Source organism: Cyprinus carpio, chromosome A17 (assembly GCF_018340385.1).
Source record: "Cyprinus carpio isolate SPL01 chromosome A17, ASM1834038v1, whole genome shotgun sequence".
In the NCBI taxonomy this organism is placed as follows: Eukaryota; Metazoa; Chordata; class Actinopteri; order Cypriniformes; family Cyprinidae; genus Cyprinus; species Cyprinus carpio.
This window is the reverse complement of record NC_056588.1, coordinates 4,354,876-4,499,054: the sequence shown is the minus strand read 5'-3', so window position 1 is coordinate 4,499,054 and position 144,179 is coordinate 4,354,876. Positions and strand designations below refer to the sequence as shown.

At 36.9% G+C, this 144,179-nt stretch overlaps 5 protein-coding genes, 1 non-coding gene and 2 pseudogenes across 12 annotated transcripts; 2 read left to right on the top strand and 6 right to left on the bottom strand.

The window, feature by feature from the left end:
- Positions 1-1,378: 1,378 nt before the first annotated feature.
- Positions 1,379-1,461, bottom strand: trnal-uaa. The gene has a single exon. It is a non-coding gene; the product is annotated as a tRNA-Leu (tRNA).
- Positions 1,462-27,436: 25,975 nt separating this feature from the next.
- On the top strand, positions 27,437-36,624 carry LOC109099633 (galectin-3-like). Of its 3 annotated transcripts, none has more exons than XM_042773610.1 (7): positions 27,437-27,586; positions 33,455-33,465; positions 33,555-33,645; positions 33,715-33,998; positions 34,158-34,246; positions 35,332-35,500; positions 35,804-36,624. In XM_042773610.1, the coding sequence occupies exons 2-7, from the start codon at positions 33,460-33,462 to the stop codon at positions 35,960-35,962; spliced, it is 798 nt and encodes a 265-aa protein (XP_042629544.1). In that variant the 5' UTR covers positions 27,437-27,586; positions 33,455-33,459; the 3' UTR covers positions 35,963-36,624. The 3 variants fall into 3 exon arrangements, with proteins under 3 accessions (XP_042629544.1, XP_042629543.1, XP_018968699.2); XM_042773609.1 differs by having other exon boundaries at positions 33,555-33,672; XM_019113154.2 differs by having other exon boundaries at positions 33,555-33,998.
- Positions 36,625-37,337: 713 nt separating this feature from the next.
- On the top strand, positions 37,338-57,860 carry LOC109099640 (F-box only protein 34-like). Of its 4 annotated transcripts, XM_042773607.1 has the most exons (4): positions 37,338-37,541; positions 46,429-46,582; positions 54,645-55,431; positions 55,504-57,860. In XM_042773607.1, exons 2-4 carry the CDS (start codon positions 46,491-46,493, stop codon positions 56,710-56,712), a joined length of 2,088 nt encoding a protein of 695 aa, XP_042629541.1. In that variant the 5' UTR covers positions 37,338-37,541; positions 46,429-46,490; the 3' UTR covers positions 56,713-57,860. The 4 variants fall into 4 exon arrangements, with proteins under 4 accessions (XP_042629541.1, XP_018968706.2, XP_042629540.1 ...); XM_019113161.2 differs by having other exon boundaries at positions 54,645-57,860; XM_042773606.1 differs by having other exon boundaries at positions 37,338-37,603; positions 54,645-57,860.
- Positions 57,861-58,606: 746 nt separating this feature from the next.
- On the bottom strand, positions 58,607-65,659 carry LOC109099641 (beclin 1-associated autophagy-related key regulator-like). 2 transcript variants are annotated; one of them, XM_019113164.2, is made up of 11 exons: positions 65,544-65,659; positions 65,160-65,433; positions 64,542-64,604; positions 64,421-64,463; positions 64,213-64,294; positions 63,807-64,044; positions 62,637-62,860; positions 60,603-60,720; positions 60,233-60,323; positions 60,065-60,150; positions 58,607-59,377 (listed from the first exon to the last, which is right to left on the bottom strand). In XM_019113164.2, exons 2-11 carry the CDS (start codon positions 65,303-65,305, stop codon positions 59,080-59,082), a joined length of 1,389 nt encoding a protein of 462 aa, XP_018968709.1. In that variant the 5' UTR covers positions 65,306-65,433; positions 65,544-65,659; the 3' UTR covers positions 58,607-59,079. The 2 variants fall into 2 exon arrangements, with proteins under 2 accessions (XP_018968709.1, XP_018968708.1); XM_019113163.2 differs by having other exon boundaries at positions 65,160-65,635.
- A 1,523-nt stretch (positions 65,660-67,182) lies between these two features.
- Positions 67,183-71,604, bottom strand: LOC122148104 (annotated as a pseudogene).
- A 275-nt stretch (positions 71,605-71,879) lies between these two features.
- Positions 71,880-117,700, bottom strand: LOC109079080 (mitogen-activated protein kinase-binding protein 1-like). The gene is given in 31 exon segments (XM_042773604.1): positions 71,880-74,672; positions 74,802-74,887; positions 75,806-76,684; positions 76,819-77,107; positions 77,210-77,295; positions 77,381-77,566; positions 77,681-77,820; positions 78,284-78,411; positions 78,791-79,021; positions 79,097-79,143; positions 79,318-79,430; positions 79,516-79,638; positions 79,722-79,785; positions 79,910-80,021; positions 80,123-80,198; positions 82,968-83,089; positions 84,095-84,165; positions 84,250-84,375; positions 87,683-87,774; positions 88,022-88,206; positions 88,983-89,117; positions 90,408-90,597; positions 91,154-91,314; positions 94,247-94,264; positions 95,129-95,311; positions 95,524-95,661; positions 96,629-96,799; positions 99,438-99,495; positions 100,869-100,931; positions 113,637-113,728; positions 117,247-117,700. Coding segments are annotated over 31 exon segments (4,734 nt in total). The 5' UTR covers positions 117,361-117,700; the 3' UTR covers positions 71,880-74,417.
- Positions 117,701-118,289: 589 nt separating this feature from the next.
- LOC109079074 lies at positions 118,290-119,847 on the bottom strand (annotated as a pseudogene).
- A 397-nt stretch (positions 119,848-120,244) lies between these two features.
- On the bottom strand, positions 120,245-143,181 carry LOC109079079 (MAX gene-associated protein-like). The gene is made up of 25 exons (XM_042773379.1): positions 143,029-143,181; positions 136,705-137,841; positions 133,473-135,364; positions 132,831-132,914; positions 132,631-132,741; positions 132,412-132,531; positions 132,223-132,315; positions 131,459-132,099; positions 131,053-131,347; positions 129,624-129,814; positions 129,302-129,406; positions 129,178-129,214; positions 128,612-129,030; positions 128,227-128,476; positions 127,725-128,033; positions 126,785-127,087; positions 125,408-126,156; positions 125,139-125,302; positions 124,922-124,967; positions 124,678-124,797; positions 124,487-124,598; positions 123,797-124,333; positions 123,563-123,688; positions 123,336-123,458; positions 120,245-122,510 (listed from the first exon to the last, which is right to left on the bottom strand). The coding sequence occupies exons 2-25, from the start codon at positions 137,781-137,783 to the stop codon at positions 121,621-121,623; spliced, it is 8,796 nt and encodes a 2,931-aa protein (XP_042629313.1). The 5' UTR covers positions 137,784-137,841; positions 143,029-143,181; the 3' UTR covers positions 120,245-121,620.
- Between the last annotated feature and the right edge of the window lie 998 nt (positions 143,182-144,179).

Genomic DNA, 144,179 nt, shown 5'->3' with positions numbered 1-144,179 from the left:
ACGCCTTTCATTAAAATAAATTAATGAACATCAAACAGTTTTTAACAAGTTTTTAAATAAATGTATTCTATGACAAAAAAGAAATGATACGAAAGGCTATAGAACTGTTATATACCGATTGTTTGAGTGAATGGTCAGTTATACTCTTTAGAAGTCACTAGGCCTATCCAATTAGTTCACCATAGACTGGAATGATTGACCAATCAGAATCAATTATACCACAGAATCCCAACTGATTGGTCAGTCACTCCATTCAACTGTAAAATCTTTGTAGAGTTAGGCTGGGCATATGCTGTGCGATTTTCGTCCGATTTTGAGCCGAATTCTGACTCGTGCAACTTTTTTGAGTCTGGGTGGATATCAGCTTTGTCATTAGTCGTAAGTCATGCAGTGTTTGTGTAGTAGGTGGAAACGAGAAGTGATTAACCTCTCCCGACTGCCAATCGGACAGTCGGATGAGTTTCTGACATCTTGGTTGGTTCTCGTGAGGGTATCGCAGTTGAGGCAGAGCTTTTTCTCTCACTGAGCCTGAATAAAAACAGAACTAATACCATTTAATCTTTAATGCAGTAAGAAAGAATACAAAAAGAGGGAGATCTTTAAGTTCTAGCTGTAATTTAGCAAACTGCTGCTTCCCTCCAGTGCGCATTGCAGAATGTTCATGTAGGCTATTCATCATTACTTTATTTGTTTATTCCCAGTGTTATTTAATATTTACACAGTGTTATTATTACCGGAAATGTGAACCATTGTCCATCATTTTGCAATTGGTGATAAAGACAAACACGTCGCAAAAGTAGAAATATTCTAGTTTGAAACCATGATGGCCAGTGCACTGACATCACACAAACTGCATGAGCATTATGTCCATGAAGACGTTTTAAAGTCCAGTCAATTCATTAAGCCACAGAAAGTGAAAGTATGCTAAAAACTGACAAGCTTTCGGCATCTGACGCTACATTAACAGCACATATTCTCTCAGAGAAGACAAGAGACCAATCTCTTTCAACATGACGGTATTGAGTAACTGTCTTAATACATTTTCTAAAAAAAAATCTCTTTTTTACTGAGCAGGCAGTAATGGACAGAAATTCAGCAGGAGCGGGATTAAGAAAACAGTCCCTCACAGGTCTCTTATACAAAAACGCACACAATGAATGGCGACTGTAGAAAGTAAAAGCCGAATCCCAGACAATTTGGGTGATTTAGACATTTTTAAGGTTCAAAAAGAGGACATGTCTGGGAAAAAGAGGACGTATGGTCACCCTAGCTTACTGCTATAGATCTTGTAGGTTTTCCTATATTCTTTAAAAATCCCAGGCCTCTGTCATGATTGGGTTTATCTGAAGCAACTTATAAACAAGTTGTTTTTTTTTTTTACCAGGAGTGGGGTTTGAACCCACGTGGACAATTGTCCATTGGATCTTAAGTCCAACGCCTTAACCACTCGGCCATCCTGGTCACAGCAATGCAGTTCAGATAAGTTTATCTTACTGATTCTTTCTTACTGATGACTTCCACTATATCCACTATAATATATACTTATAATATACACTATAATATCAATAATTATATTATATGATATAGTATAATATATCCACTTATTGAAAGCATGTATGATGTTTTTTAAAACCGCCAAATGCCTTTAGATTGTAACAAACTTTATAGCTTTGTATTAAAGAAAGATGTTTAAATTAGCTTCAAGTTTATTTTAGACTTAAAGATGTAAACAAGCTTATTTAAGCTTATATGGACTAAATGCCACAAGACTACAATTTGTTTCAGTCTGTCCTGTCAGAGGCTTCTGGTTTAAATTGTTCCGTGTCAGACAGGGCATCCGGCCTAGTAAAAGCAGCTGCATCTTTTCCTTGTCGGAGAAGAAGGAAAACACACGCAGCCCCCGTCAGGCCTGTGGGTCTGGCAGGGTCATAACCCAGCACCTGAGCTAATCATGGACATTATCAAAACAGCAGGCTCTCTGGGGTCTGTTTGTTTATGCTATCCAGGGTGGCCCCTCGCTCTACCGGGGCCTCGAAACAGCACCTGGAGCAGGCAGTAAACACCTCTGCATCAGTGCTGGATGAATGGGGTGCTAAAACTGAACAGGAAAGTGGAAGAAACCTTAAGCTGTAAGTCAGCCTGTTTCAGTGAACATTAGAATTAAAACAGCATAGCAGAGGATTTTAGTGGAAACTGATGGTTTTACCATTGTTTATCTTTTTAATGTGATTACATAGGGTCCCAACAGAAGGTGCTTCACTATTAGAATGTATAATACATACATATACAGTGTTTAAAATTATAATTCAGTGAAGTGCTCACCAACAGTGTAATATTAGTTTATTTCCCCAGTTCATGGATTGACAGTCTATCATTCATATTTTTCTATAACATTGTTAAACATTTTTTTTTAAAATAATTTCCCAAATTCATTTTTTTTTTTTTTTTTTTTGCAGTGATGTCATAGAAGAACCATTTCTGGTTCCTCATAGGAACCTTTCAATGAACACTTCTTAAAAGAACCATGTTTTTTCATGCACCTTTTGTGCAATGGAAAGTTTCCATGCATGTTAAAAGGGTTCTTCATGGAAGTTGCCAATAAAGAACCTTTATTTTTAAGAGTGTATATAAAGAAAAGATATTCCAATTTATTTTTCTCAAACCAAATGTTGCACACAATATGCCTGGAAATATTGTTGTAACTGTTGATCAGTTTATGTTTTTCCTTCTTCACTATTTCAACTATATTTCAATCCAGGAAGTGACATCATTTTGGAGGGAAAACAACAACCAAGCATCAGTAAGTATTAGCAGTGGATTTGCTCAATTATGTTATGTTTTGTTGAGTTAGTTGGTTTTGCTCACTTAAAAACATTCAATTCTGTTTGATAAATCTATGGAAATCAGTATGACAGTATCAAAGTTTCACAAACTAATATCTTATTTTAGCTGTTTAAGTTACTAATGTTACTGTCACTGCCATAACATTTAAATTACAAGTCTACTGATAGTTTAAGTGTTACAACATTACATACAACAAGTACTGCTGCAGGAATTTCTATACCATAGCAAGTTAGCAATTATACAGATGTTTGTGTATCAGTCTTGTCATTACCACACAATACAGTTTAACTTTATGGTTGCCAGATTTGTTCTTTGCTGATGACATCTTACCACCATCCTGCATTACTGTATTCCATTTAAAACTGTGGGGTTTAAACCCAATAGGACATCCTTCCATTGGATCTTAAGTCCAATACATTAACCACTCAGCCATCCTGGTAAACGCTTCTCTGTTATTTATGAGATTTGGAAAAGGTCATTTAACATTGTTACTTATATTTCTTGATATCTTTTTCAGATGCCATATGTCACGTTCTAGTCTATCCAATGTGCTAGGGTGGATGAGTTTGACTCCAGGATGCAGTGCGGACATCTCTGTGAGTTTATCTGAGGCAGGTCTTTAAATTCCTCTTGAGGAAGATAAGAACTGCAATCTTAACTTGCTCTCTTTTCAATCCGTCTTTGTCTGTCTTTTTCCTTTTCACTCTCAATTCAGCTAGAAGTGCACTGCATTGCAGTTTCACTGGCATTCCTGTTTTCCATTGGCTATATAGATTAAAACAACAAATAGCCCAAAAATCAAACCAAAAGCTTTTTTGTCAAGTACAAAATCTTCATTTATAGAATATAATGCACTTAAGTGTCCTTCACATTTCACTTGTCATGCAGCAGTGATTGTGTGATCAGTGCTAAAGGACTTCTGCTCTAGAGGAACAACAGCATGACATGTGTCCTTGCTTTTGTATCTTGACTGGAATTACTGTAAAGGCCGACAGTTCTTCTGAGTATAGTTTACAAGCTCCTCTGTGTTCATAAATCAAGCCAAAGGCTTTTTCATTTACTCATCTTTAAAGCTCTCCTCCAAACAGTTATAAACAACAGTGTTTTCTGGAACGTATCAGTTTATTGATTAAATCTTCTTAAAAGAAAGCTCCTTTCATTATTGCCATACCAGTATATCTGTCAACAGCTCTGGGTAGAAACATAAACCATATATATGTGCCCACAAAAAGATCTTTGTGCTTGATTATAAGGGGTTTCATGGAGCAGCTGTTGTTCTGTTGCACATTGTTTGATGATTAATTATTCTCATTTCACTGCATTTGTTATACTTGATACGTGTGAACCATTTATATTAGCCTACTACATCAGTGTTAACCAGAGCCATAGTTAAACTGCTGATGTTAGCAGTTTATCAGGAGGTGTTAGAGCTCAGCTAACCAATTCATGTTTTAAAAACATTATCCAAACATTCCATTTTGGTTTTGAGAATGTTAAAATTTCTATGTGCACAGAGCAGTAAGCTATTTTAAATTTACTGCAATGTTTCCAGGAAAATGTATTTGTAATATTCAAAAAGGGAGTTGTGTTGCTGAATATGTTTAGAAATACTGTTTTAAAAAAGCTATACCGTCCACATTATTTAAACATGATTAACAATTTAAAGGGGTCATATGATGCTTTTTTAAAGATGTTCAAAAAACATATTATTTTTCAAATACTGTACATTATTGTAGGTCCTCTATGCCCTGCCTCTCTCAAACGTGTCATTTTCTACAAAGTCCCTCCTTCTGACAAGCGCAGTCTGCTCTGATTGGCCAATTGACCCAGTGCATTGTGATTGGCCAAACATCGCAAGCACAAACAATAAACATAAATCCAACTCCCATAACCATAATCTTCAACCTTCATCTTTCAAAATAAATGTAAAGACCTTAGTCCTTAGTTTTACCATAAGTTCAAGCCCGAAAGGGGAACAGAGTCGTTGCCTGACAGACACAGTGATGAAGCTCGTATGTGTTTGCATTACACAAGCCATGGACGGTTAAGACATCTGACTCCACTGTGTGACCCTGTCTCTCTCTCACACACACACACACACACATACACACACGCATGTTCTCTGACATGCTTCAACACTAGTTACTGAAACTACGCCTTCTTTCTTTGCGTGAACATTTGGGTGTCATTATGCAAATATTTCCACATAGTGACATAGAGGCAGTCTTAAATTTTAGAATGAGCCGTTTTGGGGGGGGGGGGGCGTGGCAGTCTTAAATTTGATTAAGAATATCTCTTTCAATATGATAATATGTTGCATCTTGCATGTTTTGCAATGCTTTTAAAGTTAAATTTCCAGTGCATGGTGCTAAAAGCACATTCAGTTTTATCTGAAACAGATGTACGTGAATCTGGCAACCTTTGAATACACTGGTCATAGTATGCATTGTGGTAGTTTGGAAATAAATTGTCCAGTGAGTAGCGCTAAAAGTTTAATTCATGTTTTATTAACAAGCTTCGGGGGGGAGCATGTTCAGAACTAGCACTATATGTATAGATATGTATATACATATACAGCCAGCTCACCTCTGTCCCATGACAGTTTTCCCGCATCCCTCCTCCACCCCAACTCCTCACTCTTAACTATTCTCATCCCAGACTAGGGATGGGGGATTCTCTGGGTTCGGGCTATATTCCGGGTTCTGAGCCCTCCCTCAGGACAGCACGCCAAATATGCTTACTATTTGCTCAATCTGATTATATGTAAGTGTGAACTCGTGAGTGCTCTATCATGTTTAAAAATAACATACAACCTAAACTATACACTATGCTAAATATACACCTCTACAGAGGTGTTGCTAGGTGGTTGCTTGCTTGGCTGTTGCTATGGTGTTCTGGGTGATTGCCAGGTGTTTTACTGGTCAACTTGATTATAGATATGAAGTATGATATTCTGGTCGCAAGATGAAGTTCTCCTTCAGTCAAAGTCTGTGGGATTTTTTTCTTCCGTTTTGATGTCCACAAGGCGAAAATCATAAATCTGATTACTTAGAAATGTAAGAGCACACCTCTCAGAGGTATAATTTGTGTCAAATTATACCTCTGCAGTGCAGTATAACTAGTTAAACACTTTAAGTTAAGGGTTTGTTTATATCCTAATACCCAAGTATTGGCAATAGTAATAGTGATGGATGCTTGACTTAGCAAGCACTACTAACTAATGGTGTGATGGTGAGGCACAGAGCTGAAGGGAAGCGGGAGGTATGTGTGCAGAGGGTCATATGTTCATTACTCATGGTCGGTCAGTGGCTGCCGGCCAGCACATAAATATGATCAGGACATCAGGACAGCGTGCCAGGGTGACAAATGACTGCAGCAGTGGGGGAAGAGACGATGTTTCAAGGAGGAATAGCAAAGACATTACACTCTCTCAGAGACTCTCACACACTCAGTACGATGACCTTTCCCACGCGAGGATCTGTGTGTGTAATCTCAGGTTGCACAAGCATAACAATCTCTACTACAAACTCAGCATTCTGGTCGGCCGTCTCACCTCACAATAAACAAGTGTGCAATATATGCTTGCTATTTAAAATGCCTGAGATGAGAAGCATGGCCTTTGATTCTTATGATGAAGGACAATATGAATTATTGATTTATTCAGTACAGCTGACCTCCTTTCTTTGTCCAAAACTGTTGCACTGAAAGAAATGTCAAAGGTTAGTGAATATTTCTTATATGTTAAGAGACATTTCATGATAGAGATAAATTATTAATTTATTTTTATTTAACTATTTTGCTGATCTTTGAAATTGTTCTTTCTTGAATTTTTCCTGTTTGAGGGATGTTGAAGATAATTATTCATTTTAACTATTACTTATTTATTCATTGTTAAAATAAAATAAAATAAAATAAAATAAAATAGCACTCTTCTAGTAAAATAACTCTTTCTTGTATTATTTCTGTTCAAGGTATGTTGGAGGTAATTAGTCATTTTAATTATTATTTAATTAAATTATTTTATTATATATATATATATATATATATATATATATATATATATATATATATATATATATACATAATTTTTATGTAGGAAAAAAATAAACTTTGATAGTAAAATATAATAAATGGATGATCTTTAAAATGGTTATTTCCCTGTATGAGGGATGTTAGAGATAATTAATAATTTTACTAATTATTTATTTACTATTTATTACATCTATTACTTTTTATTCTGTTTACGCTTTACTCTTGATATTTACTTTTAAAGTAGAGACAATGAACTTTGCTTAAATTAAATTAAATTAAATTCCCTTTTTAGGGATGTTGAAGATAATTTATAATTGTAATCATTATTTATTCATTATTTAATTAAGTCTGTTTTAGGTTTTATTATATTTTTCTTGTTTCTCTTTATCTCTTTATTATTTTTAGGTAGGGTGATAGAACTTTAAAAATAAAATAAAATGTAAAATGAAATAATTCTTTCTTAAATTTTACTGAATGACGAATGTTGGAGATCGATTTTTTCTTCTAATTAATCCTTTGTCATTTTGGGGTATTTATTAAAGGTATTTTCTCTGTATCCATTGCATGTGTGATTAATGGCTTCCACAGTGATTTCTCTTTCCTGAATCCCAACATACACATTGAGTTTTGAACTTTGGCCCTGACCCCTGGAGGACATTGGACCGCCTGCAGTTGTTTTTTATCTCTAGGAGATTCCTTGTTTCATCTTGCCTCTCTGTGTTGTCTTTGGCCTCCTCCTCAGTTTGTTTGTGATTTCAAACAGCGCTCATGATAACAGGGTTGAGCTCTCTCATGATACAGAGCTCTGATAAGGGTTTTGATATCAGGTCACAAAGAATCAGGTCTGGTTATCCCACAACTTGACCCAGACAAGGAAAGCCTCTATTTTATTATCTAAATACTTAAGAAGTGTCATTCACACAAGTATAGATTAAACATGAGCAAGGTCACTGCGATCTGCTGATATTTTTGCGGGTCACGTCACCAGGAAGGGATCCTTCCACGCACATTCCTGCTCTTTTTCATTTTAAAGTCCCTTATTGCTTGGAGACTTATCTCAGTCCACATCTGATTGCCATCATAAAGTTCATGTGCGGGCTTGACATGCTCTCTAATGCTTTCATCACATGTATTCAGGTTAAGGAAGATAGAGATTGTGGTTATATCACATTTTATGTAATGCATGAAATAGTTAATCATTTCAGTTTTTATATATATATATATATATATATATATATTATTTATTGTTCAATTATTTTCTATTTTACTTATTTTATTAATTTGCTTATTTGTATTATTTATATTTTTAAGTAGGGAGATTACATTTTGATAAAATAAATAGTGCACTCTGAGGACTCTTTAAGAGTGCACTATTTAATTTATTTTATTTCTATTTAGTTCAGTCTCCTAGCTTAAAAATAAAAATAAATAGTAAAAATTTAAAATAGAATAAAAAGTAAGTAAAGAGTAGGAAAATAATAATTAAAATAGATATAATTAAACAATAAATTCATCATAATTAAATAATTAAAATGATCCCAACAGGACCTCACCCCAATTTTGATAACTCCGCCCAACACAAACGTACACGAACCTGGCAGCAACGATGGCAGAATCTGCTATGCCTGCAGGCCACAGCATATTCAAGCAAAAGCCAACACAGATAGTTGTGTGAAACAAAGCATAATCAATGGAACTCCCCTATCAAGAAGAAACAAAGAAACCTCGGTGTCCACTCCTTGAGTTCTCTCCACCACTTGAAAGCCAATATTTACCCGGGTCCTACCTCTTGCCTGATCGTAACTCTTTTTTTTTTTAATGTTTTGTTCCTTTGAAATGTTCCTCTTTTTTATCTATCATCTCTCACTGTCTATAGTTGATCTGCTAATTTCCGTCCTTTGCACTCACTGAGTGCTCTCTTCTCCCTATCATTACTAGACACGCCCCTTACTGCTGATTGGCAGCAAGTGTGTTTTGGGACTCTGTGGTCAAAAGCGGTTTTTCAAATGTGACCCTGGACCTCAAAACCAGTCATAAGTGTCAATTTCTTGAAATTGAGATTTCTACATCATCTGAATAAATAAGCTTTCCTTTGATGTATGGTTTGTTTGGATAGAACGATATTTGGTCGAGATACAACTATTTGAAAATCTGGAACCTGAGGATGCAAAAAAAATTAGGTTTTGTTATATTTACAGTAGGAAATTTATAAAATATCTTCATGGAACATGATCTTTACTTAATATCCTAATGAGTTTTGGCATAAAAGAAAAATCGATAATTTTGACCCATACAATGTATTTTTGGCTCTTGCTAAAAATATAACCCAGCGACTTAAGACTGGTTTTGAGGTCCAGGGTCACAAATATTGCTTACTGCACCTTTAACAACTAGTGTTTTAAGGACAAGAGTCTTTACGATTATGACTGCGTACACAAAGCATGGCAACACTTCATCTGCAATGAAGTATAGTGGATGAAAACCGTCTAACACTAAGAAGGATTGTGTCCAAACATAGATGTACTGCAGCAAAGTGACAGCTTGAAGGTGTTTTCTTTGTAATCTGGAAATTATGTGGTAACAGGCTCTTACATGAAAAATACAAAACAGATATTACAGTATTTCTCACATTCTTAAAGCATAGTATTATTTAAAACAAAACATATAATAAATTACTGATGACGTCAAGTAGAGTGCTTTAATGCTTTGAACTGTCTGGTGGTCAGGACCTCTTGTTCTTGTTATGGCAATGATATTAATCAGTGATGAATGTGTTGACATAACTGCATGCATCTGTTCTTCAGCCGTTTAATGCCCCTATCAATGCTGTCTCACCTCTCCCCTTGTCCTACCACATTTTCATGTCCTAAGGGCCTCTTTCTCTTTTCTTCTATCTCACTTTCTCTTTTTGTTTTGGCATTTACGTAATAACCAAATTCTTCCATTCCTTTCACATAAAACAATCCTCTGACTTTGATCAAGCAAACCACAAACTTTGAGTCAAACATAACTGGAATATCACATCAGCGTCTCCGGCACAACATTTGAGCATTGGTTTCTTTCAGTTGTTCCATTGTCATGACAAACGTGCCATCTGTCACAACAAGAAGTGGACTGGACAGAGCTATTAAACGTCCGTCAACCATATCATCATCCGTTCATTAATATCATATCTAGAAAACGTTCTTAAGGCTCTTTTGATTTCATAGAGACAAAAGGCTGCCAAATGTATAGTTAAGAAAGAGTACTTTAAAATAACATTGGCATTTTCCACAAAAAAGGTAAAAAAAAATTAAATGTTCAGTTGAAAAAAAGGCTTAACTTTCAGAAAATATGTACATATGACATTGTTTGATCATATATAGGTTATATTAATCTTATTCATATTTTGAATCATGTTACTTATTATGGCATTGGTAAGAAAAAGTTTGCAAAATCCACCACCTGTAATTAAATTATATTGTAACTCAAGAGCCAAATACATTTTTAAGTCTATTCCTCATGAAAGGTTGCTTTTGGTCAAACGACTGAAACTATTATCGAGTTTCTATCTCCCAGAGAGCCGCTTTGTACAAAGCTTTAGGTACGGACAGCAGACAGAATGGCTCCAGACAGCTTGTTAACCTTGAAGCAATATAGAAGCAAAGAGATGCAGGACTGCTATATGTGGCCAATTGAGCTGGAACCAGCGGACTTCTTGACCCCTGTTCAGTCTGTTTTCATTCCTCTGTATGTCCCAGTGTCTCTGCCGAGCTCGATGGGAAAACGATACCGGTCATACATTCTCCTCAGACCATAGCCTCTGTGTTCAGATGGCGATTTGATCATATCAAACCTGACATCATGGAGGAAAACCAGACAGAAGGAAAAAATTGTACTTCTAACAACTTTCTCAGCTGTTTCTCATAGAGTTAGGCTGGAGAAATACAAATAGACAGAAATGACACAGCTGCTGAGATATTTTAATTGTAAAGAGCAATGAAATCAGTGTGGATAGTGGGAGAGAATTTGATGAGAAAGTATCTCAAAATCGTTTGATTGCAGACTTTGATATATTGGCGGTTTGAGACATTGTTAAGATCTCTTATGACACTCTGAAACTTGAGATTGCTGGGGTTTCTTTCTCACAAAGAAAAATTGAGAATTGAGAAGCTTTAAAGGAGCAGTTAATCCAAAAACAGGATAAGTGAATAATGACAAAATGTAATTTTTAGGTCAACCATTACTGTAAGCAAAATTCTTGATTTACACTTCAATTTTTTTGTCAATTTTGTCTAGGAGAACAATTAGGATTATAAAGATTGCATTTGTGAATTTCTTTCTTATGAGATGAATACATAATAGAGGACATTAAAGAACAGTCAGACATCAAGGCATGTTTTGCTGTAGAAAAACAGCTTAATTACTTCTAAATAACTTATAATTTACTTCTAAATTACTAAATTACTTCTAAGTAACAGTTATAATGATCGTGACACAGCCTTTTGATTGAAATCCTTTGTAATTTCAGACAATAATATGGTTCTCATTATGATTTTCATTTGCCAAAACGATTCCTCCACACTTTAGTTTTCTAATATCTCTCCCACTGTCTGTATTTTGCCTCACAAAGTGGCACAGCAGCAAAAGTCATGCTATAACATTCCTCTCTGCCCTTATTCTTTCCAGCTGCTCGAAATACCCTGCTTGCAAATTCATCTATGAAGATCTTATCAACTCGACTGTTTACTTTAACATGCAATGCAGCTGCAAAAATCCACCACAACTGAAGTATGCATCAAAGCAACCCAATCTGTCAAAACAAGCAGCTTTCCTCTGCGCACGATGACTGGAGACGGCGTGAAATTATAAATGGGCTGGCGGTCTGGGATTCGAACAGAGCAATTATTATTTATTCATACTGGAAGCTGATTTGAGGGTGCATGTTCTGATTTTAATGGCTCATTTATTTTAGGCTGTTACAAAATTGCATTAGATAAAAACATGCTTGTTTGCTCTCTTGCTAAAAAAAAAATTCACTTTTATTAATAGTCAAAATGTACCCCCTATGGCATAAGAATCTTTTATCTGTTCCACAAATTTATTTGAGCTTTTTTAGCTCTTGTTTCCCACTGTCAAAGCCATAATACACAGCGCTGTTGTTTTGTGAACAAACAGTGGATATGTTTGACAGAAGTGACATCTACTTTGTCACTGCAGACCCTGGCGAGTCTGCAGAAGAAAAGTAAAACAGCAAGAGCTTGCGCCCTCTTTCACTCTCAAACAAGACGTTGACTGCTGCTGGCATTGAACGTTGGACAAATGAGACTTTGTGTCTGGCTACAAGCTATTGTCAGCGTGAAAGAGAAATAAATTCAATGTGCATGTCAGTCACTTGACTTTTAAACAGTGGGTCTCGCTTAATGCGAATTTGAGGGGATGGCAACCAGATGGCCACTATTAAATCTAATTACTCCAAAGACTGTTCAGTGGACGGTGAATTCAGATTCAGGAGGGAGTTAGCATTGGAATTTAATTCAGTATTTACCAATTACCTACAATCTTCATAAAAGTGATTTTGTAAAGAATCAAGCTACTGCTAGACATTTATTTGCCTCATAGGTTTTGTGTATTGCACAAATCTACAATTGACTTTGAGTGCTGTTTTCAAGCCTGTCTGAGATTTTTAAAGCATTGTTAACATTGGGAATAAAACCTGTTGTTATTTCAGGGCTATGCAAATGGGTGGTTTGAAAAGGACAAAGATGAGAGGGGCCATTGCCTTTTTGTCTAGTAAACAAAAACAGATCTTGGTAAATCTTTGGGTAAACATCTGTAAAGTTAATACATCACATGTGTAACTTTATGTTTGGGTAAATGACAAGTACTATGAAAACAAAATCTTCTTCATTTCATAAATCACCACTAAATAAAGTTGTTACCCTAAATCCATTGTGTCGTGTAACCTATTTGCTCTAATTTGAGGTCATTTACATGTGGATGTTAATTGCACTGGATGGTTCAGTGATGACGCTGTCCTAAATAAACCGTAGGGTGGCTGTTCCTTTTTAGAAACACACTAATCAACACTTATCAACATCTTGTCAACATCTTTTATAAGAGGCCTTTTGCCTTTTAGGGGAATGAGACTCGCTGTTTGAGTAAGTCTGAGTAAGATTGTCTGAGAATGTGTTTTGGGCCTATGCTAGATCCCAGATGATTCATCACCAACTGCAGTGCAGTTTTTATACAAAAACAGCTAGATGGAAAGTTGAGGATTGCTTTACAGGATGTACTAGATATGCAAAGAGTCCCAGTTTGCACACTCAGAATACACATTAAAAGTATGTACTTGGCTGGTGATGGGAGTACGGTAACGGGAATACACATTATAAACTGCATCTTGATTGCACAGGTCGTTTTGTTGTACAATTACAATGAAAAATATATCATTTGGACACCTTTATTATGCTTTTTTCAGTGTGATTTGGAACGCAGTTGACTCATTCAAATTGTATATATTATTTATTATGGACAGAATGCAAACATGAATGTGTGGACTGGAAGCTTCATTACCAAAAATGTCAATAAAGATCTTTCTGATTCTGGATGCAGGAAGATATGACTTATTGTTTTTAAATCTTTAAATGATTGATGATGATTTCTTTTTTCCATATACACCATAAGAAGAAAATGCATGTTTGTTTCTTTTAGTACCTTACTTTTGCAAATGTTGTCTTTATAGTGCCAGTTGTATGTTGAGACTTTCACATACTTTAAGTGCCTTTTTCGATGTGCAAACCCTAAATCCTGGGTTTCTTTATGAAGAACCGCACATTTGTGACCCTGGACCACAGAACCAGTCTTAAGTCTCAATTTTCTGAAACTCAAATTTATAAAACATATATTCATACATCAAATTTTCAAAAATCTATAATCTGAAAATCCAAAAAAAAATCGAAAAAAAAAAAATCCAAATAAATACAATGCCTTTAAATGCCTTTAAAGTTGTCCAAATTAAGTCCTTAGCAATGCACATTACTAATCAAAAATGAAGTTTTGATATATTTACAGTAGTAAATTTACAAAATATCTTCATGGAACATGATCTTAACTTAATATCCTAATGATTTTTGGCATAAAAGAAAAATCTATAATTTTGACCCATACAATGTATTTTTGGCTATTCCTACAAATATACCCCATGACTTAAGACTGTTTTTGTCGCCCAGGGTCACATTTGTGAGCTTTTATAAAACTGTGTGCTAATGTCTTGTGAATTCTTGTGATGCTCCATGTATGAAGTGGGAATAAGGGAGCCTTGCTTCATTTTAATTGATTGTCTGAAAATATAACATGGCCCAAACTATATTTATTCATTCCATAAACCTCTTTATAGGCCGGAAGTCTGTGTTCCATCGTCCGTGTTTAGCGGTGATGTCAGCACTCACAAACTATGCCCATTTATATTAACCATACCGCATAATCGTATATGGAAAGTCATTTAACAGATAACCACCACTATGCTTCATGAAAGAGGTTTTCCTACACACTAATTGCACAAACTCATTCATACTGATAAAATATTATAGATTTCAGCTGAGCCTGCTGAAAAGAATCTCAGCACTGTTCTCCAAGACAGGAAATGAAAGCAGCGTGAAATGAAAGGAGTTAGAGGCAGACAACTTTCCCCCTGGCTTCTGACCCTGGCGGCTGTGTGTTTTCATAATGTTCTCTCATGATCGATTGCAAGAACATCGACTGGCCAGCCAGTCACTCTGTCCCCAGCTGGTATAGTTTTCTTGGTTAACCGCAGAATTCACAGTACTTTATGGTGCTGAAGTCAGGGGCAAAGTCTCTGTTAATCTCAATTATGAAGTCAGAGCTGTCATCATACGCTGACCCTAAGGAGAACAGAGCAAGACTTATAGCCTTATAGCAATAGTAAATTGTTTTAATGGTCCAATGAGTGGGCTTTTTAGTGATCTACTTCAATCTTGTGCTATAGGCAATGCAAATAAAGAATCAGACCGGCCCATAGAACTGTCATCAACACCAGTTTTTTTAATGCTGAGTTCAGGTTCAAACATAAACATTAAAACAATCTCCAGTTATCAAAAAAATCAACAGTGATGCTGTTGAATGTAACAATTTACAGCATAAAAGAGGCTTGTTTAATTTATTTATAGGCGCACAAAAACCATACAATGACATGTTATCATAAGGACAGTCAGTCAGTAAATGATACTCATTAGAAAGAATCATAAGATTCATTAGCTCTGGAATTAAACTACAACGGTAACATGTTGTATTTTTGATTCACATACAAGAACCAACTCATAAGATTCATTTGTTTAGGAATCAGACTATACTGGTCACGCAGCATGTTTTGATTCAATAAAGAGAACTGGCTCTTAAGAGTCAATTGTTTGTGAATCGGGCTACACTGGCTATGCTGTATGTTTTTGATTCGCTTAAAAGAACTGACTCATAAGAGTCATTTGTTTGTGAATCAGGCTTTACTGGGCACGCTGTACTGTATGTTTCTGATTCACTAAAAAGAGCCTGGTTTATGTTGTGTATGTGTGTAGCCTGCAAAGACTCAATTGAAACAAGTTTCTTGCTATTACTTTGCGGTACACTGACTTTTTTACCACATTTGATACAGACTGCAAATTTAGATTCAGAACTCAGGTAAAATATGATTTCATTTGCCCTTACGCAGAAAACATAGTTTAGCGGATCTTCCCACAATCTTTCCATATGGGAATTTACCACTAACAGCCAGGAAAATCTGTAGGTATAACTACTCTTGCATTCAAAACAAAGGGCTTTTTTATTTGGCTATTGGCTGTCTGATCCACCTTAGCAAAATACGCTGAAAATCTGAAAAGGTTAGGGGGTAATCTAACACCCAGCATGCCTCGTTCTGTCAGCCTACAGTTAGGCTATCTCAGATTGGACTAAAATAGAAGAATGCTGGTAGTCTGTCCACAAGATCTTACTACTTGCATCTAAACTGCCCGAAGCTCTGTTAGTTTACCCAACAGAGGAGGGCAACTTGATATAATCCCCAAATAGTATGTATATATATACATATATATATATATATATATATATATATATACATATATATATATATATATATATATATATATATATATATATATATACATATATATACATATATATATATATATATAATATATATATATACCATATATATATATATATATATATATATATATATATATATATATATATACATATATATATATATATATGTATATAGTGAAATGTATATTTATTATGTAAAATATATATTTTTGCTAAATATAATGGCAGATTATAGCCAGTTATCCCAGTCTGTTTTACCCATGACCATAATTTCATCATACTAACAAAAGATTCATGTTTTAAAACCGTTGTTAGTTTAAATGCACAATCCTCCAGAACCAATTACTGCCCACTCTCAAGTGTTCAATTAGCGGTTGTTGTACCATATAACTTAGTATTTACAGAGTTCCTTGCTCAAAATTCCATGATGCAAAGCCATGAAGCAAATCTTCAGTGTGTAATTAAATGTGTGAGTGCTCCCTGCGGACTCAAGGTGTTACTGAGTCATTGTGCTCTCAGAGCGGAATAAACCTACACGCTCTTGCTGACCTTGGGGAACTGCAAGGTCATCGCTGATGTGTTGTGCTGTTCGCAAGTGAGTGAGCATGCCTTGTGAAATCATAATCTGCACAGAGATGCCCTTCACATTTCCAATTTCTTCTCTCTCTCTGACTGTCGGCACTCTATTACAGAAAGGGTTGCTATGGTGATGCCGTAGTGCTTTCTGAGAGCATTCACAAAAAGGCTGTAAAGTGTGTATTTTAGGTTTTGTATTTCCACTGATAAATTACAGGCCTGCAGAAAGTGTCACTGGATGAATGTGCAGTAATCTGTCCCTTCTGAAAGCTGACAGGGTGTCTGGCACATTCATTCTTAAAGCAGCAATGTCCTTGCAAGAGAGTGTGCTTAAGAAATATACATTTCCTTACACAGTTTACAGTGGTATATAAATACACTCACATAGATAAACACTGACATATACAGTATATTAAAGCAATAAGAAGCTGTGACAGTTGGCATTATTGGATGTTTAAAAATTTAGTTGAGTTGGGTTGATTTTTTTAATATTTTAAATGTTTTTTATGTTTACAAATTAACATATAATCCATCATCCAGTTAGATTTTAGAGTTGGAACTATATTATCTGACATATAATATTTTTATGTACAAAACATTTTTAACTAATCCTTTGTGATATTTTTTATTTTATATTAACCTCCCATCATTCAGCCAGATTTTAGAGTTGGAACTATCCATTTTATATTTTTGATTTTTTTTGACATATTTATTTAAAAAATTTGTCACAATTTTTTTTTTTTTTTTTTTTATTCAAACCATCATCCAGTGAGATTTTAGAAATATGTAATGTACACATATGGTTTTTGATTGGTAAAAAAAACAAACAAACAAAAAAACAGTATGTGTGTTATTTTTTTATTTTTCATTTTTTTGCTGTTGCCACCTCTTGGCACTCCTCCCCAAGGGGGATAATTTCATTACTATATTAAGAATTACATATGAATCATTCGTTCCAGGCTAAATGTTCCATGTTTATGTCACCTTGGGGGAAAAAGGAGTTGACACTGATACGCGTGCTACACACACACCTACGCAAACGCATGCTCCCTAGAGCAGGAACCTGTCAGCGCAGTGCAGGGATGTCTCTTTGTCACCATGTGGTCAAGGCTCGCTGGATCTGTGCCACATATCTTAATCTAACAGATCAGAGCACTCATGCAAGCCCTGATGGCTAAACATTTGGGTGCCTTTTAATTTGAGGATTACGTTTTTTTTAAGGACACCCTTTATTCGATTGAAAATGCAATTGCCCAAGACAATGGGGGTTGAGTGGAAGCCATGTCAGCGCAGACGACCCTGCATGAAACGACTCATGTACCCTCACTAATTCCATTATTGACAAGCAGATTTGATGGAATATGTTGACTGAGGAGCAAAGAAATCTCAAAATCTGTGACTAATATTACTGACACTAATAAATGATACACTAATAATTAATTGCAGAATCAACTAGATTTGTATGTTTTCTAAAGAAGATGTGAGTGAATTTATGATATAAAGTGTGAACTTCCCCTTGCAAAATCCACCACCATGATGCTTTATTGCTATGGGTGGTTGCTAAGATTTTCTAGGGGTTGCTAAGGTTTTCTGAGTGGTTGCTAAGTTGTTCTGGGTCAGTATTAAGGCAGATCTGGGTAGTTACTAAGCTTGTTCTAGGTGGCTGTTAGGGTGTTTGCAGGCTTTCTAGGTGCTTCTGTGTGGCTCGGCTGTTGTGGTGTACGCTAGGGTTTTTCTGGGTGGTTGCTATGTGTGCTAAGGGTTTCTACATGGTTACTAGAGTGTAGCTAGGGTGTTCTGGGTCATTGCTAAGTTGGTGTATGTGGTTGCTATGGTGTTCTGTGTTGTTGCTAAGATGTTCTAAGTGGTTTCTAGGTGTGTCTGGGTGGTTCCTTAGGGTTTCTATGTGATTACTACAGTGTAACTAGGGCGTTCTGGGTGTTGCTAAGTTGGTTGTGTGTGGTTGCTAAGGTGTTCTGGGTGGTTTTTAGGGTTTTTCTGGGTGTTTCTGGGTAGTTGCTAAGGTGTTCTGGGCGGTTGCTAAGGTTTTATGTGATTGCAAAGGTGAACTTGGTAGTTGCTAAGGCGTTTTGGGTAGTTGCAAAGGTGTTTTTTCGTGGTTGCTAAGTTTTTTTGGGGGGGTTTCTGGGTAGTTGGTAGGGTGTTTAGGTGGTTGATAAGAGGTTTCTGATAGAGATGCATGTTCCAGGGACCGGAATTAGCTTGTTTTCTGCATGATCGACCCAGACAAGTGACCGGCCAGTCAATCTGCCGATTCTGAGCCGGTTCGTTTTAACACCACACCTAGGCTCACATCTGCATGTAAACATGCCATCGGCGCAGAAATTCTTTACTGTGAATGAAAAAGACAAACAGTTCGCAATTTGTAATATTTGTAGGGCTTGATTAACGCTTGTCTGGGTCAAGTAGTCTTTTTTTTAAAAGGGCAAGTGAGAGAGAATTTTACATGCCTGGTTAAAACGTCAATAACAAAAATAACTACTGAAACTTGGCCACCAAAAATTTTCATGTGAGAATTATTGTGATTTTATTGCATTCAGTGTAAACGGCGACTGATAATATATTTATGTCATTGCAAATGAGGCTCGCACAGCCTGAGTGAGAGAGAGATGCAGAAATCAAATGAGTGCAACAGCACACAAAAACTCACCGAAAATTAAAGATACATACTGTGGTAGAAAAAAAAAGATATTTATAATATATGATATAGGTAAGCAAAAATACACGTATGTCAACACGTTTGCAATGTGACACTGATTTTATACAACAGTAGTTCAATAAACAAAAAGTTAAAATTAAGTGATTTACATTTTACAAAAAAAATCGGAAATCGGAATCAGCCAAGTAAATTGCAATTGGTGTATCTGAGATTTCTGAGATGTTCTAGATGATTGATATGTTATTTTGGGTGGTTTCAAAAATATACTTCTTTATGCACATTACACATGTTCAGCAACAAGTTTAGCTACTGGGTTTTCTAAGTGGTTGTTTCTATGATAAATATAGGTCTGTAGGTATGTGGCACATGTTCAGCATTAAGTTGAGCAAACAAACTACAAAAAGTAGTTTGAAGCAATAATTGTTCATTCTCCTCTAACCCCATGTGTTTCCTTAGTGTAGCATTACACAGACATGGGCAGCCTATGTAGTCTAGTGTTTTTGTAGTTAACAGCAGATAATAGGCTATCTCAGAGTCTCAGTTGCCTCACTGATGTCCCATTCAGCATCAGTGACATGAGTCAGCCTCCTTGGTTTATCTATGAAAGACATCTGAGCACAGGACAGGTTGATTGACCGCTCTCTCTCTATCTCTCTGTGCGTATGTGCATGCATGTGTGAGAAAAAGAGGCGAGGGGTTTGGATGGAGACAGTGTGAGGTTGCATTACTTATGCGATCTCTTGTCCTCTGCCCAGCGGCAGGTCAGATTCAAACTACTCAGCTAATGTTTTGCTCCGGTGAACCCTGCTGATGCCTGCATGGAGTGGAAACATATCAGCATAAATGCAGCCTCATCTCACTTTAAACGGGCTCATCCAATTCTCTGAGCATCTAAAAAATTATTATAATTACAGCATAGGCATGCAGTGGGTTCTCCACAGAGCAGCTCTTTGTTGTCTGGTTTTGGGGCTACAAATGTTTGCATTAATTTAATCTCGCAGTTTTAATCCGCGCTGCAGCCCTTAAATCTAGACACAGTTGGATGGCTTGATTGTCTCTCCATTGCTTTTGTTTGACAGCTTGTTAGCTTTGTTTTTGTCTGTTGATGTATGAGTATTTGCTCTTCACATGCATAAAACTCAATATCAATACTTAGACCACCTCCACCCAAAAACAAGAAATATGTTGATTACAATATCTCATGTGCAATCAAGTCAGATATTTACTGTATGTGTATAATGAGTGAAAATTATTTTTATGCAATCTTAATGAATGCAGATTTAGATTATAATCAAACGCAGGCTTTTAAAGGAATTGTTCACCCAATAATGAAGATTATTTTCTCACTCTTATGACTTTCCAGAACCATTTTCTGATTTTTTTTTTTCTTTTGGCACCTGATTTCTTTCATAGTTAACATGTCTGTCTAGCTCCAAAATGTAGATAAAACACCTTGAAAGTAGCTTACAAGTATGTATGTGGCCTGTTCTTCACACAAAGCTATCATATGGCTTCAGAACACTGGATTAAGAACATTGGATTGCTTTAATTGCACCTACCCCCCACCCCCTTGTGGAGCATCATAGACGCTATTAATTGTCCTTGTATTCAAAAAATCCTCATAAATATTGTTAAAATTTTCTCTTTATACTGTATGTTCCACAGAACAAAAGATAGCATATGGCATTGAAACGACATGAGGGTGAGTAAAAAATGATAGAGCTGTCATATTTGCTGAAATATTTCTTTAAATAGTTATTTTAACAATGAATGCAATTCACATTTTCCCAAAAGCATGTTTTCTGTTCTAACTAATCAAAATACAAAAAGTCTCTGAGATACTTCCAGTTTAGTTCTATTGAAACTGTTTTGCAGGATTCAAGGGCATAAATGTCTCAAGCATTCCTAAATAAAGGCTGGGCACTAGACCTTGAGGGATGCAAATGAAAATGCCATCATCATATGATGCAGGAGTAAGTGCTAGCACATGATTTTGATGACATTTTCAACATTCCCAGAGCTTCTGCAGAAGCAAAAGTAGTTTGTCACTGCCGTGTGCTGTCAAGTATTTTGCCTAAACATGCTTTTGTGACCTCGTAGCATTCTAGAAATGTCTTTTTGTCAGTTTTTCAAATTCTCAGCCACGCACTGAGGGTGTTTTTGTCAGATCTTTCTGTTTAGTATCTCACCCAACTAACTTAAAAGGTGCGACTGTCATTAGCAAACCAGTTTTCATCGAAAAGTATGGAGCTTTGGTCAGCAATATGCTTCTACTCTTCTCTTCAAAGCCAAGACTGCTGCTTTGAGTCTGAGACACTGCTGATCATGCATAAAGGGTAAATAAATATGTGCGTCAGTGGTTTTTATGTAAACGGTCAGCAAACGAAAAATGCAGAATGGGTTCCAGCCCGTAGAAGGTCTGATTTCCATCACTGATGAGAGAACCGTCTGCCTTTAGAATGCATTCGCCTTTAGTTTGGTTTCTCAGTTGCAACGATCATTTGACTTTATCATGTGGGTTCCCCTCATGCCGCAGAGGCGTTCTGTCTGCTTCTGCCATTAAACGCTGGGCTTCCAACAGGAGCACAGCGTAGCCAAGCATTATTATATAAAAACCCTCACACACATCTCAAAAAGAAAAAAAAAAACCCGTTTTATCGCAACACTCTTTAACATCTTGGAAACAAGCTTCAAACTAATTTCTTTCAACTCTAATTCACTTGATCACAATCTTCCTACATCATCAAGAGCAAATTAACTTAATATAAACTCATAAACTACATCAGTGCAATCAAAGATTTGCGCAATATGTGTGTTCTGGTTTCATTTCTGCTTTTTATTTTTACTATTTTTTTATTTAAGTCAAAAAATAGGAAAAGTAGATTTTTTGTTTACTTGGTCAAACGTCTGGGGCTGGTATGATTTATTGATTTTTTGTTATTTTTTTATTTTTTTTTAGAGAAGCCTCTTAAGATCACGAAGGGTGCATTTATTTTAACAAAAATAAAATGTTTTCTATTTTAAAGTATTTTAAAGTGTAATTTATTCTTGTGTTGGCAATGTTCAGAACTCATTCTAATATTCTGCTCTGCTGCTCAAGTAACATTTCTTATAATTATTAAGGAAAAAAGTTGTACCGGTTAGTATTTTTGTGAAAACCATTTTTTTCCCAGATTCTTTGATGAATATAAAGAAACCTTTTTGTAAATAAATAAAAAATAAATCTCTTTACTGTCACTTTTGTTCAAATTAATGCATCCTTGCTGAATAAAAAAGTATTAATTTCTTAAAAATAAATAAAATAAATTAATTTCTAAATAAAAAAAAATCAAACAGAGAACTATAAATACATACTGCCATGATGCTAGAGCGTTATAGTCAGTCACCAGGGTGCTGACATGGGGTTGCTAGGGCATTCTAGCATATTGGAAGGTGGCTGATATGGTGTTTTGGGCAATATTTATTATCCTAAAAGAGTCACAACCTGGTCCCTAGATAGACCCATTTTATCATCCACTAGGTGAAACATAATATTCTGATTTCCTAAAAAAGTAACAAGCCATTTATTTTGAGGTATATAGTATTAATTATATCTAAAAGAAAAATGGTGTGAGAAAAGGATTGCATTTGGTTTTTAGGCCTCTGGTCTTAGCTGGAGCGATCGGAAAGCTCTTTCTGTAAAAGACCTTTCAGCAAAACTAAGAGCAATTCCAGGGAACGGTAAAGAGATAGTGAATATTGCATTTACGAGGCCAGCTACGTGAGGTTTTTGTGCAGTTGTGATGGGGGTAGAACAGACCTGATGAGGCTCATAATTCAGATATGAGATCCAGAATAAAAAAGAAAATGAGTGATTGTTTTTGTTTTGATTCTGCTTGGACAGATAAGAGAGCTCTCGCACAAAACAATTAGACGCTGCTTGTTAAGGTTTTTTATGTTTGGACATGGCGAAATAGTTCAGATAATCAAACAAGCCTAAACAAACATGCCCTCTTTACGCTAGTGCTCAGAAAGATGCTAATAGGAAATTCCAATAAAGCTGTTCAGTAAGGGGTATTTTTGAGGAATATTCTACAAAACAAGCAGATCCCTAAATATTAGTTCATAAATAATAGTACATAGAGAACTGCATCTTTTCCATGTTAAAAATATTCACATTCTCTCCTGTTTTCACAACAGCAGTGATACTGTCCAAAAAAAATACAGTAAAGCATTCCTATACTAAACTAATAGCTTTCACAAGCAATTCTTTGTAACAGTTCTGCCAGATCCTACCAGATCCAGTTACACAGACTTTAAAAAAAGAGTGAAATTCCTGAATGTTCTGATAAAGGCAGGTGCTGATGATCCCAATGATGATAAGCTAAGACTTCAATGTAATTATTTGCAATACTAAACAAAATATTGGACTTGAACACCTACATTTTCAACATATATGAACATAGTACAAAAGTTGGCAAATAAAGAAAGACACTAATGAAAGACATTGGTCAATATCTGAGAAATCCATCATTAGTTTAATACATATATATGTGTGTGTGTGTGTGTGTGTGTGTGTGTGTGTGTGTGTGTGTGTGTGTGTGTGTGTGTGTGTGTGTGTGTGTGTGTGTGTGTGTGTGTGTGTGTCTGCTTACACTCAGAACAACTGAATAAGGGTAAACATGCACACCGAGAATTATTCTTGTGTTTATTAGGTTCTTAGACTTATTATTTTACCAAGCTTAGTCAATCGTCAATATTGGTCATCAAACATTTGACCCCTCACCCCATCAACCAATCACCTTATGACCGCTGAACCCACTGCTTTAAAGTCCTTGATTGACCCCTAGTGTTAATAAAACAGATTTCAGCCTCCTAATAAATACACTTCCCTGCTGGCCAGGCATTAGTTATAGATATCAGTGAACCATTTTACACCATACACAATGTAAGTTGTACAAGCATTAGAAAAGACAAAGTGATTTACGTTTTGTTCATGAATATTTGCCTTTGTTTGATTTGTATTTATGCTAAATTAAAGCGTTTAAGTCTGTCTGGAGAATACTGTGGCATATTTAAACAAAGGCTTTAAATCTAAATTCGTATAATCACACATTACTCATACTTATGTACAGAGTAAACACGCCATCTAGTGGTTTTGCAGTGCATGACTTTCAAATAATGTACTAAATAGATTTGGAATGAAATCTATTACTTATAAGATGATTAGATCAGTTCCTTGCATTATCCTATGAAAACGTTTCCTCCATAGATATAGTCTTGGAAAAATCAGATACTATACTGAGGTTTTGTATTGTTTTTACAGTCTAAAATATTTTTAAGATCCTTAGCAATATGTCATCTTAAATGTACAATATAATATCATTTTAATTTTAATGTCTGTTTAGCTATGTTTACATTTATATCATATTGTTTATATTTATAGTTAAATATATTTTGGTTTTAAAGAAGATATTTTGAATTATATATGACTATAAATAAAATATAAATATAAAAAAAATCAGTTCTTATATCGGAAAGATTTTCATTAACTTTTTCTCTCTTGTTGCTTCATGCATAAAATGTTACATTTATAATTGATTTAAGGATTGCTCCAATTGCCATGCATTATTTAATCAGAACACATAATCTGCTGACAAATACAGCCTTCAATTAATATTTCATGATTAATAAGGTAAAATGTATAGTTGTAACTTCACTCACGAAGATCTGAAGATCTGCATTTGTAGAAACAAATTTTACCCAGCATGATTTTTCTAAACAAGTTTTACCTTTCAATAGTACGTTTAATCAACATTATGTAAACATAACCATGCTAATATTAATTCATGACACACTTACAGTACCAGTAAAACATCTGGATACACTTGACTGAATGTTTCTCTTCATCTTCAAATCCTTTCGATCTAAAGCCATCTTGAAATTTGTTTCTGTATAAATTGTGCCTATGTATGAATTTGTTTACATGTCTATACTATTATTAGGTTCCAGTATTCCCTTGAATACAGTGGATAATGAACGCATGATAAAGGTGTTTTTTTTTTTTCTGAGCTGGACCACTACACTCTCAGAAAAAAAAGGTACAAAAGCTGTCACTGTGGCAGTACCTTTTCAAAAGGTACATTTTTTAACCTTTTAGGCACTAATATTTACACTTTAGGTACTTATATGTATATTAAGGTAACCAATATGGACTGTTTAGGTACAAAGGTGTGCCTTTTGAAAAGGTACCGCCCCAGTGACAGCTTCTGTAACTTTTTTCTGAGAGTGTATATAGTGAAGCAAGAGCAGGGGCCTGTACCATGAGGTCAGTTTAGCTGGCTAGCCAGGTAAGTTTCAGTTTAGTTTGCTCCAACTCTGGGTTTTAGGTAGGCTACCATCAAAGTAGCTCGGCTTTAATCGGTGTTCATTGCCATAGTAACTTACGCTCCACAGATAACCTGCTCTGGGGCAGGTCATGTTCTGGTTTAGAGATCGCAAACTGAAATTTGACCAATCAGCTTCGAGCAAAGTGACACATCTCTGACACAATAAAGTCACTCCCCCAGCATCTCTTGGTTCAATTTAAAGAACACTAAATAGTAAAAATAGCATCGTCTGGCTTTTAGATGAGTATTTATTATGATTATTTTATATGATTTATATAATTATTATACCCTTAATCCATTACACGAGGCAGTTTAGTTTAATAATAATTATTAAGCTTTTATTTTAAATGAATATAAATATATAAAGATATGCAATATAAATAAGTTTTAAAATCAATAGCTTTAAACATGACATATGAGCTTAGATTTTAAAGTGTTTTTATACCTATAAATATTAGCAACTATATAAACTAACTTCACAACTTTTACTTGCACTGACATGGCAAGTTGTCCTCTTTCATGGATAGATCGTTTCATCTTAATTTGTAAATGTGTTAAAATTCTTCATATTTATCTATCTTGTAATCTTTGGTAGTGAATCGCACTGACTCTCTCGCAAGAACTGAATCATAGTTTCAAGGCATATGATTGGCTTTTGATGTCACACTGTCATGTGCACCCGGCTCTGATGTGCACATGCTTCATAAACTCATGATCAAAGCCTGATTTGACAGAAAAAGTTGATGTTGATGATGATGATAATCCTGTAACCCTGAGTTTGTTCGGCCACCATCATGGGACAAGCTCCAGTTTTCAAGGGTCCAACATTGATACTGTTTAAAAAGCATCCCATGATGCACTACATGAATTTGGTTAACATGAGTAAGCAGAGCCAGAGCCCTTTGTAAAGAGTGGGGAATATTTTTTGGTCACAACACTGTTCCACTACTGCAATTTGTGTTAATTAGCTTTTGATTATTTCACTACTATTCTGAAATAGCCTGAGGAACGAATATTCATTCATTAGGCGTGTCCACTACATAAACAGCCATGTAATGCCAGTTACCATGTGATGCAACATGTTTTTAACTATGAACAGCTCTTCCAATCCTTACCTAGTTGCCAAGGCAAATTGCTTTTTTTCCCCCATTCTTCTGTTCTTTTGTTCATCCAAAAAAAAAAAAAAAATCCATTAAAAACACATGTACTGTAATCCAGAGGTTAAGCACCTCAAACTAAGTGAAAATAGCAGTATTTTTTACTGATATGCTATAACTAAGTGCAAATAGCTAGATTAGCTATATTTATAATATGTTAAAATACCAAGATATTCTGCTAATTACTTATTGCAAATAGTGGCAATTATCTGCACCTCAGCACTGTAATAAATTATAAAATAACTTCTTGATTTATTTCAAATTATTAAATGGATGCCACCTTATTGGGACAAAAGCCCTAGACCAACCTTAACCCTACCCGATAGTTTATTTTCAACTTTTTTGATTATTTCCTTAATTTTTATTAAAAATAAATGCTTTTCTGATGTGATTCGAAATTTGAAAAGGGAGAAAAAAAGTTTTCGAACCCGGGTCGATCGCGTCAAAAGGAATATAACACACGTTTTATCATCTGCGCCACAGAATCTGACGAATAAAGAGCATCTTTGGTAATGTTGACTAGTAGCTCACACATTGGTGGGCGAAGCTGGTGTCTCTGCCAACAGGGCGACCTGTTTGCACTTAGTGTAAATAGACACTGATTTTCCCGACACTTAAACAGTTGCCTACAGAAAGAAACAGGGGGTGTTTCAGCACTTCTCGCGCCTATGGCCATGTATTTGTACCATGTGTGGGTGCGGTCTCTTCTCAGAAGAGCTGGGGTGGGTTTTCAGGCACGTGAGAGCGTTTATGAACTCTACCCGGAATTCCTGTCTGTGTACATACTGCTTCTACAGAACGGCACTTGTGTGACACCAACAGCACAAATACAGGTATGTGCCTTCTTTTAGCTTCTTTTCTCATTTTCAAAACTTTCTGAGCAGCTTGAAGGTTAATAGATTTGAGTTTGGTGTTTGGTGTTTGTATAGTGATGTGTGTAGCTGATGAGTTTTCCAAGTGCGAACAGAAGTGGTCCTGTCGTATTAACATGAAAGGCATCTTGAGAGTTTTACGGATAATAATAGTAGTAGTAATAATAATAATACTTCACAATTACAAATTTGAAAAGAGGAAGAGAGTCACTATTACGAATGTCACGTGGAAGTAAATTCCACAGATGAGGAGCAGCGTAACGTTAGCTAAAAGTTCGAGATTCCGTAGAAACCAAACGCGTACGAGGAATAGCTGAAGAAAATGTTGACGGTGATCTGAGAGCTCGAGAGGGAGTATGTGTTAAAAGTATGTCAGATGAGTAAGAAAGAGCCAGGTTATGTGAAGCAACATTTAGAATTCAATACGCTGTTTAACCGGAAGCCAGTGCAGTTGTTGGAGAATAGTAGGAGTTCTAGTAATTATCCGTGCAGCTGAGTTCTGCACTAACTGTAACTTGTGTAAATGTTTATCAGGATGACCATAAAAAAGACTATTACAGTAGTCGATACTTGAAGAGATGAGAGCATGAATCATTGAGAGTGCTGGGCGGAGGCGGTTAAAGATACGTAACGTTATGTGATAATAAGCCGTCCGAGTAACCTTGTTAAAGGGGTCATATGACGTTGCTAAAAAGAACATTATTTTGTGTATTTGGTGTAATGCAATGTGTTTACGGTTGCGGTTTAAGGTTCAAAAAACACATTAGTTTCCATATAATGTACATTATTGTTTCTCCTCTATGCCCCGCCTTTCTGAAAAACGTCGATTTTTACAAAGCTCATCGGTCTGAAAAGCGAGGTGTACGCTGATTGGCCAGCTATCCAGTGCGTTGTGATTGGCCGAATGCCTCAAGCGTGTGATGGAAATGTTAGGCCTCTTACCATACTGTGACGCCATCTCCCTGAAGGAGTCCAGCTGCTCTGCTGATTCACATCCCATCATCGGTTATCTTTTAGCGGTTTAGTCAATTTACTGTTAGGAGTAACTGAATAACTCGGGATATTGATTTATTTCACGTCAGAGGCAGGGTCGGGCACGTTTATAAACTGAATAACTTAAGTAATTTGTGGATTAGTGCGTACTGGAGACACGAACCGTTTCAAACGATTCAGTTCGGTTTGGTGAACTGGTTCGTCCGGTTCATTACTAGATGAGACAAAACCAATAAAACCCATTACAAACGAGGCATTTGTTCCATCCAGTGGGGACATAATTACTGATTATAATGACTTAGGGGCCATTCACATATCACGTCTTTTGTGATTGGAGAAACAACAAGCCTACTCTACACTGCTCAAAACTCATGTTTGAATCATCATTAGCAAATTATTTAAATCTAAAAAACGTACTTACAGGCTGTGAGTCAGAAGCGCCAGACTGTCCTTGCAAAGTTGGAATTGCTCCACTTTATAGAAACAGCCTTTGTGCCACAGACGCATTGTGGGCTACTGATTCAGGAAACAGTCCTCATCCTCCATAAAATGTGCAGCACACGTCTGAATATTTGGGCTGTTCTTGAACAGTGTTGTTAATACAACTTAACCACTGATTTCTAGTTGTGTCCTCTTTTGGAAGGCCAAACAAAGTAGTGTCATTTTCACAACAACACACACAGCGACTTCACGACATGGCAGCGGCGGCAACAGCGAGAATAAAAGTTACGCCTTCTTTCTTTGCGTTAACATTTAGGCGATGTTATGCAAATCTTCCCACATCGTGACGTAGACATGTGGGGGCCTGTTAGAATGAGCTGTTTTAAAGGGGCGTGGTTGGCTCTTAACTTTTATAAAGAATATCTCTTTTGATTTGAGACTTTAGTCTTTGCAACTTTACAGATCTTCTTTATGCACCAAGAGCTTGTAACACTCCAAAGAGAAAGGAAAAATTGAAATCGCATCATATGACCCCTTTAATATGGGCTTCAAAAGGTTGAGTATTGTCGAGGATAACACCCAAGCTCTTAACATGCAACTGTAGAACCATCGATACACATAGAGAAACCACTTGTCTTTAATAAAAAAAAAAAATCTTTTACCTCAGACAACAGTTAGAAAGAGAGGATGGAGGAAATTTAGAAGTTGGTTTCAGATGACCAAAGTGGTAGCAGATGAATGATAAATAATAAAGGGCCCAGAACTGAACCCTGTGGGACACCTGTAGTAATACTTGATGACTTAGATTTAAATTGAGTACGGCCTGAGAGAAGTTACCGACAATTCCAGTGGACCGCAGTCTAATTAGATTTCATGGGAAATATTGTCGAACGCTGAAGTTAAATCAAGAATAATTAATATAGATAGTGGTCCTGAGTCAGCCTCTACCAATAAATCATTAGAAGTTTTGATAAGGACAGTCTCCGTACTATGATAAGAAAGAAAACCTGATTTAAATTGTTCATATAGATTGCTCACTGAAAGATGATCATGTACCTGAGCCGCAACAACTTTTCCAGGATAAAATGGCAAATTTCGAAATTGGACAGATATTATTAAAGTTATTTGGATCTGCACCTGGCTTCTTGAATACAAGAAGTTTAAAAAAAATAAGGAACAGTGCCAGAAATAAGATAAAAGTGAATGATATCAGTGATAAAAGGTGAAAGAACTGACAGACAGACTTCATGTAATTGAATTGGAAGTGGATCTAATTGATGGGTGGTTGATTTAGATTAGTTATCTCATCTACTGTAGGAAGCTGAAAAGTATAGAGAATAGAGTTAAATGACTGTGTAACACTGAAACAAGATGAAGAACTAACTAAATCTGAAACCAACATAGACTGATTAATATTTATATATTTTTTGCATTAAAAAAGGTCAAGAAGGCATTGCATAATTCAACTGAGAACAAGTATGATGGCAGAGAATCTGGAGGCTTTAAAATATATTTTAATTTTTTTTTTTACATTACCTTCACTAGATGTGATCAGATTTGAGTAATAATCAGATTTAGCTGAAGAGAATGCAGTTTTGTAGCTTTTTTATATGCTCAGCTTACATCTGTTTGTGAACAACTGGTCTAGTTTTAAGGTACAAACGCTCCAGACGGTGACCTTGGGCTTTTAGCTTACGTAAATCTGGCCCCACATTCACAAAACATTTTATCTAACCTCTGAGTTCTCCTAAATAGCAGTAAAAGTTTTTAGCTAAGAGTTTTCTCTTTAAACCTATTCAAAAAAGGTGCTAAGACAAACTTTTACTAAGGAATAGAGAGAAGTCTTAAGCTAAGAGTAAAGGCTGATTTATACTTCTGCCTCAAAACTACGCCGTAGGTTGTGCGTAGTATGTGCAGGCTACTGCGTAGCCTGACGTGCACCTCTCCAAAAATGTCACAGGGCGTCAAATCTACGCGGACCACAAGGGCTGTGATTGGTCTCATCAACGCAGACAACGATGCAGAAGTGTAAATGAAAACCGACGCATATCCTACGACATAGAGGCTACTGTGTATGTCCGACGCATAAGTATAAATCAGCCTTAATGGCGGGGTTGACCTCGTTGCTATGGATGATGTCAGCGTGTTTACTAACTATGCACACAGTGATTGGCTGATAGGGGAGGGGTCTCTGTCAGAGATTTATTCATAGAAATATTGTAGAGCACGATGTTGCCATATATAAAGGTTTAAAAATAAAAATGTTGCCACATTAAAAAAAAAAAAGATTTTAAAATGCAGGCTAAGTGTCACTAATTAAACAAGTATATGTTCAGCTAATTGTCAGCCTCTTACATGTATGCTTCTCATAAACAATTAGTGTATATGCACTTAAACAACCTTTTAATTAACAGAGTAGAATAATCGTGGCTGATAGTAATACATGCAAACGTAAAAATAAAAAAACTGTACGCAAGAACAACTGTTACTTCTTGCCCAGTTAATGAAAACAAGGATATAATCAAAGGAAAATTTAGAGTTGGGATAACCTCCAAAACCAAAGGCGATACCTTTTTAAAAGGTCATTATCATCAAATGTTTCTAAAATGTTTAAATTCAGAGGCAGATTGCAGGCAACAGACATTTTAGGATAGTTTGTGGTTTGATCTTAGTGACTTAGGACTCCTAACCTTACACAGATTTAGGAGCTAGTTTCAGAGCTAAAACGCTTTGTGAAATACTCTTAGAGCAAAAATTTAGGAGTCCTAGGATTGACACGGCCATTGTTTTTAAGATTTTCTCCTAAATCGGGGAGTTATGAGCTACTTTTAGCCTTAAGATGCTTTGTGAATATGGGCCCAGGAGTTTACCAACTTAAAATACAAATATATATTTAATAAACCTAAACCAAAACAAAATCAATCATGTGATTAAAAACACCAATCAAACACAAACCCCAATCAAAATGATAGAAACACTTTTACTTTTGCTAGTCTTAAACACTCCCTCAATCTACAAACAAGACCTCAAAATCAATCTTAAAAAAAAATTTTAAAGAAAGATTGTTACTTTTGCTAGTTTTAAACACGTCTTCATGTGATTCACAGGCTTAGTGAAACTACTGACGAGTCTAAACTTGCAGTGTTCAAGTGGCAATTGAATGCAGATTGCACAATAATAAACTCTTGCTACAGGGGAATAGTTTAGATTGATCTGAGGTTGTAGAGATGTATGCTTATGTGCAACTATTCAGTGTGAATATTTGTACATATATTCCACATTCTTACTTTAAAAGCCAAAACATGTTAGTCATGTATGTTATAATGCACACAAAGCCAATTTAAAGGAACTTTATTTCATTTATCTCTGTTAAGAGCATGCATTTTTAATGATTCACACAGGGTTTATTGATAATACTGCATTATCTGCTATTGTAATCATCATGCATCCCCTCTGGCTCACCATAAATACAGTGCAATGGGTGTGGTGGGTGGTTTCATGGAAGAGTGAGTCATAGAAGCATGGAAGCATGTAATGTACCCCAGGGAACTAGTAATAAAATTTATATTATTTTAAAAACAAACATTGACTAAATGTATTGGTGTTTTCAAAAACTGCTTTACTTTTATCACTTAAATGCACCCTTATTAACCTTAAGTTATAGGTTAGAGACCATTTTTTAGTGGAAAGATTGCCCTTGTGCATTGTGGATTGTGAATTAATAGTGAAATAGTTCACCCCAAAAAGAAAATTTGTTGATAATTTTCTTACCCTCAGAGCATCCAAGAAGTAGATGAGTTTGGTTCTTCATCAGAACAGATTTGGAGAAATATAGCATTATATAACTTGCTCACCAAGAATCATCTGCAGTGAATGGGTGCCGTCAGAATGCGAGTCCAAACAGCTGATTAAAAACATCACAGTAATTCACATGACTCCAATCCATAAGTTAACATCTATTGCAGAGAAAAGCTGCATGTTTGTAATCAATTTTTCATTAGGATGTTTTTAAATTCAAACTGTAATTTCTGGCCAAAATACGAGTCGTTACAAGATGTTAATAGATGGACTGGAGTCGTCTGGATTACTTGTGGATTATTGTGATGCTTTTATCAACTGTTTGGACTCTCATTCTGTCGGCACCCATTCACTACAGAGGATCCATTGGTGAGCAACTGATATAATGCTACATTTCTTAAAATCTGTTCTGATGAAGAAACCAACTCATCTACATCTTGGATGGCCTGAGGGTGAGTAAATTTTTAATTTAATTTAATAAAATATTGTTTTAATAAAACAAATTGTGTCTGCTAACAGTATAGCAAGGCCAGCGCATAATGATTTTTTTTTGCTTGTTGCAAAATTAATAATGTCTTCTCTCTGTTTGAATTTCAGATATCATGGATGTAAGTGCATTTTATCACTTCAATAATTATATTTATCTAATTTAGCACAACAAATTCCATGTTATAATTTCCATTATGTTCCGTTTTAGCTTTCAGATGCCCTTGACTTCCCACAGCAAAATAATCAGCAGGCAGGAGGCGCAGTATGGCCCGGCCAACCAGCCAACCCCACCTGGCCTGGTCAGCCCGTTAACCCCACCTGGCCTGGTCAGCCCGCTAACCCCACTGCCGCCAACCCCACCTGGCCTGGTCAGCCCGTTAACCCCACCTGGCCTGGTCAGCCCGTTAACCCCACCTGGCCCGGTCAGCCCGCTAACCCCACCTGGCCCGGTCAGCCCGCTAACCCCACCTGTCCTGGTCAGCCCGCTAACCCCACCTGTCCTGGTCAGCCCGCTAACCCCACCTGGCCCGGTCAGCCCGCTAACCCCACCTGGCCTGCACAGCCAAACCAACCAGCTTGGCCTGGACAGCCCGGGCAGCCTACAGCTCCTGGGTGGCCTGGACCTGCACCACAAACCAGCCCCAGAGCACTAGTGAGATGTTTTCACTCTCTATGGATTTGTACAACCAGCACAGAGTTTGTTCTGTAGTCTACATTTTGGATCTTTTTAAAGTGAATGTTATGTTAAATACAATATACAGTTGTTCTTGATTTCTGCTCTTTTACTAAGTATTTACATTTTTTTTGCAAGACTGTGCCATTTGACCTCCCACTGCAAAGTGGAATCTATAACAAGATGCTCATCACCATCGCTGGAGAGATCAAACTCAATGCTAATAAGTAAGAACAACAACAACACATACATACAACAGTTTAGCAAAGATCTGTCATTGATGATATAGTAGATAAACTTTTTAATATTTAAGCCTAAATTAAAGATATATATGTTGAATTCCACATAGAATTTCCATCCATTACACAGCTTTAACATAAACTAATAAACTTAATGTGAAGCATATATGTCAGTCATACATAAATGAAACACGCACTGGTTTATTATTAACTATTTGCATCTATTTAATTTTATTTAAATGGTTTTTCAAAATGCATTTATTCAAATGGCTTTGAATCAGCATAAATCTTTTACTGTAAAAACAGTTACACTCATTGAGTTCAAAAGTATGAATACCGTAAAAATATGGCTAGCTGTGGAACAAGCAATATTCAATTATGATTATGAAAGATGCAGCTGTGGCCTAATGGTTAGAGATTTGGACTTGTAACCAGAAGGTTGCAGGTTCGAGTCTCGGTGCTGGCAGGAGTTGTAGGTGGGAGGGAGTGACTGTACAGCGCTCTCTTCCACGCTCATACCCATGGCTGAAGTGCCCTTGAGCAAGGCACTGAACCCCCCCAGTTGCTCCCCGGGCGCTGGATATAGAGCTGCCCACTGCTGCAGGTGTGTGTTCACGGTGTGTTCACTTCTCACTGCTGTGTGTGCACTTGGATGGGTTAAATGCAGAGCACCAATTTCGAGTATGGGTCACCATACTCTACAAATATCAGATCGAAACAAACTGATTTTGATGATGATAAATATATTAACCTGGTTATTGTGTTTTTAAAACACATTAGTACTATTATTAGTACTAATACTACTGTTAGTACTAATACGACTAATAATTATCATCAGTATTGATAATTATTAGTATTACTAGTAATATTAGTAGTAATAAAACTTAAAATTATTATTAGTACTATTACAGAAATCATACTTATCCATGACTGACAAATATGCATCACATTAAGTTGATTAATTTGTTAAAACTGCGTAATCCACATGGATGGAAATGTTATATGCGATTCAACATTTTGTGACATTCCTGTGTATTTCATGTGTGTATTCTTATGTTCTCTCCTCCAATTAGTTTCACAGTTAATTTTAAGAGAGGCAGCGACATTGCGTTTCATCTAAACCCCCGGTTCAATGAAGGCGGAAGGCAAGTGATTGTGCGAAACAGCATGATTGGGAACCAGTGGGGCAGAGAAGAGCGCGAGCTCCCCTCCTTCCCGTTTGTCCCAGGAAAGCCTTTTGAGGTGAGCATGGCATCAAACAATTTGGTTTCTTTTTCATCTCAGTGGTTTTATTTTGAACAAATGTCTTAAATATTTACTTTCGGGCCCTCATTTTATTTAAAGACATTAGAGAATGTCTAAGATATCAGATAGCTGGATGTCAGTGTGGAAAAGCAGAAAAAGGTCCTGAAATAGCATCACTAAAAATACTGCAACAAAAAAGAAAAAATTGTTTTGTTTTGTACTTGCCATGTTTGGTCAAAACTACATGTTCTGTTGCATGCTTGTTTAATTGCAACTGATTAAATTTGCTTTTAATTTCAGCTGAAGATCTTATGCACTGACACTGAATTCAAAGTGGCTGTGAACAAATCGCACCTTCTGGAATACAAACATCGGATCCGTGAGCTCAACCAGATCAGAGATCTTAGTGTCTACGGTGATGTCACCCTCAGCTCTGTAAACGTGGAGACGCTGCAGTGAAATCATACTACAGATTCTGGCATAGTCAGGTCTTTTAACAATGAAATGTGCGGTGATCTATTCAACCACATGTGCAAATTACTTCTCCTCCAGTAATCATCTTTTTTTAAACACTTTGTGTGTCAATAAGAGTTTATATTTTCTACAAATGCTAAAGTGATGTCAATTTGCAAGCAAATCCTGGTTTTCCTCAATGCTGTAGTTAGCTTTGCCACCACTAGGTGGGCCTGTTATTATCCGAGAAGGGCTGGTTTGTCAGAAGGTTCAATGATGGGGTTAAAGGAAACAAATTTTTGGCAGAAAATTAGCAAAATTATTTTTATATTGATACATGAGATATATGATATTGAAGAATAACGGTTGCTGAGAATAATGGTGGTGATCATAGTGGGGAATGTGATACTGGCCAGTCAAGAATAGTGCGTAATTAATGAGAAATTAGAACTGGAATAAAATAGGATTCTTTGAATGTACATCACCTTCAATTGTAATCAGTGCCAAAGAAGGTTCTTCTTGGTTTAACGATCCCATGATTAAAGAAACAACAACAGATGTAAACAGATGTTGTGTGCATGTAATTACATTCCTTTGTGAGATCTGTGTGTATTACACTTTTACTGCCAACTCCTAATATAAATAAAATATCAGCAGCATAAACTGAAGTCAAGGCAGTGTTACATTTTTAATCATGGAAACAGTCTGTTGGAGACGCCCTGAGAGAAATCTAATAGACCTGACCTCAATTATGCAGAGGTCTATTTATATAGTGCCTCAAGCACCTGATGAGTCTTCAAAGAGTTGAACCCTGCTGCAGCCCACGGATGAAACCTCCTGCATTGTACAACTAATGTGCACAAATTTCAAGAATGTTGTGATTGTGTTTCTATGGATTTTAGATCACAAAAGCTATCTTAATCCACTCATATTATAGTATATTCAAATGCCTCATGTTAATTATATATAGTGTATTTTTGTTTAGATTTTATGTTCTATCAGAAAATGTGAGATTCCTCAAATATTGTAACTTATCTGTCAAATAGGGGGATTTTAAAGATTTTTGCAGTTGAAGTGTTTGTGTTTAATTACTTATGTAACAGAAACAGAAGCACAAATCAGTGCAATAATAATAAGCATATAAAACAGAGTATAAAACCTTTTTTTATTTCACACTTTTGGGTTTCTATTTCTATATATAAAAATCATTAAATTCATCAAATCATCCTATTGGACACAATAGCAATAGCTTCAAAAAATGTATGCAATTTAAAAACCTACACTTGCCCATAACAAGCTCTATATTTCTGTACTGGGTGGATTCGTGCACGCTCGCTCGCGAGTCTTTATGCGCGTGCTCCCAATATATAAGACAGTGCCCGCTGCGCGCTCACCTGTTCTGATCACGCACACACGCACGCGCACAAGCAGGCAGACATGAGGCATTGAGTCCAGAAGGACTCACGACTTAAAAATTATGACAAGATGAGATGAACTGACCACAGTAAAGACAGAAGAACAAGGCGACGAAGAGTTTCTCCCATTAGCACTTCTCCATTTCGACTTTTATTCTATTTTTGCTCAGGTCAGTTTTTAAATCTTCTATTTCCTCATGTTTGGCGTATTACTCCTACGTGTCAGTCATAAGTAAGTTACATTTATATGTGGCTTTAACTGAGTTTTAATGGCTTTAACTTGCATCTAAAGTGAGGAGAATGTAGCATTTATTCTGTGTTGTTGTTGTTTTTTTTTCCTGTTAACTCGGTTTGGCATATGCTGAGCGGAACTAGCATTTAAACACCCCAAAAACAGGACATACGTCCTTTTATAGACTCTAAGTGACTTATTTTTTGATTATTTATTTATTAAGCATGTCTATTTAAACGCATATAATCGTTTAAGTACTATTTTTTTTCTTCTTTCTCTCTCTCTCTCTCTCTCTCTCTCTCTCTCTTTTAAAGAGCAGATGTATGTGATGGCGTTTCTGTCAGTTAGCTTTAGTGCTAATTAAGATAGACGTCTCAGTATTACATTTGAGTATTTTGAGTTATTTATTTATTTATTTATTTATTTTTACTTTTTATCGATATATTTTTTTTAAAGGATACAAGTAAGTGGAGATCATGTTTAACTTGTGGTCCATACTTATTTTTGGTGCAATGGCCTGTTCCTATTTTCTCTGTTACTTATTTTAATTTAAGTTTTAGGTCATTGTGTATTCATTTAATAAAGTGTATCTTACATTTTGGAGAGTTTTAAGCTAGTTCAGATGTGCGGAGTTACAATGGTTCTTGGTAAATTGTTGTTTTTCATTGTCACATTTGAAAAGTTGTGACTCTTGAAGACTTTCATATTAAAAACAAATGAGAATTTAGGCAAACATGCTGAAATAAACCCATCCTAAGTCCTGTTATGAAGAGATGACCACAAATACATGCTGATTATGAGGATATGATTTTAATAGAGATCTTTCTACCTCATCAAACTGCTGTCATTAAACCCAAACACAGACACATCTTGGTGTCCATGTGCATTAGCTGACCTGAGAAAACATGACAAGTTATTGGAGGTAAGTGAGACACTAAAGTAGCAAAGAACATGTAATGTTTAACTACTTGGTTAGACTTCTGAACTTTGTCCCTGCGCAAGGTGTTGACACCAGCACATCAGTCTCAAGGGATGCAGAAAAAATTTAACCGATTTTGACCGATAGATTAGGTAAATTCATTTGCTTATTAAATCGCATTATTCATACAAAATAAAAGTTATTTACAAATATGTTTTAAGCTATTGGCATTTGTTGTCATCACAGAAAAATCAGTTTTGCATATTGATTATCAGACACTTTAAAAGCATGATATTTACCAAAATCAGTCATACAAATTTTTTTTTATTTTTTTTATTTATTTTTTTTTAAGTCAAGCTTGCAGCCAAATTTGATCTGAAGCCTGACTTGTTTTTAACAGGTCAGTTGATACCAACAGTGGGCTGATCTGCAAGCCTTGTTTTTCCACAATGGGGGAGGAGGAACAAGCATTTTGAAGCTCTACAGTTTTGGTAATTGCAGATCAGGAGTGCAAAGAGTGGCTTTTATCTTTGCTGGTCAGCTGTTATGCGGCATGTCAAAACCAGGCCATACATCCCATTAAAGTTGTGATAAATGTCCTCATGCTTATTTGTCAGATGATGATGTGATGGTGGGGTAGCTTTGTTTGTGGTCTCAGCGATTTTCTGCTGTCCTTTTGTTATTAGCTAGGCAGTGTTATCTCATATTCATGTGCATTTACTTTTTCAGGTCATTTTATTTTAGGTGGGTCAATGCGTCAGTGTTTTTTCTTCTGGACGGTCTTTAAATCTAGATTTCAGTCATATCTTTGTGAACAACTGGAGAGTTGCAGAACATGTGTGAAGTTGTTTTGAAGCAAGCATACATTTTGCAATACACAACCCAGAATGTCCAACACCAACCTGACCAGTAAATGACTCTTAAACAAGTTAATGTGATACAGAGGGATACCGTAATTGTATAGGGATTATATACAAATTAAGTTTTTGGTGTTTTGACAAGTTATTTTAGTTATGCCACAGAAATCTAGCATATAGTCTTGGACCATTTCTAATGAGTAGTTTAAACGGTTATCAGGCCAATAAAGAGGTTGGTTTATTTGGCAAGGAAAAGTATTGATTTAAGCAACTGGTGTCAATGTGAAATGTGCAGAATTGCAGTAGCCCTCTTTTGATGTTGCTTTTCTGTCTACCTTATGAAATGTAGTGAGAATATACCTAGTTAAGTGAGCACTTCATAAAACACAATTGAGCCCCACCACCTGTTTGAACGCAATGAGCTTTTGCGAGGGAAGTCTGACAACTGGACTGCTTACCCGCTAAAGAAAACCAGTTTGGCCTCTCGGCCTGGAGTCATGTGGCAAACTAAAGGGAAGTGTGAAGCAGAAAGGTGTACCTTACCTCGCTCTGAAAACCACTGAAAGCTTTTATACAAACTTTTCGCAGGGAAGAAATACCCAGCAGGTTGGGACAAGCTTTTGTCTTGAATATAGGCAGGTCTTGCAGTAAAGTGTGTGGTTGGGATTGCATTGCCCCCATTGGAACTGGGGTTTAGTGTGTTTTTCATCAAGCATGAAATGTGGCAAAATTTATTTGTGTGGCAAAATTTTGCGACGTGTCTGACAAACTCTGCATTATTTGGGCGGCTTGTGAAATACTGAGCCTTTGTTTTTCACAATTATTAATGCACTCTTAATGCATGCAGGTTTCCTGTCAACCTCTGAACGACTCTTTGTTTTTGTTTGACATAATGTTTTTGGTCTAATACATTTGTGGGCAGAAGTGAACAATAGAGATACTAAACTACACACTTTTAAAATGTGTCTTGCCTGAATGACTAATGGTGGACTGAATAATTGGGCTGTTCTTTCCATATTTACAATGACAAGATCCAGCATACAAGATGACCTCATTTGGTTAGTTTGGTGGAAACGGACAATATTGTTTTTGTCAATGAAAATATTTAGTTTATTATTATTATTATTATTATTATTATTATTATTTTAATTGAATAGTGGACAGTTGCCAGCATGTGATTTTCATTAGATACCATTAAGCATATTTTAGTTGACATTTTAGTAGTATTTAGTGCTACTTGGCACTCTTTTTCCTTCCTAGAAAAGTACTTTAGTAGATGGTTTTCAAAGTTTTACCATTTTTTTTTTTTTTTAAATAAGAAACATACACTGATTTACGCTACCATTCAAAATAGGTCAACTGATTGATTTTTACAGACAGCTAGGTTGGACCGCACTGGCCAATACCAATTAATGAACCAACAGTTTTTAAAATGGATACTGAAAGAAAGCAAAAATAGTGCTTTGCTATTTAACAAAAAAGTACTGAGTCATACTTTGTAAATGAATAAAAATATTAATATTAATTATATATTGACCATTTATTTTTCATAGTTCATTAACTATTTTAACAGTTAATGTTGACAGAAGCAACTTTAACATTAAAAAAATTATTAGTAAATGTCGAAATTAACACACACTAACAAGGAAGTTACCTTGAAGTCTAAGTCAAACAATATCTCTGCAGCTTTTATTAACATTTATTACAAATGGACACTTATTGTATATTTTTAACGTTTCATATCATCAGTCAAGCTTAAATATGGTCATCCTCGTATCTACACAAAAGCCATAGAATTTAAATTTCATGTATATTGTATGTATACTCTCGCACTTTATTTGATTCTATTTTAGAACATTTGATGATTATCAGCAAACAGGCAGTTCACGTCTAGAATGAACAGAGAGCAAAACGGAAAGAGAACGCATGATCTAAATTATAGCTCTTTAAATGAAGCATAAAGACTTTATTAGAGCCACAGAAAAACAAACGATTCTCTGAAAAATTCACAATACACAATTTTAGAGCCCTTGGGTGAATTCATTATGTACGTTAAATTACATTATATTTGTCCCAAATCATTGTTAATGTTAAACTGTGTGAATGGCTCTCTGGGGCGTGGCAGGATTTCTGACAGCAAGAACATGGAACCCGGAAAAACTAACAGCATGGATTTTTGCAGATAGTTCCAGCAATCAACTATCGGTGCCTATTAATCGCCAAAACCGATCAATCGGTCGACCTCTGATTCCAAAGTAAAAAAAAAAAAAAAAAAAAAAAAAAACCTAAATAAAAAAAGAAACTAGTACTTTTGTGCAAGAACACATTAAACCATCAGAAGGGGACAGTAAAAACATTTTCAAACCAATTTCAACAATACGAAATGTATTTGAGCACCATATTAGAATGATTTCTGAGGGTCATGTAACGCTAAACACTGGTTTTATGATGCTGAAAATTCAGCTTCTTTTTTACTTATCCATCATACACAAGCTCACTTTAGAGTACTTTTTGTTCATGCTAAACTCTCATTCCACAGGGAAGGACTCATTGCAGACAGTCTGTCGATTCCTACTAAGAACATTAGCGTAGCTGGCACACCTTCTTAATGAGATCATACGGCTGTGTTCACATGTCTGCTCATTACAGAGGTTTATGACACTGGGTGATTTAATAGGAGAGCGAGAGAGAAGACAGATAGCAGTTACAATAGCAACAAATTTGTCTTGGAAACTGACTGCACAAGGTGTGTTCAACATATCAGGTTTCAGTAGGTGAAGAGCGTTTAAAGGCCTGGTTTTGTCTGAGGTCATGCAATGAATGTCTGTTGGTGCTGTATTTTTATGCTGCTTATCCTGGCTGGTTGTATTGGGTTGGGCTGTTGATATGCTTGTTGACCTGACCTAACTATTCCTAGTATGGTGTCAGAGTAGCAGCGTAGTATTTGGCAACAGGATGATTTCACATTCACACACCCATATCGTGAACAGTCCCTCAAAGTGCCACAGAAGCAATTACAGAGCATGTGTGAACTTCTATTGAGATATGGAATTCAGAGCAATGGCTGTTGGGTAATCAGAGACTCTACAGGTAATTGTTGAGATTTCCTCATTAGGGACTTTGAGGCAGATTGATTTGTCTTTGTTGGTAGCGTTTTGAACTACTGTTGACCTCTTTCAAAGGAGTTCAATCTGCTGAGTGGTTAACATTGGTTGGTTCTTGGACTATAAGATAAAGTCTTCTGATATCATATGCAAACATTGAATAGTTACACAAGTCTGTTTGGGAGTAAACACAAATTTTTCATGATAATCTTATGTTAAAATTGCTGCTTTGGAGAATTGGTGTTATATTATACTTTCACATTTTCAATCAATCTGGACGTACATGTCTTATTTACTTCTAAGCTAGCTGTTTATTAAATATTAAACATTAGCACGTATATCAACCATGTATTTGGGTCAGCAATCAAAACAACAGTGGACAGAGAGGGCAAAGATAATCACAAGCTTGTTTGTGATTCAAGAACGTGCAGGAAGGCAACTTGAGAAGAAGGCAAATCATTGCGCAATAGCTCCCCCACAACCCATCTACAGCTCAGTTATGGGAAAGAAAACTCCCAAGTGCTTTGAACTGAATGCGAACCAAATCAAATATAAAAGTGGATTCTGTCTATATGCCTAGTGCATTGAAAATATATTTACTCCTTTTGCTGGATTTGAAATAGAAAACCACAGAGTTACTTCAGTGTTTCTGAGAAGGGGAAGTTGTATTGAAGAACCAGTGGCAAGTGAACTTCTATCTGCTGTGGTGTATTAAGGTAGGCTAAATTTTAGGACGGAAACATAAATGCATACTAGTTTGAGCTTGATTGTTTTGGTTGTTGTTTTGTTGGTCAATGGTTTGATTGCCCATAGCATATTTTTTTCAAGCAGTTTATATTTATTTATATGAATAGCATTTTTTTACAACAATAGTATGTATATATGTTTTGTAATTTTGAAATTAAAAATGATTGTCTCCAATTTAAGCATGCGGTTTAGTAAGCTCATGTGACTCAGAGTAACTTGCTATGGTTTGAAATGCTTATCGATGCGCAATACATACTTTTTTTGCATACCATTTTTAACAAATATTTAGTAGTATACATTGCATACTTTGCAGTGTGTGGTATTTCAGAGTTGAATTCTGAACATGGCCTTGCAGACATGACATGCATCTTTATCACTTTTGGTTTGGACCAAATGTTCCAAGACACTTTCGACCAACTCAAAGCCTCCTCTGTTTGCGAGAGCAGCTGAAAATGATTGGGTTTGTACTGTGAGAGGTGCGTGGTTCTTTGATTTATGTTCTTGCGTTTTTATAGGGCCTGAGTTCTGGAAAAATCTATGAAAGCGATTGTAGCAGCTGGTCTGTTTTAGACAGTCTGGAAATGGCATTGTGTAAGCTTAGCAGCCGCCCCACCTCTCCTTTTTCATGAGTGCCATTGTTTTTGGAAAAGCGTGAGCAAGTTCAGGTAAAGGAAGTGCGATATGAGAAGTTATCGGGTCTTTAAAGGATGTCATACGTACATTGTGCAGTTATGTGTGCATATTTCGGTGTGGCAGTGTTTGTCTCACGTCTTGTTTTGCTTGCATCACTGCATGTAAAGTTTGTGAGGTGTGTGCATGCAGATTCTGCACTCTGTGTGCGTTCTTCAGAGAAGGTCCAAAAGTATTGATTATCTTTGCCATTTATAGGCATGCAGTGATCTTGAATAGCCCATTGGCTCCTTATTGGACCTGCGTTTATTTCCTCCGACAGGCGCACACGTGCTTGTAAGTGGAGCCCTCCTGTCCCGGCCAATCACAGCTGCTTGGGTGAAATTCTGGAGGGTGTCAGTCAGACCAATAAAACCACGTGCTGTGCCGAAGACTGTGTACATACTTTCCCTGTGTAATGGAATACTGTGCAAATGTCAGAGCGGAGGAATTTGCAATGCATTGACTTGTCGAATAGCTTGGATACATGTGAGTAAAAAAAAGACACTTAAAGATTAAAGTATGTTTAAAATGGTTACAGTCAATCGTTTGAGAAACATTGTCATTGTTTTAAGGATCATTTTTTGACAATGCGCAGGTTGTGAATTTGCTACAGGAGCTGCATGAACATGCTAGTACTCGGAACGCATGGATAGAAAGAGGAAATGAACCTATCTCTGCTTTGTTTTGGTCTCTCCGTTGAGACCATGTAATCTTGTCCTCACTGGTGAGCTCAGCCAGTGTCCGTTTTATTAGCCAGTGTTTCGTTGTGGGCTTATGGAAACAACAAAAATATTAAAAAAACAAAAACATCCATTTTCATACCTATCTCCCCACCATTGAAGAATCACCTCTAAAAAAACAATCTGCTTAGCTGCTTTTCTTGCCCCTGGAGAGGGAATGGGCATAAGAAATCCAGAGCCATGTGTTCTGTTCAGCTTCACATGCACTTATCTATGCTGTTTTATTTCTGTTTCCAGATTATGTCCATCATAATCATTTGAGCTGTAGTTTGACCGTCAGAATGAGAATTTTAAAAATCATTTGACATGATATACTATTACAGTCTTATTGCAGCTTTTTTTTATGTAGTCTTGATTTTTTTTATATATATATATATATATATATAATCTTAACAATTTCTAAACAAATTGTTCCTTTCCCTTTAAAACCAATTTTGTAACAATTAATTAAAAAAATAAAAAAAAAAAAGTGATCCAGTTTGTTACCAATTCAAGTTATTAAAGCTTTCTCAAGTCAATGTTCTGTCTCTTACCTTGGCTTCTGTGCCTGTCTTTGTGATATAGCCTAGTTATTTTAGAATTACACCCTTACAAGTGCTTAATTCATACTATATTTGCTATTTAAGTTAAACTGTGGTCATACTATGCTTTTTGAATGCACAACTACATCAGACCCTTCACACTTGCAAACCATGCAGATTTGAGTTTTATCCAAGAGTTCAATCTGTGATGCTTTGTTCAAATGCCTTGTGCAAATTTGCAAGTCAGAGTTTACTAAACTTTCAGTAGACAAAACTTTCTGGCCCTCTGTGACCACGACTTAATTCTTTTTGACATGAAATACTCCATAATTGCCATAAGACCCCATAATGCATTACAGCCATAACCACGCCATCTCATTGGAATGTAAAGTTTCATGTTCTATTGAGGCACAGCATTTATAGCCCTTGCAAGTGGTTAAAATTACCACTACAAAATACTCAGGGTACTAGAGAATGTATAGATTGCAAACTTGTGTCAGAATGTGTTTTTGTTTGCCATTAGTCAACCTTTAAAACCTGAAGTGATAGTGCAACCTTTAAAAACCTGAAGTGGTCATTGAGTGCATTTACATGTGCTGCTAACTTTCAAAAACCAGCTCATGAAAACCAGGTGCAAGAAAACATGTTTGTGCCAGATTTCAAAATATCAATGTTTTCTTCTATATCGGCATTAAAATGGACAATGAATCAGCTGGGATTATGGGAAAAAATCAATGTATGCAGATTGCCATTTATATGACCTATCTGTTTTTAGCAGATGTTAAAAAGGTGACTTGCAAATTCTAAATACTACAACAAAAGCATTGCAACCCTAGGGCTACTGTAACATGAGAAGTGCTGCAAGGTTCCAGAACTGATTAGTAAAGTACCAAATATGAGCTACTACAAAGTTGTACATGAGACATTGTGAGACCACAGAAAGAGAACTGAGAGGGGTTAACAGTAAGTGTTTTAAAAGTAAACAGTGAGTCAAGTGCTCACGAAAGGATCTTTAGATGTTTCCTGGTAGATAGATTCAGCTGTTCTAATGGATGCTTTTACTGCTGGTAGAACTGCCCAACTGTACAAACTAATAAAACATATCTGCAATAAATTAACTATTCTATAAAATACTATAGTTGGTAGTAAGTCTACACTGTAAGGGTCTTATGTTTCAAAACTCTCCATATATAGACTCTGTACATGTGTATACAAGTTGAAAAGACAAACTTTTCTTAATTTTGGCCATCAATGTTGTTTTGCAGTGAGGCTGGAGTCCTGAGCCCTTCTGTTGGGAGACATCGCTCGTGCTGGAGGGAGGAGCCTAATGCCTCAGAAATGTGAAACTATCAGTTACTGCAACCCCACCCCTTACCGGGAACCACGGTTACGAGCCTCCAATCCACCATCAGTCTGGAGGTAATTAGTACTTACTTCATTCAAGCCTATACATGACATCACACATTTTGAGGATAATTTAATGGTAATTTTCTCACATTTGTTTAGATGGAACGAATCCATTTTAGCTTCTGCTATTCATTTCCAGAAAAACAACAAACTCTTTCATCTGCTCATCATCATCATGATGGATGTCGCCTTCCATCCAGGGTGTTTTTTTTATTAATCTGTTTGGACAAGACAGCCAAAATTGACACTTAACAAAATGTGTTTTTATAACCAAAACTTTATAGAGACATTTACCATGTAGATTTGACATTGATTTTGTGTTGATCTGTGGCAGAACTGTTAGCACACTTTGAGCCATGGTGCTCATGTAGACAATTTACCTTCCTAATATGTCTGTCAGTAAAAGAAAGTTTTGCTTTTAATATACTGAGTTGGAGAAAAACAAGCTGTTCTGCATTTGTTTAGCTTCACAAAAAGAGAGATCCTGTTTCCATCTCGCCTTTAATTACCACTCTGTTGCCTTGTCTCACTAAGATACATGAGCTATAGACTGTGGCAACACGTGTGTGCAGACCCAGATTCTCAGCCTTTTCTTCAGGAAGAACAGAGTGTTACAACATAATTGGAGAAAAGTAGACTTTATAATCGTGACCTCATCCTTGTTCACTTCCCCCCCATCCCCATCAGTTGGACAGGTCCTCTGGCAGGCCCTTGTAGAGGAAGTCTTGAGCGTTTACAAGAAGAGAGGAGCAAACAAATCTCCTGTTAACTGAAGCAGTGTGCTGATTCCAGTATGAGCTCACTTCATCCTTTGACATAACTAGTTCTGATGTTTTGCATTTTCACTTGTGGGTATTTGTTTTCTTTTTACTTAATGCTGTTGTGCTTTTGTGCCCTCAAATTATCATTAGCTCACATGTTAGTTGGCCCCTGGTCTCAAGGAAACTCTGAGTTGTGGGTGCGTTGAGGGCAAGGGCTGGGCGGCAGCTGAATGTTGTTTCCAGGTTGTGTAATGGGTAAAAATCAGCATTTGAGCGCCAGATAGGACCTGGCGTGCCTCCAGGGTAATCATACTCCCGTCCAGCAATGGTTCTGCAGTGTGTTCCTCTGCAAACTGGGAAGTTCTTTAGAGATTGTGAGCTAATCATTACAGTTCTTTGGTCTGTTTTATGTGGTATTTTGTCATCCATCAATATATAAGTCAAATTACGTGTTTAACCGTTGATGTTTATCATTTCATGAACAAAGGGGAAAGCTAGGTAACTTGATCCATAAAGTTCCTGTATTGAGTGCTTATGTTTTTAATCAGACTGCCTTGTCCTTTATGTCTGGTCAAATTATTTTCAACTGCTGAATTTATGTACCTCTAAAGAGAATATACTGTATTTGAGCTTTGCTAGCTCAAAAATTTTTGCAAGATCAGGAAATCCGAGGCAGGGTTGTACCAGGAAATGTGAGTGCGCCCGTATCCATAGACAATCAAAGCCACTGTTGACTTGACTTTTGTGTTGTCCCACTTTTTGTCCAAGACACCAGCTCAACAAAATGATTCTGACCTTAGAGATTGGCCTCTTCTGCTGTTTGTCACAAAGGAAGGTTGGCACAGAAGGAGATGTGCTGGTCTATGCAAGCTTTCCATGGACACAACACATCAGTGTTTCTCAACTGGTGGGTCACAAGACCGTTCAGAGTGGGTCACGGAGTGTACAGTCAAAAAAACAAACTATCCTGTCAGACGGTATACTGCGCTCGTAGTTCGCATTCTACAATTGCACACGCAAATTTTGTATATGTTTAAATGGCTGTGCTGGATCATACCAACTAAATTGTATTAACAAAAACAAGTTTGGGACTGCTATTGATTAGCCTTACCTTATTGGCTGTTTATTCATCAGTATTAATCATATTCTTACAATCAATGTGTTAAGTAAAGGGAGACAGTACTAGTGTGTATTTCACATTTTTTTGTGAAACAAATTTGATGACTTTTTTTTTTTTAAAACAAATTATATCTTTCTATCAGGGCTCTACAATTTAAAAAAATTTAGGAGCACATAAATTCAGGATCACCTTCTGATCAATATTACAAGGTATTATTTGACTCAAATTAATTTACTTTTTTTTTTTTTTTTTTTTTTTTTTACCTTTTGTAATGACATTTTTTTTTTTCTAACTTTATTAAGTGTCATCTTTTGTGAAAATCAAAAATTTTATAAGCTTTCTCAAAATTTCTATTTAAAACAGACTAGGAAGGATAATTTACCAATTAAATGAAATCAGTTTTAACAAAATTAATTTGCACTACAGAGGTGCAAAGAAGAACACAAAATGGCATGTAGGTATATTTAAAGATGTTTAATGAGGCTCAGAGGTGGCATGAGTGCAGTTAAATTAATAAATGTTGAGATTAATGTTTTTTTTTTTTTTAAATTATAGCATTTTGGGTGTATAAATATTAAATTATTTACTTTAAAAAAAGAAATATTATTTTCTATTTAATAATAGAAAAATAATAAAAATGTAATTTATTAAATTATGATATTTTAAAAATGAAATAAAAACTGCCAGTAGGTGGTGGCAAGTCACTGGTTTTGTCACTGAGTTGATTTGTTGATAATGAGGATTCTGAGCTTGTATAACTCAGCACTGAACAAAACTCTGGTGTTTTGAGCAGCTAATTAACACTGATTAAAAATCAACCAAAAGAAACAACATATATCACTACTAATCATTACTCGACACTGCAAAAACACCTTGTAAGTAGAAACCTTTGAAGCTCCCCTGAGTGCAAACAAATATGCTGATCCGGCCAGTTGGGCCTCGTGCTTCTAAATATTTTTTCCATAACCACAATAACCATTCTAAAAATCAACTTAAAAATCACTACAAAACCACAAATATAAGTGCATCTATTTATTATATTACAAAAGTATATATGTGTATGTGTATATGTATATATATATTATGTAAAATGTGTGTGTGTGTGACCCTGGACCACAAAACCAGTCTTAGGTGTCAATTTGTCAGCTTTCCATTGATGTATGGTTTATTAGGATAGGACAATATTTGGTCGAGATACAACTATTTGAAAATCTGGAATCTGAGGGTGCAAAAAAAAAAATCGCCTTTGAAGTTGTCCAAATGAATTCTTAATGCATATTACTAATCAAAAATTAAGTTTTGATATTTACGGTAGGAAATTTACAAAATATCTTAATGGAACATGATCTTTAACTAATATCCTAATGATTTTTGGCTTAAAAGAAAAATCGATAATTTTGCCAAAGTTTTTTTTTTGGCTATTGCTAAAAATATACCACATGGACTTAAGACTGGTTTTGTGGTCCAGGGTCACACACACATTTTATTTATATATATATATATATATATATATATATATATATATATATATTCAGGGCTCTACAGTGTGATAAAATGTGGTTCCAATAGCCGAACCAGTTGAGAACCCCTGCACCAACTGGTATTCACACTTGTCAATGGATATGCCACTTTACATGTTTGCTATCCAATGAATGGCTGCAGCTCAAGTTCTTCCACACTTTTTGAGTGAGCAAGTCGCCTCCCACTCTCACTTTGGCTCTGAAATAACTGTCCACACTGTCCAAATGCCATCCCATGTTAAGTCACGTGAGAATCCCCAGTACCACTTCATCAGGTCTGAATCTGCAGTGGAAGAATGCCTTATATGCACTTGTGTCTGTGAGAGTTCAGTCCTCCCACACAGATACTGCTATTGGCGGTGCTGCAGGCTTGTTTGTAGGGCAGCTTGGTCTTTGTCAGCTGAGTGCTTGTGTAAGAGCCCAGCTGTGTCTGGACCTGGGTGGCTCTGCTCCTATTATGTCAGCCTAAGGGTCAGAGGGAACAGCTAGCCCTTGTGCTCACTGTGATACTTCTTCTGGAGTTATATGCCATTTTGCATGTGCTATACAATCACATGCTAAACACATTACTAAGAACCTGCAAAACTTATAAGCTTCCACCATCAAATTCTATAAGTTAACACCTTTATAAACTATTAGAGAATCCACTCCCTAATCGAAAGATAGTCAGACTCCCCAATAAAAGAGTATTGAGTTCGAGTCTCGGGCCGGCAGGAATTGTGGGTGGGTGGAGTGCATGTACAGTTCTCTCTCCACCTTCAATACCATGACTTAGGTGCCCTTGAAGCACCGAACCCCCCAACTGCTCCCCCGGGCCGCAGCAGCATAAAAATGGCTGTCCACTGCTCCGGGTGTGTGTTCACAGTGTGTGTGTGCGTTCACTGCTCTGTGTGTGCACTTCGGATTTTATAAATAAAGAGCACGAACACTGAGTATGGGTCACCATACTTGGCTGAAAATCAAACCAAACAAAAACTATTGTTTCATTATTCTAGTGTTTTAGAGCTAATGTGCATGAACAGAATGCTCTGTTGCAAATTATAAAGTAGGCAATTAAAGAAATTACTTTTTGGTATTGTTAGTTTTTATTGACTAGAGACATGCATCTTATAGGAATAGTTCACTTCCTCATCCATTTCCAAGCCTGTATGATCTGCTAACACTGAAGAATGTTTAGCAGAATATGTTGCTTTTTGTCCATACAGGGACAGCATGTAGTAAACCTGGACTGTCAGGCTTCAAATCCCATTTAACTCGTCCCATATTTACATTTACATTACATTTAGTCACTTTGCAGACGTCTTTATGCTAAGCGACTTACAATTGGGGAATACCTTAAGCGATTCTTTTTAAAGAGGCAAACAGACACAGGAAGTGCTCATAATACCAAGTTTCGGGTATTGTTCAAATAAGTACAACCTAGAAAGGGAAGGAATAAATAGAGAAAGACATGTTTTTTTGTTTTTGTTTTTTTTTAATTGAGGATGAAGTAAAGTGGCATCAAAAGAGATGAGTTTTCAACTGTCACGTGAAAATTGTCAGGATTCAGCATTCCGGGGAAGATCATTCCACCAGCCAGGGATGGTGAACGAGAATGTTCTGGAAAGTGATTTTGAGCCTCTCTGTGATGGTACGATGAGGCGTCGCTCATTAGCGGATCTCACACTTCTGGAGGGGATGTAGATTTGTAGTAGTAAGTGGAAGTAGGCGGGTGCTGAGCTTGTGGCTGTTCTATATGCAGGCATCAATGTCTTGAACTTGATGCGAGCCGCAACCGGAAGCCAGTGCAAGGAGATAAACATGGGCTCTTTTGGGCTCGTTGAAGACTAGTCATGCCGCTGCATTCTGAATCATTTGTAGAGGTTTGATTGTGCTTGATGGAAGTCCAGCCAGACGAGCATTGCTGTAGTCCAGCCTAGAAATGACAAGGGCCTGGACAAGAAGTTGTGCAGCATGCTCTGCTAGAAAGGGCCTGATCTTTCTGATGTTGTGCAATGCAAACCTGCAAGATCGAGCAGTCTTTGCAATGTAGTCTTTGAAGGTCAGCTGTAGGTGATGTTCTTTCATTCATGCCAAGATGTCCGCCAGGCAGCCTGAGATCTGTGCAGCTACCGTTGGATCATCTGGTTGAAATGAGAGATAGCGCTGTGTGTCATCAGCATAACAATGGTAGGAGAAGTCATGTTCCTGTATGATGGGAACCAGTGATGTAGTGTATATGGAGAAGAGGAGGGAGAAACCCCAGTGGCCAGTTGATGTGCTTTGGATACCTCCCCACCCCAGGCCACCCTGAAAGACCAGTGAGATTGGATTCAAACCAGTGAAGTGGAATCCCTGAGATGCCTAGTAATGAGGGCAGACAGGAGGATCTGATTATTGACAGAAGCTATGTTTCCATCCACCTATATTTATGTGCATTTTGGATTATCTCATAAAAAAAAAAAGAAACCGCTGTCTGGAAATGCCAAGTTACGCATTAATTCTAAAAATGTTCATTAAAAAAAACTAATGCGCACAACTGAGTAGGATAAACTTTTTATCCGATAAGAAAAAATTTGCATAAACTATGATGGAAACACATTTACCGAATAAATTCCACCATGCGCATTGCAAAAGTCCTGTGACTTTGTGCTATGAGCAAGATAACTTGACTTAACCAGCGGAATGATCTTGTTCAAAGCATCTATATATTGTTTTGGTCGTTCTGAAATGCCTGAGAAAAGTTTGTCATCAAAGTATTTCTGTATGATTATTGTCTTGCACGACTAAGTGGCATCCAGCAGGCATCCACTTCTAAAAGCAGTGACCGCATTTATTGTGTTATGTCTGCTCTCTCTGAAGCGAAAGTAATTTATTACGTATGAAAATTCAGTGGCTTCTTGTTTTCTTAAGAGATATTTAGTGCCAGTTTATCAGTAATCATTTTGTTTTCTTTGACTCGTTGGATGGAAACTGTGCTTTATTCGCAAATGTTTTATGTGATATTTCGGTTTTGCACATATGTTAAATTCGCATCTTTGAATGGAAACATGGCTAGTGTCAAAAGCAGCAGATAGATCCAGCAGAATAAGAACTGATGATTTGGAATCAGTTTTTGCAATCCGCAAGGCTTCCGTGACTGACAGTAGCGCAGTCACAGTTGAATGGCCACTCCTGAAACCTGACTGGTTAGTGTCCAGTTTGTTGTTCTGTGAAAAACAATGAAACCTGGTTGAAAACAACTCGTTCAAGGGTTTTCACTATGAATGGAAGGAGAGAGACTCGTCTGTAGCTGTCTATAAGCGAAGTGTTTAATGTAGGTTTTTTGAGCAGTGGGGTTACCTGAGCATACTTGAATGCAGAGGGGAAAGTGCCCATGAGGAGAGATGTATTGATGTGTGTGAGTGCTGGTAAGAGTGTAGGAGAGATTGCTTTGTGAAGGTGTGAGGGGATTGGGTCTAGAGGGCATATTGTAGGATGGCTGGAGAGGAGAAGTTTTGATACTACTGCCACAGTGTGGGGTCAGAAGGAGAAGATGGGGGTTTTAGCACTGGGTGTGGTTGGTTTGAGGTCCTGTGTGTGGTTGAGAATTGACTACTGATTGTTCTGGTTTTGTCTGTGAAGAATGTGACGAAATCATCAGCTGTTATAGAAGTGGTAGGAGGTGGTGGAGGGGGACAGAAGAAAGAATTGAATGTTTTGAAGAGATTACGTGTGTCTGGAGCGCTGTTGATCTTGTTGTGGAAATATGAAGGTTTGGCAGTATGGACTTCAACAGAGAAAGATGAAGGCAAAGACTGAAACATACTCAGGTCTGACATATCTTTTGATTTGCACCATTTTCTCTCACTGCCCTGAGTTTAGTCCGATGTTCACGAAGAACATCGGATAACCAGGGGTTAGAAGGGGCAGCCTGTGCTGGCCTGGAGGAGAGAGGATAAATATAGTCTAGACAAGAGGTTATAGTAGAGCATGAAGTGTCAGTTGATGGATTCACATCCAGACATGAGAAATGGGTAGGTGAGGGAAGAGAGGAGGATACTACAGAGGAAAGATGGGAGGGGTAAAGGGAGCGTGGGTTTCATCTAACCGGTTAAGTGGGTTTCAAGTAACCGGTATAGGGGTTGGTGGCACACAGGTAGAAAAATGTAGCTTAAATGTAATGAAGATATGTAGGGGACGGGGTTCTACCAAAATGTTGTCTGCAATTGGTTGCCTGAATTGTGCGTGCTTGTAGTGGCAAGACGTTTGACATCAAATGAAGCAAGGAGTGAATGGAAGTCTGTAGCATAAGGCTTGTCCAGATGAATGTTGAAGTCGCCCAAGACTAAAAGTGGACTGCCATCCCCTGGAAATGAGGACAGCAGCCCATCTAGCTCCTCTAGGAAGGTGCCTAGAATTTGCCCAGGAGGGCAGTAAATTACCACAACCTTGAGTTTAATAGGAGCTGTTACAGTTATCGCATGATATTACTGTACTGATATTATTTCAAGTCTTACAAAGCCATACAACACAAACTTTGTATAATTTGTATGAATGGACAGAAGTTCTACTGGACTGAAAGATTCCTTTAAGATGCTTATGTTACCTTGGAATAGTGAAAGTGTTTTTTTTTTTTTTTTTTTTTAAACCAGTTTTTTAGTGGAACACCTTGTATTTGTTTTTAAATTCTCTCTTTTATACCTTTTTCTTAGGTTTACCACCATCAAGCCATACCCCAAACCACAAGATAAAGAGATGCATCGGGAATCTGTGCACGATGGAACAAGAGGCCTCCATGCCAACCAGCAGGGAGTGCTCAAGAAAGAGTGGGGCATTCGCCAGGAGTGTGGGCTCATGGGCTCATCTGGCAACGGTACAGCCAACCGGTGTCCCCTCAGTGTCATCTCCACCAACACCCTCCGATGTAGCAGTGGGAGTAATGTACAAACTAGAGTTAGTGCGGCTCGCAAGAGCAGAGCATCCTCTGTCACAACATTTACCAGTTCTTTAGTTCTGCTCTCACCTTCGACTGGTTTGGAGAATGAAGGCTCATTTAGGATCTACCAAGGAGAAGATGCAGAGGGGTTTTTGGATATATGGGCTGTCATTAAACGTGGAAACACAAAAGAGAAAATCGCCATTTTTGCATCTCAGAAGTGTGGAAGTACTTGCAGTAGTGTTATTGACAACACCTCAGAAAAAGAAGCCATTGCCCCAGAGCTGTGGACTGTCTCTGTGAAAAACAAAGGATGCTGGGATGGTGACTGGTCTGTGGCTAAGCGCAGGAGAAGGTCTGGAAACCCAGACAAGTCAAAAAGTATGGAATCTTCTCCAAAAACTGAAATACCTAAAGTATCTCAACAAGAGACCCTCAATGAGAACGCAAGTCCTTGCAAAGGAGTTGCTGAGGATGCAGTCAAGACAGAGAGAGAAGATGAAAAGTCGCTTTCTGTGGTGGAGATGGTGGCATACTTGGAGCAAAGAGCCAGCGACCAACAGGTGAGCTCTAAAGTCCCATTCTTACGCAGCACCAGCACCATCACTCTGTCTAAAGTTGGAACCATCCCTCAGCCTGCAGAGCAGCAGTCCAAGGTTGCAGAAAAGCTGGAGGTCCAGGAGGAGGAAGGCGAGTCTGTTCGAGTTCTGGATATGGTGGCCAAGTTGGAGTCGCAGTGCCTGACTAGACAAAGCCTCCGGGAAGGTGGAGGAGACCTCTCTCGAAACAACAGCTTACGGAGGAAGGTGGGGCGTGTGCTTCTGGCAGGGTCAGAACCTTACTCGCTGCTGTCACAACAAGTGTCACCTTCTGTCCCTCAGGACTGTAGAGTTGAGAGTGTCCCACAGCACCTGGATCGTGATTTAGACAAACTGAGTTCCCCACCTAAGACCCTTGAGCCGATAGAGACCTTGCAGTGTGGGCTTGACACCTGTGGCCTCAAGGAGGAAGAAAGTTCTTGTATCTCAAGACAGGAAACTAGCACAGCTGTTGAGACCATGCAGTCCTCACCAAAGGATGCCAGCTCAGAGTGCAGTGAGGAACAGATACCAGGCATGTTGTTCTTTGCCAGATCATCTTCTCAGCCTCTGAAGGAGCAGCAACTGCCCTCTTCATCAAATAGCAGATTGCAGAACAAAGAGCCTTCTCACATCCAGTACCTTGAGCCTTCTGTTGACACTTCAGTGTCTTTCAGAGAGGAGAGCAGGGATGGACTTGTGGGTGACCAAAATCATCCAAACTTAGAGGACACCAAGGGAGGGGAGACTTGCTTAGTTAGTCAGGAGCCTGTGCCTATTCCATTACGCCGCCTGGTGTCTCATGAATTCCTAGAAGCTCGCTTCAAGATCCAACTGCTTTTGGAACCTCAGCAGTACATGGCTTTCCTGCCACACCACATCATTGTAAAGATCTTCTGCTTGCTGCCTACCGAGAGCCTGGCTGCCCTCAAGTGCACCTGCCATTACTTTAAATTTATCATTGAGAGTTACGACATACGGCCGGCGGACTCTCGTTGGGTGAGTGATCCACGCTACAAAGATGATCCCTGCAAGCAGTGCAAAAAGCGATATGACCGTGGTGATGTTTCACTCTGCCGTTGGCATCATAAGCCCTACTGCCAGGCACTACCATATGGCCCAGGCTACTGGATGTGCTGCCGCAGATCTCACAAAGACACACCTGGTTGCAATGTGGGACTTCATGACAACCACTGGGTCCCTGCCTTTCATAGCATCAACATGCCAATTTATAAGAAAAGCAGGGACACTAACGAGGATCTGTAGTGTGCCAGAAAGACAACTGCAGTGTGGGTTTTATTACTGAGGCTTGTGTATATGTGAGAGTAACTAGTGTGAATAGGCTGTGTGTTTCTTGTGCCTACATGTTGCCAATGAGCATGTGCGCTTTTGATGTATAATGCTTACAACCAGGTTGCTGAAACTAAAAAGAAATTGCCTGGTCTTTATATTTCTACTCTGCCAACCAATCACCAATTCCCCTGTCGAAAACCCTCCTCAGGTCCTTAATGTTGGTCTGCACTTTAACCTTTAAAGATTGAATTTTGCAGAGTTCTATCTGGGTACTGCTTGATGATTTTTACTTCGAGTAAGCATTAATGACTAACTTATTTTTTCAATCCACCCACCATTCTTTTTCTGTAACACACCCTGACTATTTCCTGCACTGATGTTGACTTGGCCTAATATTGAACATTTTTGAGCATTGCAGTTCTGTTTATCTCCCAATGTACTTGCATATATGATTAAATCATTGGCCATAAGGGAAACTTTAAACAAGGGCACAATGAGTAACTGATACATTTGCTCCATTTCCCCATCTTCCATTATCATCTCTTAGTACTGTTAAAAAGTCTTGGGATGCTATGTGGCGAAATGACTTCGCAACTTGATGGGATTGACTTTTTGAGATTGTTCTGAGCCCAGATGTTTACATTGTACATAGCACAGAATCCTATATATCATAACAGGGTGATGAATGATGGCACGAATGTGGTGTGAAATGCATTTAATCTTAATATGGGGTAAAATGCCTTGTTCTTTTTATGCTAACTTTTTTTTGTGTGTGTGTATATAGATATCTATGTAAAATGGTCGCTCTTGTTCTGCAGTGGGACTCTTATTATATAAACCTGTGAACAGGGAGTGCATATTCTTCTCAGATTTTAAGTATTGATATCTCCCTTATTTGATGTGTTTTTTGACAGAAAACATTTGAATGTGGGAAGAGTTTTGACAGTGTGACATCTTGACAGTGACTAACTGAACACCATCTGAAAAAAAGAAAAAAAAAATCATTGCAATATACTGTTTTCCAAAGAGTGTCAGAGTTTTAAAAATAAATGACATGGCTGTGCTCTGGCTGTTAAGGCATTTTACTTCAATAAAGTATATCTTGAAGAATTTGTAACCAATGTTCTGCTCTCTCTCTCTCCTTTTTCTTTCTTGCACTGTTTCAATCCATAGAAGACAACCTTAGACAGAACACTTGTATTAACCAGTAAATTTATGGCTTTCTTTTAGATTAGTGAAGGCAGGGTTTGGTTAATTACAACCATGATAGGTATTCCTTTTGGATGATGTCTTGGGGTTGAAAATTTGAATTTATAGTTTTAAATGTATTGTAAAAACCTACATCAATCATAACTGGGCTTAAATTTCCAAAATACATTTATATGAAAAAAAAAAAAAAAAAAGTAGATCATTGAAACTATATTGAAGATAACAGATCCTCGGTGAAATGGTTTGAAATGCCCTCACTCATACTTGTGTTTTGCCTGGCATGCCTTGAAGTGTAGAAATACAATGGAATCGAGACCAAATACTACATAATTAACCAGTGTAACAAAGTTAGGAGATTTCAAAGTCTATACAGGAATAATGCTTCATTTCCTGTTACTTTTCAGAAAGGTATTTAGTTTAATAATTGAAGAGGTTGGCTAATTAAAATAAAAACATTTCTACAATGAAACTTAGTAAATGTTTTTTTTTTCAACAACTAAAGAGGGTAATAAACAAATAAATCCTAAGAGCAAGAGACAGCCAGCCTCCCCCACTGGATAACAAAGCAGGATTTTTCTGCCCAATGCAATCTGCAGTGGTTGAGGAAATTCAAAGAAAAATAATACAATTATTTGTTCATAAAATACAATTCCTCTTGTAAAGTTAAAATCTAATTATATTTGCCATTCTCTCAGACAAGTCCAGCAAAATGAATACAGTAAGGTTCTTTGAAGAGCTGGTGAGAAGGTGCAACCAGTCAATCAAACTCTAAAAGTGCAGTCAAGTTTGTCCAAACTATGCTTCAAATGTACAATTTCTGCACCGATGAGCAAACAAAAATATTTGGCATTGTACACTGAATAAAGTTGACTGGCGTCTACAGTATAACATGAGCTACAAAACATAAGAAATGTAAAAGTAGTTCACCATTCCATTCTGCAATAAACCCACACAAGAGTTGTTCTGAATACATCCTTCGCTCAGGTTTCTACCACACACTTTAGTATGAGCAGTTAGAATGAAAAATTCCCTTTATTTCTCCCAATAGCCAAGCTGACATAAGTGAGGATGACAGTAATGGGGTGTTTGCATAGGTCAAACTGGTTTAACCACCCCCACATCCACCAGATCTCAGCGCTGCCCGGTGTAGGCGCGGAACCAGGACGTGACGGAGGCAGCTGCAGAGGAGATCATGCCCCCTGCATTGCCAACTGGCTGGGATGCCTGCATGCCGCTCTGGGACAGATCCATTGGCTGGGAGGGGATGTCACAGAAGCGAGGGCTTGGAACCGTCTCCCAGTCTGTGCCCAAGTCTGTTTCTTCATCCGTCACTGCCTCGTCTCCGCTCTCCTCCGCCGGGCCAGCCGCCTCTGGTTCCACAAACTCCATAGAGTCTTCCAAGTCAGCGCTTACCTCAAATGGCCCGGTTCTATACAGTGAACAAGAGTGGAAAAGTTTTCTAAACATTAGTTTTTCATCATATGACACTGACCAAAGGTTTGGGGGTCTCTTACACTCACCAAAGCAGCATTTATTTGATCAAAAATACAGTAAAAACAGTAATATTCTGAAATGTTATTACAATTTAAAATAACTTTTCTACTTGAATATATTTTAAAATGTCATTTTAATTTAGATTTTTCAGCATCATTACACCAGTCTTCACTGTCACATGATCATTAAAAAAAAAGAAATCATTCTAAAATGCTGATTTGCTGCTTAAGAAACATTTCTAATGGTAAAAATTGGTTGTGCTGCTTAATATTTTTGTCAAACCTTTTTTTTTTTGCAGTATTCTTTGATGAATAAAAAGTTCAAAAGAACAATTTAGATGAGATTATAATTCTGTACTTTCACTTTTGATCAATTTAATGTATTTTTTGAAAAAATTATTAATTTCTTTAAAAAAAATATATCATACTGACCACAAATTTATTGAACAGTAATAAAAATAAATATATAAATAAATAAAATTCAGCAGCAAATAATTAGGACGAGGCTTTGGTTTTATCTATTGGAATTTGACTGGATCATGAATAATGGACTATAACATACATCATGGACAATATAAAAGTAAATTGTTTTCACAAAAAAACAGGACAATGTCATTTCTCACCTGCCAAGTTTCTTGTTTGCTGTTGACACAAGAAACATGATATTCCTCAAAGTGTGGTGCGGATGAAGCTGCTCGCTGTCGACATGCTAAAAATCCAGCATAAACATGAGGTATGATCATAATATGAATTCTCAGATCAGAGTGGTCTCAGTTTTGAGAAGAATTTACCTGTGAGAAGCAGAGGTGCAGGATGTTGGTGTTTAGTTTGTTTACGGCACGGGTGAATCGGTAGCGGGTCAGATTATCTCCACAGAACTCACTGTAGAAAAGACAAAACAGAACATAGGACACATTTATTTTTATATTCTAATAAAATATGACTAGTTGTCAGGGCAACATTTATCATTCTCATTTAGTTACTTGATCTACAAAAATAAACTAAAACTTAAAAATAATAAAAACTATAAAGACATTTAAAAAAAATAGTAAAAACCAGCAAAATTACTAAGACATTAACTAAAATAAAAAAAGAAAATACAAAAATTCAAATCAGACTATAAATGAAAACCATAATAGACAATAAACTTGCAGCTGTAACCTGTTGCACAATTTTTTCGGAAGGCTGACATCCAGAATATGAGACAGGATATTGACGAGCTGTGTAGCATAGCAGAGGGCGGCGCTGATGGTGTGTGCCGGGTTGATGTGGTCCAACTCTACACAAGAAAATACATGATTTTCATGTCAAATGAATTGGTTAAATATTTTATTTCCTTTAAAGATGAACTGAAGCATTAAAACTGAATGTATTGCATGACATACAGTATTGTTCAAAATAATAGCAGTACAATGTGACTAACCAGAATAATCCAGGTTTTTAGTATATTTTTTATTGCTACGTGGCAAACAAGTTACCAGTAGGTGCAGAAGATTCTCAGAAAAACAAACAAGACTCAGCATTCATGATGTGCAAGCTCTTAAGGCTGTGCAATTGTGCAATTAGTGGAAAGGGGTGTGTAAAAAAAAATAGCAGTGTCTGCCGTTGACTGTACAAACTCAAAACTATTTTGTACAAAACATTTTTGTTTCTAGGATTTAGCAATCCCGTGAATCACTAAACTAATATTTAGTTGTATGACCACAGTTTTTTTTAAAAACTGCTTCACATCTGTGTGGCATGGAGTCAACCAACTTGTGGCACCTCTTAGCTGTTATTCCACTCCATGATTCTTTAACAACATTCCACAATTCATTTACATTTCTTGGTTTTGCTTCAGAAACAGCATTTTTGACATCACCCCACAAGTTCTCGATTGGATTAAGGTCCGGGGGGCTGGGCTGGCCACTCCATAACATTAATTTTGTTGGTTTGGAACCACGAGTTTACTAGTGTGTTTGGGGTCATTGTCTTGTTGAAACAACCATTTCAAGGGCATGTCCTCTTCGGCATAGGGCAACATGACCTCTTCAAGTATTTTGACATATGCAAACTGATCCATGATCCCTGGTATGCGATAAATAGGCCCAACACCATAGTAGGAGAAACATGCCCATATCATGATGCTTGCACCACCATGCTTCACTGTCTTCACTGTGTACTGTGGCTTGAATTCGGAGTTTGGGGGTCGTCTCACAAACCTGTCTGTGGCCCTTGGACCCAAAAAGAACAATTTTACTCTCATCAGTCCACAAAATGTTCCTCCATTTCTCTTTAGGCCAGTTGATGTGTTCTTTGGCAAATTGTAACCTCTTCTGCACATGCCTTTTTTTAACAGAGGGACTTTGCGGGGGATTCTTGAAAATAGATTAGCTTCACACAGACGTCTTCTAACTGTCACAGTACTTACAGGTAACTCCAGACTGTCTTTGATCATCCTGGAGCTGATCATTGGCTGAGCCTTTGCCATTCTGGTTATTCTTCGATCCATTTTGATGGTTGTCTTCTGTTTTCTTCCACGTCTCTCTGGTTTTGCTCTCCATTTTAAGGCATTGGAGATCATTTTAGCTGAACAGCCTATCATTTTTTTGCACCTCTTTATAGGTTTTCCCTCTCCCAATCAACTTTTTAATCAAAGTATGCTGTTCTTCTGAACAATGTCTTGAACAACCCATTTTCCTCCAGGCTTTCAAATGCATGTTCAACAAGTGCTGGCTTCATCCTTAAATAGGGGCCACCTGATTCACACCTGTTTTTTTCACAAAATTGATGACCTCAGTGATTGAATGCCACACTGCTATTTTTTTGAACACACCCCTTTCCACTAATTGCCCAATTGCACAGCCTTAAGAGCGTGCATATCATGAATGCTGGGTCTTGTTTGTTTTCTGAGAATCTACTGCACCTACTGGTAACTTGTTTACCATGTAGCAATAAAAAAAATACTAAAAACCTGGATTATTCTGGTTAGTCACATTGTACTGCTATTATTTTGAACAATACTGTATTTAGTAAACTATAACTGCACTGAAAAATAACAATGGTTGGCTGGTTGGTTGGTGTTTTAATGCCATTCCAGCTTCTTTGGTTATTTTCATAGCGAGTTACAAGTTGAAAAACAAAAGGTTTTTAAATTTGGCTTTGGATTTAATGCTTGAGATGTAGAGTAATAACCAGCATTATTACTATCTGTACCTGGCCCCTGATTTCCACTCTTCTCCTCCACCCAGCTGTAGTATGCTGAGCAGTCTCCATTACTGGGAAGTGTGACATGTGGACCAGTGATACTGATGCTCGTCTCTCCATTCTGATCGTCCCAGATCCAGCGGCCTGAGCTGTAGGTGATTCGCCTCGCCTCTGCGAGTTCACTGACAGTGCTGGAGGTCAGAGCAAGGTCATTTTCAGCCTCTGCTGGGTCCCTGCAAGGCAGAAACACTTAAGATGATGTATTATGCTTTAAACATCATTTTCAAAAATCAGCTAAACAAGATTAGTTGATGATCATTTGTCAATGCCAAGTGAAAGTAAGTAATTACACAAAGAGTGTCCCTGGAGCAAATGAGTGTGAAGTGTCACAATCAAAGAGCACATTCATAAGCATTTATTCAGTATGGTTATGGTGAGCATACCAGGTCAAAAGAAATAGCCAATATCTTTAAATGTTTGGGGTCACTAGGATTTACTAACTTTTTTTGGAAAGCGTCTCTTAGGCTCACCAAAGGTAACTCTTTTCTATTTGAATGTATAACAATTAATATCACTGAATACATTTTATTTATGAAACATTTAAATTAATATATTTGAATATATTATACATGTAATTTATTTCTGTGATGCAAAGCTGAATTTTCAGCATCATTACTCCCAACTTCAGTGTCACATGATCCTTCAGAAATCATTCTAATATACTGACTTTGTGTTGAAGAAACATTTCTTATTATTAATGTTGAAAACTGTTTTTTTTTATGCATTATTTTAATTTTTTAAATTGTCTTTACTGTCACTTTTCATCAATTTAACATGTCCTTGATGAATAAAAGTATTAATTTCTTTCAAAAATAAAAACATTTAAACAGTAGTGTATTATTTTGCAGGTGTTTCAATGGTGATTGAAATCACAAGACTGTACAGGAAATATGCACACATTTTAGGTTCTATCAATCCTCACATTAAAGTTGTTCTACAAAGCAAGCAGCAAAATTATGCTGTCTTACAAGTTAACATGTTTTTGCACAAAATCCAGAATGCATTGCAAAAAGCTCAGTTAAAATATTCATCCGAAGCTAGAGCACTGTGTAGTGTGTTAATGTGCATGATTTTTAATGTTCATTAGAATATGTTTCTGCTCATCTTATCTGCTCTGACCTGCTGCCCTGCTTCTCCTCCTGGACGTTGAAGATGTGAGTGGTGAGCTCCAGGATGTGCTCTCTCCGCACTTCAGCCAGGACCTCCAGCCTCCCCTGCAACTCTTTGGATCTCTTCTCCAGTAGCTCGCCCAGACGCTGGTTATGACGCTTAATTTTGTCCCTCTTTTCCTGGTGTCGGCTGGCCCTGCGCTGCAGTCGCTGCTCTTCGTCTTGGGAACGCAATAACAGCTCCCTGCCTAAGGTGAAGGAAAAGAAACAGCCATAACATCAAACAAAAGGTTGCTATTTTTATTTTTTGTCCTACTGAAAGTACAATCAAAAAAGCACTCACAGAGTACCTCAATGTGATTAATGAATGCTTACACACTTTTTTCTCATGGGAGCTTTTTTGCTGTAATACTCACCACTCTTCACTTCTTCATTGCCGGTGCAGATGGCCTCTTTGAGTTGCTGGATTTTCATCTTGCATGACATGATTTTCCACCTCTGTGTTGAACAAGATGCACAACCATGATTATGAGAACTCAACTATCTTAAAAACAGGCTTATATATTTTTACACATTGTCATCAAATTCAAGCACTTAAAACAAAACATGCACAAAAATACTTACAAGCTGGTCTGCCTGGACCTTCTTGTCCATGGCGTTGATGACTCTGAAACAAAAGGAGAATTCAGACTGGGTGTCATCTGAACAATGTTGAATTATGCATCGCTCAATGCTGATATAATACCTCTGTTGAAGATTCTCCTTCTCATTTTTGAGCTTTTGAAGTCTTTCAAGCTTTTCTGAATACCTGATGACAGAATAGCAATACAGTAAGTAATACACAATTGCTATCTATCCATCTATATAAATAGATACATAGATATAAAAATAGTATACTCTCACATACACACACACATATATATATATATAATAGTTAATAATGAAAGTCACATTTGGCAACATGACACTGCTAAAGCTAATACATTGGATTAATAAATACTGCCATAGAGTTTCTTCACAAAACTTACGTAAGCCATGACAACACTTTTGTTTAAGGATTTAAAGGCTATTTAAATAACTACGTCACTGACATCTGACAGGAGATGGACGAGACCGAAGAAACTCGAATCTCTTTGTTGTCTGATAGTTTGTTTACAAAGTTAGCAATTAGCATGATGGGGCCATACATTAACAAAATACGATGTAGTGTCTTAACAAAACGCATTTAAACTCCGAAAACACTTCAAATCAGAGGGGAACGCGTGCTTAAATAAAATAAATAGATGCGAAACAGCTCGATAATACTGAAAGCATGCTAGAGTGAGCTGTGTTAGCATGCAGTTAAAAAGCGATTAAAACACACCTCTCCGGATTTCTCCCGTCAAAAAACACGAAATCGCCGTTCTGAATGCAGCGGGCGCAGGTCAGTCTGCGTCTGGCCGTGTTGCAAAGCGGGCATCTCTCCACGGCTACAAAGAGCCCCTCTGCATCATCCAGAGCCTCCACCATGACCGCGGCAGCAGCGCTCACGCACGCCGGTGGAAGGTGCTGCTGAGGCGGCTGGGGTCGAACGGACACTAGGGCCTCTGATCCAGACTCTGGATGCTCTTCACCAGGCCCCAAAGCCCGGGGTTCGCCTGATAAGGAACAAGCCATGATTATACAGGCTCTATAAATAATAGACGCCTCTTAAAAACGGTCTCTATTAGATAAACATGATCTGTAGTTGGAAATATTAATATATAACCAGTAGTTCTGGTCCTAAGGTCTCCATGCCCAGCTGAGTGTAATGGCTGGCTGTCCTCTGCACAGTGTGTCGTGTGTTGTTTGTGTATGTTTGTCACGTGTGTGGCGGTGGCGTCTCTTACAAAAAAATTACCATGGTAACCATACTTGGAACTAAAATATAATATATGTTACCATTGGAAAATCAAAATAGTATGGGTCCCATTCGTTTCGTGTAAGTTTTCAGAATATATACAGTACAGGTCAAAAGTTTGGAAACATTACTATTTTTAATGTTTTTGAAAGAAGTTTCTTCTGCTCATCAAGCCTGCATTTATTTGATCAAAAATACAGAAAAAAATGTAATATTGTGATATATTATTACAATTTAAAATAATTGTTTTTAAATTTATTATACTTTAAATGATCATTTATTTCTGTGATGCAAAGCTGAATTTTTAGGATCGTTATCACATGATCCTTTAGAAATCATTCTAATATGATGATTCATTATCAAAGTTGGAAACAGTTCTGCTGCTTAATATTTTTTCAGAACATGTGATACTTGTTTAGGATACTTTGATGAATAAAAAGTAAAAATATAAATAAGTAAATATTTTGTAATAACAATATACACTACTGGTCAGTAATTTGGGGTCAGTAATTTTTTTTTTCTTTCTTTTTTTTAAATAAAATCAATACTTTTATTCAGCAAGGATGTGTTAAATTGATAAAAAGTGATAGTAAAGAAAATATATTATTATAATATATATTATTAGAATTTTTATTTTTATTTTGAATAAATGCAGTTATTTTTAACCTTTTATTCATCAAATATATTAGACAGCAGAACTGTTTCCAACACTCATAATAAATCAGAATATTAGAATGACTTCTAAATGATCATGTGATAGACTGCATGTTACATGTGACACTGAAGGCTGGAGTAATGATGCTGAAAATTCAGCTTTGCATCACAGGAATAAATTATTTTTTTTAAAGTATATTCAAATAGAAAACTATTATTTTAAGTTGTAATAATATTTCACAATATTACTGTTTTTTTCTGTATATTTTTGATCAAATAAATGCAGGTTTGATGAGCAGAAGAGACTTCTTTCAAAAACATTAAAAATAGTAATGTTTCCAAACTTTTGGTCTGTACTGTATACTGTATATATATATATATTTCTGTTGTAAATAAAGATTATTGGAGTACATTTCACAAGACGCATGTATAAAGGGAGTAAAGCTTCATTTCGTTTCACTGGTTCTGCAAAAGAGAAGTCTTCATTCTTCAACATTTATTTACCGGCATCAGCAAGTAGCAGTTCAACATGTACAAAAGGGACAAAACATAGTTGTAACCTAAGTGGACATGTCTGCATGTGAGAGCCCACATAAGGCAAAGCTGAATATTTTAACAAAACATTTACTTTCCACAGTACGCTATGGAATGCTCTGTTATTTCAGCAACCCTCGCTAATTTAGACAATACATAAAGTAAACGTAAAGACATTAAACAAAGTGCAATAACAAAACTTTTGATTAAATTATTGCATTCAAACCTTTAAGGATCACTCATACTGTATATGGATATGAGGTGCATTGTTCTAGACAAATATTCAGACGTAGCTCATATAAGCGTAAGTGCAGCATTTCTACTGCTTCCTGAACCCTTTGAGGATGGGGTTAATATTTTCAAAAGCTTCATAGATCTCAGACCGTTCTTTCTCACCTTAAAATCATAATAACATGAAGAGAACGGGTTTTTAAAAAAATTTTAATGCATGGCTGGCAAATATTTTTTTAAGATTGGACTTGGAATAGTTCCCCCACAAACATGCATCTTTTCACTTCACAAGATGTTAATTAATGGACTGGAGTCATGTGGATTACTTGTGGATTATTGTGATGTTTTTATCAGCCGTTTGGACTCTCATTCTGACGGCACCCATTCACTGCAGAGGATCCATTGGTGTGCAAGTGATGGAATGCTAATTTTTTCAAAATCTGTACAGATGAAGAAACAAACTCTTGTATGGCCTGCGGGCGAGTAAATTTTCAGCTAATTTTCATTTTTGGGTGAACTATTCCTTTAAGATTGGACTATATGAGATTAGACTAGTGAATAAGACTGTACCAGCTATACCTGTGAGCACAACTTTTCCAGACACAAAAATCAGCAGCACAATACGTGGCTTCACCATGCGATATATCAATCCACAAAACAACTCTGGCTCATAGCTGGAGGGGTAAAATGGTTTAAGACAGATGTTACAAGGTCACTTATGTTGTGGGCCAGTAACCATCAAAGTCATTTATGACAGACAGACGCCTGCCCAGACCTGCTGAACTGCTGGTGATGAGGACCAGGCCTTCTAAGTGTATAGGAAAGCAGGCGTCACAACTTCCAACCACGTTTTGGATTTTGAAGTCAAGGAATTTGGCAGGGAAACCAAGTTTCTAGATTGCTCCTCACTGCTTGGAAAGATTAACAAAGGAAAAGGCAAATATAGGGTAAAAGACACATGTAAGACTATTTCTGAGCTAAGTTTATCTTTTTTACAGTTGTGTTACTGTAATGCATTATGGTTGGAGTTCTGAATATATCTTATGTATACCTCTTGGGTCCAGTGCAGACCATTTTTCCAGAGCTGAATATGAGGGCAGTAGTTCTTGGTTCACTGATCCTCATTATAACTGCAGCAAAATGCTATGCATAGGCAAAGTTTGGAGTTATGGTACTGAAAAGACTGAAAAATTGAGATGAAAAAATTCACCCAAAAATTTTAATTTTGTCATTTACTTTTACTCATCCTTATGTCAATGGCATACAGAGTAAACAATGACAATTTACAAGAACTATTCCTTTAAATAAAGCTATTTAAATGTGTGCATTGTCTATGATTTAACAATTTTATACAGTGTTGTATTTATAAACTACAGTAAGAAAGCACCTTTGGGTTGTATTCAGCATTTCGAGCTTGAAGTGCAATGGATTTGAGATCCAGAGGGCAAGCAAGATTCACTGTTGACACAATATTCCTGTGTAAGATCAAAAACAGGTTTGGAAATATAGACTTACACTGTAAACAGGTGCATTACTCACAAAACATTTAGGATGCAATGGCTGGTGGTTCAAAAGTAGTCACTGTATACTTAAAGAAGTGCAAAGGATTCTATTCAAAGGTAACTAACTTACTGCAGATTTCTGGTTTAGTTAAATCGAGGAGTTCAAGCATTTTACAGCCTTTTACACTCTTAAAAATAAATATTCGTAGTGATTTCATAGAAGCATTTTTTGGTTCCCTACAGAACCTTTCAGTGAACAGTTCTTAAAAGAACCATTTCTTCTTAGTGAGAAGCACAATTTAATAATCTAACCTTTACATAATCAAACCTTTTTCCATTATAAAGACCATTTTGTGGAATTGAAATTCTTTGTTTTTAAGAGTGTAGCAACATTTGAAATAAAGTTCTGGGCCTATATGTTGATTTTCTTATTAATTTTTGTTATAAGAACATGCAGACTTGAATGCATGTCAATAATATTATGTTTTCAGCTAACAAAGACTTTTATCATTTCAGCTATTTATTTTACAATTTACAGCAATAGTCTGGTCAAAGAGCTGCCTCCTCATCCATGCTCCTTAAAGTCCATTGGAAGAAAACAGATTTACAAAAAAAACCTAATTGGCCTCAAGTGGTAGTAGTGGTTTTCAACATTTCTGACTCCCTTACTCCCCCTACTGTCCCTAACCATCCTCAAAGGCCTGACTACAAGATTTTCTTCAAGCTTGTTCTTTAAGGTTCCTTCTGTTCAACCAATGAATTTCCATGACTTTTCTAGTCTTTCATGATTTACTGGATTAAGGATTTTTTGAAAATATTTTTTACTCACAATTTCTACCCAATAACATATTATTGAGCTTGGCCTAACTAGAAAGATGTATAATCATTATTAAAATAACCATGGCATTTTACGATTTTATTAATTTCCATGACTTTTCCGTGTCTAGAATTTAAACATTTAAAATTAGCCTATATCATATACAGTATAAGATTTATACCTCATTTATAAGATTTTTGTGGAAATTCTGAAAAAATAAAACATCTGTTGAGGGGGTGGATTTAAAAAATACTTTTAGTTGTCAAAAACAAAATGACAATTTGTTCTCTCTCTGGAGCACCCATAGTTTTGCTTGTGATTAACTGATGCGCCCTTGGTCAAGATTTTTTCCCCTGAATATTTTTATTTGTTTTAGCTCATTTTAATGCTTGTTTTGGTCTCCTGGTTGAGAACCACTAGTTTAAAGTTTACAATATTTTACGGTAACGAACAGGTGAAGACAAACTCACTTGATGTGACAGCGCTTTCCTTCCCAAGCCAGAAATTTACAGCATCAGGCTGTTTTCCTCAATTTTAAAAAAATCCATATTTCACATTTTTCTGCCCTTCTCCAATCAAAGGCACATCCATGTAGAAAATGAATGTAAATTATGTGGACAGTGGACATACCCAGTGTGTACGTCTCCTGTCAGCTCCAGTAACTCCTCAGTCAAATTTGAGCATTGCTTCTGAACGTAAAACGCACAACTGCTCTTCACCTTCCCTATATTATCCAGCAGAGAGCTAAAGGTCATCTGACGCTCCTCTGGCATCACAAAGTGATTCCCGTTCACCGCATCTGCATATCTGTTTGGAGTGACACTGACACACTGATGACTTTGGAGCCCACTTTCTCTCTGCACAAATATGATAAGAAATACAATATAGATAATGTACATGCAATATAGTATTTTATGGTAAATTGATTATCATTAAATATTTATCAATATATATCCTTAAACGTAAAAAATAAATAGTGAATCTCGGTAAATAATTGTATGGGTGATATCTTAACCTCAAAATTAAAATAATTATATATATATATATATATATTTCATGAAAATTGGATTGTTACGAAAACAATGTTACTATAAGGTTTTTTGTTTGTTTGTTTTTAGGCATAACCAAAACATAAGCATATCAGTGACATCAGTCTTCTCTTCCTCAGAGCTTATTTTAATGATGCAGTGGTACCTGGATGGGCCCTTATCTCCATTTCAGTTTTATCGTGACTGGATTGGTCCCAACAAGCCCTGCATCATTCATAATGCCTTCAGTGATTGGCCAGCTTTGTCTAGACATAGTAATAACACTCGTTGGCTTCTCTAGTGCAGCTCAACCAGGTCTCGTCCCATTTGTTGATCTTTGTTATATCACAAATCCCGGAAAATATGCGTTGTAGTCCAAACGAGTCGTTCGTTGTAGTTTTTGAAAAGTGATTTCTGTTAATAAAATATCTCCTTTTGAATTGGACTTTGAGCTTTGTAACTTTGCAGATCTTTTTTATGCTCAAACAGCAACATTACAGACTAACTAAAGTAAAAAAAAAAAAAAAAAAAAAAAAAAGTGAAAAAGCATAATAGCACCCCTTTAAACACTAATTTATGTAAGCAATTTTGTGAGCAAACAGCATTATTTCTCTGTAGTGCATAAAAATCATTATGGGAACCTATACTGTGTGATCTCTGGACAGAAAGAGTTTATTTTGCTTCTGCCGATGGATAGACCTTTCATACCGTATGGTAAGGAGCACTTTCTTTATCCAGCTGTTTCATTTGTCTTGCTTAGCTTGAACACTGAATGTTTTTTAACAAGAACATGGCCTCAGGACTATGTATTGGCACTGTGTTTTATTTCCTCCTCGTTGAGCTCTACCAGCCTTCGACATACAGACAGAAAGAAGAAGCTCTTTGAAATAGCGGATGAGGAAGATACAACCAAAGTGGTATTATAAAATGTATAAACATTATATATATTTATATTTTTTATAATAATTTCATAATTATGTGTTATAAAGTTTTTCCACATCTCACATGTTTTGCAGGTTCCATGGATCCCTTTAGACCTCCTGAATCCAGAATACGAGTGATATCCCTCCTACAGGCTGACTAAACCTCCGCCCTGCACTGTGAAAGCTGGAGAGATGTTGTACCTGCCCTCCCTGTGGTTCCAACATGTTCAACAGCCTCATGGCTGCATAGCTGGTTGGTGATTTGACCGCCAATACGATAGCAAACAATACCAACTTGGCTTTCAAATTCTATTCTGCACTCTACTTACGTTCTATAATGAAACCAATCATGAATGAAACTGCTCTTTTTTGTCTTGGCAGTGAATTTCTGGTATAACATGGAATGCGATATCAAGTACAATTACTTCCAGCTCGTGGAGTCCTTGACAAACGCTGCTGAGATGTGCATGTACATTTTTGGTGATCTAGAATAAATACTGCAATAAACAATACAGTTTAACATGTAATAAATACAGTTTTATTTGATTGACTTCTCTGAGAAAGAGATTTTAGGTGACGGATTGTATAAACACAGAGAATAGAAACACTTGACTTCAGTTTGGAGCAAAAGGTAAGACAAAGTCACAAGTTTCCAAAAGAAACAGTCTTAGAAAGCACTGGTCCATAATGCTAAATGCATCTTGATCAATTGACCATAGGTTAGATGAAAGCAGAGCTGGTCACCACAAAGAGATAACGCTGAAAGCGGAAGGTTTGCATGATTGTTATTGAGGAGCAAGTCAAGCGTATAACCATGCATTCTAGTTCAGGAAGCAAGCCCACCTTAAATTCTGCCTTTCTTCATGCATGTGAAGTGTATTCATGCCGATTCTCACACAGTACTTTTGTTACTGATGCAGTCTTACTGTACGGTTTTCATTTCTGCTACATCACCGAGGCCCACTAGCTAACTAAATCAAGTCTGTTTGGGCTTAACGTTAATTATCATTTTTATCTCATGCGTTTTCAGTCTTGCTTAAGAGATGACAAATAAGAGCTTTTGCTGCATACTAAAATGGATGTAAATAAATCTATTTCACTACAAGACTGCCAGTGCCAGTGCAATCTGCCATTGGTGAACAGGGGTAACTGTTATTGCAATTGCACATTTTGCATCTTTCATCGTTAATAAATTTGTAAGAACAGTTTGAGAGAATGTGACAAGAGGTGGGACCTCATCAAGTCAATAAATACAATTTGTGCATCTCAGACAACAGGCAAGTTGAAGCTGAACTAGTTGCAGTGTTGACTTAAGCTGGGTGTACACTGTGCAATTAAAAAAAAAAAAAAAAAGTCAGATCCTACAATATGACACCAGTGAGATGCTGGATAAAAGGCCAATGCGACTGTGACATCAACTGTATTTTATGGCTGTATGATATAAATCTTTGGTCGCCACTGATGGCATTAACTAGGTGTTTAGATTATCAATCGTGTGATGTTCTAACATTTTCATTCACAAAAAGCATGTCATGTTAAGCAATCAAAGACTGTTAATTTGGCCTGTCAATAAAAACAATCTTTTAACATCCTAAAATCGTACAGTGTGCACCTGGCTTTAGCTTGGATTTGTATCAATAGAAGAGCTGGACACTATAAAATAGGTGCAGGTCCATCTATATAAGAAGTTACAGTACACTTAACATAATATCCCATCATTTCGAATCAAGCTTAATGACAAAAAAGTGCCTTACTGTACATAATCAATATTACTACAGAAAAGAAGAGTTGTTTCAAGCAGAGGTCAGAGAGGCAACACCTCAATGTAGCTAGCAAGGGATTGTGGGAAAGACTGGATTGCAGAGTAACTTTTTTTTTTTTAGCTCTTGGGAAAATAACAGAGCACATCACATAACAATAAAACATACCTTTAAGAAGTCATAATTGGAAAACACTGTAAAAATACATTTCAGGATAAAGGAATTTTCAAAACCCTGTTTAAGTTCTGTAAAATCTGTAAACCGTTCTCATAATTTGTTCACAAAAGTTAAACAAACTTTATCTACTTGGCTATTGCAACTTCATCAGTATCACCAGAATGATAAATTCAGTTCAGTTTTTTATGGCAGTTTTGTTTCTGTAACCATATGTAACCTAGAATTAATCTATTAGAGGTGGACAACATCCAAATATCACTGATCATTTTGATATATAACCTGCTTGAATTACAAATGCCGGATTCATTCCTTCAAGCAAATTGCTGGTCAAGATTAAGGCACCCGTATCCATGAGACAGTTACCATTCAAGTACAAAAAAGTCCTGCAAATAAAACAATACAAAATCTTCCTTCAAAATCCCCCAATTTTTTTCTCTGGAACCCAACTGACTCTGCTGGTCATCAGGACATGACATAATTCAACAAACAAAGTTGGAGAACCTCTGTGCGACTCATTGACCTATCACAGAATAAATATGCACCCCAATGTCCCAATTCAACTTAAGAGTATCAGCACAACACAAAATACAGTATAAAAATCATTCCATAATAAAAGTTAAAAGTGAGACAAATCTGCCTTGTTGACTTCCAGGGATACCGGTCCCTTCGTAAGAGAGCATCGGAATTTTTTTAAAATATTAAACACGTTCAAATAAATGACGCTAGCTGGAGATTCCTCTCAACAATAGTTTGTTTTTACACATGACAGAATATTGTATACATATAAAATTGCTTATTTGTCTTTTAAGACAATAACCAATGAATCTATTTTGTTGTACCATGCAGTCAACAAAAAACATGTAACCAATTACTCTCCCTGATGCCGTTTGGGTCATTCGAAAGTTACCCTGGGCGAAACTATCTGGATACGTTTTAGTAGCAGGGCACAGAATTATGCAAAGAGGTGTGAAAAGTGTGTTTCTGCCATAGTAGCATGCTAAATAGGGAGGTAGGATAGTGGCATTTTTCTTTATAAAAAGCTCCTCGCTATCTTAAACAGTCTGCTGTGCAGTCTCATGGCTTGGTATCCTGTTGCAGCCACAGCACACATAGAAATCAGATTTTGTTGTCCATCCTCTTTTCCACTGCGCTGAGCAGCAATTTGGAGTACTGCTCTAATAGGGCTAGTGTCCTGTCGCCACCTAATGTTGCATCACTGTTAGCTAATGTGCGCACAGTGCAAGTGCTGGGAGATCTTGAAGGAGTGCATGGTGGCAGGCAGTTTAGCTCGTCTCTCATCGCCTCAAATGCTTCGGCCAGCACACGTGCCATTTCTTGCTGCTCTTCACTGGAGTCAGTGGAGTTGCTTAGCTACAAGAAAGCACACACATATGCAAAGTTAGATTCAAGTCGCCTGCACAAAACATTTTAGGCAGACATGTGGGCTGTAGCACAGCCTACTCTACAATTACATGTGTATGTGGCCAAATGATAACCTACCATTTTGTAGAGGTGGGAGGCTCTTTTAAAACTGCTCTGCAATTCATTGGCAACCAGCCTACAAGAATCCATACTGAGAGATGTGTCTGCGGAGGAGAAATCAACCTCTGTTAGAGTCATACTGTGTCTTAAAATGAGCTGAGCAACAAAAACATACAATTGTGACTGAGCATACAATGAAAAGTAAATCTGACAACTATAAGGCATGGAAAATGATTTAGTCCAGTGGTACTCAGCACAAAAGATTTACAGAATAACATGGATTAACACCATTCGTTGTTCCTGGAACAACATTCCAATTAACCAAGAACAACCCTAACGCTAATATTAAAATCAGAGGGAAATGATTAATCATAAGAATACTGCTGCAGCAACGTATCCTAAAGACCAGAGGTTAATGATTGTTTGGTATGAATGTTGTTCCAGGTCCAATCCTGCTTTTGGAGGGCACCTTTCCAAACTAGAAAACTCCAGGCAGGTGTGACGGAGCTAAACCCTGCAGGACAGCGGGCCGCTAGGAGATTGGACACCCTTGCCTTAACCCAATCCTACCCTAGAAATGATCAGTTGATATCATGTTGTTCCTGGCTAGAAATCTAAAATCAGAGGACAATAATTGGTTGGTAGGAATTTTCCGACAAATGATGTTGATCCAAAAAGCTTCTACTAGTGTAAATCATGTTAATGCTTTGAGGATCATGCATTTATTTGGATTAATATAGAACGTTTTAGTGAGAAAATACATATGTCAAATAAATGGCCCCTTAACTGGTTGAGTACCACTGGATTAGAGGATGGATGTTACAGCAAGTGTTAGTAAGAGCATGCCTCACCCTGCAGGTGGTAATAGTTAATGGGTGGAGAGGGTGAAGAAGAGATGAAAGATGTGATGGTGGAGGTAGAGGATGAGAGAGGCCAGAGCCCTTTGGTAAAGAAGTGTTTAGACAGCCCAAGCCGTAGCAGAACAGAAGATGCAACGAGGGAAGACTGATGTCCTAGCAAACCTGAGACTTGAGATCCTGAGGAAGACTGAAGCACACTTAGACTGCACTGGCTCATGGGAGGGCACTCAGCCTCGGAGGTATCCTCTTTTCTTGGCTCTGTATGAGAGTGGAGTTCACCTTCTGTTAAGTTCTTGGGCTGGCTGGGAACAAGAACCATACTAAGCTCAATCTGGTCTGGGGTTTCAGATGTGTTCAAACAAACAGCTGTGACCGGCTGCACAATGCTGTTGGGCAGGTGAACTGCTTCAGGATTTGAAGAGGGAGTTGTTGGAGTTCTACTTGAGGGCTCCTTTACCTTTTGTGAAAGTTTGGGGGTCTTGCTGCATGGCGAGAGGGAAGATATCAAAGGTTTATCTGGAAGAGGACTGGGAATATCTATATGGAGCAGTGGTCGAGCACCGCCAGTCAGTTTGACCTGCAGACCTCTAGGGGAAGAGTTTCCAGTTGAGCCAGCATTTAGTGAGGATATGACTGCTGCATAGGGGCCTGGAAATGGGGATGCCGAAGTATTAGGGGATGAGACCTGGGCAACAGGACTGGTGGGCTTGCTTTGGGAGGTGCTCTGAGGGTCAGAAGAGTTAGAACTTGAGCCCCTGTGAAAGTCTGAAGATCCTGTGTCTTCTAGTTCTACCACATTCAAGTTGTCACCCATGGAAACAGAGCGAGACATCTTGGCCATGGAGCTAGTGGTAGGACTCATATAGGAACGGGATCTGGACTTGGTAGGTGTGGTGATGTCCCTTGGCAGGGTTGTTGTAGGGCTGGTGAGTGGGACGATGGGAAGGGAACGCCGTGGTCTTTGCATCTGTGGGTGGTCTGGGGTCTGGGGCTGTGGGTGGACTTCCTTAGAAGGATGACTGGATGTCTGGACCATGTCAGCTGATCAGAAGAGGGATGGAACAGATGCTTAATGTGAGAAAACAAGACAGGCCCCGTGGAGCAAATAATGCATAACATAATGTGAAATACTCCATATCACCATATTCAGTAGCACAAGCTCATGGATGATTTACCTTCTGAGGAGATGTTGTGGATGGACTGAGCTTTCCTCATGCCTGCAGTACTGTGGTGACTTGCGGCAGCTTTAGCGACAGGGCTGATCAGCCTGCGGGAATCCATGACGGGTGTGCGTTTCTTCTGGATTAAACGCTGACCTGTTGTCCTCTCGGTGTCATGGGATTCCTGCTGTTTGCTTGGACTCTTATTCTCCATCAGGGGCCGCACCTCCGAGATAAGTGGCCGTACAGCTCCACTGGTGGTTTTAATGTCACTGCTTTTGTTTGAGGGGAATGGGATTGCAGTCTTGTAAAGAAAGGGCATAGCATGGTTATGTCTTCTCCTCAGAAGTCTAAATGTCACTGGGAATAGAAGTCACGGTTAGACGGGATTTGGTCAAAGGGCGACTGTTTCTTACCTGCTAGGGGAGTTCTGAGAGAGGAACTTTGATGACATGCTGTCAGAGATATTTGGAGTTACTTCGGGTGGACTTGCTGCCAAAGAAAAAGAGTCTGAGAGCTTACATTAAAGAAAAATTTGTTAAGAAAATTGTGAACGTGTACAGTACAAATGCCCTACCAGTGTTGTTGAGGTCTGACAGGTTTGCAAAGTGCCTCTTGAGAAACACCTCCTTGTCTGGGGTCTGAGGTACAGGAGTCTGAACCTCATTCTTCCTCAGGCTGTTCTCCTCTTCCTCATCAAGATCTTCCATATCCAGTTCTGATGAGTTTCCATCTACACTCAGTAGCTCGGTTGGCTCGGAGTCTTCTGCAAACACACAGAAATATAAACTCTTTTATCTCATCAAGGGGACCCATTGCAATTAGTGAAATTATTATGGGAGTCTGTTAAGTGTGAGTCTGTTTAGTTTTTTAATACCTTCTCCAGGGTGTTCAGGGCTGGAGAGATGACTGCTGGAATACTCCATAGAGCAGGCGCTGTCTGGACTCTGCTTCTCAGGAAAAGAGTTCACTTTAGCACATCTTACTCCATGGGGCGGCTTTTTCACTTGATACTCACTATGCATAAACAAAGAGAAGAGAACAGACAGGTATTTGAAAATCATCTCAAAATGGTGCTTTAGATCATTTTATGAATTCTAACTGCACAATTAAAGGGATGCTCCATCCCAAAAAATCTATTTTCTCTCATCATTTACTAACACTCATGTTGTTCCAAACTTGAATTACTTTTTTTCTTCTGAGAAACATAATAAAGATATTTTGACAAATGTTTTCCAATGGTTCCCAACTTTCTTCAAAGTATCTTTGGGTTCCACAGAAGAAAGAAACTCACAGGTTTGGAACCAAGTGTGGGTGAGTAAATGATGACAGAATTTCTGTTTTTGAGTGGAGTATCCTTTTAAAGACAGTTTGTGTGAAATGATCAGAAATGTTAGGCTACCAGAAATAATCAGTGTATACTGAATATTTACACAAACAGTGTTAATAAAATTATGTTAGTGAGATTTGTTTTACTGACCTGCCAGAAAGACTGATTTGGTCTTCTTCACATCCCTCAGGATACAGCACCTCTGTCTCTGGGGTTTGAGGGGACAGCTGGATGTAAAGAGGACGTGTTTGTCCTCCTGCTTCGTTCTCTTCAGGTACCTACAGAGAAGATGTACAAATCAAAATAAGACAAAACAGCCAAACAGGTCATTAGCACACAAAAAAAGGCACTGATTTCAAGAGGTCTCAATCTCATCTGATTCAGATTTTTATGTATTATATATAAGACCAGTTGTAGACACTGCAGTATTATTCTAATGAGTTTCCATTTCGCTGCATGCAGGTTTATTATTGTTGCATCATACATTTCAAATTTCATCTAAAAAATTAACTGTGGTTTGTCGATTTAAGCTGCAAAGTGAGGCAGATTTATGCTGGTATAGTGAAAAGTCTAGCTCCATGAGACTATATCTGATCACATTAGTTATTAAAGTTAGAAGTGTATATACAGTATGTCTTATTTTCATATAAAGTTTACCCATGCAGCAATAGTCTGCAGACTGATGGTGCTGCCTAGTTCTTTGTTTCTATGTGGTGGAAGGTCTTTATGAACATCTTGGGTTCTGCTGGGGAAGAAAGGCATTGCGAAAGACTCCAGCTGCCTCAGGTCCAGCATGGACTTCACCTTCAGATCCATACTTCCCAGTCGCCTGGACCAACGCCGTCTTGGCCGTGGACCTGAGCCCTCAAGTTCACAACTGTTTGATTGCTGATAAGAGACAGAATGTTAAAAAGAACCAACAAAATGAAAGAATGAAAGCTAAAATCATGCAAACTTCCTGACCTTCTTCATGTGTGAATTGAGAGTATTGCGCTTTTCTTCAGACGATCCTTGCAATAGAAACAAAACACTAATATTAGAAGCTCACAAAGCTTAACATAAACATTTGGAAGAAGTCTCGCCCAATAAGATCACACAACATAACCCAAAAAAGCCGGATATAGTATATACATAACAAGCCAAACCAGTTTAGTAAGACTGCTGGAGAATGTCGGATGCATTACCTGTCTCCTCGCCACCACTGCTGCCTGATGATATGTGAGGGAACATCTCATCTTCCTCCATGTCTTTGTCGCTGTCTGACGACATGGTGCCAATGTGCATTTTTTTCCTTGTGCTGATACAAATCCAGAAAACATTATGAAACCACCATTTCAAGTTATGTAATTGCAAAAGCAACAAATGAGTGGTTGGCTTTATACCTAAGTGTGTGTTGTTTATTTGGAGGGGTCTTCTGAACAGGTCTGCTGTTCTGTTTCAGTTCTGAAAGCCGTTGTCTCATTTTGATGGTCAACTCAGGACAGAGCCGCCACACAAAGATACAGCTGAACACACAACAGCAGGCAAAGTTAACATTGTAATATGATGAATCAATGATCAAAAGTGGATTCTTCATCAGAAGACTTACCTGTCTCCCGACACAGATATAAGATTTTTACAGTCATTAGTAAACTTCAGTCCTGTTACAATCTCTAAAAGGCCAACAAACACAATGCTTAGACTTGACTTGAGATAAAAAAAGAAAAAGGTTTTCTTTAAAATAAGGTATTATAAAATAAGGTATAAGCATAACCTCACATGCACAGCTCATCTTACCAGAATGGCCAAACATGGTGGCCACACATTCTCCAGTGTAGAAGTCAAAGATGCTTATGTTTTTGTCTGAGCAGCTTGTGGCCACATAGAGACCAGAGGGATCCATCTGAACCTAATAAACACATTCAGACAGATCAATAACCATATGACTGAGCTAAAAAGTAGTATCTGAACTAATTTAATACCTAAGCTTTTCATTTAAGGTCTGCCTACCTTGATAAGGGTCCCGTCCTCCCCTTGGGAGCCCTTGTAGACTTTCTTTTGTTTGCCATTGCAGATGTTAAAGATCCTGCAAAAAAAAAAAAAAAAAAAAAAAAAAAAAAAAATTATATTTTACAATTTCAACTTTTGTCAACATTGATATTAATAAGAAATGTTTCTTGAGCAGTTAATGGGCATATTAGAATGATTTCTGAGGGATCATGTGACACTGAAGCCTGGAGTTATGATGGTGAAAATTCATAAATCCCATCAAAATAACAAAAAAAAACTTAAAAGAAAATAAAAATAAAAACAAAAATCCATAAATTGTAATAATATTTCATAATATTACTGTTTTTACTGTATTTTTAATCACATAAATGCAGCCTTGGTGTGCATAACAAACTTATTTCAAAGACATTTAAAAATCTTACCAACCCCAAACTTTAAAAAATGACTGGTTTGGCTCAGAAAACCTTGGCTAGCATTATAAGTGGCCTAGGAATAAAAAAATATCTAAAAGTGTATAAGTTCACCATTAAAATCTTCCTTTTCGACTTGGCAAAAGCACTGTAGAATTATGCAGTTTGCCCCCTTCTTTTTTCAGCCACCTGGAGGCGCTATGGAGTCATGCCTTCAACTGCCATTGCCTTACAGCAGGTTAAACAACGCACTGCCAATGAACCCCTCAGGCTTTACATGACTTACACGAGAGAGAGAAAGAGAGAAAAAAAAGGAGTCTGTGGCCATTAGAGCCATTGAAACCCCAGAATGAGCTCCAGTACAGAGGCCTACAACACTAACTATTGACTCTATTGATATATTTGTTATGTCAGGCTGCCTTCTTTTAAGATCATTCATTGCTACTGCATTAAGAGCATAGAAAAGACGCCACTTCCAGTGAGAATGACACAAAGGCAGTAAATGGCCAGCTGTATTATACACGACATTCCTGGCATTTTTCCTGCCCACAGTGCAGAATAAAGATTTCAAGTCATGCACTGTGCTGGTTCCTTCCTAATGTTGCCCTTTCGTGTGGGACAGTCACAGCACAGTGAGACTTACAAAACACAATGAGGAAAAGAGTGCCAAAACTGAAAAATAAAGAGCAAAACTTAAAAATGACCAAGTCAGCAGGAGGGAGAATCTCACAAAACTCCCAAGAACATGTCTGGGTTATTTAATAAAAAAAAAAAAAAATAATAATAATAATAATATAAATAAAAAATATTACCTTATTTAAAAATTACTTATAACTATAATGTACAAAATAAAATGTATACTATTTAAACTATAAATGTATACATTATCGAGCCCCTGTGCCTTTAATCGCCGACTCTAAAGTCCCCATTCAGTCCGACCCCCTGGACCACTATTTCTACTGAGGGGGACACCACCAGCACCTCCAAGCCCGCGACTGTGCCCTCATAATGGCACTTTCCCCCTGCCCCTCCGGAGGTCTGTGCACTCCACTGAATGGAAATTACACTTCATTAAGGCTTCATATTCTAATATGCAAAAGATAATTTTAGTTTTCCCTTTAGACTTAAAATATGACCTCTACATTTTTGTGACATTTACCAAGTAATCACATGAGACAATCAGATTGTCTAATGATTTTGATTGGTCAGGTGTTTCAGACACTACAGACAGGCTGACTCAGTATGTGTGTGTGTGTGTGTGTGCAGTCTCCAACATGCTAAATGTGACTGGATTAACCAGTCAAGCCTCTAATTCCATCCAACTGTACAAATACTTGAGTGGTAATCTGCTAACGCTGTGAGCCTCGTTACAAATGACTGTAACGCCTGTCAGATGAGGTCCATATATAAATAAATAAATAAATATATATATATATATATATATATATATATATATATATATATATATATATATATATATATATATATATGTGGGTGTGTATATATATATATATATATATATATATATATATATATATATATATATATATATATATATATATATATATATGTGTGTGTGTGTGTGTGTGTGTGTGCATATATATATATATATATATATATATATATATATATATATATATATATATATATACACACATATATAAGTACATTTAGTCATTTAGCAGACACTTTTATCCATAGCGACTTACAAATGAGAACAATAGAAGCAATCAATACTAACAAAAGAGCAACAATATGTAAGTGCACAAGTCTCGGTTAGCCTAACGCAGTACACATAGCAAGGTTTATACACACACACACATACATATATATATATATATATATATATATATATATTATATATATATATATATATATATATATATATATATATATATACCACACACACACACACACACACACACACACACACACACACACACACACACACACACACACACAAGAAAAACAAAATGAAAAACAAGTAGACAGAACACAAAAAATAGAAAGCTAGTGTTTTTTTGTTTTTTTTAGAAAAAAGAAGATAAATAGATAAAGTATAATTAAAATAGAATAGAAAGTGCTAGAGTTAGAGGTTCAAACAAAGATGGAACAGATGTGCTTTTAGTCATTTCTTGAAGATGGCTAAGGACTCTATATTTTATATAACACCCGTCTATACAGTCATATCCTCATAAATGAGTCACTGTGAAAATACAGAAATTAAAACACATTGACATATATATAGATACAAAAACACATGTTCACATTGATACCAGTGCATTAGCAAATAATAGCCTGTATTTTCCTGAAGGACAGGCTCAACTGTAGCAGATACACAAAATGACAGGATAATATTAATAATAATAATATGACTACTACTACTCCTACTACTTTTAATAACAATAATACTGCAAATAAACAAGAAAACCAACCTGATGCTTCGATCCTGACATCCAATGACAGCATATTTCCGTGTGGGGTCGACATCCATGTCATACAGAGTAGTCTTCCTCACTACGTGATGAGTACGTGTGAATGCTGTTCCCTCCTCTGTCTGCTTTGGCATGTTTAATGATTAGTTCAGTGCAAAGAATAACTAATATAAACACTACAATTAACAATACAATAAACAATTCTTTCTTTAAATAAATTAATAAATAAATATAGATATATCATAACTCATAATAATTTATAAAAAAAGAAAAAAGTTAATTGTTCTTCCTAGAGTTTTTCTCTAGAATGAGAATGGAAATGATCTTTAAGCATGATATAGTGGATTAACAAGAAGTCTGTTAATGATCCCTGGTCCTGGGTCACATTAAGGTCAGAAATAAAACTGATTTTACAGTTGCACAAGCTGCTGAAGACATCACATCTGATCACTATCTGCTCCATTAGTTTATTCCACTAATAAATCAATTGTCCACCTTAATCGGGTTTTATGTATGGTTTAAGGGTTTTGAGAAGCAGATTACAGTGTAAGAAAAGAGTATAACAGGAAATTGCAGACCTTCAGAGGAAAACAAAGAAAATAACTCTAATTATTAAAACATGTAGGAATTGATTACAATTTCAATACCACCATATCAATGGATACTTTGTATAACTATTACATAACTATTCTTCTCAGACATTTGGACATATATGTTAATTCTAACTGGACAATATTTAATTATATGTAATGTTTTGTGGATTAATCTCAACAGATCCTAATTCTGAATGTTCATTCAGGAACAAACTCAAAGACCTCAATGTTGATATGTCAGGATTCATTTAGGACATCAGAAGTGCTTGTTTGTGTCTCGTACTTAATCACTGGCCGCTGGTATCTCATTTGCAGACAAGTGTTAAGTGCTTGTGTGTCTATTTAAATCAGGTGTTCTTTGAATCTCTGGCAACGGTTTCTTGAGGCCTGAGGAATCTGACAGCTCTGACTCGGGACTCTTACATTTCACTCAATGAAAGAAATGCCACTCTTTCCATTTTAAAGATGTCCAATGAAAACATTATAGGTTATGGTAAATAATAAACATCTAAATGTGACAAAAAGTGATCTCACCTTCTGTGCCGTGCGGAAGTAGATGCTCTTATCAGCACCGCAACTGATCATTCTGACTTTCCCATCGTTAGCTGACACAAATACAGAGACGTCACACATGAACATTTCCAGCATTTGTTGTTAAATAAAACTTGGCAAGGCTGTTAAGATCTCACCAGCGAATCTGACAGCAGTGATAGAGGAAGAGTGTTCATCCAGAGTTTGCAGGAGGCTGTATTCCTGATCCGCATCCAGAACATGTATCAGTCTGTCTCTGCTGGCGGTGGCCAACAGTTTCAGCCCTAACACACACATATTTAACATAAACTCAGTTTTCTAAGTGCCAAAAAAATCCTGAATCTACTTTGAACATAGATAATTTCCTAAGAAGCAAATCAGCATATTAGAATGATTTCTGAAAGTCATGTGACACTGAAGACTGGAGTAATGATGCTGAAAATTCAGCTTTGCATCACAGAAATAATTTATTTTAAAATACATTAAAATGAAAACCGTTATTTTAAATTGCAATATTTCAGAATATTATTGTTTTTACTGTATACGTAAATACAATGTTAGTAAAACGAACACGTCATGATATTATCATCTGATACAATTACCGGTAGCCCCTCTGTAAGGATATACCAGCCAAACCGCATTTCTGGAATAGTATTTAAAAGTTCAATATCCGGTTTTGTTCTCACACTTTTCACACCACAAGCTGATTCACTGATTCACAGTGAGAACAGTGTAAGAACAGAACATGATATGTTTCTGCAGCACCAAGCAGAAGAAATGAGGCAGATCGTGTTGAAATGAGCATTCATCTCTATCAAGAGATTCCCATCTGAAAACTCTTAATATTCTACCAGCTGCAGAGCAGACTCACAAATGATAATGATGTTCTTAACTGCAAAAACAAATCAAAATGCAGCTCGTGAGAATTACAGATCCTCACAGGCCATTTAGAATGGATCAGTTGTTTTCTGAAGTGCATATTAAACAGGTACAGCAAAACCAAATGAGCAAGTTTATAAGTGAAGTGATGTGACATACAGCTAAGTATGGTGACCCATACTCAGAATTCGTGCTCTGCATTTAACCCATCCAAAGTGCACACACACAGCAGTGAACACACACACACACACCTTGAACACACACCCGGAGCAGTTGGCAGCCATTTATGCTGCTGCTCCCGGGGAGCAGTTGGGGGTTCGGTGCCTTGCTCAAGGGCACCTCAGTCGTGGTATTGCCGGCCCGAGACTCGAACCCACAACCTTAGGGTTAGGAGTCAAACTCTCTAACCAATAGGCCACAACTTCCCCGCAAGTATGCTAGGATCCTTTGAACTGACCATTTTTACATCCATTCTAAACAATTCAGTGCAGAAAATGTCTAAATACCATGCAGATTATGGTAGATAAGCCATTTTTGGCCTGTTACAGTGGGTGAGATCAATGGTCCATTAAACTGAGAGAACCCTATCACAGTGTCACGAAAGAGCAGGAGAGGAAAGCCAGCGAGAAGGCGAGATTGTGTACTTCTACTCTGTGTGTTCTAGTAGATGTTCTGTTTCTCATCGAGCTGTACTCAATGTCTGGCCTTGAGCCTGATATAAAACACCAGCTAAGGCAACACATGCTCAGCACAACTTCACACTGAACTGCACTTAACAGGGGAAGATCATGACTCTCAATATGCCTGCTCTAAACCCCCAGCCCTGCATAGAGCCTCAAGAGCTTTAGAAAACTGGAGAGAATTACACTATTCTAGTGAGTGATGGTTGAAGCCATTTCCAATGTAATAGGGAAGAATAAGCATGAAGAAATCCCATGGATTTACATTAGAGAAGGGACCAAAGCATTGTTGTTGATGTTAACTAAAAGTGAAATTATTAAAAATTATAGTTTTCTTTATTGAAATAAATCTAAAAATAAAATAATCAAAATTAAAAAATGTAAAATAATAAAATAAAACAAAAATGTTATTAAAAATAAATATTAGATAAAAACTTCAAATTTTTAAACAAAAATTAGAAATATCGCCTTGGCAACTACCTGAAATAAAAAAAGTTAAAATACTAAAATACTACAGCTAAACAGCTAAATAGATTAAATAAATAACAGATAAAAAAAAAAACTAATATAACAAAATCACTAACACTTAAACTAAAAACTGAAAATATAAAAATAAAAGTTACAAATATTAATAAACAAATATAATATTTTTTATAAAAGTATATAAATAATTTTAAAATAACACTGTTCCTGTTAACATTTCCAAAGTCAACATTAAAATCTAGGGGTGATCAAGCTTTTGCCATATCCGCACCTAAACTTTGGAAAACGTTACCGATCCATATTAGAACTGCACCAACATTACATATTTTTTAATCAAAGTTAAAAACGTATCTCATCACTGCAGCCTATGACTTGTGATGATTGTATACATGTTTTGTATAACATTGCTTGTATAACATAGAACATTGTACAGCACATTCAACTGTAGTTGTTTTTAATTGTGCTTTATAAATAAACTGAGACTTGAGACTTGAGAACACTGGACTCAAGCCATATATAATTAAGTAGCATCCTAGCAACTACCCAGAAAAAACCTGAGCATGATTTTTCTGGAGCATTATCACAATAATAATACCGTGGTATTCTATTTATACCATAAGACTGTATTGCTACACTTTTTTATGAACGCTGACAGTTTCCAAAGTATATTATCTTGATGTTTAGGATCAGCTACTGTTAAGTCAACTATTACTGGTATGTCATTATCCATGTCACGTCTGCTCTCTTAAATGGATACCCGTGGCTCTTTTACTTCCTTTCAGTTCCTCTGAAAAATAACTTTCTGGATTATTTACAACTGAAGCTCTATCAGCAGCATATGTGGCACGCTGTCGATTACCGCAAAATTGGTGGCACTGATAACTGCATATTTTAAATGTTTACACACATTGCTGCTCGCTTGCATACTGATGTTTTTGATGTAGGATGTTTTTTGTTGTTTCTACAACCTGAAGCACAAGAATCATTTTCTTTGGTAATTGACAGCGTGTCACAGATGTTAGTGATAGTGCTTAAAGCTGATTTCTGTGCTACAAACATGAAAAATGATGTTTTCAGACAGGCTTCCTGAACATTTCTGCATCTGCCATTGGTCAGTCCAACAGTCCATTGAACAAGTCCATTGATTGAGCCAATGCTTTTATGTCGGGACGGTCAGGATGTTCAGACAAACATTTCAATGTTTTAAAAGCAGCACACAGAGTCATATTATTTAAACTTTTTAAAGAATGATCAACTCAACAAATGACTTATTGTTGTCCCTGTACATTAAGCCGGGACATTGAACATTGAGAGGGTATTTTAAGATAGAAAACATGACTTCAATTTTAAGTTGAACCAGGCAGAGCTGTGAAGTTTACTCTGGAAACACTGCTGGTGGCATATGTGTGAAATGACGACTCCAAGGTTACAGAGCATCTGCTGAGCATCTGAGCTGGATCAGCACTTCCTTTTTACTGAGGCATTAAGTGGCACCTCAGTGTAGGATTTAATCAGCTACAGATCTATAAAAAAACCACTCAGCACTCACCGGTCTCAGGTTTGGAGTACTCTAGACACAAGATCTCAGAGTCATGGGCCTGAACGTCCAGAATTTCCTCCATGCTTTCCAAATCATGGATTCTGAAAACAACAGAAGTTCGGTGAGGGTCTGATTAGCTAAAACATTTTTTACATTTTAAGTAGAATATAGTATAAAATCATTGGGAATATTTTATAATACATTATATACACAGTTTTCATAGATGGTGTAACATGCATGTGATACCCAGTACACAAAAACATGGTCCTTTCCATTAAAACCCTCAGAGGATCAATGAACTCAAATCAATTAGTGAAGAAGTGTTAAGCAGACATGTGAAAAACAGACCTCAGTGTTCCATTGCGGTCCCCTGATGCCAGGTGCAGGCCGTCTGGGCTCACGCAGATGGTCCTAATGCCTGTCCGGTTGTCTGAGGTCTGTGGGTCAACCTTCTCAGAGTTACTGGAGATTGTGCATTCTGTGTCCAGCAGGGAGGAGGTGTTGCTGTCCATATAAATAACCTTCTGGAGGTCCTTTGGTGACAAAAAATTATAATTTGTGACTTGTTCATTAAATTTTTACAGAGACATATACTTAAAATGCATGAATATTGTTATGTCATATAAATTTGAAAGCAAATGGCATCTGTAAAACCTTTCATTTTTGCAATATTTTTTAACAAACTTCTAACCTACTTCTGAGGTTTGACAATAATAAAGTGTTTGACATGTGGCTAAAATGTCTAAATACCTTTTGAAGCCAGAGTTACTGATAGTACAGCAGCTCATTTTTTAAATGAAAATATGCGGTTTATGGAAGAAATATGTATCGGTTCACAGTAGCACCCTAAGTATGATGCTGTTTTTCACAGAAAATACACTACCATTGAAAAGTTAGATTTTGAGACAAGTTTCCTACGCACACCAAGGCTTTATCTGATCGAAAAATACAGTATAAACAGTAATATTGTGAAATGTTATTATAGTTTAAAGTAACATTTTCAATTTCAATCTATTTTCAAATGAAATTTATTTCTGTAATGCAAAGCTGAATGTTCAGCATCATTACATCAGTCTTCAGTGTCAAACAATCCTTCAGAAATCGTTCTAATATGCTGATTTGCTGCACAAAAAACATTTCTCATAATTATTAATATTGAAAACAGTTGCTGCTTAATATTTAGTTTTTTGATGAATGGGAAGTTTAAAAGAACAACAGTACTATTTTTTGCAGTAAAAAAAAAAAAAAAAACAGAACACCTTAAAGACAAAATTGGATTCGCTTCTAGTCTTGAGTTTCCAAAACTCACATTGCTGATGACGTTTCGGCTGAGGGTGGTGTTCTGAGCATCTGTGTTCCATAAACGGATAGTATTGTCAGAAGAACAGCTGAGGAACGATCCGGGAGACAGATGCGGCTCTCTATCCCTCGTCTCCGGGTACACCTGCAGGACAAAGGAATGAGAAGTGATTCAACCTGACAAAATACACAACATTACATCATACAAACAAATTCAGGTGTATTTACTCTAATGTGGCATTTAAACTCTATTAGGTCATTATCAACCAAACAAGAAGGAGCGGTCTTATGCACTGGGCATTAATTACATACCCTCTTTATAATACCCATCTGAGTGGAACACAAGGCCTATACAGAACAATCTAGCATTGGATAGGATAGCATTCTAATGAAAAAGTGTCTTTATTATTTAGCAACTGTGTAAAAGTAATAAGATATTTTAGGCATATCTGGAATATAGTCACAACTGAATTATTATTTAACTTCAATTTGAACAAATAAATTATTTCACTTCAACTGTATTTCTGATAAAGTTTTTTTTATATATATATATATATATATATATATATATATATTTTTATATAGTTTATATATATATATATAATATATTGGTTTTATTATAATAAACCTGACCTGTAATTATAGACATAAACTTTTATTTTACTGTATTTCTGATAAAGTTTTTTTTATGGTTTTAGTTTTAGATAATTATAATAAACCTGACCTGTAATTATAGACATATTTCAGGAACTTTGATAAGGTCACAAAATGCCAGACAACTAGAGACAGACACAACAAACCAAAAGGGAAGTCACATTCATGTGATCCGATATGTGCATACAGCCCATGACACAACCTGAAAATACAGTATATGCTGTATGTCGACAAATCCCACAGGTTTTTAAAACATATGTAGCCTGTCACAATGGAAAAAATAAAAAATTTTGTCCAGTATATAAGACTGAGGACTGAAACCTACAGCAGGTGGGTTTTCATTAATACAATAACATTGTATGAGTTCACATCAGGCCTCACAAAAATAATACAAAAACATGAGGCTGAAATACAAAAGACCTGCCTCACATTATTCCAGCAGGCAAAATGTCAACACACAACACAATGAAAGGACAAAAACAGACAAAACATGTTACCATACGCACCAGTCAGAAGTCTGAATACACTTGACTGAATTTTCTCATAATCCTGAATACTTTTCTTATCTTGAAATGCATGAAATTAGTTTTGTAGGTAAAAGTAAACACCTGTTTTTTGGTACTTTATTTTATTTTTTAGCATCCACCTAATCAGCACTGTCTTTCTGTCACCACCTTAATGCTTGCATGAAATGTTTGTCCTATTTAACATGTAGCCTAATAAGTATTTTTTATTTTACTTTATTTCAGTTAAAGTTTAAAATGTATGTCTTGTTTCTCACCTCCATGCTCCATACGCAGGACGAATGGTAGAGAGCTGAGTACACCTTGCCCACTTTACGAAGATCACGTACATCCCACACATACAGACTGTGATCGCTGTAGACACAGGACAGCCAGCGGTTCGTGGGGTCATAAGACACAGCCACCGTGTCAGGACAGCGGACGTTTTCCTTGTAGGTGAAGAGATGGCTGTGGAGAGATCCGATAGAATACAGGAACATTAAATACTGCGAGGTCACAAGCAAGTGTCACAAGAAAATGTTTCCAAGCAGAACCCACACTTAGACCACTGCTATTTACTGCCAATTATAAAGAGAGACAGAATGACAAAGTGCATTCTGGGAGTGGTGTATCCACTGGCATGCTTGGGTCAGTCTTTTAACAGTACATTTGTTCATTATGAATATTTGTCTTTCTATGAAATGGCTTCCATTTACATTTCATATATATATATACATATATATATATATATTCATTAAATTGAGTCTATATATATATATATATATATATATATATATATATATATATATATATATATATATATATTATTGCTGTTCTGACTTCTTGACAAAGGGATTGTACACAGTTATATTTTACAATGATTCTGAGCAATGACAAAATGTATTGTTGTGGTACCATGGTTCAGTGAAGGTAATACATGGTACTTTAAGTATAGTACAAGTATACTGATAAAATGGGACTAACTAGTAGTTGTACCAGGACTCACTAATGTGACTGATCTTACCTGGCCTCCGTAACAGTGGCGATGTCTGTGCCCAGGCTGTGAGGGTGAGGCAGCGTACAGATAAAGTGCAGGTCAGTGGGGCTGAACGCTCTCGCAGTACCATCAGCACAACCACAGAAGATCAGATCCTCGCTGACGGACAGAGACGTGGCCATACTCGTCTGAGAGAGAGAAAAATTTAGAAATTGAGTTATATGAATATTCCTAAGACCAGAGTTTTGGAGTGACATCTAAGTCATTTTACATTTTACATTTATTTTAAATGTATTTATTTGTTTATTTATTTTAATTTTTTTGAATTGCTTGTGGGGGAAAAATAGGTAAAATTATACAGAAAGCATTTAAATGGTTATATATATATACACATACTGTACACATACACACTACACTTTTTCTGTTGTTTAAAATGATAATAATTTTGTACTATATATATATATATCTAGATAAAGTGCAGTCTTTTAAATGCCATTCTAGTAATAAAAACAATCAAACAGCAATGGGTGGGTGGTGGAAGAAACAATGGGCATTTAAATTCTGTTGAAACCTGCAAAGCAACTACCCAAAAAGCAACTACCCAAAAGCATATTCACCATGTGGACCTAATCATTGTAATCATTGTAATGAGACAAAATGAGAGCTCCAGGCATTCAATTGAGATGTCTTATTAAATTCCACTGATAATTGCATGGGAAATGCACAGTGCACAAAGAGCAAATAAAAGCTGATGAGATATAAAACATAAAAAATAATATGATCCAGGTGGCAATAAAGAGATGAAATGTGAAAAAAAAATTATTAGTGCCTGAGTACAGAAAGTGACAAGATAAGAGCTCATTTGTGTCTTTTTCCATTGGCTGTTAGATGTTCCTAATGAGAAAAATCTAATATTGAAATTTAAGAGCCTGCTTCACTGAAATATCTAATTTAATTTAGTGAGATAAGAACAGTGGGGACTACTTGCTAAATAAGCTTTATGCCAAGAGACCGAAGTTCACTTTTAGATAATCAAGCTGTACAATGATACTTGGGCTCTTTGTAAGGGATAATCTACATCCAGCCGGTTGTTATCGCAGAATAACCTCCGACACATGGACAGGTCTTGTGTCACTCTGAAGGGGGTTATTCTGCGATAACAACCGGCTGGATGTACATTATCCCGCTTATTACACTGCTACTTGCCACATAAGTAAATTATTAGACACGAAATACTGATACTCCGCCCCACAGCTGATTCTACACTATGCTACAAAAAATGCTAACCCCTAAACCTACCCCACACCTGACCCTAACCTTAACCTGAAAATCGTGGTAAAGAAAGTTGCAGTTCAGGAGATAAACAGTTAATAAGATTTTGCGATATGAGATTGTTCCGTAACTCCCCAACCGGACCTCACCGGACAATGGCACCTTTTTAGTTACGCCCAGCGTCGCTACCCCCTCCTACATCTCACAGAGAATATTTATTTATAAAGCATATTTAATTTTAGATGAACTAGAAACAATGTTTAATTTAAATTTTTTTATTTTGAAATGTAAGTCAGTAACAACTGGCTGAAGCCACAGCCAATGGTGAAAGTCTTTGCGCGAGGAGACCCCGCCCCATTTTGGAGCTCTCTGCTCTGCAGTTATACCTACTTGCAACATTTCACCACATAAATAATTAAAGCAATAAAAGATTTAAGACGAAAATGTTTTAAAATCGTACCATTTTGTTAGTTATCTTATAATCCATTACAGCGTACAAAACAATCGAAGCAAAATGGCAGCAGCTGCATTTGCATGAAACGAGAGAGCGAGTCTGTGATACCTAGATGACATAATTTTTAAATCGAGATTTAATGTTTTATTAGCTAAACAAACGCAAAGCTTCCACCAAGAAAAAACAGTTCCTAGAAGGAGTATAGCGACGACTTCAGTTCCTCGGATGAGCCTGTGTTATCAGCTTTTATCTGCCATTATCAACCAATAAAAAACATTAAAAAATCACGACTCAAAAATCAGAATCAAGTATTCCACAGAGCCGTGTAATAATAGTTGGTAAACTATTAGACAGAGGGGCTTTTGTATCCTTTACCATCCTCTCCCTTTCTTTCTGGCACTCTTCTGACTCTTTCTTGTTTTCGCTGTACAAAAGCAGAATTGTGCAGTGCCCACCTGCTCTAACCGTGACCCACTTTGACAGTTTGTCAAGATCTCATATCAGCTCTAAATCATGTGTTCAAGTTCATAACACGGCTGCCTAGTTCTAACGGTTTTCTAAATGTCTTCCAAAATACAAATTTCTCCTCTTTTGTGAGATACAAAAAACTTTCTTTAAATAGACATTACTACTCTATCTGATGTTTCAGTAAATAAAAATAATGCACTGAATTAAAAACTATAAATTATATAATAATGCACTGAATTATAAAATATCATGTTGGTATATTCATATATTGGGTTAATTTACATAAAAAAATAAATATAAATATTATTCAGTACCCTTTCAAAATACAATTGAATGCTTAATACTAATAATAAGTAAAATAATGAAATACATAATCAAAATATTATTAAATACCTTTTAAAATACAATTAAATAATTAACACCATTAAATAATAATTAAAATAATTAAATACATAATTAAAACAATGCAATATATCAAATATATTAAAATCAATATTATAATATTAATAATAATAATAATTATTGTTTTTTTAAACACACAAAAGGGGTGGTCTATGCAATTAAATAATGAATTATAATTATTAATAAGTAAAATAATTAAATACATAATTAAGAAATGTAAAACAATGCAATGTAAAAATACAAAAATTCTATCATAATAATAATAGTAATATATTTTTTTAACACAAACACACAAAAGGGGCAGTGTATGCAGGAAATGATGGGTATTTAAAAATTAAACCCTGATCATACATAATGTGAAGTGCTTTGTCTGAGATTAGAGTGATAACTGGCAAGTGAAGGTAATGAGGTCAAACATCCAGTGTACTGGAGAGCATGACTGACAGCAGCACCGTGACATGTCGTTCAATGAGTTTTACAATGAGACGTGACAGCCGAATCCGCAGCTCTGATGTGAAACTTACTGCGAAACTGTCATTTTTCTGGACAGTGTGAAAGGAGAAGCAGAACAGACTAATATTAGACGACAGTAATAGCAGCACTGGTAATTAACACACACCTCTCTTGCTTAACACAGCTGAGAGCTTAGAAACACCCTCCGTTACAGGGGCTTTAATATCAGAAAAAGGAAAAACAGCTTAACATGGATGAAACACAAAACACAAAGACAAGAAAGCCTAAACAAAGCTCAACTACAAATTAGTGGGTAAAAATGGGACAATTGAACTTTTTAAGTTTAACTCCAAGTATAAAACAGCTTTAATTTCATGCATATTATTTTTACAAACATGTTCAAGAGTGACCTCTCAGAATTATTTTGCCCATTCATTTTCCATTGAGATTAAAAAAAAAATTGTTCAGAACTAAAACCAGCCTGCGAAAATTGTATTTTCACACAAGTTTCTGTTTTTATGCCCTAATGGATTCAACATCCTATATTATCCAAATATAGGTACATAGTTAGGCAGCTAAACTGATCAAATTCTGTTTCAAAGTTGTAAATAAAACAAAAAATACTGGAGTATGTTTTACAAGAAAATCAAAACGTCATGTAAATTTTTTTTTTTTTAATTTACTAGCAATTTGTGAAAATTTTCAATAAATTTTTTTCAGTGTAGCTAAAGTTATCAAGGGTTCATATGTAGTATTCACTACAAATGAAAACAGTAACTATTTTGAAATGTGGATCTTTAATGTTTTTTTGAATTATTTTGAATAAAATAGGAGCTGACATCATCTAAAAATCAATTCTGAATGCCATTTTTACATTTTGAATCTAACTATTGAACTCTATGGCACCTACTCATTCATTCATGTTTGTGACAGACAGTGTGCTCATCACTCACCCTGAGCTCCACCCACTTGTCCAGCATTCTTTTGTCGTTGAACTCACAGAGCAGTCCAGAGGAAGTGATGCAGAAGGTGCTGTTCGCCTTCAAACCCTTTCCACAAGCCACATCGCTAAAGAAATTATTCCGCAGTTCTCCAAGAAGACCAGAGCGGCCCAGTAATGGTACTGTGGCGTTCACCTGTGAGAGATGACATTTATAAGACTTTCATATATGACCTGGATAATATTCAGTACTGTATGAATGGGCTGGGAATTCATGTTATGTGACATTTTCAACTGTGGTGACAGCTAAGAGAGAGTTAGAGATGGAATGCCAGACAGAAAGATCAAAAAGAGCTGTATTTGGTAGAGATTTGGCTAGCTGCTATTTGCCACTTTAGCAACGTGTACCTTGGACGACTTGGTGTGGTCAAGATACCAGAACTTCACGTGTCTATTTCCGGCTGTAACAAAGTATGAGCTGTCATCTGAGAAAGACACAGCCGTCACTTTACTGGACACCTTGTTGGCGGCAACCACAACATTTTTCTGAAAGGACAAAAAGACAAATATTCAGTCTATGAAATTTTTATGCTATGATTTATGGATCTGTTTTTAGGCTATTGGTTGATTAAAGTGCATCAATCAAAAGGGTAAAATCATGGTAAACACAGAGTATGCAAAATGGAACTACATTAAAGGAATAGTTCACCAAAAAAATTCAATTTGCTTAACATTTACTCACCCTGAGGCCATTCAAGATGTAGATGAGTTTGTTTCTTTGTCACAACAGATTTGGAAAAATTTAAGATTACATCAGTTGCTGACCAGGGAATCTTTACAGTGAATGGGTGCCGTCAGAATTAGATTCCAAACATCTGATAAAACCATCACAATAATCCATAAGTAATCCACACCACTTCAGTCCATCAGTTAACATCTTGTGAAGCAAAAAAGCTGCATGTTTGTAAGAAACAAATCTAGGCTATTAAATTTTAAACCATCGCTTCTGGCCGAAATACCAGTCCATTATTTATAATAACACTTCCTGTGAAAAAGTATATCCCCTGTCATCCTCTCACTTCAAAATTCCACCATCATATATATAATAAGCTTTTTGCTTTAATAGAAGTTAATTGACGGGGCTGTATGGAATATTGTGATGTTTTTATCAGCTGTTTGAACTCTCATTCTGACGGCACCCATTCACTGCAGAGGATCCATTGGTGAGCAAGTGATGTAGTGCTACATTTCCACTTGTATAATTTGTGTATTGTATAGAAACAATCCTCACTTGTGAGTACGGTTTTTTATTTCATCCATTTATCCAAAAACAAAACATAAAATAAGTACACTACAAATATAGTGTTGCCTTGTGTTAACACCATTCCTTTGATGCATTGCAAACACTGCTATTTCCTTCAGGAAAAGCAAATCTAGTTATCCAAACAGCAAATATAAAATAATAAACTAAATGAAAACCATCTTTCATGACTGTACGAATATTGCTAGTCACCTTCCAGGCCCAGACGTTAACGATCATGTCATGTTGGTAACCCACGCTGACGATGTATTTACTGTTAGGGGAGAAAGCCACACACGCCACGCCGTATTTATGGTTATGTAACTCCGCCACCTGCGTCCTCTCCGCCACATCCCAGACACGCACCGCCGGCATATGACCGCTCTAGAGAGAGAGAGAGAGTGTGATTATGAAGGCTATCGACATGCTTTAGTCCAGACAATCTCAACATAAGAGCAATATCTACCAGAAATATTTTTAGAACCAAAAAACTGTATATTTAAAAACATACAACCAACATATATACATACTACCTTCCAAAAGTTTGGGGTCAGTAAGATTTTTTTCAAGGAATTGATAAATTTTTTTCTTCGAGGATGCATTAATCAAAATTGGCTGATCAAAGGTGGCAAAGATATCTATAATTTTACAAAATATGTCTATTACTTAACATATAATGCTATTCTTTAAAATTTTCTTTTCATCAAAATATTCCTGAAAAAAAAAAATGTAGCACAATTTTTCACAAAAATAGAAAAATAGAAAAATTTGAATTTTAAATTGTAATAATACTTCACAATATTATATTAAATTTTTCCACTGTTTTTTGATCAAATAAAGGCAGCCTTGGTAAGCATAAGAGAGTTTGTTCAAAAATGAATGAATAAATAAACAAAAAATGTGTACATGTTATATATTATAGAAATGTCCTTGACTTTCCCAAACAGAATTTTGAATATCCCCTGATATTTTCATATTTTCTGACTGTGGGATCCTTGGATTTATATTTTGATGTATTGCAAGCATGTATTCAAGAGAACCTTTTCATTCTGTGCAATGCTTGTTTGTGCAACACGTTAACAAATTAGATGTTGAGACAGGTCAGTTCAATCCCACGTTACACAACTCCAGTTAAGACAGATCATGTCTGATCACGGCAAACAAAAAGGAATTAATGAAGATTAATTCTGATTAATTTTACACAACATCCCGCGTTAATACAGGACTGTGCTGCATTCAGTGCTGCTGGGGCTTCACAGTGAGAATGTGGGGGTCAGAGGTTGAACCAAATGCCGATTCCAGACTGTTTCTGTCTCTTCAGGCACATTTTCTTTCTCTTCCTCCCTACATGCTTTCTTCCTTGCCCTTTCTTGGTGCTCTCACTTTCACCTTTTTATGACAGCAGACACGGTCTGTGTGCAGGTTGGCACAGTGCCGCCTGTTGCCATGGCAGCCGGTAAGCACAAACTCACATCACTTTCACATGCTGAACTCCACTCAAACAGAAAGGATTATTTTTTTGTGCAAACACATACACACACACACACACACACACACACACACACACACACACACACACACACACACACACACACACACACACACACACACACATCACCTGTCCACATGATTTAGTGGATAAGAGAAGCAGACAGGATCTGTGCTCATGTTCAGTCTTGCAAACAAAGTCCAAACATCTCTGATCACTGTCCACACTACTGTTTCCATACTTTAGTCATGCCAGCTAACCAGAAGTATGGACTCTTCATCAATGCACATTATTCTCAAAGGACAGTTCACCCAATAATTCAAATAATAATTTAGGGTATAATTTAACCACCTTCATGTGACGACTTTTTCTCTTCTGTGGAGCTAAATTAAAGATATTTTGAATAATGTCTCAGTGTTTTTATCCATACAGTAGAAGTCAATGGTCACCAAATCTGTTTGGTTACCAACATTCCTGAAAATATCTTTTGTGTGTGTGTGTGTTGCACAGAAGAAAGAAAGTCAAACAGGTCTGGAAATACATGAAAGTGAGTAAATTATGACAGAATTTTTGGGTGAACTGCCCCTTTAAGAAAAAAAAAATTCATATTGGATAATACAAGCATTCCTCATTCAAATAATACAATCGTTTTATTATATATTATAGTAAAAAAATTATTTTGCAGAGATTGCACTCAGAGATTTTTAGCCCAACAAAAAAATGTTTCAGAGCTGAGCAGAACTACATAAATGTATAATGACTTCATACATTTTCATGATTTGATTAAATAAATGTTTAAAGGCCTTGAAAATTACACTTTTGAAATTGCCTGATATTTCAGCATAATAGGGAACCTTTTAACACTCTGGCTAGAAACACTATTTCTACCACATTTTTCTACTCAGATGACATAACTAAGTCTGCACATAAAGGGAAAGATAATAATAATAAAAGGTATTATCAATCCAGCTGACCAAATGATCCAATCAAATCCTGATAGACAAAATCATCTTCCATTCTGCATCACTTCCTGCTAATATTTCTGATATGTCAGATTACAGAAGTTGTTATATTTCATTTTTTCTTTAAACCAACATTTATTTGGTTTAAATATTTGAATACTGTTATCTTTTGTTTCAATCATTTAGTTTCATTCTGATGGTTGTAATACTTTGTGTCTGTGTTTTATTACAATCTGGACATAACTTGCATGCTTCTGTGTGATTTATATATTGCAGTTAAAGCAATAAATCCCTCCTTATCCAAATGTTAGTGCTGCAAAATTGAGGAAGGAAACAATACTCATCACATTTGTCTGTATTGACAAGAGACTAATTACACTGATGGTTAGTCATTGCTCACAGGGATTTCAGATTTCAGGCCTGAAAGTGCAAGATAGAGAACTTTATTTTCATACAGCTGCCTGCATCAGCTTTATCTAAGTATGAGATACTGCTCCAGAGCTCCTGATTTCCTACTGGATCATGTGATGCAACCACAAATCACAGATATACTGAGCAATTGAGTACTTACCTCACCTGTGACCACGTATCTGCCATCAGGAGAGAAGGAGAGCGTAGTGATGGTTTTCCTGTTAGAGAGTGGAGGGAAGTATTTAAGACAGTGTTGAAGTGTATGCATCCTGCTATTTAAGAGACTTCCTCTCCATCTGGTCACCCATTGCTTATGATGATTATATCCCAACACTACGATATTTGCTCAACCAGTAGCATGAGTTTGGGACAGGACTATCTGTTTGGTCAACTAGTGGCAGACAGGGTTGTGTGTCTGTAAGCCAATTTGGTAAAAAAAAAAAAAAATCTGCATACTGGTCAGATTCTCGAAAATGGCGCTATGGTGATCTGGGGAGAGACAGAGGAGAGGAATTGTTGAATAAAGTCATTATTTTTGTTTTCTTCGTGTACAAAAAGTATTCTTGTAGCTTCATAACATTATAGTTTAATCACTGATGGCAGATGGAGTATTCTGACGATGCTTTTCATACTTTCCTGGACCTTGACACTGTTATTTACTTGGCAGTCTATGGGACAGTCTCAAGCCTCCCGGTTTTCATCCAAAATATCCAAAATTGTATTCCGAAGAGGAACGAAGCTTTTACAGGTTTGGAACGACATGGGGGTAAGTGATTATTGACTAAATTTTCATTTTGGGGTGCAGTATCCCTTTAAGTTTATCGATAAGTTTGTGTGCTCCAAAAAAAAAAAAATTGCATTTAGAAAATATAAGCATTAAAAACTTACAGTCTCTAACTTCCGGCCAATATAGATCAACGATTTTGATGACATCACCCCGCACTTAAGCTTCTCATCAAACTTTCTGTCCAATCAAATGCTCTCTAGAATCTGAAATGTCCCACCCCCTACACAATAAATAGACGCTGAAGCTGTGGCTGAAATCGGTCACTCATTCACAGTTAGTGTTTTCTGTATGGTGAATTGCAAGTAGTGCACTTTACAGGGGATGAGAATGATTCAGACAATGTAAATGTGCTTTCCATTGGGGTGAAACAGTGTGCAGCACACACAGTGAGCTCTGGTCCAGAGACATGAGAGCATGGAGCGAATCATATGCGCCAGTCAATGTAGACCACAAAACATATCGGACCCATTTGAATTCTACACAGAATGATATATTTGATAGCGATAGCGATATGGATGAGATTAGGAGAAGAAGCAGTTAGTCAAACAGCACTAATGAGTAGAAGAGATAACACCGGTGCCATACACCAGTATATTACACACTTTTCAAACTACACATCCTTTGGTAAGTTTCATATTGAATCTAAAGTGCTAATCTATTAGACTGGGGCTGTCATAAGCTGTTGAGCGGCTTTACCGAGCTCAACGGCTCTGGCCCGAGCGCTGATATTATAAACGAAACGCTATTGGTTATTTAAAAAGGGGGCAGGGATGGTTTTTGGTTACAAAAGTATGAAAGCCTTACCTGGAGCTATTGAGGATATGATGCTGTTTGTTTTTCTTAGGGTTCAGTAGCACCACCACACACCTATAAAATGACAAAAGAAAGGGGTCATTAAAATGCTATTTAGCAGACACTTTCAATCCAAAACAACACAATGATCATTTTACTATTGTGACAGTCCCTCCAAAGTCTTACTCAGTGACAACCTTTGGGTTAGCAGCCCAGATCTTGACAACTAAGCCACAACCCCACAATTTGACTACCTAAATCATGGAGTCGTGTTTTCTACTACCTAAATTAGCCAAAAAGAGAAAAAGAGACTCATATAAACATGCTTGTACCTGATTTTGTAGGCCAACATTTAACAATGTATCATATACATGTATTATTAATATAATATACAAAGAAATTACCATGATATTACCAAAATAACCTTTAAATAACATTTAATTACAATATAATGTTAAAATCATCTGGTGAACAATCATTATGGTGAAAAAAAAAAACTAAAAAAAAAAAAAGTACCATGGTATTGCTATCTAAAAAGTCACTGTACGGTGCAGCCATTTTTTTCTAGGTGTGTTTTTTGGGTTTTGTGTTGTACGGGTGCAGTGCGTGACAGAGCTGAGTCGAGTCGTCTGTCTTTTTTATCTCCCAAATACAGGAACAATCTAATTCCTTTTCAAAGAATGAAAAACAAACACAAGCCCTTTACAGCCTTTTATATGGAAGTACTGTAGAGCTGGTCGTATAAAGACTGCCTGAGACAATATCAGGTGGGGGAAATGACCTGCTGTACTGCAGACAGAAAAGGAAGGGAGTCAGACAAACAGAACACAGAGGAAATACGTCAATGACCACTGCAGAATCCTTCATATTTGGTACACTCAGAAAAATAACGACAAGTAAAAACTGCTAAAAAACAAATTTTCCTACAAATAAATGCATAAATAAAATGCTGAAGTCTATTAAAAGTAAAATGCTGATACAGAGACAGTTAGTGCTTAAATCAGTTTTCAGAAAAGCAAAAACACCCTGCCATGCATTTCCACAGCCACCCAAAGGAGACGAGTCTACCCTCTTCAGCTCAGTGCAAGAAAATAGATAGTTGGATGAACAGTTGGATAGATATAAGCATACATAGATAAATAATTATTACCCTCATAAAAAACATTTTATTTTGGATTTATTATAATTTACACTCATATAAAATAAATCAAATATTTACACTCATTCATATACACAAAACTGCAAAGAGCTTTATAAAAAGTGCAAGGGTCAGGTTCCCTGCTACGCACCTTCTTAGAGTTCAGGGTCCATGCTTGCTGCTTACACACGTTTGTAAGACAGATGACATCGAATCACACCTGTGTAGTCTGCTTCGTTTTCAAAACCATCATATTACAAAAATTCTTACCAAAAGATCTTCCATCAAAAAAGCAATTCACAAATCAATACCACACTAAAATCTTACATTTAAAAAAAAAAACACAGCTGACAGTTTCACGAGCCACTCAGGAAGCCACATCCTGTCTTAATGGGGGACGCTTAGACAGAATCAATTAAAAACCAAAATTTCAGCAGTGTCTAAACTACATCTTCAGAGTAAAGGTCTCTTCCACTGGATGAGGTCCAGCTTTACTGTATAGGTCAGTTTAAATGGAACACACACACACAGGTAGGCTTAATCAGTTAATGCAAACACAGCACACACACACACACACACACACACACACACACACACACACACAAAGTCACTTCACACACACACAACACACAAAAAAATGGACACACACACACACACACACACACAAAGAGAACTGAGTGCACCACTACTCTTTCTTCTGGTGTCAGTAGCAGAGCTGAGCATGACAAAGCCACACATGTGCTCGGTCTCCCCGGCCACAGGAAGAGCCACGTTTGGAATCTGTCAAGTCAAAGCCTCCCTGTCGTCCAGCTCTGTGCTTTATGAGCACATCTGAGAAGAGAGGGACAGAACAGATGACCTCATGCTTCAAATGCACATTACTCATGTCTCTATAAACAACTGATGCCAAAGACAGGGAAATGAAGGAGGAGTGGACCTTTATTGTTGGCAAGTAATACCCTTAATGGCTCTCCTGCACTATATATAAGCCGAGCTGCTGATGGGATTGACAGGCCTCGGATCAATGACTATGCAAGCCTGCTGTAAGAGCATCTATGGCTCATTCCATTACAAAGATAAGCTGATAAGAATCAGTGCTGTCAGCAAATGTGCCTGACCTTGTATTTACAAGTGTGACTGCCAACCATTCACTTATGAACCACACTCAGACCTTTCATTGACCTCAAAATTGGCAATTTTTTCCCAAAACTGCCTGATTGGCTGCTTCTATAAAACTTCTGCACAGGTTTTATCAGTCTGCTGGGAAACAAAATTGCATTTACAAAATACCAGGTTGCTCCAAAGACCACTTCAGAGGAAGAACGACAATAGTTGAGGTTTGTTGCAACATTGAATCCTTAAAGAATAATTAGATATTTTGTTTAAGCAAGTAAATGGGATATTCATAAACTTTAGTTAACTTTAAGTATCACAAACTAACAGTGTACAAAATTTTAACAGAATTTATTAATCAAGTTTAATTTAAATTTCTACATTAATACACCAACAATGATCTATAATTTTTTTTACAGCATTTCTTAATCTTTCATTTAATATTAGTTAATAAAAATACATTTGTTCATTGTTTGTTCATGCAGTTCACAGTGCATTAACAAATTTTAACAGACAACATTTGATTTAAAAATGTATTAGTAAATGTGGAAAATCAGGGTAATAGTTAAGTAAAACGGAATCTAAAATTAAAACAATAAATTTTTTATTTATAATTAAAAATATTTCTCATTTCAATTTAGTTTAAATTGATGTACTAATAAAAAAATAAGAAGAACTATATATGTAACTAACTACTAAAAATTACAAAACACAAAACAAAAAATAACTAAAACTTTTACTAAAATTAAAACAAAAACAGAAAATATAAAAATAAAAACTGATTTAACATTAACATTAACTAAAAATAATAAATGCGGTGGAAGTATTGTTCACTGTTAGCTCATGTTAACTAATGTTAACAAACGAAATCTCAATGTAAAGTGTTACCCAATGAGCAATAGTATATTTATAAATTAGGCCTAACATTAATTTAGACAAATGCTATAAAAGTGTTGTTCATGGTAAGTTCAGATAATTCAATGTTAACAAATTTTATCTTATTGTAAAGTCTAAATCAGGATATCTTTGAACAATATATTCTGTTTTGCTTGAGTTTTGTTCATGTAATATCAGGCGGATGTTGTTATTGATGAGTTATTGTTATATTGATGTCAAATTTATATTTAGTTGCCTTAATGTCTCATAACTAAGCCAACAGCACTACTTCTTTGCATACTCTCTTCAACAGGCTAAGCAGGATGATGTTTTTCCACAACACTTTCAAAACAAGTTTACACTAAGTCGAGCCAGCAAATGAATCCTAACTAGAGAACATCGAATTTAATCAGCTAACACACCGAGGCATTGAATTGTGCCTAACAAAGTCTTGAGACATAATTGTTTTCAAAAATAAACTTTAAACGCACCCAAAGCACAGTCTATTTCACAGAAATCAGAAGGGAAACTCTAAAAATAATTCAGTGCTTAAGTTATGAGATGATGTAGGATAAACATAATTTTTTGAGCTGTTATATAAGCAAAAGCTTTTATTAAACCATTTCAGTCTTATTTTAGACTATTAAAGTATATAATAATATTTTGAATTAGCTTTTATTTTTATATTTTCATTTTACTTTTTGTTTGTTTTAGTAATTTTATGTTGTTTTGTCATTTGTATTAGTTTTTGTTTAAAATATTTCTTTTTAGCTTTTATTTTTTAAACGTTTTTATAAGTTTTTCATCTAGTATTTTTATTTTATTTTAGCTGTAATTTAATTACCAAAAACAATGAGTTTTAGTCAACAATAACACTGCAGCATTTGTTCACTCAGTCAGTCAAAACTGATTAAATCTGTACCTAAACCTGAAAACAATCAGTGCAGACCTTTGAAAGGACTCACATTTTACTCTGAGCACTGAGATAAACATTCCACCACCAGAATCAACAACAACTGAAACTAAACCAGTTTTTGTGTTACTTGTGTTGGTAATAAAAGATGCATGTTCCCTCTGGCATTTCAACACAGCCTCTCCTCAACTCTCTCAAACTTCTCCTCCTGGAAGCCTGTTCTCTCAGTATGAAAGAGAAACCTCTGCTTTGGGAAGAGCTATAGGAGAAAAGACGGCAGAATGCCCAAACTCTCACAGATCTACTCGAGTATGACTAAAGATTGACTGCGCAGAGCCAACGAGATGATTCACAGAGAAAGTTATTTAAAGTAGATTCTTCACTATACAGTTTCAGCCCAGAGCTAAATTCAAATTTCGAAGAAAATCTGCAGTTTTCAGCAGAGTTCCATAAAGTTTTGACTGATATCATATGAATGTAATTGTACCATTTCTAACATGACAACTTTATGAGAAAAGCTCGGCAATGAGGAAGTTTATATGAACCATGAGATTCTGCGTAAAACAAGTTATCAAGTAATGACCATGTCTCTTGCGTGTGAATATACTTGCTGTTGTTGTGAAACTCTACAGGGCCCGCACTTGCCATCATGTGCCTCTTGCAACCCGGAAAAAGCTGATCCAGCTCATTATCTCACCTAGCAGGAAATCGAATAAGCCAAGTGGAGTGTAGCAGTGCACAGATCAAGCAAATGACTACATGCTCCAATGATCTTAGGCCACCAAACCCTCTACAGTTCTCCATATCTCCATAACCAGACTATTATAAACAGATACAGTGTCATTACATTTTGATAGCAGCTTGTTAAATGTAAAATGCAAAGTACATACGGACATCCAAAACAGTTAGTCAGTATTCAGTGTTGCTGTCACATTGGCATGAAGAATTTCATAAGTGAAATTCTTAAAATGCTTAAGTTATTTCTCAAATATCTTTCTTTTTCTTTAGCCAGAAGCAAAAGTTTGAAATTAAAAACGTCTTAATGCATTTGTTTCTTACAAACATGCAGCTTTCTACTTCACAAGACCTTAATTATTATTATTATATATAATAATAATTATTATTATTATTATTTTCTTGCTTTCTTTTTTTTCTCAGAAATACTGTGTTGTGTATTTACATTTTTCTGGTAAATAATTTTTTTGGTAAATATTCCTGAAAAAATATTTTGATAATTTAATTAGTAGTAGTAGTACTATAATTATATTAAGTAATATATTTCTGTCCCAGTTTCTTCAAGTTAAACCAAAGTTTTATTTTGACGGTTTGCTGTGAAGACCTTTAAGTTTCTGTTTGTATATGATATGATGATAGTTTATCTCAAATGAAATTGTAAAATGCTCATGAAGTAACTCTCAGAGCAGTTCTAGAGATTGTTTATGTGTTCATGTACTCATATATTGAGGCGACAAAGGCTGAAGAAACCGCGCATTTGTGCCATGCATTCGCACAGAGACACGCAGAACATGCAGGATACATATTTAAATAGTATTTTTGTGGCTTAATATTCACAGACACTAATCCTAGTCCACATTGCTTTTTGATGTATGTGCACTGACCTACTTTTGATTTATTCATCCAAAATTTGGCCAATTCCGTGACATTCCGCGTTATACAGTAAATTAAGTTTTTATGACTGGATTCCGCAATTCTATCCACGGGTTCCGCATCGCGGAAATCATAGGGCCCTACTTAATTGAAGGATTGGAGTCATGTGCATTACTTGTGGATTATTGTGATGTTTTTATCAGCCGTTTGGACTCTCATTCTGACGGCACCCATTCACTACAGAGGATCCATTGCATGAGGATCCAGTCAGCAAGTGAGGTAGTGCTACATCCAAATCTGTTTCAACAAAGAAACTACATTTTGGATGTCCTTAGGGCAAGTTTTCATTTTTGGGTGAACTATTCCTTTAAGAAATGTTTTTTGGGAATACAAAATATTCTTAACTTCATTCTCAAGTTAGAAAATCAGAAAATGGCTGTTGGTCTCTAGACATGATTTGAGGCCCTTCTTCATGGCAAAATCTGTGAACTTTTTTCACCCGTTTTGTTGTCCACCAACAAAAATTGTCTGATCACAAAATAATATGAAACAAGCTACAGTGTGTTAAGTTTAATACTCAAGGTTAGAGAATATTAACTCTTAATCCTTACTAAGAGCCATAGTAATTAGCAAGCATTGCTAACTAGCATTCCAGTTAAAAGTGGACTGCTACCAATGATTAGACAGAAGTAACAGGTTCTTGTGTGCTGATTAAATATCTGAACTAGCGTTACTATGAACATCATCAAGTGTGATACAAAACAGTGAGAAACTGTCCATTCATTCGAGAAAGTACTTAAAACAACCTCAGAGCTGATGTATGGCAAAGGCTAAAGATAAACAGATCACAAACAGCTTGTGTTATGGTCTCTCAGGTTTCACAACTGTTCTGGGTGTAGACAGTTTCGTGTGCGTCTCTGTGTGTGTGTGTGCACAAGAGTTCAAGACGAGGCAGATCAAATGTTGTGGCCAGTAAATATGGACAGTTGTAGTCTTCCTCCATCTGGTGAGTGGGATAAAACACAGACAGGTGGTGAGGAGCACACACAGGCATCACTCCCCATCACAACCAAAGACTTCCAGGAGTATTGCTTTCAAAGACAGAGCCCAGCTGTAAGTCTGGCTATTAGCCGGACCTCCCCATTGATCCAAGCCTGGTTGCTCCTCTGCCTAAGACAGATGGTGACCAGGATGCCCTAATCTTGCGCGTCTGGGCCCAGCAGTCAGCACGCTTTCAGATGGCAGAGGATTATGCACTGTAGGGTAACCTGCTACAATGCTGTGCTTAGGCAACCTTCCTGCTTATCTTTTTTGTGCCACTATCATCACACAATGCAATTGCAAAAATAAGGATAAATAAAATAAATAAAAGAATAATAAACAGGTTTCCAAAACACTTCCTTAAGTAAAAAAAATAAATAAATAAAAATAAAATAAAAAAAAAAAAAAAAAAAATATATATATATATATATATATATATATATATATATATATATATATATATATATATATATATATATATATGATATATTATACATTTTATATACTGACACACAATACTGATCAAAAGTTTGGAAAAAAATAAGATTTTATATGTTTTTTGTGTAAGTCTCTTACACTTACCATGGCTGCATTTAATTGATCAAAAATAATAAAAACAGTAATATTGTAAAATAATATTACTTGGTGCTCGGTTATTATCAATTATTGGTGTTCAATTACTAATAATTTTTTTATTAATATAAATGTTGAAAACAGTTTTGCCGTTTCTATTTCGATTCTTTATTGACTAGAAAGTGCATAGGAACAGCATTTATTTGAAATATAAATCTTTTGTTATACATTATAACATTATATCATTGTAAATGTCTTAACATGTCCTTGCTGAATAAAAGTATTAATTTCTTTTTTTAGATTACTTACCCCAAACTTCTGAATGGAAGTTTCCACAAAAAAACATTAAGCAGAAAAAACTGCTTTCAACAATAACAGGAAATGTTTCTTGAGCAGCAGGTCACCATATTAGAATGATTTCTGAAGGGTCATGTGACACTGAAGACTGGAGTAATGATGCTGAAATTTCAGCTTTACATCACAGAATAAATTACATTTGAAAATATATTCAAACAGAAAAATGTTCCTTGAAACTGTAATAACATTTTACAATATTACTGCATAAGAAACATTTCCATAAGAAAATTCTTACATAAACATAAAAAAACCTTTAACTTAATCCAAACTTTTGACAGGTTTATAATGTCAGTTTTGTTTTATCTATTTATACAGTCAGATGTAGCTGGTGCATGCAAATATAAAATATACTTACAGTCTGCTTTCATTGTAAGGAAAAAAAATATTTTAAGATGTGAAATATTTCTTCATGTTTGCTGTGGTAAACTTTTATTTCAAATACTGCTTATTTAATTCTCAACCTGTGAAAATTAGTTTTGGTAAGAGTTTTGGTCATCCTGGATTAAAGATGGCAACATTACTTCCTTAAAGTGACCATCATCTTTATGCAGTATACATCACTAACCATGTACTTGTGGAAAAATATTATAAAAAAAATACCACACCTCTCTCACACACACCCCCCCCAAAAAAAAAAACATCCTTCCGCAGTGACCTTCAAGGGAGTTAAACTGATGGTGAGGTGTGTGTGTGTTTTGCATGTGATGCTTGTGTATTAATATATGATCTCTCATGATATAATGCAGTATGCAAAGAAATTTTCATAAATTCAATTCAGTTGAATTCAGCTCTCATCTATACAATTTTACAAGTAGCCAACTGCTTGTACAACACAACTATGGTTTTGAATTATTGTCCTTTTTCAAGTACATGACTGCAGAGTCAGAATGAAAATGATACTTTTATTCTAATCTATCCTAACATGATCTCCAGCATGAGTGGCTTCCACTTGTTTTGTATTCCCACGAGTGTCTTCAGATTGCGGCTCTGCTCTCGGAGCGTGTGGGTGTTAGCGTGAGAGGTCATTAGGGAGTGTGTGTGTGGAGCTGGAGAGCCTCACGAGCATTGAATACTGCAATGCAGCAGAGAGAACGACCACACATACCATGGCAATGCTAAATCAACCTCTACTGCTACAACCTTCCTTAATTTTTTCACTCTGCCCATGTCACCCTTTCCTCCCTTCCTCATATCCTTCATCCCCTTCTCTTTCATTTCTCCTGGCCATCCGTTCAGCTCTACTGACCCACCGTACCGCAGCACACACATTTTCATGCATCTTTGATTAACACAGAGGGCCGTTTATTCATTACACTCATATCTATTCTACAGTGACCGCCGCATTACACCAGAACTCATTCATCATTCAGATGCTCAAATACAGTTCGCTGATGTTCCTGCATGCAGAAATGGATAAATTAGCTAAGGGTGCCTTATTACTATAAATGACCTTGTAGATTTGCAATAAATTGATCCGTTTACTTCAGTACATGTGTTCCATACATAAATATGATTGTAATGCATGCAAGTCATTTGTTTGTTTGTTTGTTTTTCTTGAGCCTGCAAATTCACAGCATTGAGAGCTATACTGAGAACATTTCAATGCATGCTAAAACAACCATAACTTTCTTTGGATCTACAAGAAATCAAGAAGGCACATGTTTCTCAACTTTTCCTGTTTGCATCTGGTTCTTCTGGTTTTTCCTGGCTTTGCGGAAGACTCTGTCCTAAACCACACAAAGTATTCACCCCTCAGCTCCCCGGGCGCCGCAGCATAAATGGCTGCCCACTGCTCCGGGAGTTGTGTTTACTGCTGTGTGTGTGCACTTTGGATGAGTTAAATGCAGAGCACGAATTCTGAGTATGGGTCACCATACTTGGCTGTATGTCACGTCACTTTCGTCACTTTTTTTTCACTCAGGATAGCACTGACACTGTACTCTACAACAATGCCTAATATAGACTTTTACAGTATTTCTCCTCAAGACAAATAGTAAAAACATTGTAAAACATTGTGAGAATCATGACAGGGTGTTGGAAAAGGGGCATGAAACGGTTCGCTCAATGGCAAGGTCATGTTAAGTCAACATAAAATCAAAAAGGACACCTTTTACTTTCTTAAAACACTTTTCTGGTCTCATCAAGAACAGTACTCAGGTAATATGTAATATATAAAGTTAATAATTAAGATTTTTTTAATGTTATTGAAAGCACTAATTAAGATATTTTAATGTTTTTGAAAAGAAAGTTTCTTAATCTCACCAAATCTGCATTTACTTGATGAAAAATGCAGTAAAAACAGCAATAGTGTGAAATATTATTACAATTTAAAATAATTGTTTTCTATTTTAATATTTTTTAAAATGTAATTTATTCCTGTGATGGCGAAGCTGAATTATTTATATAGTCCAACTGAACTGTATTTGTTAGTGCATACAAATATAAAATATGCTGACAGTCTTTTTCCTATCATTTTGCACTCCTTATTCTCCAGTTATATATATATGTATTCTGTGTTTAAAATGAATTTTCAGAACGGGAATGCAAAATGACAAGAAATTACAGAATTGTGTATGTTTTGATGTGAAGGTTAAAAACCAAAAAGCAAAATGCATTATTTGCAGATGGTCTATTCTCCAAATAATTATAAAATAATAAAACACTATAACAAAAACTAAAAGAAAAACAAATTAATTGTGGTATGGTGGCATTTATTAACAAACAATCTTAGTGGCACCAAATGGGTGTAGCTACAGCGGTTTTGCATGTGTGACCCGAATCTTAAATCATACTGGCCCGCAAGTTTCTCTCATCTGATGAAAAATAAAATCAGCCCATCTGTCAAAAATTACCAGTGTGAATATTCACTACAAAAGCTGTAGCGCATACTGAGATCATGCAGATAGAACCAAGACAAATAATATTATTTGTAAATAGTAAATAGTACGTAAACTAGTCTTGTGCAAATGTACTCAACTCCCTGCAAATAGCCTCATCTTTCATTAATACACTACGGCCCAGAAGGAGTTAACTGCTCTTTTAGACCTGAATTAACATTCGTATTTCATTTGAATAATAATAATCTAAGATTAGATTTAATCTCAGAAGCTTTGAATGCATTGTATTAGCCTTAAAGGTAGATGATCTAATAAATCTAATAAACTGTTAAACTTGTAGGACAACACACTGCTGGGGAACATCTGCTTTGTGGAGGACTATAACTACAACAGTGCAGACTTGGTTCCTTTACATTTACAGTGCATGCATAAAAATATATGTGTACACTCACTCAATTGAAGTACAGTACCTCAGATAACCTCACATTTGTTTACAGCATCGGCACAGTATTCAAACAAGAAAATGCATTTCATGGCCCTCGTAAAGAACTGGCTCGGTATCTCACAGACATGTGGGGTCTGTCAGTGGATCTGTGACAGCTGCATAAGCCTGCGCTAATTTTCCTACCTATAGCAAGCCAAGACATCTGCACCAAATGCTCGCTTGGCTCAATCAAACTGCTGACTAGGGTGAAGTTTGTTATGGAAGCTTTGTGAGCCTTCAAAATAAAAAGAACACTTCTACTTTCCTATACTGCAGTCAACAGATTGCAGATTTGTTCAATACGTAATACTGTTCTAGCCAGGTCATGTTTAACTTTTTATAAGTTATGTTTTTTAAGCATGTATTTTTAATGTTTCATCAGATGAACAATCAACTATCCTGACAGTCTTGTTTTCTATTATAATATATTTCAAAATGTAATTTTATTCCTGTGATCAAAGCTGTATTTTCAGCATCATTACTCCAGTCTGCTGTGTCACCTGATCTTTCAGAAATCATCCTAATATGCTGATTTGCTGCTTAAGAAATATGTCTTATTAATATCAATTTTGAAAACGGTTGTGCTGCTTAATATTTTTGTGGAAACCAAGATACAATCTTCCAGGATTCTTTAAAGAATAGAAAGTTTTAAAAAACAGCATTTATATGAAATATAAAGACATTATAAATGTCTTTACTGTCACTAGCATTTAAGTTAAAGCATCTTTGCTGAATAAAAGTATTAATAACTTTACTGACCCCAAACCTCATTACAGTATTGTACACATATACAGTACATTTATTACTTTATTTTCAAACCTCTTCTCTTCATTAGGAGGATGACATGTTATGGCAACAGAGAGTTAGGAATGTAGTTCAGAGAACACAAGCTTAACTCGTTAATCAGATTACAAGCACCATGTGATGAGTAGAAGGTTTTTTGCCTTTATATACCTGGACAGCACTGCTGGAGTCCCACTGACTATAGCTTTAAAACTGTAATCTATTTCATTTAATCTATGAAAAGTGAAATAAGTAATCTTTCTAAAGTCTGAAGAAGAAATCTGGAAAAAAAAAGTGATGAGTCATACAAAAAAATACTCTGGAAGTGTACAGTGATGGTATCAGAATGTATAATGGCACTTATGATAATGCATGGTGCTAAAAAGTAATTCAAAGAATACTGTGGTATTGCTATTGTGCAAGTCTGGAAACAGAAAAAAAAAAAAAAAAACGACAACTTTGTGATTGTAATAATGCGTTCTATTATAAATCACAAGACCAGGTGCAGTTTTCCAGAGATAAAATAACCAAAGCAATTTTTATTCTTGGCCACTGCCCTAATTCAATACATTTAAGTGGCAAAAATATCTAAATCAAGCTGTATTCATGCTTTGGAGAGAGAACAAGCATCTACAGGATGTTTTAAGAGTCAAATTGTCTTTGTAAATTGCTAGATTAACTCTCAGGAGTTAATAGGCCGTGTCTGAAGCACACACTCAAAATGCTCTTTCAGATCCTGCATTTCCTGTTTGTACCACACCTAACTTCCCCGTGAGATGACTCATCTGTTATCAGACTCTTAACTCTCCTCTTTTCCTTTCTGTGGTTTCTTTTGCCAATAGGAACTTCCAGCATCACTTATGCTGAACAAGGATATTCATGTGTGTCACCAAGCTCAGTTTTTTTTACAATGTGCTACAAAACTACCTCCAAAATGAGATCTGACTCACCATCATAGATCATCATTCCATTGACTACATTCACCTGGTTATTCAGGCAAGTGTCACAAAAATATCTAAAAAAAACTTGTCTTATCGTGTGTAATTGAGTTACTTACCCGGCTGGGTAGGCAACCAGTCCTGAATGTGGGTCACATGCCAAAGCACGATTCCCAGCAGAAGTGATTCCCAGGACTTTCTCCAACGTCACCTGAGGAATTACATTAAAAAAAGTTTTGATGGGCACTACACATTGTTTAAATGTTGTCTGAATACTGAATTATTCTTGAATATGAACAACACAAAAATTTAATATATAAATTTTTAAATAAAATAAAATATTTAAAAATAAATATATAACTTAAAATAGAAATGTTTTACAATATATATTAAATAAAAAATTAAAAGAATTAGAATAATTGTAGAATTATAATAATATATAAATTATTTACAATATATAAAATATTTAAAAACATCTAAAATATAAATTCAATATACAAATTAAACAAATTTATAACTAAATTGGACAACTGGACAAAAAAGCAAGCAATGACATAAAATATACATGATTTCATATGAAAAGATGAAAAGTGCTGATGTGCAATGAATTCACTTGGATGAAGACCTCTTATATAAATGGTTTATTATGCAAGATTTTGTTTAAAGAACATGAGAGACTTTAAATGCAGAATGATTCCAAACTAATGCTCCAAAGCAGTGTTGTCATCTTAAATGGAAATTATGAGCTAGAAATTTTCCATGAGGCTTTGTTAAGTAGTGCTGATCTGTTCAAACTCAAGGCAACATGTTCTTGAAGCACAAAAACAAGCTTAAATATTAAATGCACAAATCTGCAAACAGAAAACAGACTAGGTAATGTTTCAATAATATTCCCATTATAGTGTCCTTTTTACACTACAGCTGCATAAGCACTGACTAATACTAATTTATTATGTGTTTAAAAAACAATTATTTGGTAAATCAGCCAGCAATTACTCAAAAGTTGTTACTACCGTAATTACAGATTGCATAATATGTATAAGATGAACACATAATGCCATACTATCATTCCAGCAAAAACAATGAGGAATGCACATGCACTATGTGTTTTCAGCATTTTAAGTGCAATACAACATAAAAACCAGTTTATTGAACATCTACACCTGTCTTCAACATCTGATACCTTTATTCTATGCATTAAAACCTCAGCTAGACCATCTCTTCAAAGAAAGCATGGCCATATCCAAGCTCAGAACACTCTGTCACATCAATCATGGCCACTTTAAGTAAAGGGTCAACGGAGAAATGAAAGGAACAACACCTGGTTTATAGAAGTGGTCTCCTCTAATTCTGCCGTCTTAGACCATTTCCATACTACAATGGTTTATATGGACGCAAGCTTCTTTCCATTTACTGCTGTTTTATCCCCCAAAAATGCAGGTTTCAAGAAATCCATAAGCTGAAGTCATCGTTTGGACTTCAAATGCTACGTATGTACATTCATTATCCCATCGTAAGCTGAATGTAGAACATGCTGATATAAAACACTGTAATTGTGGTTGTTGCTTTGATTTATCATCTTTCCAAAGATGTTTTGACAGACCTCCATATATCCACTGTGTCTCGGAGTGCTGTAACAACGGAAAAAGAGCTCATTTTCAAATGCATGCTGTTTTCAAACCATTTCTCATTCAGCATCTCGAATGGGAATTTCTGAACCCATGGCTGTGTCATGCACTTTTCCAGAAACTTTCTTGCAATCGTTGCATGTCAGATCCTCGGAGAACAGCAAAGTCCTTGAGCCAGGAGTCAATTAACTGCACAGCACCTTTGATTTTCATACAGTGTGTAAACCTTGGAAAATAGAGCCCTGTCTAAGAGCTGAACTGAAGTATAGTCTTACAAAAAGCTCAGATCCCTTTGTCTGGATCTGTACATCAGAGATTCCCCAACCGCTTTAGGCAAAAAGAGAGACAGATCTGCCCTTTTGTACGAAACAAAGACACCTTGACAGAGTCTTTTGCATAGTGCTTAAATGGTAGTATGTACAAAATATTGTCTCTACAGCAGTAATCATCACGGTTTGATAGTATTGGATTTTTTTTTTTATTATGAAATGCATGTTAAATGCATGAAATTTAATTGCAGAAGGGGTGAGCGTGATTTCACCAAGTACAACATGTTCCTGGATCAACATCCTTGTTGATCCTGGAACAACATTCCAATCAACCAATCAGAATTGAGGGATAACGTTTCAGAAAATATCTGTTTTAGGCTTATGATCGGGTTTAGGTCTACACCCTTGTTAATCAGTTATCATTTCACACTGATTTTAGGAATAAATTATAGGTAGGGTTAGGTTTAGGGGTAGGGGACTGGGTTGAGTCTATATTTTTGGATAGTAATATTGACCCAGGATCAACAAAAGATGTTGATCTAGGAACATGTCTTACTGGGCAAAATCACGGCGACCTTGCAGAAGGTGTCTTCTCTGATTTTGCTTAGCAACCATTCAGGCACCATAAATGTTTACAATTGCATATTATATTCTGATCCCACTGATCCCCTCCTTCATTAGCCCCTTTCACACACACAGTCACACATAACCGGTAAATTACTGTTAAGAGATCATGTGTGAATGATGCTTTTGTGATGCTTTTATCAGCTATTTTAGACTCTCATTTTGACGGCACCCATTCACTGCAGAGTTTCTTTGGTGAGCTCCAAACATTTTCTGATGAAGAAACAAGTTCATCTACATCTTGGATGAGCAAATTTTCTTTTTTGGGTGAACTATTCTTTTAAAAATATAATATAATAAAATTTAATAAAAGTTTAATATGAGATGGGGCATAAATTGAGCAATAATGTCAGTGATGCCTTATCCAGCACTACAAACACTATAATACAGAATAGTAATACATTCCATATAGATATGGATTTGGTTACAGAAAATGTGCTTATGAGAACAACCGTGTGCAATTTATGAGCAACAAATCATATGCAGCTGAGGTCTCAGAGTTATTAAAGGCATTTGTTTCAGTTGCACAAGAGTCTCAACAATCATAAAGTCACAAGGCTCCTGTGTACGAAAGGGAAGTACAGTCATCCAATCCAGGGTCTGCAGCAGTAAACAGGCAATCTGAATGAAATGCAACAGTCAGTGATGACTACTCTGATACAACATTAATAATAATAATGCATATTTGTGCATTATATTTTCACAACATGCACTTTACCACTGCTTGAATTTTTAAATTATATTATATTATATACTTAATAAACGGTGCCCTCAATCCCCAAACTGAAAAGGCACTCAAGATTATATTATCTTACATTCAAAATTGAGGGTTTCTGTATATCGCAGTGCATTTTTGAGCAATTTATTTTCACTGCAACATTACGAGTGTTTAATGAATTCAGGGCCAATTATATTATTATTATTATCGTGCATTATAATTACATACATATAATTAAATACATGTGGCAAATATAGGTCAGTACTTTTTTACAGTCTTCTTGCTGTTGCACTGTACTGACAGAACCACATTATGCCTTTGTGGACTTTACACAACAAAACCCTGGAAAGATTTTGACATATTAGAGCCAATTCACGGTCACCTTGCATTAAACTGCAGAAAACCAAAGCTATTCTGTTAGGATACATTGTTGGGCAACTGCAGATTCCGTACATGCTTCGTGTCATTTAACGTAAGTAGTGCACTGTACCTTATTACTGAGACTCTCTTTGTTGTTCCCAGCTTTACTTCTTCTCAATTTAATGGAAGGCGTACGAAGCAGATTTTTAATCCGATTTTTGATAGTTGTGTTTTCCCCTGTCATCTTGATTTGGTGCGCTGTTGATTCAATGTTTCCAATAAACAAATGGCGAAGCGCTACAATCACAGTCGGTAATCAATTACACCAACTATATGCGTTTAAAATAAGCCATGATCCGTTCACTGCCTTTTTATTTCATATACTAAACCAGTCCACCACTATCGGAGCTTTAAATCCCGTGCGGTAGTCCTGTCGGTGAGAGACGCGCTCCTCACTGACGTCCATTTGTTAAAATGGACCATGTTTCGTGTATAGAGTCAGCAGTTTGACGGCGAGCCGGTCTGAAAGCTCCGCGAACAGCATCCAGCTGTGATACCTTCACCGGTACGGTGTGTGCATTTACAAACCCTACTACTGTAAAGGCAAGGCTCATGAATATTAATTATGCAAAGCGGAGTTTTTTCAGTCGGGTGTTCTGATTGGCTGAAAGGCTGACGTCGGGAGGCGGAAGCTCGACAGCTGGCCAATTAACGATTTCTGTTATGGGGGACCTCTTGGCTCCTGAATATGAATGAGATGACGCGACATGAGACCCCAGGAAGGGTAGGAATTGTTGCGTGCTTCACCCAATTAATATAAAAATTTGCCTTAGCCACTTAGCCATTATACTTTAAATACACATATATGTAGACAATTCGTTTATTTTAGGCAAAGTGTTTATTTTGATGTTTGCAAATAATTGAATAGTAGAAAACCGTCGCATAATCGTATTCATTCTCATTAGATGGATAATTCAGTTTAAGCTGGTAAACGTTTTTCAACCTGGTAGCTGGTTTAAGCTGGTCAAAGCACTAATGTACCATCTTGGACCAGTAACATACCATCTATAGGATAAATGATGTTTGTATTTTACAGCAATGGGTCCAGTGTAAACACTGCATGGTTGCAATTCTCCAGTCTTGGCCTAATGCCATTCTGTGAGACCCAAGTAGTTTTTTCGTGCACATATGCCAAAGGTTGGGATATATGAATGAATGAATGAATGATGCAGAGATTAGAAATAAGGGTATTTATGGCTGGCAAATAGAGAGTTATGATGAAGACCAAATTCAGCCTGCTGTGCCATTCAGACCGAAAACAGTAGTAACTGAATGACAAAAGCAACATTTATCATTCCCTTAATACATCCCTTAATTTAAATACACCAAGTCTGCCATCTAGTGATGCCAAGAAGTAGCCTACCTTAGGATTTATTTCATTTTAGATGAACCAGTGAGTCAGACATAAAGAGACAAGATTTTCTGCCTTGTCACAAAGTATTCATACACCTTTTATTAATAACAAACTAAATCAGTAAGAAAAAAAAATGTATGTTAGTAGCTACATTACAGGAAATCAGAATGACTCCCAATACTAAAGCTCTTGCCAAACAACAAAAGAACATGAAAACATTAAATGCATCAACTTATAATTGAGCAACTAAACATTTAATGGTGGTCTTTTAAAACATCACTTTTTCATGTTCTTATTTTGAGTTTTTCCTATTCTTCCTTTGGAAGTTCACTAAATCACTGAAGGCCCTCCCAAATCAAGAACTTTCTAGCCCAGTTTGCCAGTGCAACCATAGGAGACAGTTCACTGTGTCCCTGCTGCATGTGGAAAATTAAAGGATCAAGACATGCATTGAGGCAGTATAGTATTTAGGAAGATTCAGAGAGCAGGTTGACAACCCGTGCAACCCAGCAAGCATTTTTGCAGTGATCCAAATTGAAGAAAATTATACAGGCGATGATGTGAAGCAGCTGCCCTGGCACCCAACACACCAGGAAGCTGGCAATGAAACCGGCAATCAGCCAGATGGTCTTGTCCAGGCCTTGCATGTTGCCTTGTCCCCACTGCTGCTGTGACTGCTTCATCCGGGAAATAATCTTCACATAGGAGGGAATGATGAGGAGCAGTGGGACAGAAACCTGAATGGAGTAGTAGGACAGGAGATTGTAGTTTACTTCAGTAGTCCTGAACCTGGAGATCACCGCCGCTGCCGCGCACACACATGGATGCCATCCTTCCTGACCCAATAGAGAATGTTAGGATGACTGAAGTACATGAAGAGGGCAGTGATGGCCCAGAAAACAAATGAAACCAGCCCATTGTTCCGAGGGATCCGGATCATCCGGGACTCCAGAGGGAAGACGATTGCAAAGAACGGTCAGTGCTGATGGTGCAAATGAACATGGTACTAGACATAAACCCGTCGAAGTAAAGGATTTTCACCACAACGCAGAGCGAATGGCCAATTTTCCAGTGGTAGTCGGAGCTAATGTAGGCAGCCCAGGGTTCCTTAGAAGCCAGATAAGCAAGGTCACATAGAGCTGAGTTCAGTACGCCTATGGACCCAGTACTCCAATGCTGGGATGGCCGCAGGCAAGCCCACAGGCTCCAGAGGTTTCCAATTGTTCCAAGTATGGAAAGTATGTAAAAGACAAGAGGTATGAAGTTGGTGGCGTACATACGGTTGGAGGGACAGTCCAGGTATGGAACCAAAGGAAGTCACTATGGGTAGGTGCAGTTCTTTGTCCAAGCCCAGTAAGAACTGTTGTTAACTGCCGGCATTTCTTATTTATTCGAGTAATAAAGTGTTTACATTTTTTTAGTAAACTGAGTAAAATATGCTTGTATTAACTCAACCATGTTCATTAACATCTCATTTTTCATCATTACATTTTTTTATTTATGTATTAAACAGAATGTGGTCAAGCGCTAATTGGTTAAGATAAAATTACATTCTAATCAAAACTATCTACAAAAAACTACACATTTGAAGCATATTTTAGACTAAGCAGAACATAAAGATGAAAGAGCTTCTTTTCAATCTTGCAGTTTTAATGAACCACAATGCGAAGAATCATTAATGCAAATGGAAACTTTAAAAACATTTACTCTCACAGACTTGTGTACATCTTTATTAACTTGAAAAGACATCCAACTCTTTTACAAAAGAGAGAGAGAGCACTGATTTATAGCATATAAAAAAATAAGTATTTACGTTCGCAGACTAACAAAAGGAATAGATGTTACATATTTACAATATCCAAGAAGTTATATTGGCAAATATACAGACTTTTAACAAGCTAACATATTTACAAAAAAAAAAAAAAAAAATACAGTGTAGCATTAAATATACACAAGAACATAAACAGTGTGACTGCATCTCGTATTTAGTTATTTTAACATTCCTATGTAGATTTTCTGTAACGATTTTGTCTAAATCTAAAGCAAAACAATTGCATAGTGATTACTACATTTGTAAGCTCAAACTGAGGGATCTCTTGAAGTTAACCACCTCATTGGAAGTGTGACGTTTAGCGTTACAACCCTTTGAAATGCTTCATTATAATTTATGTTGCTGTTGAGGTGGGGGAAATAAAAGAAGGTTTTCAAAACTAAAACATTTAAATGCAATAAACTGACTGCACTCAAACTTCACCAATTACTTTCAAAACAAAAATAAAGTCAAAAAAGAATTAAAAACACAGTTCTAACACATCAGAGTAAACCTCAGCAGTGGATACACTATATCCTTCTTTTATCCCTAAGCTCCTAATGCTATTGTTATAGGTTTACTATTCCATAATACAACAAACCTATGTCCCAATATGCATATAGAAGAACCTGTTGAAAGGCACTCAACATGTAAATAATCTAGCTTTTCTCTAACAAGAACACAGACTGTTTTCTGAATTTAACATCTATTATTGCCTTAACATGCATTCATGGGTTTAATCGACAGTGGTTAAAGTTTCAACTAGATGCAAAGACAGTGACATTTGTGTAATCTCATTAGCAGATAAACTCAAGGGTGATATGGCTTTACTGTTAAAAGTCACTGGGCAAATTCAATTATACCTTAAAAGGTCGCCTGGAAAACTGCCCTAATGATCACACAAAATTCCCAGCACAAACAATAATGATCAGCTTCACCTTCATTGCGCTAAGACAGAAAAAGTGTTTAAAAAGAGCAAGTAAACTTTTTCTTTTATTTTCTTAATGAACTCCAATGGGAAAAAAAAACAACATGCTCCAATATGGAGTTTAGGATGAGTAAACAGCTTCTTTCACAACTATTACCACAAAGAGTGGATACACAATTGCTAGCAAAACCAGTCAGACATTGATCTTTGGATTTACCAGAGGCACAACAGGTGGTGCCCACAGCAGCAGGACATTGACAGCAAACAAACAATAAATACATTAAAAAAACAATTCTGTACATAAACATGTTAAACGTAAGCAGCAGCTATACCTGATTCATTGATTGGTAGATCACATTTGTGGTCTATGAACATCTTCCTCGTTTGAGTCTGGTTTGAGAACTGGGGAGCCAGTCACCTTATTCAAAACAGTGTCTTGAGCCTTTAACCCAAGAGGAACCAGTTTAGGCATAGGCCGCCATGTCACACTGGTCCCTTCATTGGCAGACTGACCTGATGCAGCTTCACATGCAGCTTTCATGTGCAACAGAGGTGGCAGTGTAGGGGCATCACCTTTATCGTTGCACGTTGGGGCATGTGGACTCTGACCGTTTGTTGATGGTGCAACCCCAGATTCAGATGAAACGGAAGGTGAATCTGATCCAAAAATGACTTTGACCAAGTCATCCACTTTGGGTGGGATATCGATTTCATCTTTAGAGTCTGGAGACATTAGATCTTCATCCAGAGTTAGGAACAAGGGACTGAGAGCACGGTCATCATCCCGTTCTTCATCTGCCTGCTTGTCCGAACATGACTGTACCTTGCCAGGCACGACAATTCTCTGATCTTCATCTTCGTTACTCAGCTGCTGGCTAAGGAGAACAAGTTCGTCTAACAAAGACATGAGATTTTCATCCTCTGGATCGTTGCAGTCATCTGGACCTTTCTGGTCCAGTCCTTCTTGGTCCGATGAAGTAACAGATGCACTGTTCTCATCTCCTCCTACAGGTTGTTTGGGGACATCCTTGGATTGAGGCTCATCCACAACTGCCCCTTCCTCCAAATCAAGAATTGTAACATCTGAAGGGTTCTGCTGATTCTCCACAGGTGCAGGGACAGATGTTGGCTGTGCCTGGACAACAGATGTATCTTCCACAACTTTCTGTGGTATTAGCAGATTCTCCGCCGGTGGAACCAGAGATATAACATTGGTGATATTTGGAAGGTTGGTGGAATCCACTGAAAATGAGGCAGTGTATAATAAACAAATTTTACCCATATGAATATCACTGAAGTATGGAAGCCCGTTTCCGCCACTGAATAAAAAATAAAAAAGGTAATTGCAACTTTTTATCTCACAACTGTCTTTTTCTTCTTAACTGGGAGATATAAACTTACAATTCTTACAAAAACAAAAGTTTGCATGATATAAACTTGAAAAAGTCAGAATTGTGTGCTATAAGATTACAGTTCTGAGAATTAAAGTCACAATTCTGAGAAATAAAGTCAGAACTGCGAGAGATAAATTCAACTGTGAGAAAAAAGGTCCAAATTGTGAGTTTATGTCCAGCAATTCTAAATTACCTTTTACCTCATAGCGGAGTTTATATCTCAATTCTGACCTTTTCTCGCAATTCTGACTTGTTTTCTCACAACTGTGAGATATAAACTCACACTACAAGTTATAAAGTCGAATTCTGAGGGAATTTCTTGCAACTGTGTGCTATATAAGTCAAAATTTCAATATATAAACTTCTGAGAAAATAAATTGTGAGTTTATATCTCACAATTCTCACTTTATTTCACATCTTTATTTCACTTTATATCACGCAGTTCTGACTTTGTAACTCGCAACTGCAAGTTTCTATCACAAAATTCTGACTTTGTAAGTAGCACTTGGGAGTTTACATTATGTAATTCTGAGAAAGAAAAGTCAGAATTGTGAGATAAAAAGTCACAATTACCTTTTTTATTAAGTTGTGGAAACAGGCTTCCATACTGAAAAATGTAGTCAACTTAATTTGATTCAATAAATATATGCATATATCAGCCAAGGTAACTCACCATGTGTATTAATATTAACAGGACTGTTTGTAATTTTAATAAACTGAGACTGCAACAATGGAAGGGGATTTTTCACTCCAACCGGGTGAGATACTGCAGGAACTATGGACACAGATGCAACACCTAGTAGAAAAAGAAAAGACGACAAACACAAAATGCTTGTTTTCATATCACATATTATAATTAATGACATTTTTAAAAGCATATTGAACTTTTCAGAGGCAAACCTGGTATGGATGATTGCGGTGTCCCTACAGAGGTGATGCCAATCGACTGAAGTGGGTTGTTTATAGTAATGATCTGATTGCATGGAACCATGGTATTCATCAGAGGGAATACTTGAGGTATACACACTAAACAAAACACAAGAGACATCGAAAAGTGTGAACATCCAAAAACCAGTTCCAACCAAGTCAAGTCAACATGGCACATGTAGGTAAATGTTTTCTTCTCTGACTAACCATTAGTTAAAAGAGGCTCTTTGACAGGAGATTCTTGTATCACCTGTGATGTAGCACGGGAGAGAATGTTTGGACGTGTTCTCTCACGTGGTATTGGGGAATGTTTTACAGGACTTGGGACAGAGACAGGTTTCTTTTGTGGACTGGAGTTAACGGATGGCTGAGAAGGTTCAGACTTATTATCTTTCTCTTTATCCTGAGTTTTAAGAGAGTTTTTGCTCCCATCGAGGTTTGCAGGTGAGGCTGGTGCGGATTTGGAAACACTTTCAGTCTGTTCCAGGCTTTTTTGTTTTTTAATACTTAAGTCCATTGGTTTGGAAGGAGAATAGGTAGGTTTGGGAACATCTTTCAATTTGTTCTGGTATGCTAAACCTTTCTGTTTACTTCCAAGAACAGCTAGTTTACGTTTGGGTTTAGATTTGGGCATTGCCTGGTTTAGCTGGGACTTCATCACTTTTGCATTAGACTGGGCTTCCAGGGATTTTTGTTTAGCAATAATTTCACCAAGCTTCTGGCTGATGGACTCTGTGCTCTTGTCTGTGGACAAAAACAGATATACAATGTTTGTTAGCAAAACACAGATATAATTTAATATAAGAATACATCACAAATACAAAGGTGCTGATTTGTAATAACAACTTTAAAAAAAAGCAAGAAAAAATTAATCCACAATCTGAAGGACTGCCTTACCACACAATAGTGAAAGTGTCTGTAGGTAACGCTGTCTCTTAAATTGCAGCCTCGCTATTCTTTCTACTAAGTGGTCCTCCTGGTTAACCAGAGACTCAATCTCTTTTTGAGCCTGGAAAAAAAGCCATAAAACATAAACAATATTTTCAATGTGATTACAAGCATGAAATTAAGCAAAACCAACAACAAACCATTGTAAGGATTTTCATCTTGGAGGTCTTAAGATTTTTTGAAGGCTTCCCGAGTGTTGCCTGAAGTTTAAGAAAGCACTCTTTAATTGTGTGGCGCCTCTTTCTCTCCAGCCTCACTCGCTGTACAAAGACATTTTTTAATACAATGCATGAAATATATTACAAGTATATGTTACAAAAGACATAGAAAAGGTTGGATCAGTCATTTAAAAAAAATGTGTGAAACAGAGAGGATAAAACTTACCCTGACCCTCACCTCCAACCCATTATCATATATGTGCTTCCGGTCACTGCAAAACGTTTAAAAATAATTGGTTCACTTTTATAAGCAAAGCATCTATTTCCAAATGCACTCATAGTGTAGAAATGAATCAGGTTAAATACCAAAATAAAAGATACAAAAAAACAAAAGCAGCAAACTACACTTCCACATAATCAGATGTTCATCAGGTGTGCATTACCTCTGATGCTGAATCCGCCTCAATGCAGATGCCTGAAGTTTGGTAATACCGTTTTCCTCGGCAGACTCTTCAATAGTCTCAATATCAACCACCACCTCTGCAAAATCTTTCATCTCAGAGCCCAAATCATCTGTATCCAACATCCTCTCCTCTTTATCAGAACCCTGGATAAAAAATAAAACTAGCCTGAACAATCCATATAACCATTTGTTGAGCTACATTAAATTATTCAGAAAATGTGAAAAGAGTCAATTTTACAAAACTCTTACACTCATCATACATGCATCTTCTCGGTCATCATCACTGTACAGGTCAGAGTCATCAGTTAATTCTGTAACGTCCGAACCAATCTCATCCTCTTCAGAAACTGGTGCGATGTTAAAATGAGTTTCTTTCACTTTGGGATTAGCTCTGTTACCAGCTTCAGCCAAACTCGAACCGCCTCCAGAAAACTGACTGGGTTTTGGAGAGGAGGCAGCAAAAGATGGAAGCTCCGATACATTTTCTGCTATTAGTTCAGAACCGTCACAGCTTTTTTGTTTAGAAGGATCCATTTCAGACTGGTTACGGACATGACTGACTGCCCCCTCTGTTGAAACTGAGCTAACAGAAACGGCGGTCTCAGACTTAGTGGAGTCTTTGTTCAGTAGCGTTGAATTTCCATGCTTAAGCAATGTAAAGCCACTCTGAGGGAGGATAGGGGAGGAATTTGGAATGATAATTCCCGTGTTTTGAACAGGATTTGGTGGGAGAATCCTTAATGTGCAAGTGCCAGACTGTCCCAGTAAACCTGGGACAACTTTAAGGGTAGAAGGAAGGCTGCTCAATGAGACCGTCTTGGATGAAGTAAATGTGTCTGGCTTGCCACTCATAGATGAAGATGTAGAGACTGGTATAGTGACAGCAGGCTTTGTCTGGATTTGTGGTGTTGGGCTGGAAGATGTGACTGTGGCGGCGCTGCCTTCCTGAGGCTTTTTTGGATTGACTGCAATAGGTGCGGGCAAACGAATAAAGGTTGCTGCGGGGAGAAAAGACATTATTATTAATAATACAACATAATAACATAAAAACATAATAATATAATACCTTTTGGGGATAAGCACACATTTGTTTTGCTATTTCTCCAAACAAGTTTATGAACTTCTCACCAGATTTGAGTGAAATAATCTTTAGAACATGCTGTGCAAAAATTACAACATCAATTTTGATATTAATCAGTGTTTGCAGCTTAACACTAACAAATTAAACCACCAAAAGTGAATTTAAATACCATTCTGAAAACACTTGAAATCTGCGTAACTATGTATGTGACGTTTCAAGACTGCACCTGCTGCTAGTTTACATTTTTACAAAATGGCTATACAACTAACTATATATATTAACTATATATACAATATACAACTATAACTATATATAAGGCTCATAGGCATTCCTGTAGCTCAAAAAAAATAAAAAAACTATGGTGCAAGCAACGCCAATGTCATGGGTTCGATTCTCCAGGAAAGCATGGACTAACAAAATGAAAGTGTGTACCTTGAATGCAAAGTTTGCTTTGGATAAAAGTGTCTACCAAATGTGAATATTTAACACATCTATATTTACTGGTTTTCCTGAACCAAATAATATGGTATTCCAGAACCACTTACGTTGACCTTGAGATAGGAGGCTGGGTTTGATAGCTTTGATCTGACTTAGAGGCACCAACTGCAAGAGTTGGCCATTAGGATTACGGTACAATGTGTTGCCATCAGCTGTCTTCACCACCTGAAGCAGCATCTTTTGGCCTGGGGTCTGTGGGGGACGAGTCTGTGTGACAGGCTTTGTAAACCTTGGACCACTACTGGTGAGGCCTGTACTACGGGACATAACTGTGATATAAACAGTCTTTTTTCCAGGAGTGGTCGATCCAGGTGAAGAGACAGTAGTTGTTGGGGTTAGACCAGACACACCTGAAAAAGGGAAAATGTTTATTATGGCAACTTAAATATTAGACTTGGTTGCTTGGTGAAATTATTCAAGGACAATGTGAAGCATATAAAGTCAGCAGGCCCAAAGCACCAAACTAGCTCATAATCAAAACAAATGCAAAAGCAAATGATCTGAGACACTATGTGACAAAGTATGACCACAAATAGCCAGGTGATTTAAAATGTGTGACTGACTGCTTTGTTTTGAACATTACAAATTAATCAGACCATGTTTAACAATTACCATAAAATTTCACAATGCTGAATGAATCCAGAGCAATCGAAACAGATTCATATTTTCATTTACCACTGTAAACACAGTGTCACACATCTTTACATGTCTGTCAATACCAAGGAAATATCTGACATTATGTGTCATATCACAATCAAAGATTTTGTTGAAGTCTACAATACCACAATGACGATAAAAGAAGGTCAAGGGAAGGGTACACAAAACATAGGAAAATGTAAGTAATCCAGCATCATACTTTGAAGCTACAGCAAGCTCTAAATCCCAAGCACAGACCCAGATGAAGGTCAAGTATGTTGGCCAAAGGTTTGTTGGGGAGGCGGGGGGGTGCACAGACACACAATGGCAAACCAAGGAAGCCAGGCTTACCCAGAGGCAGGCTGGGTGATTTAGTGAGGATGGTTATGGCAGGGGCTTGGACTTTTGATACAGTGGGAAAACTGACGCTACCTGTGGAGTCTGAGGGCTTAGACACCTGGGTAAGCAAGCCTGCTTTAAGAGGAGAAAGAGCCACCCCAGAAGCCCCTGCCTCCCTGTCAATCATCAACATGGAGGAAGGGATGACAATTTTTGGAACGGTAGGCTGTAAGTGTGAGGTGCTAGTGTTGGTCAGATTTTGAGAGTTGATGTGATTGACCACAAACTGGTTGAAGACCTTTCCCACTGGGGGCTTGGTCACTGTGCAAAAAACAAATTAAGGAGCAGGTTAAATCTGCTACATAAGCTATGCGCATATTCACATGCAGTAAAGCTACACAAATGTAACAGTGATACGCACTGCTCCATAATATACTGGACGTCCAAAATTTTGGTTAATAACCTTGAGAGCAAAATGTCTGGAGGTGAAACTGTGAACCTTTTCTTGACTCACCTACAGACTTGATGAGCGGAGTGGTTGTAGAAGCAGACGTGCTAGTAACTGTAGTTACCGTGGACACAGTAGAGACCGGAATTGATGTGATAGAGGCCTTTGTAACAGTTGATGTTGTTACCACGTTAGGTCCAGACTGACTGACTGGACATATTCTCCCTGTAATATAAGCTGCCAGTCTGTTGGCAGGGTGCAAAGCTCCCATCTTTCCCAGCTCTAATTTGGCTTGTGGGTATGTCTTTCCATTAACCTGCAAGAACAATTGATCACAGGTTTTAAAGGTCAGGTTCTAGTCCATTCGAAAATAACCACACCTTATATTTACATCATGCTATTGTGTATTCCAATACATCTAAATGGTTTTATCAGATAATTCCATGCATACCATTATCCGTCCTGGAGCATCAGGTGCTTTTTTCTCAGCCTTGAGCAAGCCTGCAGGACAACACCTGGAGAGGAAGGGCAGACCTTTTACCTCACTCATCTCTACATCCTTTTTCAGCTCAGCTTTGTTTTGTGCAACCTTCTCATCTTCTGTTTTCTTCTCTGCAGGTTGAGAGATGATGACTTTGTATGTATCGACAGAACCATCCTCCTTCTCTTGTAGAGTTTTGGAGACTGGCTGAATGAAGTACTTGCCAATCCAGAAAGGATGCTTCAAACGATCCTGAGCCATGTGCTCACATACTATCCGCATAACATAATTTCTGGTGTCTGTACTTGCCCAAGTGCATTCGGATATGATCTCAAGCCGCTTGGCAGGGCCAGACAAATTAAGAGGTACAAGCTCTCCCTCCTCGATATCTGTGTGCGGAAAGAAAAGGGGGGATTTTAATTTAAGGACCAGCTTTATAAGACAGTGAACTTGTTCTTTAACCTGACAATATGTTGTCTGACACAAACTATAATAACACCAGCTATTATCTAATTACCAGTTAGGACAAAACTGACCTTGTTTAGAGACCTGTGCGATGTGGTGTTGGTCATCCTGCAAAAATTACAAAAGGTTTAGTTAGTGTATAGTTTTCACATGGTATTTACCAAAAATGTGCCATCCTTCATGTAGGAATCTCACCATTTTTTGTTTATCATGGCACATGGAGGAAAAGGGTCGGGAACGAGCACATGTAAGCTCGCTCTCCATACTGTCCTCAGTCATATTCAAATTTCTCTCTTTCACCTGAATAAAGTAAGAAAATATTTAGGATATCAAAGTGTACACATCGATGAACTTTCAAACCGAGCTAACTTGAAAAATGACAAATACAAGGAATCAATACTGGAAAGAAAGTTGCACATGAAATAGTAAAGCCATAAAAGCGTGTTTAAATGAACAGTGATCAAAACTGATGTTATGGTTGCAATGTCTTCTAAAACTATAAGTCTGAGTGTCTCACCCTTTTTTGTTCTGAAGGACTGAAAAAGCTTTCCAGGTCATGCTGAAGTTCTCGAGACAAGAGTGCTGGAGAGGGGGATCTCGGAGGAGGAGGACAGAAAAGAGCTTCTGAATCCAAACCTTCTCGTTTTGGATCCCATAATGTACTCACACGTTTAGCTGGTTCAGGTGCTGTATCTGGATCTGTCAGTACTGCAGCAGAAGGGCGTCATAATTCAATTAATTTCATTTGCATAGCTCTTTTCTCAATACAAATTTTCAAAGCAGCTTTTTAAAGGGGTCATATGACATTGCTAAAAATAACATTTTGTGTATTTGGTGTAATGAAATGTGTTTACGCAGTTTAAGGTTTAAAGAACACATTATTTTCCACATACTGTACATTTCTAAAATGCGAAGATTTTTACAAAGCTCATCGTTCTGAAAAGTGAGGTGTACGCTGATTGGCCAGCTATCCAGTGCGTTGTGTACCTGAATACCTTAAGCGTGTGACAGAAATGTTACGCCCTTTACCATACTGTGGGACTGTGTGGCGCGACGAGACAAAACCAATAAAACCCGTTACAAACGAGGCATTTGTTGCATCCAGTGGGGACATAATTACGGATTATAATGACTTTAACTATCTTTATGCATTGCGTTGCATATCATGCCATGTAAACATAAAACCATTTCTGCATTTGTGTTCGGAGAAATGGCAAACAACAAGCACTACTCTACACTGCTCAAAACTCACGTTTGAATAGTCAGTGGCAAATTCTTTAAATATAAAAACGTACTTACAGGCTGTGAGTTAGAAGCACCAGACTGTCCTTGCAAAGTTTGGGAATTGCCCCACTTTATAGAAACAACCTTTGTGCACAGCCACCATTGTAGGCTACTCCTGTATCTGAATATTTGGGTTGAACTGTTCTGGAACAGTGTTGTAAATACAACTTAACCATAGATAGTGGTTCAAGTTGTGTCCTCTTTTGGAAGACCAAACAAAGTAGTTTCACTTTCACAACGAAACACAGTGTCTCCACGACATGGCGGCATCAAGAATACTACAGCGAGAATCAAAGTTAAGCCTTCTTTCTTTGCATGAACATTTGGACGGTGTTATGCAAATCTTTCCCACAGAGTGACATAGACGTGGGGCCATGTTTAAACGAGGCGTTTTAGGAGGGCGTGGACCAGTCTTAACTTTTATAAAGAATATATCTTTGGGTTTGAGACTTTAGTCTTTGCAAATTTAGGGATCTTATCTATGCACAAACAGCTTTTTAACACTCCAAAGAGAAAGGAAAACTTGAAATTGCATCATATGACCCTTTTAAGCAATACAAGCATGTTGGAAAGATGCAAAAATATTGTTAAAGTAATGGGCAAAAGTGGTCAAATGTTAGTAATGATAACAGTACAGCTATTGCAATAAATTATAGACTGACCATAAGTCTTTCTCTTTTTGTTTTTCTTCCTCCATTTAGCCTTGTTCTCCTCTGACATTCCCTGAGGTTCAGACTCATCTGTTGCAATTTCCTCCTGTTTGGGGGTCTTAAGTGCAACAACTTTGCGTCGCAGGCAGCTACAGCCCAACATGCACTGAGGTTTTCCACAGTGATGATGTCGCCTCAAGTGAACCAGACTGGCACACACGCAGCCAAGCCTACAGAATACATTGAGGCAGGGTGGTGCACGTCGTCTTATAATTCTGATGGCATCAGGGTTTCCTTTTGATACTCCTTAAAACAGAGAGAAATAGAGATCAGGAAGAATATAAGGTGTTTTGGAGAACATTCTGTTATTATTGACAATCAAACTACACACTAAGATGAGTTCCACTTTGACTTGTACCTCAGCGGTGACAAGAGTGGCAAGAGCGATGGCTGCCCTTTCTTCTGTGATATAGGTACGGTGTTTGCCTTCCCACACTGCTCCATCTTCCACATCCATCAGCTTCACCAGAGTCTTGGGCAAACCTGTAGTACGTCCAGCTGCACAACTTGATGGTGTGGAGACAGAAACTTCAACCACGGGACTCTTATTAGAAGCTACCCCTTCAGCAGTTTCTAGAGCAGGCTTTTCAGCACACAAACCCTTGGATTCCTTCTTATTTTTACATTTCTTGTTTTGCTGTGGCTTTTTCAAGCACAACGCAGATTTGTTAACAGTAAGCACTGGTTTTGTTTGCTTTCCTATACCTGACTTTAAGTGTTTTTTAGATTTATTTTCCTTTTTGGGCTTGAAAGTTGGCTTGATTTTTTTGGTTGTTGTGGATAAGGTAGCTGGTACTTGTTTCTTAAGTACACTATCCAGGGTACGGACGTAGCTAGTGCTCTTAGTGGGTAGCTGGTATGCTACATGTGTAACATCAGTCTGGGATAAGGCTACAGCTCGTTCATCTATCAGTTTGCCCTCACTGGCCAGGTACTCATCCAGCATGTCACTACAAAATGCAGAGAGGTTCTTCTGTCCTGCATCTGTGCTTGACATGCCTGCAAATAAAATGTAATGCAAAATCACATTCTTTTAGCAGAATTATCATATCCATATTTCAAGTTAGTTAATATCATATTAAAGATATATTCTTGTAATGAATTACTGACAAAATGGCATACCATCAGTAAGGGATCCTGAGCCAGCAAACTTATCTCTCCATCCTTTAATTTTGGTGAAGTCAGTGGTTTTTCCTGTCCTTGAAACAAACGGGACTACAGAGGGAAAATGCATTCATGACGATGCAACCCTGAATCATCATTCAGATATGATTTATTTGCTTGTTAGTTAATATTACTAAGATCCGTTACCTTGAGATGATGCTGAACTTCCTTCGGGTGAGAGTACAGGAGGTGGTATGGGTAATTGTACACCCAGATATTGCAGGTCAATTTCCAGGGTGAGATCAAGCAGATTCAACTTCAATCCAACTATGATGAGAGAAAATTTAAATTAGAACTTTATTGAACTGTTGTATAATGTATGGTAATACAATCGTGATACTCATAAAGAAGTTCAAAATCAAAAACCTTCTTGTAGCACCGGATGAATGACCTGTCTGTGCCTCATGACTTTCAGATCACGTAAAAGTATTTTCTCTAGCTCCTCAATCTTTTCCTCTATATTTTCATAGCTGGCCCCTGTTTAAAGCAAAAAAATAATTTCTAGTGCTAAGCTAATTTCAAAGTGGTTTCTTCACATTAATCATGATAAGACATTTAATTCTTACCATCAGGATTCTCTGTGGTTTTTTGTGTGGTCTCCGTTTTGGCATCATAAACAACATAAATCACAAAAAATTTCAAAATGACGGCTTCACACAGAATGTCTATTTCATAAATGAATAGGTAAAAATATATATATTAGGGCAAATAAATCACGATTAATCACAGAAATTAAAAGTTTTGTTTACACAATGGACGTACTGTCATATAAATACACACACATGATATATTAAGAAGTGAAAAAAAAATATAATGTATATATATTTTAAATAATAATTGTGTGTGTATTTAAAGTAAATATACCCTGTAACAGCAAAACTTGGCCAAATTTTAAATCATTGCTTAAAAAATAAAAATAACCATCAATTAAAATTCTTCTGAAGTTAAACAAATTCTTTGTATGAAGAACAGGCCAAATTTTAAGTCATCGTTTAAAAAATAAAAATAAAAAATAACTTCCCCTCCACGTCACACTTGAATACATTAAGGTTATTGGATTTGTATATTCAAATATGTTATATATTTACTACCCAGGTTTTATGTCTCTAACAATAATTTACCAGAAAGGCAGTAGTAAATGACTTCATTGATATCAAGCTTGGCACAATCATCATATGGATGATTTGGAATAAGGGTGAGATTTCATTTTTGGATGGCTGATGGTTTTAAAGTTTCCTTTCTACATTCTAAAATAAATTGACATGTTATTCGTGTTACCTTTGACAAGAAGGAGACAAACAACTGGCCTTCAACATCCTCCAGGCTGGGCTGCATTGGAACAGATATGGGTCCTTCAAACACCTTATTATCTTCACTGAACTTTGATTTTCCTGTTTTTTTCTGTTTAGCCTTGAATTTCTTGAAAGTGCTTCCATGAGAGGAATGTTTAGTTGGTTCGGGAACAATGTGATCAGAAACATTGGTCTCACAACTAACTGCAGACTGCAAGTCATTAAGAGGACCTGGACGATCAGAGCACTGTCTTTGAGAGATCAAGTCAACTGTTTCCCTGGGATGTTCTGGCCCACTAGGGACACCTGATGACAATGATTCTCTTGAAGTTACAGTTTCATCCAGAGGACTTTCTGGAATAAAATCAAGGATCTTTTTGGGTGGTACTGGCCTGCTGTTGAATAGACCTAGTGGGAAAAGGTCAGGAGAAGAAGAACCTGTGCAGTCCAATAGTCTTTCTGGAAAAGAATCAAGGGTCTTTCTAGGAGGTACTGGTCTTTCACAGAATAGACTTGGTGGAAATGGATCAGGAGAAGAAGGAGCTGGACTGGGTAAGCAGAAGTCTGGGGAAGATGGGTCATCTAATGGCAAGGAAAGGGATTCTTCATGTGTAAACAGAGTGTGTGGATGGACTTCTTCAGAAAAAAGCTCAGGACAAGAGCCCTCGGAAGTGTCTAGGAGGAAATTAGAAATGGATTCACTCTCAGCAACTTCAGGCATTGATGCAAGTTGCTGGTGAGGAATGACGCTATTGTCTGTACTAGATGGAACATCAAAAACAGATGTAGTGACAGAAGGGACAATTGGTGTGTCAGCAGAGTCAATGTTAACTTCCGGTGAAGTAGGTGAACAAGTGTCATGCAAAGTGTTACATGTAGGGAGAGGTGAAATGTCTGACTGTGTGTTGTCAGGATCTGTCATAGAAACAGCATCAGCATTATGAAACACACTAGAGATATTGTCGGGTGTTCGGTCAGAATCAGGTTTGGAGGGAGAGGTAGTGTTTGGGGCATTTAATGAATCACTACAAATGGGGGAAGGTGAAAATTTAACAGATAATTGTGTTTCTACAGGAACAGGGGGTGAGGTTGCTGATGGAGATGATAACATAGTGGACTGAGACGTTATGTTGCTTGCATCTGCTGTTGATGATGATGATTTAACTTTTTCAGATAATGAGGTAAGTACTGGTTGTGAATCTGAGTCAGTGGTAACACAAGGGATGGAAGATATAAAGGGAGATGAGCTTTCAGGGGTTAAGACAGGTTCGCAGGACTTTTCAGAGTCTAAGGATGAGCTGGGAACATTAGGTTTTGGTGTAGAAGGTCTTGTCTTAGACTTTCTCTGTTTAAGAAACTGAGCAAGGAGTGGTAGGGGTACACGTTCTGGCCGCTTATGTGGTAAAGCTTTCTTTGTGTTTGCTTCAGACTTGGCCTCAGTGTCCAGAGAAGAAGAGTCCAGAGTCTCCATCTCCTTTCCATAAATTTGGTCACTGGATGGCAATGTAATCTCGTCAGCTTTGTGTTCATGTATTTCTGTTTTATTCTCATCTAATTTCAACTCTGTTTTTGAGGAGGTGTCTGTGCTTTTACATCTGTGAATGTCACCAACCAAAGTTTCATCTTTACTAACAACTTTTAGTATTTTTTCTGTTTTGGATATGTCCAATCCTTCCTTTTGTTCACTTGTTGTGGATGTTTGCAAGACCACATTTTTCTTGATATTCTCAAGTGATAACCTTTTTACTTTCACATGAGCACCTTTAATAAAGTCTGAGAATGCCAATGACAATGGGCGCTTCTTGCTGCTGTCAGAGAAAGGGAGAGAAAAGACAAACATTGTTAAATTTGTCAAAATTGGCAAATATGTACAACATCTGAAAATATTTTTATATGTAGGCTACAGCCTAAAACACACTATGCAAGTATGTGAATGCAAACACTTCTTTCTCTTTCTGGCTGATATGATAATGGATCAAACGCTTGAAGAGAATCTCGCTGAGAACGTTAGAAAAATTGTCAACATGTTTATGGCTAGCTACCTGAATAATACCACAGCCAGTTTACAGGGATAGTTCGCCCAAAAATTAAAATTCTGTCTTTAATTACTCACCCGCATGTCATTCCAAACCCGCAAGACCTTCGTTCATCTTCGGAACACAAATTAAGATATTTTTTTATGAAATCCATGTGCTTTCTGACCCTGCATAGACAGCAACACAGCTACCACGTTCAAAGCCCAGAAAGTTAGTAAGGACATCGTTAAAATAATCCATGTGAACCGTAATTTTATGAAGTTACAAGAATAATTTTTGTGCACAAAGAAAACAAAAATAACAACAACTTTTTCATGTGGTGCTGCTGATGCAGGAGCCGGTGACATAGAACCCAGATGTGCTGCACCTTGTTTAAAAAGCAGTACATAAAACAGTCTTCGTAAGCATGTCTGAAGATTTCGACAGAGAGGATGACTTTCTATTTTTTGCCCAGCCTTATTTTAACCAGAATACAGACGATGAACTAAGAGATATGGACATTCTACATCAGAACGCCGACTCCTGCGTCAACAGCACCACACGCATATGTTGTGGTACTCTTGTAAACGCGCATTGAAGACTGACACGGAAGAAAATAAGTTGTTGAATAAAGTCATTATTTTTGTTTTCTTTGCACACAAAATGAATTTTGTAGCTTGATAAAGTTATGGCTGAACCACTGATGTCACATGGACTATTTTAACGATGTCCTTACTACCTTTCTAGGCCTTGAACATGGTAGTGCCGTTGCTGTTTATGCAGGGTCAGAAAGCTCTTGGATTTCATAAAAAATATCTTAATTTGTTTTCCGAAGATGAACGAAGGTCTTACAGGTTTGGAACAACATGAGGGTGAGTAACTAATGACAGAATTTTTTTTTTTTTTAAGTGAACTATCCCTTTAACTGCACAGAAATCTGAAGATAACTATACTGAGTACTGAGGTATAATGCTACTGTAATGCAAGAATGCATGTCAAGTTCATACAACAGGACAATGAATTGGTCAAGCATTCAAACACTTGCGTAGAGTATGTTTCTTGTGGAAATCTGATTCAAAGTAAAGCAATCTTTTGCTTCAGTTTGATAAATTTATGTTGATAAAACTACTTACCACAAACTTTGAACATTTGCATCTACAACGGGAGCATCGCCATTAACAGCTTTCCTTTCTCCATTTGTAGGGCTGGAAACATTGTGATCCTTACTGACCTTTACAGTAGCATTTCTCTTCATGAACAGAGTTTTTAAATTATTCAAGGTTGTCATCTCCCTGCTTAGCTTTAGCTCACTCTCTGCTTCCTCAGTGGACATTCCATTTTTGGCCTTAGATGATCGAGCATTGACTGCATCGTCCCTGAAACCTTTGGCAAAGGGGTTGTAGTCAATTTTGAGTTGGGTGATGCGAAGGTTTTGATAGGCTGTGACCGCAAAGAACTCTGTCTGAGAAAAACTTAGAGTTACGACATTGGGTCTGTCAACTTGAATGTTTTCAGAGTCTTTGTCTGCAGGTATGATATGAAGTCGAGGAAGATATCGGTGCATTGAGTGCAAAATAATATGGTCCTCCTGGTCCAAGGTGTTGCAAAGTTTCAGTCTGTAAAATGAAACAGGGTACTGCATCCAGTGTAGGCCAGTAGCAGGTGATTCTGGGTGTACAAATAAACGTGAAACATGAGGCTCAGCCTTCCCATTGGTTTCCCATCCTTTTCCACTCCATTTGTATCTGTAGTTATCAACTGGAACAATATCCATTGCCAACGAGTAACTCTGGAAAGGTTCCATTCCAGAGAGACGAAAGCGGCAGTAAGGGAACATTCTACGACCTTGTTTGGTCAGAATCATCTCAGTCTGACATCTATAAAACTCATTCCACATACTGTTGTTGTCTAGTGTAACAGTGATGCCTTTACATCTAGCATCTGCTGGCAAGTTCTCAGACTGTGCAGTGTTGTTGGTGTCTGCAAAAGTGGATGATGTTGGATGGATGTCTGTTACAACAGAGGATTTCACCATTTTATTTGCTTCACAAATTGCCATCAGGCTGCACTTGTCTTTCCCACTATCACCAGACTGCAACTGTTTAAGGACAACAAAGATGGAAGGTGGAGAGGTAGTGGGAGGTGCCAGTGTTGGGGCAGTCACGCCCTCTTCATGAAGCACCATTGCACCCTGCTTCTCTGTATCGGCCATGGGAGTTACAAAGTCAAGCTTCCGAATCTCTCACCTCAGCGTATATCAGGTCTACATCCTTAAAGAAACAAGACATACATGAAAGCTAGCAACTGGAAAGCTTAACAACTACATTATATACAGTATTTGTGTGTTACTCATCTAATCTATTAGATTACTCCTCTACTAGTTAGTTGCAGCCCTGCTTGGCCTCCATGCATAAATTTGTGAGAGGACAATTTATTCCACAAATGTAATACCTTGTCTGTTGAAACCTTGATTGAAGTTTGAAACACAAGACTGGTGTGTAGTGTATAGTGCTTATTGGACTACATACATCACAAGAGGTTGTCCCTCATAAGTAAGTATTACATTAGCCTCAAGGTAATACTTGTGAGGACATCTAAGTAAGTCCTTGACAAAAAGTGTATCGTGGACATATTATTCACCCCTGTTCCAGGAAATTCACTTCACAACAGAGTTTTGTGCACACTTGAGTCAGCTACACTTGGAAATTACAGGCAGGATATTTGAAAATTACATGTTCAGAACACCTGAAAATCACAGGCAGGTGCAGGATTGGAACAAAACTTTGCATGAAGGTGGCATGATGGATAACTTGTACCTAAACAGTCTACATCTACCTCTGGCTCTCTAAGGGACAAACAGTAAATGAAAAGCCTTGGTGTTTGGACACATTCAAGTAAAAAAAAGAACTGTGAACATATGGAGAAACTGATACTAAGAAAACTTTCAGCACTTACTAAGGGATCTGTTGCCTTAAGAATGTGAATTGATAAATAGTGAAGGCTAATATTAAAAGGCAAAAAAGAGAGCTAAGTGAAACATGTTAGTCTCCAAAGAAATAATTCAATTTTGGAGGTCCTGTCGTTTTCGTCTTCATTAAGTTTATACATGTGTACACTGAATATATGCATGGGGGCAAATGGAAGTATGCACATAAACAAGGAAACCTCTTTGGAAGCAATCATTATTATTCTTGCAGTTCCATTTGGTGCCACTAGTTGCATCATCTTAAAAACAAAGTAATGGTATTTTGAGTTAGGATGTCTTAATGATCAGCTATAATAACCTGTTATATTTGGACTTAACAGAAATGATCAAACATGAATGAATTAAATACAAAAGAGTATTATTGGGTTTAATTTATCACTTAAAAACGTCTCAAATTAAGCATAAAAATAAAGTTCTACAGGTAAGAAAAAAAAAAACTACATTTTAAATGTAAAAAATACTGGGTGTGACTGAGTTTCCAGGCAATACCTAGTCATGACAGGCAATTCGCTACTAGAGTAGCTGCAAAGCAGTCCAGAGCTGACTGATCATGGGGACAATATACATACATTTTGCATCAAATTTGCAGCAAAACAAAACCTTCAAGAATTATCAAAGCACATAGGTAAGATAGAAGATACATCATGTACAGGCAGCTTTTTGCTAGAAACTGCATAATAAACTTCACTCTTGCTGCAAGCTCATGGATGACACTTTGTTTATTCTTAAAGAAGTACAAAAACCTTTTTATTTATCTTTTGTCTGTATGGTGATTAGACTATCATCACAATTGAGAATTGTGTTTTGTCCTACCTGTGACATGACTCAACCTGGCTCTTCTCATCCAGAATATTTTATTAATAACTTTTAGTACTTAATTAGTATTAGTTTTTCTAAAATCAATATGGCATTAAGGCCATGCTGCATTGTGAATATAGTCACTCTGCTGCATGACTATATTCCTAATATGGCACAAACTCTTGTACATTATTGTTAAAATATGAGTGTGTACCAACACATTATTTTACCCTTTGTGCTGTGTAATTACACTCACTACACTTTGAGAATAGGAGGAGAACTCACAAAATTGTGGTCAATGCTACATGTTACCTCAAAGATGTGCTAAAAGTTGATTAATTAACCAAAAGCTGGGACTCATTTGGTGAACATTATTTCTTCTTTCTAATAATTAGGGGCCACTCAAATCATGTACTAGGCCTACATATTGCCGTACATTAAGTTTTTAAGGGGTCATATGATGCGATTTCAAGTTTTCCTTTCTCTTTGTAGTGTTACAAGCTGTTTGTGAATAGATAAGATCCCTAAAGTTGTAAAGACTAAAGTCTCAAACCCAAAGAGATATTGTTAATAAAAGTTTAGACTCGTCCACGCCCTCCTAAAACACCTCGTTTAAACACACCCCCACACGTCTACGTCACGATGTGGGAAGATTTGCATAACGCAGCCCAAAGAAAGAAGGCACGCAAAGAAAGAAGGCATAACTTTGATTCTCGCTGTTGCCACCGGCGCCATGTTGTGGAGATGCGGTTTCGTTGTGAAAGCGAAAATACTTTGTTTGGCCTTCCAAAAGAGGACTCAACTAGAAATCAGTGGTTAAGTTCCAGACACTGTTCCAGAACAGTTCAGCCCAAATTCAGATGTGTGCAGCACATTTTATGGAGGACTGTTTCCTGATCCTGGGAGTGAAGACTACAATGCCACTGTTCTGACCATAGACTGTATAAAAACATGGACGTAGTGTCCGTGACATCACCCGCAGACTCACGAAGAGCGTTTTTGAAGCTCAAAGTGTGCAGAGCGGGCAGTCGCCATCTTGACAGCACGTCACCGCGAAACTCTCCCGGATAATCGAAAATGGGCAAAAAGGCGGGAGCTGGTTGCTGAAGCCTCGCCCACCTAGCTCGATGGCAGTGTCAGCAGCTGCAATCCACCTGTCACTCAAGTGGCCACGCCCTTAATTATGCAGAACTTTAAGGCTTTATATAATTTAAATGGATGAGTTATAAAAAAATTCACCCCCACACAGTTGTCATGAAGGGCAAAATTAGCTATATAGACAAAAATCATTTTTTGAACCAGGCTGTAAACATTTTTTTCTGCTGTAAAGTTGGGCATTTTAACACGGGGACTCTATGGCAGTGGTCCCCAACCCCCGGTCCGCGGACCGGTACCGGTCCGTGCGTCATTTGGTACCGGGCCGCACAAGAAAGAATGAATAACTTAGCCTACATTAAAGCTGCAGTCGGTAACTTTTGGCGCTCGCGTCTGGCGGAAGTCACATCTATGGCGAGTCACGCAGGTACTCTGCTACTCTGCAGCGTTGCCGACCCCAACCAGACTAAAATAGTCTGAATATAAACACTTATTATAGGTGTACCGTAGTGATTCAGGATAAGACAAAAACAAGGTTTGGAAAATGGATTCATGATGTACTCGCTCATATATATTTTTTATATATAAAAAAGTGAGCGTTAGGGTTAGGGGGCAGGGAGGATGTAATTCATGTTATGTTGTTGGCGCGATGTTACGAGTATGCTGCTAATAAAGTTGCATACCAATACACAGTGGATTTATGTTTATAATTATATTAACAATATACCACAGTTTTTATGCCAGTCGTATCATCTTATTTTGTTGTATTTATCCGTCACACCTTAAAGCCCGGTCCGTGAAAATATTGTCTGACATTAAACCGGTCCTTGGCACTAAAAAGGTTGTGGACCGCTGGTCTATGGGACTGACTCCCTTTTGCAGCCAGCCTCAAGCGGCCAGTCGATGAATTGCAGTTTTAGTCACTTCCTTATTGGCTTCACGAGACAGAGCGGGAGGATGCTGCTCGGTTCTGACACACAGACTGTAAGTACGTTAACTTATTTAAAGGATTTGCCACTGACGATTCAAACGAGTTTTGAGCAGTGTATAGTAGCGCTTGTTGTTTGTCGTTTCTCCGATCACAAATGCAGACATGGCTTTATGTTTACGTGGCGCGATGCAACGCAAGGCTTAAAAAGACCGTACAAGTCATTATAATCTGTAATTATGTCCCCAATGGATGCAACAAATGGCTCGTTTGTAATGGGTATTATTGTTTTTGTCTTGCCGCACCGGTGTTCTGACCAGGACACGCATCACAGTATGTTGAGGGGCGTAACATTTGCGTCACACACTTGAGGCACTCGGCCAATCACAACGCACTGGACAGCTGGCCAATCAGAGCACACCTCGCTTTTCAGACCAATGAGCTTTGTAAAAAAAAACAACACGTTTCAGAAATGCGGGGCATAGAGGAGAAACAATTATGTACAGTACGTGGAAAATAATGCGTTTCTTGAACTTCATTACACCAAATACACATAATAATGTTCTTCTTAGCAACATCATATGACCCCTTTAATGTTCCTCTGGTCATGTGATCGCAACATGTCAGCCCTCATGAGGCGATACACTCTATGCAACATAAAACAACTTTTATTTAGCTACTTTTATCTTAAGTCTTCAACCCATGTGAGTATCTTTTAAACATTTTCTTACTGCGCGAATATCAAGGTGGGTGTCACTACACGTTCCATTTACACACGGAAAAGCGAAACGCAAGTAAAAAGTGAAGGTTTTGTCTTTTTTAGAGCAGACAAAATATTTTAACATTTTGAATGCATTATTAATTACATATGATTTACTACTTATTTATGTAAATATTGTCAAAGCAATAATACAAGTTATCATTTATTAACAGAACGTTACAATGAGACACTGGTACGCAATAATTATCTGCATGATCTTCTTTAAATTGTTATATTAACTTATAAATAATTTGTTTCCTATAAGGGTAAAGATGCAATTTAAGACACTCAAAAAAATATTTATATTTAGTTATATACCGCCATGTATTTCTTATGCATAAAAGTAAAATATAATAAATAAAAATATGCATTGACAGCGCCATAACATCACCCTAGCCACATGCTTTTGAAAATGCGAAACAAGTCCAATCTTTAATAAACGCCTATGATAATAATAAAACCGTCAAACGCATTTGTACCGCAGCGTGCGCATGAATACCGAGAAGGCTCATAAACTAGTCGCTTACCATAACAACGTGACTAGACTGCCTATTTTAACAAATTCATAGGTGAGTAAACGTGGCAACCACCGACGTGCATAAATGTTATTTGTCCATTTAAAGTCAAGAAATGGAGTTTCAGTCACCTTTTGTGTAACGGACGTCGAGTATTATTCATCGATGGCGCGTGTCTCTAATAGGCCCGATAACTAAAAGCAGGCGCGGATGGCGCGTGCACGTCGAAACATCTCGAATGGCGGGTGAATCTGATGCGAGCGTGCTGAGAGATGATCTGCTCTGGCCACGAAATAACAACGAAAAACACCCTTGTTCAGCCAACTTTTCCGATTTCTTTTAACAGATACAGCTTTATCCGGATTAGACTGTTACCTTTCGTCAATATGAAATGCATATTATGCATACTCTCTCTCCTGTCTTCGTTAATGCCGTTTTGCTCTCTCTCCCTTCTCACATTATTACACCGTGCGTCTCACCCTCCGAGGTTTACGTGCGTGCAGTGACGTCAGAACGTCGTCGCTCAAAACACTGCAAGCTCATCCACTTATGACTACCACGCGCATGCGCTGCCTCTGACTGATGAGTCGTTATTATTTTTAATATTATTAACCAGAACAAAATATACAACATTTTACAAAAACATGCCAGAGTGTACAAACCATTGATTTATTAATCAAAAACTGTATATTCGTGAAACATATTACATTACACATTAGTCTTCTTTGCTTTTTTATTAACAATGTTCTCCAAACTGGTGCAGTAGTCCTTAGTCTCCTGTATAAAATGAATGAAATGTGGCCTGGATCCTGACCATTTCTTCTTATGTATGTGAAATAATAATAATAATAATAATTATTATTATAATAAAAAGCTCTTACTTTCACTGAAATAATCAATCAAAATTAACTTGAATATAATATTTGTTTTCCTTCTAATGAAATTTTCCATATCCACCCAGAAAATCCTTGCGTATACACAATTACAAAACAGATGGACAATAGACTCCTTTTCCATTGAACAAAAAATACAGGAATAATCAATATCCAAATTAAATCTCTCTAACACACTTTTAGCTTGATATATGTAAAATTTTAAATGTAACCTCTTTTACTTTATCATTTAAACAGTAGGCTATATTTCACAAATACGCCAAGCTTTATTGCAATTTATATTTCTTAATGCATTGGTCCACAATAAGCTTTTATAAGTAGCTGTATCACCTGTTATAATATTCCTAATATATTTATTAGTAGCCTAAAATTTTATTTAAGAATATCAATACTTCCTAGAAACATACTGTCTTTAACATATATTGCCTCAGAAGAATCACTTCCACAAGCTCTTACAAAATGGACAGCTTGTTGAGGTATGGCATTAAATACAACAACATGCTCTTTTGGCGTAACTGGAAAATGTTGAGTTATGCATATAACTACTGTTCCCAGAAGTAGGGAAACGAGGTACAACACATGACTATGGGATATCGCACTCTTGCGCCATCTGCTGAAGACACCTATATTCAC

Coding starts and splice junctions, on each gene's coding strand:
- LOC109099633 (XM_019113154.2), top strand. Junction 33,999..34,157: donor AAACCAGCCCCAGAGCACTA/GTGAGATGTTTT, acceptor TTTTTTTGCAAG/ACTGTGCCATTTGACCTCCC. Junction 34,247..35,331: donor ATCAAACTCAATGCTAATAA/GTAAGAACAACA, acceptor TCCTCCAATTAG/TTTCACAGTTAATTTTAAGA.
- LOC109099640 (XM_019113161.2), top strand. CDS start 46,491: ATGCCTCAGAAATGTGAAACTATCAGTTACTGCAACCCCACCCCTTAC. Junction 46,583..54,644: donor AATCCACCATCAGTCTGGAG/GTAATTAGTACT, acceptor CCTTTTTCTTAG/GTTTACCACCATCAAGCCAT.
- LOC109099641 (XM_019113163.2), bottom strand. CDS start 65,452: ATGGCTTGTTCCTTATCAGGCGAACCCCGGGCTTTGGGGCCTGGTGAA. Junction 64,045..64,212: donor CAATGAAGAAGTGAAGAGTG/GTGAGTATTACA, acceptor CCTTCACCTTAG/GCAGGGAGCTGTTATTGCGT. Junction 60,151..60,232: donor TGCACCTCTGCTTCTCACAG/GTAAATTCTTCT, acceptor CTGGATTTTTAG/CATGTCGACAGCGAGCAGCT.
- LOC109079079 (XM_042773379.1), bottom strand. CDS start 137,783: ATGGCCGATACAGAGAAGCAGGGTGCAATGGTGCTTCATGAAGAGGGC. Junction 131,348..131,458: donor CCACTCTTGTCACCGCTGAG/GTACAAGTCAAA, acceptor TCTCTGTTTTAA/GGAGTATCAAAAGGAAACCC. Junction 128,034..128,226: donor TCCGCTCATCAAGTCTGTAG/GTGAGTCAAGAA, acceptor TTTTTTGCACAG/TGACCAAGCCCCCAGTGGGA.